Source organism: Eleutherodactylus coqui, chromosome 5, assembly GCF_035609145.1.
Source record: "Eleutherodactylus coqui strain aEleCoq1 chromosome 5, aEleCoq1.hap1, whole genome shotgun sequence".
In the NCBI taxonomy this organism is placed as follows: Eukaryota; Metazoa; Chordata; class Amphibia; order Anura; family Eleutherodactylidae; genus Eleutherodactylus; species Eleutherodactylus coqui.
Window position 1 is genome coordinate 5893421 of NC_089841.1, and position 144179 is coordinate 6037599.

General features: G+C 46.8%; 1 protein-coding gene and 1 long non-coding RNA gene across 2 annotated transcripts; both read right to left on the minus strand.

The window, feature by feature from the left end:
- Positions 1 to 223: 223 nt before the first annotated feature.
- Positions 224 to 45051, minus strand: LOC136626864 (uncharacterized). Its single transcript, XR_010792693.1, has 3 exons — positions 44927 to 45051; positions 6039 to 6218; positions 224 to 379 (listed from the first exon to the last, which is right to left on the minus strand). It is a non-coding gene; the product is annotated as an uncharacterized lncRNA (long non-coding RNA).
- An 8220-nt stretch (positions 45052 to 53271) lies between these two features.
- Positions 53272 to 111334, minus strand: LOC136627226 (complement factor H-like). Its single transcript, XM_066602157.1, has 8 exons — positions 111202 to 111334; positions 107941 to 108108; positions 87526 to 87699; positions 68870 to 69043; positions 61659 to 61832; positions 57633 to 57824; positions 53635 to 53808; positions 53272 to 53417 (listed from the first exon to the last, which is right to left on the minus strand). Exons 1-8 carry the CDS (start codon positions 111332 to 111334, stop codon positions 53272 to 53274), a joined length of 1335 nt encoding a protein of 444 aa, XP_066458254.1.
- Between the last annotated feature and the right edge of the window lie 32845 nt (positions 111335 to 144179).

The following is a 144179-nucleotide window of genomic DNA, read 5'->3' on the forward strand; positions in this document are numbered from 1 at the left end:
AAACCGCTATAATCCTATTAGAGAAGTGCTGCCGATCTCCGGCTGCAGCAGAGCTGGTTACTCCAGGCATGCTGGGTAATGGTCATTATCCATATACTGTAGAGTGGAGTCTCACCTGATTCATCAGTGCTGACATATAATGTATGCAGATTGACCCACGACGGACCAGAGTGACCGTCGATGTAGATTGTATATTGTGTAAACGGCTCCAGACCGGGGAAGGTCACAGATTTTCCATTCCGGCAGGCTATATTGACATGTCCCTTGTAAATACAGGAGGATATATATGATGCCCCGGGGGTCTCGCACTGATCGGGGGTGCAGACAATATTCAGGCTGAGGCTGGAATCCGTCACCTTCTTCTCCATCACTTTCACTTCTAACATGAAAGAGGGAAATATTATTAATGATGAATAAAACTTTCCACATTCCATGAACACAAAGCAGAACCCCAAAGGTGAATAGTAACCCCCGTCACGTGTCTGACGTGCGCTCAGAACCCCCCAATACATCAGGGATCTACTGCCTGCAGGGACGGCTCACGATTCTTCAAAAAGTACAAAAACATTATCTTGGGCATAGAAATCATGTAGCAGTCAGCTGGTGATGTGACGTGAAGGCTTCTATGTGGGTTATGTAACTTTTTTTTGCATTTTTCTTTTTTTTTGTGACGGGGAAAAAACTGTTTTCTTTCATTTTTACTGAAAATGTGCCAAAAATGCAATAGCAACAAAATAAAAACACTTGAAACCTGTACGTGTGACTGTAGAAGTAAATGCAAAACCTCTGTTACTCCCGGCCACATCACCAGGAAAGGTGTATGGGTAACAACACTTCATCCCTGAGCAATGAGAAAGAATATGGCATCCATGGAGCGTCTCCACCTTCATCAGAACTGAGTTCTTTGTAGAAATAGGAAAGCGCCTCGGAGCGTTGATGGTCGAGACTCACCTGAGGACACCTAGACCCTGTACAGGTCTTCAGGTGCCTCACCTGTGGTCCTGGAAGGAAATCCTGAGTGGCTGTTTCCTACGTTGGTGGCATCCACTGTTAAGAAGGAGAGCTGCACGGATTACGGGGAACCTCTTAGAAGAGAGTGACTCCCCGAAAAATGAAACAAAGGAAAAAACATAAGTAGTAAAAATCCTGCGCTCATAGGAAATCCAAGTGACAAAACCCTAGAACCAAAGTGGCATTTCAAGGCAAGAAACGGAGACGTACTTTGAAAGAGCGGGCTATGGTATGCACAGAAACCCCCTCCTAATAATGGTAATCCAGATCGTCACTCCGATGGTGTAGATAAAGTGCTCCAGCAGATCTACAAATTTGGTGGATTCTTAATTTTTAGAAATGCAGTTAAGAACAATAACGGCAACGCGTTTCAGTGCAAGCTGGCAGCTTATCAAGCCAATGGTGGAGTTGGACCTACATTCACCAGCCTGGGACATTCTCTTCTTGGCTTCTGCCCCTGCACACTTCGATCTTTCTGTTGGATGGAGATGTTTATCAGAACCTCCAGCTCTGATCTTGTACTACACCCTTCTTCCATTCCCACTGAGCTGTATGTGATTGTCCTCTGTACGGTACACATCCTCCTTGTTTGTGTCTTTGTAGACTGATCTGCTCACCAGATTCTGACTCCCACCTGCCGTCATCTGGTTCCATGTCCTGTGTGCCCCATGATGTGTATGGCGTCTGGATGCCTCTTGATCCTATGAGTCAGGAAGCTCTTGACCGGTGGTGACAGAATTAAAAACTTCTGTTTTTTCAGATTCTTTTTTTTCTCAGCTTGTGATTTTGATGGACCTATAAGTGTGTCGGAGGCAGGTGTGCCTGCCGCTTCTTCTGACACCGGTGGTCATCCAGTTGCATTCCATAGTGATGGTCCCTGTGCTCAGACTATTGTTGTTGGTCTACATATTGATTCTAAGGGTCCTGGAGGATCTCCACTGATGCCATGGTACACACCCCTTCCCAGCAGAATGCAGACAATTGTGCTGTTTGCTCCTGTCTTGTATGTCCTTGTATTAGTATAAAGGTAAATATGGGCGCTAGCAGAGATGTCCGAGTTGATATGCCCTTAGCATCGATAAATTTGTAAATGGGTAGAAATCCACACGATAACGAGGAGGTTTTGAGCTCACAGATTTTGGCCAAAATATAAACTAATACCTTATATTTATTGCTATTTATCATAATTTTTGCAGTAAGTAAAATCACATCAGGGTCAGGGGTTGTATGCCTCAATTCTGACAGCGGACACACCGGGGTCAGGGGTCGTACACCTCTATACATACAGCAGACACACCGGGGTAGGGGGCGTACACCTCTATACATACAGGGGGTGACACTGGGGTAAGGGTCGTACTCCTCTATACTGACAGCGGACACGCCGGGGTCAGAGGTCATACGTTTCTATACATAAAGCGGACATACCGGCGTCAGAGGTCGTACTCATCTATACATACAGCGGTCACACCGGGGTCAGTAGTCGTACTCCTCTATACATACAGCGGACACACCGGGGTAGGGGGTGCACTCCTCTATACATACAGCGGACACACCAAGGTCAGGGGTCATACTCATCTATACATACATCGGACACGCAGGTTTCAGAGGTCGTACTTCTCTATACATACAGCAGACACACCCGGGTCAGAAGTCGCACTCCTCTATACATACAGAGGTCACACCAGGGTCAGGGGTCGTACTCCTCTATACATACAGCGGTTAAACAGTTGTCAGGGGACGTACTCCTCTATACATACAGCGGATACACCGTGGTTAGGGGTCGTACTCCTCTATACATACAGCGGACACACTGGGGTCAGGGTTCGTACTCTTCTATACATACAGTGGACACACCGGGGTCAGGGGCCGTACTCCTCTATACATACAGGGGGTCACACCAGGGCAAGGGCGTACTCATCTATACATACAGCGGTCACACCGGGGTCAGTAGTCGTACTCCTCTATACATACAGCGGACACACCGGGGTAGGGGGGCGCACTCCTCTATACATACAGCGGACACACCAAGGTCAGGAGTCATACTCATCTATACATACATCGGACACGCCCGGGTCAGAAGTCTCACTCCTCTATACATACAGAGGTCACACCAGGGTCAGGGGTCGTACTCCTGTATACATACAACGGTTAAACCGTTGTCAGGGAACGTACTCCTGTATACATACAGCGGACACACCGGGGTCAGGGGTCGTACTGCTCTATACATACAGGGGGTCAAAACGGGATAGGGGGCGTACTCATCTATACATACAGGGATCACACCGGGGTCAGGGGTTGTACTCCTCTATACATACAGCGGTCACACCGGGGTCAGTAGTCATACTCCTCTATACATACAGCGGTCACACCGGGGTCAGTAGTCATACTCTTCTATACATACAGGGGGTCACACCGGGGCAGGGGGCGTACTCATCTATACATACAGCGGTCACACCAGGGTCAGGGATCGTACTCTTCTATACATACAGGGGGTCACACCGGGGTCAGGGATCGTACTCTTCTATACATACAGGGGGTCACACCGGGGCAGGGGGCGTACTCATCTATACATACAGCGGTCACACCAGGGTCAGGGATCGTACTCTTCTATACATACAGGGGGTCACACCGGGGTCAGGGATCGTACTCTTCTATACATACAGGGGGGTCACACCGGGGTAGGGGGCATACTCCTCTATGCATACAGCAGACAAATCGGGGTCAGAGGTCATACTTCTCTATACATACAGCGGACACACCAAGGTCAGGGGTCATACTCCTCTATACATACAGCGGTCACACCGGGGTCAGGGGTCGTATTCAGCTATACATACATCGGACACACCGAGGTAAGGGGTCATACTTATCTATACATACAGTGGGCACACCGGGGTCAGAGGTCATACTCATCTATACATACAGCGGTCACACCGGGGTCAGAGGTCGTACTCCTCTATGCACACAGCGGACACACGCGGGTGAGAAGTCGCACTCCTCTATACATTCAGAGGTCACACTAGTGTGAGTGGTCGTACTCCTCTATACATACAGCGCTCACATCGGGGTCAGGCGCCGTACTCCTCTATACATACAAAGGTCACACCAGGGTCAGGGGTCGTACTCCTCTATATATACAGGGGGTCACACCGGGGTCAGGGGGCGTACTCATCTATACATACAACGGACACACCGGGGTCAGAGGTCATACTTCTCTATACATACAGCGGACACACCCGGGTCAGAAGTCGCCTTCCTCTTTATATACAGTGGTCACACCGGGGTCAGAGGTCGTACTCCTCTATATATACAGTGGACACACCGGGGTCAGAGGTCATACTCCTCTATACATACAGCGGTCACACAAGGGTCAGGGGTCGTACTCCTCTATACATACAGCGGTCACACAAGGGTCAGTGGTCGTACTCCTCTATACATTCAGCGGTCACAGCGGGGTCAGGGAATGTACTGCTCTATAAATGCAGCGGTCACACTGGGGTCAGGGGTCATACTCACCTATGCATACAGGGGTTACACCGGGGTCAGGGGTCGTACTTCTCTAAACATACAGCGGTCGCAACGGGGTCAGGGGGTCGTACTCACCTATACATACAGCAGTCACACCGGGGTCAGGGGTCATACTCACCTATGCATACGGGGGTCACACCAGTGTCAGGGGTTGTACTCACCTTTACATACAGGGGATCACACTAGTGTCAGGGGTTGTAATCCTCTATACATACAGAGGTTACACCGGGGTCAGGGGTCGTAGTTATCTATACATACAGTGGGTCACACTGGGGTCAGGGGTCGTACTCATCTATACATACAGGGGGTCACACTGGGGTCTGGGGTCGTACTTCTCTATACATACAGCGGTCACATTGGGGTCAGGGGTCGTATTCACCTATACATACGGGGGTCACACCGGTGTCAGGGGTTGTACTCACCTATACATACAGGGGATCACACTAGTGCCAGGGGTTGTAATCCTCTATACATACAGAGGTTACACCGGGGTCAGGGGTCATACGCCTCTATTTATACAATGGTCACACCAGCATCAGTGTTCGTACTCACCTATACTTACAGGGGGTCACACGGGGGTCAGGGGTCGTACGCCTCTATACATACAGCAGTCACACCGGGGTCAGGTGTCGTACACCTCTATACATACAGCAGACACACCGGGGTCAGGGGTCGTACACCTCCATACATACAGCAGACACACCGGGGTCAGGGGTCATACACCTCTATACATACAGGGGGGTCATACCGGGGTAGGGGGCGTACTCCTTTATACTGACAGCAGACACGCCGGGGTCAGAGGTCATACTTTTCTATACATAAAGCTGACGTACTGGCGACAGAGGTCGTACTCATCTATACATACATCGGACACGCCGGGGTCAGAGGTCGTACTTCTCTATACATACAGCAGACACACCCGGGTCAGAAGTCGCACTCCTCTATACTCACAGCACTCACACCAGGGTCAGGGGTCGTACTCCTCTATACTCACAGCAGTTAAGCCAGGGTCAGGGTTCGTACTCCTCTATACATACAGCGGTTAAACCGTTGTCAGGGGATGTACTCCTCTATACATACAGCGGACACACCGGGGTCAGGGGTCGTACTGCTCTATACATACAGCGGTCACACCGGGGTCAGGGGTCGTACTCCTCTATACATACAGCGGTCACACCGTGGGTCAGGGGTCATACTCCTCTATTTATACAATGGTCACACCAGCATCAGTGGTCGTACTGACCTATACATACAGGGGGTCACACCAGGGTCAGGGGTCGTACTTCTCTATACATACAGCAGTCACATCGGGGTCAGGGGTCGTACTCATCTTTACATACAGGGGGTCACACCGGGGTCAGGGGTCGTACTCACCTATACATATAGCAGTCACACCGGGGTCAGGGGTCGTACTCCTCTATACATACAGCCGTCACACCGGGGTCAGGGGTCGACTCGCCTATACGTACAGCGGTCACACCGGGGTCAGGGGTCATACTCACCTATACATACAGCTGATGATGTCCAGTAATCTCGGTTCCCATTATTTCTACACTGTATTCTATCAGATGATGGATAATATCCCGGTTTACACTGTAAGGTCACCGTATCGCCCGCGCTGTAATATTCCGTATTTGGCGTGATGTTTTCCAGGTTACTTATTGACGGTCTCTTACATCGTTCTGGAAGATAAAAGTTCAGGGTAGATTATATAATATCCGTCTGCAGAATGATCAGAGCAGCCGCTGTACTGGGTCATATATGGGAGCAGAGAAGTGATGGAGGTCTGTGCTAGGACCCCCGGAGAGGGACCCCCGGCAGCAGTGTTACTCCGCAGTACTGATTACGAGGAAGGAGGGTGCAGATCGCTCTCCTCTGCTTGCTGGACGCCGCTGGAACTGCAGGAGTCCAAAACAATTACAAGTGGTGAAGACGTTGGTTTGTAGATGTACGGTATTACGCGTCTCATCCTCGTGGGGACGTCTACATTACGTACAATCATAGCAGACCACACATATATAATAGAGTAAGCATGAGACGGGCGACACTGGCAGCTGCCATCAGACAAATCTCATACATAGAAATAAGTAAAAACTTTGGTATTAAAATCATTTTTGACAATAAAATCTAAAGCTTTTTAAAATCAGCCGGATAAAAATCATACCGATCCGTTGTAGCTGGGATTTCGATATGGAAGTTGTTGCAAGTCAGATGGTGGGGGTTGCTATTTTAGGGCAGGAGATGAGGCAGCAGTTGTAGGGTTAAAGAGCTACTGCGCCGGGGTGATATGTAACCAATCAGATTGTATTTAGATGAGGAAGGAATGCCTCTGTGTGGATTGTATAAGAGGATGTATTCGGTATTAGTATATCTTGATGCCACCGGAAGCTAGGGGTTTGACAGCAGGAACACCCCTCTCACACCCCCAGCTCCTGATAGGGTGAAGATACGAAAATCCTAGCTGCCTAGTGTGCACAGATTCCTCAGTGCCATGGGGCCTTAGGCTGACGCTTACTTTGCTTCTTACACGTACATTAAGAGCTGTCAATGCTGCCATGTTACAGAGTTCCTGGTGGCATCAAGATACACTAATACCGATGTATCCTTTAATCCAGAGTTCAGTCTTGGGAAATGATTCCACTGGACACACATGTACCGGTATAATACAGTATCTGCATTCTGAAGAAACAGCCGGGGTGTCATTGGACTCTACAACACTGTGACACATTTGTAAGAGGGGAGCAATGCTCTGCTCACCCCCCTTACTAGAGCATCCCCTACAGCCACCACAACGTACAGCAGCATCAGCGGTGATAAGCCTGCCCCCTCTCCAAGACATAGGAAAGTGAAGAAAAGGAGAAGATAGCCGTTCTCCACATTTAGGCGCATGGCAGGGAAATGGGGCACATAATGCGGCAGAAAAAACTGTGCCGAGAGAGTTAACCCCCTCAATACTACTACGGGTAGATGATCAAGAGCAGAGACTCCCTCCCCCAGGAGTCCCCAGAGTTCTTAGCATCCCTAGCACCATATAAAACTGTGCTGCACCACAGGGACGCATACTGGGGGTTGAGCAGGTAAGGAACTGTGCTGAGGAGAACACAGAGGGGATGAGAGTGTAACAACTACAGCAGGAAGCAGAGACCGCCAGAGTATGGAAGAGGAGAAGCTGCCAAAAGTCCATTGATTGAAAAGTGCTTGACCGACACTGCGGAGGGGCTCTCTCAGAGGTTGTTACCATCATTTGTATGCCCAGCTACAAACAACTGTAACAGTGAGAGAACGCTGAACTCTACACTGCTGAACCATGTATCAAGTCCTACAGGCAGGCTATGAGGATTGCCTTGGAGTCAGATCGTATGTGAGGTCGGCCTTGATAAAAGCTGAACATGTGTACATGTATAACGGCTGTTAGGGACTACACCGACCTACTACTCCCATGATGCTGTTCGGTGAGACACTGGCAAATACTTGGCTTGAACACCTAGCAAAGGGCCTGAGACTTTACTGCACAAGAGCCTGGGACTCTCGGGAACTTTGCTTTAAGCATTTACAAATCAGCTATTGGTCGGCAGTTCTTCTTGGATGATTACAGACTGTGTGGTAATCTGCAATTACTGAGCTACTAGAGGTAGCGCAGATCAGATTCAGAGCGCTCTCGCGCTATCAATTTGTCACAGCTGAGCCTTGATTACTCTAGCAGTATTACAAGCATGGAATCTTCAGAATACAGGTGGATCTGTACCCAGCTTTCCCAGGGTTCTGCAAGCATGCCGACTGGAAGCTCAGGCAACCCTCTGCTCCATTCTAAGGACTCAGCGCTTTGCAATACCCAAACAAATACACACTGCCACTAGCAGCTTGTTACAATATCACCGTCAAGCTGGAACCCAGACTTAGGCTGACGAATCAGAACTCCGAAGATTAACTAATAAATTGTAGATTTATCCTAGAAAAGGACTAGCAGTGCAATATATATATATATATATATATATATATATATATATATATATATATATATATGTGTGTGTGTGTGTGTGTGTGTGTATACAGAAAAAGATGTTACATGGAAGTATAAGTATATACAGGAATACACACAACAGGACAGAATTTTTAAAATAAACAGGATAAAATAAAAGAAAGATCCTGGATTTGGGATACACGGCCCAAAGGGTCTGATTGGCAAAGTTCCTAGAAGCAAAAATGGGACAGTCCATATGCAGCACCATATATCCATGGTCTGACAACCCGTCCTCTGTGAGCTCCTAGTTTTAAAAGTTTCCCCAGAACACACCTCCCCCTGCCCCCTCTGAAGTCATACATAGAAGGGAGGGTTGGATTCATATGAGCTATGAAAATCATAATTCCCCATTTTGGTCATATCTCTGCATGAGGTCCTCCAATCGGGAAGATATGCCTGCCATATTTCTAGTCATGATTGTTGCATCTTGACCGGACATGCAACATTAACAAATGTAAGAATAAGCACACTGTGCCCAACACAATCAAACAGGACTGTGCAATGAAAACACAAACTAAGGAAAACCTTTCCCTGCCAACCCTTAGCCTGGGAGGAAGCCCTGACTACTCAGCGGGCCAATCGCTTCCGACAAGTGCGGACCAACACTCGTACCTAGGCCACTAATACATCCCTACCAGAGAGCCCTGATAATAAAAGGGAACAGTACATAGTAACCAGCAGTAGTACTTAGCTGTAGCAGCAGTTTGCAGCAAGGATTTGAGCTCCAGTGGCAGGCTGTGCTACTCAGCAGGAACCTAGGAGGAAACTGAAATTGACCAGCACTGAGGTCAATTCTAGCATAGCTTATATAGGGCAGGGCCACTCAGAGACAGGTGAGGACTGACATCACTTACCCAAACACCCCAGAAAAGGCAGCACCACTGCTAAAACCTGGTCTGGCCTGAAAACAAGGCGAAGACCCCAGAACAGCTGCAACAGTACCCAGGACCCTTAAGACCAGGACGACTTGGATTCAATCTGTGAATTTTTTTTACCAGACGATCTGCATGAACATCGATGGCAGGAACCCAAGACCTCTCTTCTGGGCCATAACCGTGCCAGTGCACCAGGTACTGCAGGGAATTCCTGACTCGACGGGAGTCCAGAATGCGACTTATTACAAACTGCTCCTCCCCATCCACTAGCACAGGGCCGGGGGTGGTGAGTCATTCCCAGAATCGATGAATCTTTTGAGCAGAGATTTATGGAACACATTGTTAATCTTCATCATGCTGGGGATTTCTAACCGGAAGGCCACTGCGTTAATCTTAATTATTTTAAACGGACCGATAAATCGCGGGCCCAGTTTAGCGGACGGTTGTTTGAGTTTTATATTTCTGGTAGACAACCACACCAAGTCTCCAACACAGAATCCCGCCCCCTCGGAGCGGTGACTGTCTGCAACTCGCTTGCTGCGCCGAACGGATCACTGTAAATTTCTCTGGACCTCCGCCCACCTGTCCTCAATATCAGAACAAAACTCATTAGCTGCCGGTACCTCCGAAACCCTCTTGGAAAGGGGGCCAAAACATGGGTGAAATTCGTAGTTACAGAAGAACGGTGAAGTCCCCGTAGCCTCCAGTGGTCTATTGTTTAGAGCAAACTCTGCTAGTGGTAAGAACCTCGACCAGTCCTCCTGATTTTCCGAGGCATAACAACATAAATACTGCTCCAGGTTCTGATTACACCTCTCAGTTTGCCCATTGGTCTCAGGATGGTATGCCGAGGAAAACGAAAGCTGGACACCCAAACGAGAGCAGACTATTCGCCAAAAGCTGGAAACAAATTGTACGCAACGATCGGAGACTATATTCTCTGGCAAACCATGTAGTCTAACGATGTGGCAAATGAACAAATTCGCCAATGTCTTGGCATTAGGTAAACCGGGGAGTGCCACAAAATGGCACATTTTACTAAACCGGTCCACTACCACCCACACAACAGTGTTGCCATCGGAAGGTGGTAAATCCGTAATGAAGTCCATGGTCTCATAGGAAACAGGTCAATAGTAATAACTTACCAGCCGACCGATTGCAAGGTGACTTGGTTCTGGCACACACCTTGCAAAACAAAACTAAACGTATCCCGTCGTAATGACGGTCACCAAAACATTCTAGAGAGTAGCCTACGGGTATTATTAACTCCCGGATGCCCGGCCAATACTGAACTATGAATCTCAGCCAGCACCTGTAACCTTAGATGAACTGGAACAAAAAGCTTCCCAGCCGGAAGCTTAGACGAGGACAAATCCTGGACTTGCTGCTCTAACTCCAACAACACTGCTGACACCACCACCCCTTCAGCGTAAGCTATGTTCTCGCTGGTATAATATGTTTTTTCTAGGTTTTATTTTTTTCATAGGTGCTGTTGGAGTCCATGTTCCTGGTCGCTCTATTTTCTTTAAGTCGCCTGTTCCTGTCTGTGATGAGAAATACTTTTCTCCTACCAAATCCCATGTATAATGTTTTGGACAATATAAATTATTTTGTGGTGATATGACAATGAAATTAATAAGGATAATTTTTAAATATTCTTCTTTTGTACACTATAAAAATCCATATATACACACACACACACACCACATATATATATATATATATATACACATATACTAGCTGATATACCCGGCTTCGCCCGAGTTAATTTGGTACTGGTGTTTATCTGGTGTTCACACGGAAAATCTTATGAAGTCGTGGTTACTTTAGAGATACTGAGGAAAAACATATGTTCACCATTTTGCGTAGTTCTCTGCGTTACCCTGGAAACACCACGGGGAGGCAACCATGCGACGTTTCCTTTATATAAAATGACATCAGGAAGTGAGAGAATTGGATTACGTACGTAAAATTTGGACACTAATTCTTTTGTGCTTAGAATTGAATAATCGAGTTGGGACCTATTAACTTTTCATATTTATTTTTTTTTTTTGTTTATTCTTTGTTTATTGAAGGAAGTCAAATATGAACAACAATTCGTAACATTACAGGTAATAATATTTGCATATAATCTTAGCTGAACAAAATCCAGAAACGAGATCGATTTTCCTTTATTATTTTTTTTTTAACGAGAAAAGTAGAAAGAAAGTAATAATAGAGTTAGAGTTGTGGGGTGCAGGAGAGGTGGGGAGGGCAAGAGAGGATAGAGGGCGGTGAAAAGGAAGGGGGGGGGGAGGGGGGGGGGATAGGGGGTAGGCACCTCTTGCATCTCCGGCGGTGTAACATTTATGAGAAAGAGGTATGAAACGTGTCAGTAATCAGCTTACGTCTTAATCGGCTGTGTCAACCTAAGATAATAGGCTATTCCAAACCCTACAGCTAAGTCTAAGAATTAGTCCAAGAACTCCAAGTTTCCCTAAATTGTGTATGCGTTCTGTTTGCCCAGCTCGACAATTCCTCAAATCTACGGATTTCGTTGACTTTTGACAGCCACTGCGAGAAGGTGGGAGCTTGGGGTTGAAGCCAGTTTAAGGGAATAAGAGTTTTTGCTGCTGCTAAAAGGTGCGTGATCAAGTTTATTTTGGAGGGCTTGAAGTTTGCAGACGGTTTAGCAAGAAAGACATGCTCCGGGAGGAGGCTAAAGTCGCTGCTAGTTATGTCTTGTATCTTTGTCTCAACTTGATCCCAGAAGGGTTTTATTCGCGGGCAGGACCACCAGATGTGCACCAGAGAGCCGATGTGTTCACTGCATCGCCAGCATGTATTGGAGTTCGCGAGTTTGTAGGCAAAAAGCCATTCTGGAGATTTGTACCAGCGTGTTAGTAACTTATAATGATTTTCTTGCAATCTGATGCACCTGGAGTGTCCATGAGCGTTTTCTAAGATAGTTTTAACCTCTTTATCTGACAAATTAATCTTAAGTTCTGCTTCCCAGGATCTAATAAATGTGGGTCTGGAAATATCCTGCCGATCGATGAATTTCTTTTTGAGAGTTGAGAGTTTCCTGTTGTGTGTCTGTCTGGCTGTGGCCACTCTTTCAAAATCCGTTAGCGGGCGGGAGGATGAAAATGTTCTATTGAACCTATCAAGGGTTTTTGATAAATGCAAGGTCTGTAGATGGTCGAGAGGAGGATGCGGGACCAGAGCTAGTAGATTTTCAGTGAGTTGTGTATCTCTGGATGCCCGATGAAACCACAAGTCGTTTATTGTAAGTTTGTTTAGAAGGGTCCAAAGTTTTTCTGTATGTTTATCCAGCTTTATGTTTAAAATCCCTGGAACAAGGGTTAAGGGTGTTATAGGAGAGGGGAAAGGAGCTAATTCTTCTTGTAGAAGGTCCCAAATCTCGCAGGCACCGCTTATAAGTGGGTCATTTGTAGCTTTTTTGTAAATTTTGCCTGAGGGGCACCATAAGTCCTTTGAGAAGGTTGTTCCATATGAGGCATGTGCCAGAGAGCTTACGACTTGGTTTTTAGATGGATTCACTAATTCAAGCCATCTGTTGAGCTGAATAGCTTTATAATATTTTTCGATATCTGGTAGGTTTATTCCTCCTCTCTCCCTTTTCTGTGTTAGCAATTTATGTGAAAGGCGAGGACGCTTATTATTCCAGAGGAATTTAGAGAAGTTTGACTTAATGCATTTGAAGAATGAGTTTGGTAGGCGAATTGGAATCATTTGGAGTTTATATAGAATTTTTGGTACAATATATGTTTGGATCAGGTTTTTCCTGCCAAACCAGGTTAAGAATGGTAAGTTGTATGTTTTAAGTAACATCATCACTTCTTCTAGAAGAGGAGCGAAATTTTTATTATACAGATTCTCTAAGTTTTTTGTAATCCGTATCCCTAAATAGTCGATGTAAGTTTTGGCCCAGCTGAAGGGTGAGGATGCCTGTAGTGTTTTTACGGCTGTTACAGGGAGTGTGATGTTTAATACAGTAGATTTGGCGGCATTTATTTTGAAGTTTGAGACTGTACCATACAATTGCAATAATTCATTGATTTTGTTCAGGCTCTTTTCGGGATTTGTTAGAATGAATAATATGTCGTCTGCGAAAGCTAGAGTTTTTATTTGATGTTGGTCTAATTTTAGGCCTTGTATATCTTTGCTTTGTCTAACCATCTGCAGCAGAATTTCTATTGAGAGGATGAAAAGAGTAGGGGATAGGGGGCAGCCTTGCCTTGTTCCATTTGAGATTGAAAAGGGTAGGGAGAATATGTCATTGACTTTTATTTTTGCGTGCGGGTTCGAATATAGTGAGAAAATAGCTCGTGTGAGGGAGGGAGGGAAATTAAATTTATCTAATACAGCTCGCATAAAGGTCCAATTTACTCTATCAAATGCTTTTTCAGCATCAATACCTAGCAGGGCTAGGGGTAGTTTTTTATTCTTGGCGTATCTCATAATGTGAAGAAGGCGCGCAGAGTTGTCTTTCCCCTCTCGACCAGCTACAAACCCAGATTGTTCTTCGTTAATTAGCCTCGGTATTATTTTATTAATTCTTCTAGAAATTAGTTTGGCCCATATTTTGACGTCTAAATTTAGAAGCGAAATGGGTCGGTAGCTACTGCACAAATGGGGGTCCTTCCCCTCCTTATGTATAAGGGTAACGTAAGCTTCTTGGGCTTGTTTTGGTAGTTGTGCTCCCTCTAGCAGGGCGTTGAAGGAGGAAACCAATTGAGGTAAGATAATTCCCTGATATTTTTTATAATAGGCCAGTGGGAGGCCGTCTGGCCCAGGGCTTTTATGTTGTGCGAAGCTGTTTAAGACAGATGTGAGTTCCTCTAAAGTTACTGGTTTTGTTAAGTCGCAGGCCTCTTCCTCGTTCAGTTTTGGGAGAGCTAATGGGGCAAGTAGGTCCTCAATTTTTTTCTTTTTATCTTCTAGTTCAGTGTTGTCTAGTTTGTTCAAATTATATAGGTCTGTGTAGAACTCTCGAAAAGCTTGAGCTATTTTTATGGAACTGTGATGTAATTTTCCCGCTCTGTCAGCAATTGTGGGGATGTATGTTTTACTCCTCGCTTTTTTGATGTATGAGGTCATGAGTCTACCTCCCTTATTGCCGTGTGCATACAACTGGTGTTTAAAGTATAGTAGGGATTTAGCGAATTTATTATTTAAAATATCTTTGAGTTTTTCTCTAAGCGCTGTTAATTTAGGTTGGGCTTCTTGTGCTTTTTTTTTGTTTTGCTATCCGTTCTAGTATAGAAATCTGTGAAAGTATGTCGTCAATCTCCTTTTGATTACGTTTTTTCTGAGTTGCTCCTAGGGCTATGAATATACCTCTGATCACCGCTTTGTGAGTCTCCCAGACCAGCGGTTGTTTGTCTTGAGTTTGAACGTTCTCTTTAAAGAAAAGGTCCAAATTTTTAGCTATTTTTTCCGCTATTTCCTGGTTTTCCAGCAGAGATTCGTTTAGTCTCCATGACCAGTTTTTGCTCACTGAGCTCGGTTTGGTAAGAGAGACTGTTACAGGTGCGTGATCAGAGATTGTTATGTTTCCTATATTCGGGTTTTTTATTTGGTGCATTGAGGCTGAGGAGATAAAGATATAATCAATTCTTTGATGCGATTTATGTACTTGGGAATAGAATGAGTAGTCTTTAACTGTCGGGTTAAGGGTTCTCCAAACATCAATGACTTGAAGGTTTTGGAGTGAGCTAATTAATTTTTTCCGCGCTTTCTGAGATATCTGGGATTTCCCTGAGGATGAATCTAGAAGGGGGTTTATGGTGAGGTTAAGGTCAGCTCCTATTATTATCTTGCCCTCTGCAAATAATTTGAGTTTGTTTAAAGCTTCCAGCAGCCATGCAATCTGATTTTGATTAGGAGTATAGAGATTCACCAGAGTATATGTTTCGGAGTGAATTTTACCCTTTAGGAAGAGCATTCTCCCTTCTGTGTCTGATAATTTTTTCTCAAGGATGAACGGAACCGAGGAGTGAAGTGCTATAGCAACTCCTTTAGACGCGCTTGAGGGGTGATTGTTAAAGTGCCATTTATCAAATTCTTTTTTAGAAAGTTTTGGGGTGTTTTCACCTTTGATGTGAGTCTCCTGTAAGAAGACTATTGAGGATTTTAATTTTTTAAGGAGCCACCTTATTCTACTTCTCTTTTGAGGTGAGTTCATACCTTTTACGTTTAGGGTTGTGATTTTGTATTCTTCCGCCATTATGGGTTGAGGTGCGGGTGAATACGTTTATGCTGCAAGTACCAAAACAGCCAAACGTATTATTTTGGCTGGGTTAGGTGTGGTCTTCGAGTTGGGTAATAGAAGGGGAGGGGGGAAAGAAGGAGTCTGAGGGAGGAAAGAGAGGGGAAAGAGAGACAGGGGAAGGGAGAGAGAGAGAAAAAGAAAATTGATTGAATTGAAAAAAAAACAAAAAAAAACAAGGAATTCTATGAGAGTGTTCCCAGTGGAGTCCGGGAGTAAGGTAGAAAAACAATCCTTCTCAAAATGAGGAAAAGGATCGTAAAACTAAGTGTATTAAGTGTTGTAGGTGGAACGTGCCCTACTTAATGCATAAAAGTGCTAATAAACAACATGAAATTTTCTTAGCATGCTAAATTCTTGCATAGTTATGTCTGTGCATAAAAACATCATGTCAAGTATCAAATATCTCCAAATACAAACTAACATTGCAGGTGTGCGCGTGACCACCACCCGGCCCCCCCGATACACGCCGCGGGGGAGGAGGGGCGGGAAGGAGGCCAGGCGCAACCACCAATGCGTACATTGAACCAATAAGGTAAATCTTCCGAAGGCTCGCCGAAGGGGCCTCGACTCACAGTATCGCCAGGAGGCGAAAAGGAGCAAAAAAAAGAAGAAGAAAGGCTCCAGCGCCAACTGGGCCGGGCCCATCTCAAATATAACAGGCGAGCGTGATTATGTCTGTGCATAAAACATCATGTCAAGTATCAAGTATCCCCAGAATACAAACTAACATTGCAGGTGTGCGCGTGACCACCACCCGGCCCCCCCAAATACATGCCGCGTGGGAGGAGGGGCGGGAAGGAGGCCAGGCGCAGCCCACCAATGCATACATTGAACCAATAATGTAGATCTTCCGAAGGGTCGCCGAAGGGGCCTCGACTGGCAGAGTCGCCAGGAGGCGAAAAGGAGCAAAAAAAAGAAGAAGAAAGGCTCCAGCGCCATCTGGGCCGGGCCCATCTCAAATATAACAAGCGAGCGTAATTATGTCTGTGCGTAAAACATTGTGTCAAGTATCAATTAACTCCAAAATACCAACTGACACTGTAGGTATGCGCGTGACCGCCACCCGGCCCCCCCAGACACACGACGTGTGGAGGGAGGAGCGGGGAGGAGGCCAGACACAACCCAACAATGCATATATGAAAACAGTAAGTCAACTCTTCGGAAGGGTCACCGGATGGGCCTCGGCTCGCATCATCGCCAGGAGGCGAAAAGAAGTAAAAAGGCAGAAGACAGGTTCTAACGTCCGCTGGGTCGAGCCCGTCTCAGAAATAAGAAACGGGCCAATCGGAGAGTGTCACATTTCCGAGACCAGACAACACCTTCACCTTTATGTCATATCATAGCCTTGTGGTGACTAGTCTCCGAAAGGGCGCCACAAAGATTAAGTGTAATTAAACAGGTGGTGGTGCATGGCGGTACTTATCAGAGGTAGATCAAGTCTCTTGTTCTAGCTTTGTCTTTCCCTCCAAGGCGAATTCGGGTTCGCTGCAAGCGTGTCTCGAACGGGTCCTCTACTGCGTATGAGAGGGTTGAAAAGAAGGAAGGGAAAAGAAAAAACACAGGGGACCGGGGAGCCAGATAAGTTGAAGTTAGTTTAAGTCATACACATTCTGGATATGATAGTTCCAAAGGACGACAGGTCTATGTCAGTCAGGTGAGCTGCATCGTCTGCTTCAGCTCTGACACCATTCGGTTTCTCAACCATCTTGCAGTATGGGGGTCTCAGTACTCTGTGCCTGCTGGAAGTCGAGCCTGGCTCTGGATCTCCTATTTTTGGGGGATTTGGAGCGTGAGACGGTCTTCCAAGGGGTCTGCTTCTCTAGTCTCCGGTCCCCATCCCTCCCCCCCAGAGGCATCCATGAAGTGATCTGGATTGGCGAGATCCCCAACACATTCCAAGCTTTCTCCAGATCAGCCGGAGTGTGTATGGTGATCCGTTTACCGTCTTTCTGAATCGCCAGGCCGAAAGGAAAGAGCCATGCGTACTGTAAGTTCTTTGCTCTAAGTGCCTCAAGGAGGGGTTTAAGTTGCCTTCTCTTTGCGAGGGTAGAAGGAGCCAGATCTTGGTATATTTGGAAGACAACGTCCTGATACTTTAATTGGCTTCTGTCTCTAGATGCTGTTAATATTGCATGGGTATCATTGAAAGAGAGTAGGCCGCAAATTATGTCTCTCGGAGGATCTCCGGTTTTTGGTTTGGGTCTTAGGGCTCTGTGAATTCTCTCAATGATGATCTGGCTGGCTCGTTCTTCGCCTAAGAGGTCAGTGAATATGGTTGCGGCAGCACTTCTTAAGGCATCAGTTGAAATAGACTCCGGAATACCCTTAAGTCTAATGTTTCGTCTACGGCTTCTATTTTCTTGATCCTCAATTAAGACTAAGGCTCTGTCAATCTGGTCTCTTTGTGTATCTACATGGTCGGTCAAATCGTTTGTTTGCGCGATGAGATCAGTGTACGTATTCTCCAGATCTTCAACTCTGTTACCTATTTGGTGGATTTCTGTTTTTATTTCTGTTAGTTCTTTCAGTATAGGATGTAGCGCCTGCGCTAGCGCTTTTTTGAGAAAGTTCTTGGTTATACTCGATCTATGTGCACTGCTACATTCTGTATCATTGTCGCTGTCAATATCAGAAGCCGACATATTATCGTCTTCTGTAACCGGCGGTGGGTTTTTCTTGGAAGGGCCTGCTGGAGATTGAGCGCTACGTTTCTTTAAAAAGCGCTGTAAGTCGGGTTGATTCTTGGAATTTATCTGCTGTCCGGGCGTAGAGACTGCTTTATCTTTTGTCTTTACCATTTTGGAGATAGCTAAGGCTAAGACTCTTGCGTAGGGCACGGTTTAATATGAATTTTTTTTTTAGAACATGGTCATTCTACTGCTTTCCCCTTTTTTTTTTTTTTTTTTTTTTTTTTTTTTTTTTTTTTTTTTTTTATAGGGGGAAGAGTATTTGGGGCACTCTCCTGTTTCTTTAATAGAGATGGGGAGATAAGGAGGTAGGTGGTTTTGGGAGGTGGGGGACGTGGGCCACCTCTGCAGGAAGAGAGTCTGTGCAGGTCAGTACTGTCTATGAGAAGCACTCTATGTGTGGTACAGAGTGCCCTCTAGTTGTGACTGTCGGCTGGATGTCTGCCTCAGTTCTGGGCTGGAATCCTGCTGTGCTTATGGGTGAGCACTGTCTCCTCCTGTGGAAGGCACTGGCCTCCTTTGCTGGGAACGGAGAGGTAAGCGGGGGCTCCTGTCTCTTTAAGGCTTATGTGTGACAGCCTTATGTGTGGTTTGCAGGTGCCGGCTTACCGTTATGGTTCCCGCGCCCGCCGCCGTCACGGAGCTCCTTATGCCTATGCTGTGTCAGCTCCGGCTCCACCGGTGTATGTGGCAGGGCAAGGGAGCTTCCTTTGCCTTTACAGAATGCTCCGGTTGCTTTCGCTCGCCGGCGTGCAGGCCGCGGTCTCTTGCGGCCGGAAATCTAGCCCCCGGCTCCGGCCTGTCAGCTAGGCCTCAGCTGCCGTAGCTCAAAGCGGCTTCTGCGGAGTCCCCGCTCCGGTCTCGACGCTCCCGATGTCTCCGGGAGGACTTCTTAAAGCTTGAGGAGCCTTAGATGAGTGGAGAGGATGTCCCCAAACTTAGTTTTTAGGGTGTTCTCCAGCGGGCTCTCTCTCAGTGCGGCTTCTCAGTATGGTGGTTAGGCCACGCCCCCAACTTTTCATATTTATGACACAATCAATGCTTGTGCCAAATTTCATGTTTCTATGACATTGGGAAGTGAGAGATTTGGATTATGTACGTAAAATTTGGACGCCAATTCTTTTGCGGATAGAATTGAATAATGGAGTTGGAACCCATTAGCTTTTCTTATTTATGACATAATCAATGCTCGTGCCAAATTTCCCATTTCTATGACACCGGAAAGTGAGAAAATTAGATTCCGTACGTAAAATTTGGACGCTAATTATTTTGCGCATAGAATTGAATAATGGAGTTGGGACCCATTAGCTTTTACTATTTATGACATAATCAATGCTTGTGCGAAATTTCCTGTTTCTATGACACTGGAAAGTGAAGAAATTACATTCCGCACGTAAAATTTCGACGCCAATTCTTTTGCGCTAGAATTGAATAATGGAGTTGGGACCCATTAACTTTTCCTATTTATGACACAATCAATGCTCGTGCCAAATTTCCCGTTTCTATGACACCGGAAAGTGAGAAAATTACATTCCACACGTAAAATTTGGACGCTAATTCTTTTGCGCTAGAATTGAATAATCGAGTTGGGACCCATTATCTTTTCCTATTTATGACATAATCAATGCTCGTGCCAAATTTCACGTTTCTATGACACTGGAAAGTGAGAAAATTGCATTCCGCACGTAAAATTTGGACGCTATTTCTTTTGCGCATAGAATTGAATAATCGAGTTGGGACCCATTAACTTTTCCTATTTATGACATAATCAATGCTCGTGCCAAATTTCCCGTTTCTATGACATTAGGAAGTGAGTGATTTAGATTATGCACGTAAAATTTTGACGCCAATTCTTTTGCGCTAGAATTGAATAATCGAGTTGGGACCCATTAACTTTTCCTATTTATGACATAATCAATGCTCGTGCCAAATTTCACGTTTCTATGACACTGGAAAGTGAGAAAATTGCATTCCGCACGTAAAATTTGGACGCTATTTCTTTTGCGCATAGAATTGAATAATCGAGTTGGGACCCATTAACTTTTCCTATTTATGACATAATCAATGCTCGTGCCAAATTTCCCGTTTCTATGACATTAGGAAGTGAGTGATTTAGATTATGCACGTAAAATTTTGACGCCAATTCTTTTGCGCTAGAATTGAATAATCGAGTTGGGACCCATTAACTTTTCCTATTTATGACATAATCAATGCTCGTGCCAAATTTCACGTTTCTATGACACTGGAAAGTGAGAAAATTGCATTCCGCACGTAAAATTTGGACGCTATTTCTTTTGCGCATAGAATTGAATAATCGAGTTGGGACCCATTAACTTTTCCTATTTATGACATAATCAATGCTCGTGCCAAATTTCCCGTTTCTATGACATTAGGAAGTGAGTGATTTAGATTATGCACGTAAAATTTTGACGCCAATTCTTTTGCGCTAGAATTGAATAATCGAGTTGGGACCCAATTTCTTTTCCTATTTTGGAGATAATCTATGCTTGCGCCAAATTTCATGTTTCTACGACATCGGGAAGTTGGAGAACCGTTGGCGAGTCAGTCAGTGAGTCAGTGAGTGAGTGAGGGCTTTCAGCTTTATATATATACACACACATATACATACATACATATATATTAAAGATGAGCGAACACCAAAATGTTCGGGTTCGCGTTATTCGAAACGAACTTCCCGCGATGTTCGGGTGTTCATTTCGAATAACGAACCCCATTGAAGTCAATGGGCGACTGGAACATTTTTGTATTTCGCCGATGCTCGCTAAGGTTTTCATGTGTGAAAATCTTGGCAATTCAAGAAAATGATGGGAACGACACAGCAACGGATAGGGCAGGCGAGGGGCTACATGTTGGGCTGCATCTCAAGTTCCCAGGTCCCACTATTAAGCCACAATAGCGGCAAGAGTGAGACCCCCCCCCCCCGCACTGTCAGCATAACGATCGTTCTCCTCTGCCACAGCTGTAACAGCTGTGGCAGAGAAGAACGATGTTAGCCCATTGAATTCAATGGAGCCGTCAATACAGCCGACTCCACTGAATGCAATGGGCTGCCGGCGATCGCGGGATGAATTGTCGGGAAGGGGTTAAATATATAAGCCCTTCCCTGCAATTCATCCAGAAATGTGTAAAAATAAAATATATATATATACACTCACCTGGTGCCGGCAGACGGAGTTCAGCGCGGCAGGCTGCAGTTCTCCTGAACTGCTCTGAACAGCTGTGAGTAGTATTCAGCAGCCGGGGATTTAAAATCCCCGCCTGCTGAATAAGATGCCTCTGATTGGTCACAGCCTGACCAATCAGAGGCCAGCCCTCACTCACACCCATTCATGAATTCATGAATGGGTGAGTGAGGGCTGCCTCTGATTGGCTCAGGGGCAGGAGAGCTGCTGAATACTACTCACAGCTGTTCAGAGCAGTTCAGGAGAACTGCAGCCTGCCGCGCTGAACTCCGTCTGCCGGCACCAGGTGAGTATATATATATTTTTTATTTTTACACATTTCTGGATGAATTGCAGGGAAGGGCTTATATATTTAAGCCCTTCCCGACAATTCATCCCGCGATCGCCGGCAGCCCATTGCATTCAGTGGAGTCGGCTGTATTGCCGGCTCCATTGAATTCAATGGGCTAACATCGTTCTTCTCTGTTACAGCTGTGGCAGAGAAGAAGGATTTGTCTTCTATATGTTCTCAATGGGGTTGGCGCTGCCGCCGGCCCCATTGAGCGCATATAGAAAAGATTTCTCAGGGAAGAAAGTTAAAGTAACCCGAACATCCGAACATCGTGTGGTGTTCGTTACAAATAACGAACATCCCGAACACCCTAATATTCGCCTGAGCATCAAGCTCGGACGAGTACGTTCGCTCATCTCTAATATATATATATATTTGTATTTAATTATCTGCATTTGCTCTTTTTTAATAATATATATGCACTTTATTATGTGCACAGATAACCTATGTAATTTACACTATTATATATATATGTATATTTGAGTATTAATGTCAAATACAGATAGTCATTGAATAGACTGAACTATACTGATGTTTGGGGCATTTTGGTGCATTTCAATATTGCAGATTGTGTTTGCACATGAATACTAAGCCCTGGTACGTCTTATGACGTCTCTACGTAGCCCGTATGGCAGGCGCATGCGCACTGATGCGCTATTCGACACAATGCATTGAATGATGCTGTGATGTGGCAGGAGATGATGGGCATATGCGCTACACGTCACAACTTGTTGGACGACGTGGTGATGTGGTCTGCACGTTGGGGATGACGCATTGCCTCAGAAGTGGGTTTGGCGTGTGATTTAGGGCTGGAATGCCATCAAACTCACATATGTGCAGGCTGGTGAGAGCACCCGGAGCATGGACCAGCTGTTCTGATATCCGGTCTGGCATGTAACCACACAATGAAGGCACCTTAAGCTCTTTTTACCCTGTGATACTTGTGTTATGTGATTTTCTCTGGTGGGGGTTATGATGTGCTAATGTATGTCTGGCATTCTTCTAGGCTTGAGAAAGACCCGTATGGTCGAAACGTTGTCTATTTCAGGATTATGGAATGATAAAATCTAATATTATATATTTTTCACCATTTATGCTGCCACTGTTACTCTTTTTTGACCACCACCCCTTCAGACAGGTAGTATATGAAATACCACTAGCGGCACTCACCAAGATTCCAGTAAGGCAGGACGGGACAATATGCTCGCCACAGACAGGGATCTGGATCAAGTTCCCAACGGTAGGTAATTCAAGCAAATAAAGTCTGTGGCAGCATGGGCAGATGCAGTTAAAACATAATTTTTATTCCCCCAATGTACTTAGAGTCCGTCGTATCACTAATGACAGCATGATTGACATCCAATTAGACGAGATGTGCAGAAAATTCTTACAGAGAGGATATCCTAATTAACTGTTGCAAGATGCAAGTGCAAGGGTCAGAGAACGAACTAGGGATGAGCTCTTGGTGGTTAAAACCAAGATTCCCAAAAACTCCAGGATACTTTTGGTTTCAACTTATGGCCCTATGACTGGCAGAATTTAAAATATAGTATATAAAGACTGGCCAGTAATTAGCAGATGTTGTGACACCCCGGAATTTGCTTGACCTCCAATGCTAGCATAGAAGAGGAGTTAAAATATACGTGACAAACTGGTACATCCTCTGGTTGCCCTGGTTGGTGGAGTGAGTCAGCGGACATTTGTGCCAAGTAAGAAAGGTAATTTCCTGTGCTTGGCATGCTCTCGCTGCAGCAACATGCTAAAAGGTGATCACTTTAGTCACCCAGTGACTGGTAGAAAATATTTTCTGAAAGAAAAATTCACTTGCACTACCTCCTTCGTTATATATTTGATCACTTCCCCAAGTGGATTGTGCTATGTGGATGAAACCAGCATGGAGGCTCGAACCCGTATAACTAACCATAAAAGCACAATCCGCACGGGCAAGACTGATCTACCTATCCCTAAACACGTCAGTGAATACAAGCACACTGTAAGCCAACTCACGTTTAGGATAATTGATAGGGTAGCTCCACTACCGAGAGGGGGAGACCGGATGGCTGTACTTAAACGCAAGGAATTGAGATGGATACACGAACTAGATACACTTGTTCCATCCTGCTTGAACTTGGAATATCCCCATGTACCACATTTATGAAATCCATAGATGAAATTCTGTATAGTTGTTATGCAGATTTTGTAATTTTAAGCCTTGTCTATTTTGGACTTTCAACCATGTTTCTTTTCTGTTTATTTTTATAGATTTGTCATGCCTACACATGTTCTCCATCCCCGTCTGATTTGCCTGTCCTTCCCATGCAACTTGAACACAATAATAATACGATACAAGTGTAACAATAAGCTAGATTTTATTTGCATTTACTGGAGTGATGCCTTTTGATTTAACAACTAATATCTAATAAAACATATATGAGTACACGACTGTTACCTCACATGGGTTGAATTCATGAATTTACAACATTATTAGCCCCCCATAATTTGGATAATACCGTATATTCTGGCGTATAAGACGACCTTTTAACCCCGAAAAATCTGCTTGGCCGTCGGGGGTCGGCTTATATGCTGGGTATACAGTTGTCCGGAAAAAAAAAAGCAGTACTCTCCTCCCGCGGGGTTCTGCTGCGCTACTGCAGGCTGTCGCTCCCTCCTCCTTGCCGACAGAGCATTGCTTTCAGGATGTGGGGCTTGAAATCCCCGCCTCTAGAAAGCTAATGCTGTGATTGGCTAACTCAGGCGGTGTCAGACAATCACAGCCATTCAATAATATCATTGAATGGCTGTGATTGGCTAACGCAGTGCCAGCTTTCATTGGCTGACGCCACCTGAGTTAGCTAATCACAGCATTAGCTTTTTGGAGGCGGGGATTTCAAGCCGCACATCGAGAAAGCAATGCTCTGTCAGCAAGGAGGAGGGAGCGACAGTCTGCAGCAGCGCCGCAGAACACCGCGGGAGGAGAGTACTATTGTTTTTTTTTCCACACCGTATTACCAGTGTATAAGTCGACAGTTGGGGGGTTGTCTTATATGCCCTGTCGCCTTATCGCCAAAATATACGGTATATGAGAATATGACTGCCACCATTAATTGGCTTGAGGTATGAGCCTTGAGTATAAAGAGTGGCTTGATGTAACTATTTATCTATTACTGTATAGTTCTAAAGGGACTATGGGAACAAATTGTTACCTCTGCCATGTGGGGTATTGTACTCTTTCCACATTAGTGCGGTATTAGCATATTCTGCCTCTAAGTTGGAGATTCATGTGCGCTTTCACCTGTACTGTGCTACACTTGAAGTATGATGACTATGCTGGTTGCTATAGTGCTGCAGTACGCTTATTGCTGCACGCATGTGCACTGAACGCAACTTACATCATCGCAGTATCGCGGGACTTTGTATCCCCGCACTTGCGCAGTATTCTCTGGTGGACGCCATGGCATCAGACACGGACATGAAACTGTAGGACACTTATGGCCGCACGCATGCGCAGTGAACACGAGTGACATCGTAGTATCGCGGGACGTTGTATCCCCGCGCTTGCACAGTAGTCTATGACGGACGCCATGACATCGGACGCTGGACATGGATTATACACGTATGGACATAACAAGGGCAGGACAATTAGTGTTCTGTCCAGCGGTTTGTAATTTATTTGAATGTTGCTGCTAATTAAGAGTGCTGTATTGCATTGTTCCAATATGCTGGACAAAGATCTTCTCTAAGATCAAAACGTTGCAGCTTTGTACAATGGGGGAATAAAGGTTATGTTTTATCTGCATCTACCCATGCTGCTACGGACTTTATTTGCTTGAACCACTTCAGACAGGATTGGGACAGAAGATTCATCAGAAAACAAAGATCCAATCCATAAGCCTGAAGAAGAGCCCTGCGTTGGTTCGGAAGCTCGCTATTACATCATGTATGGTTGTAGCCATTAAAAGGTCTCATATCTACAAGATGACGTGGTTTCTCTTGCTGGGAACAATCACATTCATCAGAAACCACTGGAAGAAAACTTCTGGAAAGAGCATCGGCCTTCACATTCTTCCAGCCTGGACGAAATGTAACTAAAAAATTGAAACGGGAAAAGAAAAGCGACCAGCGTGCCTGTCTGGAATTAAGTCTCTTGGCCGATTCCAGATATATGAGGTTTTTGTGATCCGTGAAAACCGTTACTTTGTGTCGCACCCCCTGTAGAAAATGGCACCACTCCTCGAATGCCCATTTAATCGCCAGCAATTCCCTGTCTCCAATGTCATAATTTCTCTCCGAAGACGAAAATTTACGCGAGAAGAATGCACACGGGCGGAGATCTTGCAATGTCTCCGTTCCCTGAGATAGAACTGCTCCAACCCCCATCTCTGAAGCATCAACCTCAACAATAAAGGGCCTGGAAGAATCTGGCTGCACCAGAACCGGAGCCGTAGCAAAACAACTCTTCAATCTCTGAAATGACTGCATAGCTTCCGTCGACCCTTTAGTAGGAAGCACCCCTTCTTAGTCATATCAGTAAGAGGTTTAACTATCACCAAAAAATTCCTAATGAATCTACGGTAATAGTTGGCGAACCCCAAGAACCTTTGTAAGGCTTTCACATTTTCTAGTAGGACCCAATCCTGTACAGCTCGGACCTTCTCAGGATCCATCATGAACCCTTCATGGGTAATTATATGCCCCAAAAATGTGATCTCTTGTACAGCAAACACACACTTTTCTCTTTTGGCGAACAAACAATTCTCACGCAAAGCTTGGAGGACCTGGCGAACATGAGAAACATGGGACTCAAAATCCGGAGAGAAGATCAAAATATCATCCAAGTATACTCATACAAATCTGCCCACAAACTGAGAGAGAACCTCATTGATCAAGGACTGGAATACCGCAGGGGCATTAGTGAGACCAAAAGGCATCACCAGACTCTCAAAATGCCCCTCTGGGGTATTAAACGCAGTCTTCCACTCGTCCCCCTCCCTAATCCGGATTAAATTATATGCCCCGCGCAAGTCTAGTTTGGAAAACCAGTTGGAGCCATTCAACTGCGAAAACAGATCCGGAATAAGGGGGAGAGGGTATGGATTGCGTTTCGTGATTTTGTTCAATTCTCTAAAGTCAACACAGGGATGTAACCCGCCATCTTTTATCTTTACAAAAAAGAAACCAGCTGCTAGTGGGGAATTAGATGGCCGTATATGATTCCTTCTCAAGCTGTCCTGGATATAATCTTTGAGCGCCTGTCTCTCAGGGGCCGATATGTTGAACATGCGACTTTTGGGGTACTTACAGTCAGGGAGAAGTTCAATGGCACAATCCCCCTTTCTGTGTGGTGGTAATTTGTCTGCCCCCTCTTGGGAAAACACATCCGAGAAGTCAGCGATAAATTCAGGCAACTCCTCTGCCTGAATGGAGGCTATATCAGTAGAAATGCAATCGGACAGACAACCAGGGCTCCATTTAACAATGCCCCCCTTTTCCCAGTCCACTACTGGGTTGTGTAGGCGCAGCCAGGGCAAACCCAAGACTACTTGCGTAGGGAGGGATTCCATGACATATAGTGTTATACATTCCGTGTGGAACAGCCCAATCCTTAAATGGACATTAGGTACACAAAAACTCAGATTTCTCTGAGATAGTGGAGCAGCATCAATGGCGGACACAGGGATAGGAGAATCCAAAGCACTCATCTCTAAGACTAAATGTTTGACAGTCTCCTGATGTATTAAATTAATACTAGCTCCACAATCCAAAAAGACTCTTATGGGACTGTCAACACTGCCACAAACGATCTCAGCGGGAAGTACCAGTCTGGAGGGTGATACCCAAGCAATTTGATGGCCTAGAGGGGCCCCCTCAGTAATCTTCCGGTCATCAAGTCCTGGCTGGCAATTATGATGGAGACAACACTGAGCCATATGACCTGTGCGGTTACAGGAAAAGCATCGACCTTTACACTGTACTTTGTTCTCACTCCTAACCCTGCCAGCCAGTGACCCCAACTGCATGGGCTCCTCCACATCCGCTGATAAGAAGCCAGAATCTATGGAGAGTTCCTGATGTCTCTCCCTGATCCGTCTCCCAGCTTTGATAGCCAAAGACATGGCCTCATCCAGACTGTGGGGTACTGGATATTCTACCAGTACGTTCTTGATCTTATTGGACAGACCACAGTGGAACTGGCTCTTTAAAGCAGGGTCATTCCACTGAGTCTCCGCTGCTCATTGTAGAAACTCAGCACAATAATCCTTGACCAGGGAGTCTGCCTGTCGTAAACGTCTGATATTTCCCTCAGCCACAGATATCTTATCTGGGTCATCATAGATAAGACCCAATGCAGCAGAAAAGTTATCCACTGAGGCAAAGACCTCAGACATTGGGGGCAAGGAGAAAGCCCATGCCTGTGGCGTCCCCTGAAGTCTGGAAATTACAATGCCCACCCTCTGGACGTCATCCCCCCGAAGACCCTGGATGCAGCCTAAAATAGAGCTTACAGGCATCCCGAAAAGATCCGAATTTCTGTCTATCACCAGAAAAACGATCGGGTAGCTCAATCTTTGGTTCCTTGCAGGGAACCTGCAGCACAAGTTGTTGCTGTTTTACCTCTCTGCGACCCCCGCAGCCAGCGCTCCAAGCAGGTGCGGCAAAACCTCAAGGGGATACATAATAACCACACAGAATCTCCCCAAGTAGCTAAGGGCTGGTCAATCTGTTGCATCCTGACTGGACATGCGGCATTAACAAACGTAAGAATAAGCACACTGTGCATAACGCTACCAATAAGTACGACCGTGCAACGTAAATACAAAACAAACAAAGGGAAATCCTTCCCTGCACACCCCTAGCCCAGGAGGAGACCCTGTCTACTCGGTGGGCCAATCGCTTCCGACAGGTGCGGACCCACACTCGTACCTAGGCCACTAATAAATCCCTACCAGGAAATGCAAAAAGGGAACCATAAGCTGTAACCAGCAGGGGTACTTAGATATAGCAGCGGTCTGCAGCAAGGACCTGAGCTGCAGTGACAGGCTGTGCTACTCAGCAGGAACCCAGGAGGAAACAGAACTTTATTAGCGCTGAGGTCAATTGTAGCACAGCTTATATAGGGCAGGGCCACTCAGAGACAGCTGACTGACATCACTCACCCAAACACCCCAGGAAAGGCAGCGCCACTGCTAAAACCTGGTCTGGCCTGAAAACAAGGTGAAGACCCCAGAACAGCTGCAACAATGATTTTATGTATTCACTGATATCTATCGTGACACATAAATTATAACCCGGTCAGGGCATACATAGTTTGAAGGGGTTCTAGGGCCCTACTGACCTGTGTGCGGGTGCGTTTTATTTAGCTGGCCCACCCAATTCTGTAAATATGTTTCATATATGGCCAGGACCCTCACACAACTGATAATTCTTAGTAAAAGATTTCCCCTAATCTGAATTTTCGGCTCCGGCGGGTCTGCAGCGCCCTCTGCTGGGTGAATGGTTTTTCTAAGACTTCATTACCGAGTGCAGGTCATACAACTTATGTATCCTCATGCTTATACTATCCAACACATACAGGGGGGAGAAGAAAGAAAGTGGGTTATTTACATCACAGCCCGGCTCAGGAGGGGGAGACAATGGCCGTTTTTAAATGTGAATATCAACAGGTGGTGGTGGTGGTGGTGGTGGGGGGGGGGGGCGGGACTAAGAAGCCTCTATAACTGCATCCCAACTGTTCAGGGCCGGCAGGGGATTATACAGGGGATAAAAAACTGGATGCCAAATATAGGTCTAAGGCCGGACATACAAACCAACATGGCTGACGGCCTAACAGTCTCTATGTCACAAGAGGCTGTTAACTCTTTCTATATATTTTTTTTTTTCAATTTGTTCTTTATTGGATTTCTTTTAAGACGATTACAAATAGAACATAAATTGGTTATCTATGCGAGCATGCACAAGATCACGGCTTTTAGATTCGTTAACAAACATATAGATTCATGAAACTTCCCTTTATCCAGAGTCTCTGTAAAGTCCATAACTGCAGCTTATGGGAAAAAGATATCAACTATACAGCGATGTGTGAGTTACCTCTGCTGGGAACAGAAATGCAATGATCATTATATATTTCTTCCAATCATTTAAACCAGTAACACATAGTAAAATAACAGTGGGATAGAGGGGAGGAAGGGGGGGAGGGGATGGGAGGGAAGGGAAATAATCAGACATTTATCAAATATCAGATAATTAGGTCAAGCAACTCTGTAACCATGGGTTCCACTTCTTACAATATTTTGCGTACTCCCCATTTTTTAGGGCATAAAGTTTTTCATATGTATTATGGTCAGAAATTGTCTGCCTCAATTCCAAAATGGTAGGGATCTTGGCAGCCCTCCACCTCCTTGAAACCAGTAGTTTGGCAGTGAGAAGAATATGGCCTACCAGATTTATCGGTTGTGGAGTGTGGTTGTTATCAATTAGTAGAATGGCTAGTTCAGGAGATTTGGGGATGCACACTTTTGTAATTTTTCTCAGGAATGAGAAGACCTCGTCCCAGAAATGTGAGAGCTTCGGACAGCTCCAAAATATATGGTAAATGCTACCCCTGTGGCCGCAGTGCCTCCAGCATCTATCATCTGAATGGGGGAATGCTCTTGCCACTGCAACTGGGGTGAAGCACCATCTTGTCAGTACCTTTATATGAACTTCCAGAATGTTTGCATTAATAGTTGCCCTATTGGCCCATGTAAAGGCCGCGTGCCACCCATCTGGTGAAAACCCCCTCCCCAAGTCCCTCTCCCAGTTGAGAACATGTGCACGTTTCGTTCCTCTCATGTCACCTGAGAGTATGTCATAGCAGACCCTTACCAGGGAGCGGGACAACGGACCAGGGCTATTAAAAACCCTCAAGAGGTCAACCGACAGCTTCACCTTGTCTATTTTAGTAGATTGAAGTAGAGACCTTATTTGGAGGTATCTAAGAAATTCTCCCGCGGGCAGGTCAAACCTTCTCCTCAGGGATTGGAATGAAGCTTGGGGATTGTAACTATAGTGGTATTTAACATTTCTTTCGGGAGAGAACCCGTAGAGATCGCTTTATTAAATGTATCCACCATACAAGGCACCAGGTCTGGAGCGAAGTCCTTATAGTATTCATTGGAAAAGCCGTCCGGACCTGGGGCCTTGTGTGCTTTTAAAGATTTTATTGTATCCAGAATCTCCAGGAGGGAGACCGGAGAGTTTGATGATTTCAGATGGTCCTCTCCAATTGTGGGAAGACTAATCCCCTCTAGAAATTTGTTGATTTGTTGAATATCTGGCTGGTGGGTGGAGCTATCTTTATTTAAGTTATATAATTTGGAATAAAAGAGACTAAATTCATCTGCTATGGCTTGGGGATGAGATATTTTGGTGTTTGATCCATCTTGTTTGACCAGGAATGGGATTTTGGTTGGAGCCTGCCGCTGCTTTATTATCCTGGCCATCAGTCTGGAAGGTTTGTTGTAGGCCGTGTAGTAGTTCATTTTGGAGAAATTTACAGTTTTAACATAGTCCCCGATCAGTTCCAGATGTAGACTATGGCGAAGGGACATGAGTTCCCTGTGTAACTCGATGGAAGGGGAGGTCTGAATGTTGTGCTCTACCCTTGCAATTTGTTCGAGAAAATTGTTTATTAGGAGTTGTTTCTTTTTCTTGTGGTGGGAGCTAATCTTAATTAGTATCCCCCTCATGTACGCCTTGTGAGTGCACCACGTGGAGAACACATCTACATCTGGGTTCACATTAAGTAAAAAATATTCATTTAACGCTTCTTTGATAAGCTTTTTATATTCAGGGAGTCTCATAAGAGAGATGTTAATTCTCCAACTTCTCAAAGTCGGGGGGGGGGGGGACCTTGCCAACTCTAGCGTAAGAAAAACAGGAGCGTGGTCTGACCACGTAGTCTTGCCTATGTCTGCACTTCTGGCGCTCGGGAGGGTCCATTTATCTACCAAAAATAAGTCAATCCTTGAGAAGGATCTGTGGCGAGGGGAGTAATAGGTGTATTCTTTAGCCGTAGAATTAAGACACCTGTAGGAATCAAAGAGCGCTTGTTTTTGGAGCAAGATTGAGAGCGTAGGGGATGTTCTGTTAGATGTGCTGGTGGAGTCGAGTTTCTTGTCAGAGACAATGTTAAAGTCTCCGCATATTATGATTTTGCCTTTTTGGACGTATTTTTTTAACAATCTTGTTTAAGAAAGAGATTTGTGAGGAGTTTGGAGCGTAGAGGTTAACTAAGGTTAATGGGGTGCCATTAAATAGGCCTACCAAGATTATGAACCTGCCTCTAGGGTCAACTATCTGTTCAGTGAGTGTGGCATCAACCGAGTCTTTAATTGCAATTATGGTCCCCGCTCTCTTCTCCTGGGCACAAGAAAAAAAAATTGGGGGGAATTTTTTATGCATAAGGAGATGACGCGTCGCAGAAGTCAAATGCGATTCTTGTAGACACAGAATGTCAACCTTCTCACGAAGAGCGTCTCTCCAGGCTGCTGACCTCTTGAAAGGGGAATTTAGCTCTTTTGCATTTAAAGAGCAAATTTTTATCGCCATGTTACAGGGGGATAGTACGCAGTGGTTTTGTGGAAACTCAAATTGTTGCCGACCAGTGACCTATCAAGGAAAGGAATGAAAACACAAACATTCATAACAGAATTGTCTGGCCCATAACACTGAACAATATGGCCAGGAAGCATTTTTTTAGCAGTAAGGCTAAGCATATGTTAGTGAGAACTTGAAAACAGCGAGCTGGTATCGGCTGTTTTGTGCAGGGGTGTAATCCTGCGAGAGATTGGGGGGTATAAAAGTTCACCCGACAAGAAAGGAAGTTCAACCTCCAAATTTAAGGAGAAAAAAAAGCTGAGTTCAGCGGGGTGATTGGGGTTGCCGACTTTCTTCAAACGGCTCTCGGGAGCGTTGATTAGGTGGTTTGGTGTGGGATTCTTCAATAATTTGGAGACCCCAAGAGACTAGGGATTTTTCCCCTTCTTCTGGCTTATTGAAGATGTGCGTGACGCCTTCCCTATGCAAAGTGAGCTTTGTGGGGAAACCCCACTTATAGGGGATTTTTTCCCTCCTAAGGGTAGTAGTGACGCGGGAGAAAGCTTTTCTTGATTGTATAGTGGCTGCGGACAAGTCCACAAACAGCTTAACATTTGAGAACTGTGGAGGTAGGTCAGGCATTTTTCGGGATGTAAACATCAGCGCCTCTTTGACATGGAAAAAATGAATCCGCGCTATCACATCACGAGGTACGTTTTCATGTAGGAATTTTCGTTTCTGTAAATGATGTGCCCTGTCAATGATCAGCTCTTGGGCAGGAATGGAGGGAAGGAGTTTTTTCATTAACTGCATAAGAAAGTCCTTCAAATCTGCTGGGATGATTTTTTCGGGGATACCCCTAAATTTGACGTTGTTACGTTGATTGCGGTCTTCCAAATCCGCCATTTTAACTTTAATCTGATCTACTTCTTCCTCCAGGGTGTAGTGGGCGTCGATTAATGTATTATGGGACTTGGTCAGTTCTCCCATTTTATTTTCTATATGGGATGTTCTCTCTTCTATTTCCATTATGGTAGTATTAAAGGAGGCTGAGAACGTGTGCAGGTCCTCCCTCATGGTGCTTCTCAGGGCTAACATCATTTCTTTTATAAAAGCCTGTGTTGCAGGCTGATCTGAAGTAGGGACCATGTCTAGGAACTCTGCATTGTTGGATGGAGGCAGAGAGGTGTTAATTGCCTCCTCCATTCTTGGTCTCCTTTTTTCCGGGCTTGGAGATGGGGAGAGACTGTCCCCTGGGGCTAACATGTGGCCGAGCGCCATTTTGACTGGGGGAGAGGTGCTACATGTAATGTCCGCTGATGTGTCACTCACCTCTCCCAGGCTTGAAAACCGGAGTGTGTCGCTTCGGCTGGAGCTGGGGCTCCCTGTCGGTGTCTCCCGAGTCTGTACTGGATCGTCCACGGAGCTTTGCGAAGCGCTCTTGGAGGAGAAGCGTGCTGCAGCTGGGGTCTTCCTGCCGCTCCGAGTGGAGAAGAAGTCTGCCACCGGGACCGGGGACGCTTTCGCCGTCCTGTGCCGGGTCATGGCTAGTTGCTAAGCAGGAGCGTCTCCGGGGAAGAGAAGGGACCCGCTGATGCTTAGATAGTCGCTTTGGAGGTAACGGACGGAGCAGAGCTCAGAAGCCTGCGACTGCCACCGTCCTCGGTCAGGCCACACCCCCCTCCAACTCTTTCTATATTTGATGTGTATCGGTTGGATTGTAGTTGATAACTGTTACATATCATACATACAAGACATTATTATCTCTAGCTAGCAGTAGTCAGGGATGTGGAAAGCCTCTGTTGCAATTGCACATTTATCTTAACCGCGTTCTCAAGAATTGCATAACCAATCCCAATTTGCAGTTTATTTGTTAAATAAGAGTTTACATTTTTGTAACTCCGCTGTTCACTTCGTATCCTGACATCTGCATCGCTTACCATCCAACCCGACACTTTTACAGCAGAGCTTACTGCAAAGTGACCATGAACTGTGAGCCAAGGTCAAGCTGGAAATGTTATGTATGGAAATCATTTTTTCTTTGAAAGCTACATTGTTGGGATATTCCGCAAGGTAGAAGAGCTATGCATCACTAAGTGGGCTACATTACAATTCTTGTCTACATGGGTAGCCATCTGCACTCCTGCTAAATGCATATCATATGTTATCAATTTCGTAGCGTGACTACAAAACTCAAATTGGAACAATCTTCAATGGGGTAGATGGATGAACCAGGGGATAGAGCTATGATTATAGGATTATTCCACCATACTATACAGGTGGGAGAGACCTACAAGATATAGCGCTACTGAGACAGCTGGAAGACTCTGCACTTCTGACCAGAAGGAAGGCAAGACTGAGGGGTCTTGTGCCTCTCTGGATAATTGGAGCTGCCATGGAGTAAAGTAATCTGAGACTTGTTTGCTGCGTCAGCAAGGACTGGGTCACCAGTGAACATCTGCATAAACTGGAGGTTCCAATTGTCATACAACAAATGTGAGAGTCTTCTGCAGCAGAATATGGAGATATTGGAAGAAGCCAGAGATTCTCTTGAATGTCTCATGTTGAAGCGCCATCCTCAGCTGCACACCTACGTCATCTGCAAGGAGAAGCCGGAGACTACTGAGCATCAGCAGGTCTGTGCTGGGTTGAGCTGAACTAAATTGTTTATTAACCCCTTTCGCAATGTTAAGGGCTGTTTTAGTTGCACCTGTTCCGTCCTTCCTTGTTGAAGAGTGAGGACACAGTAATTTAGTAACATAGTATGAATTAGGCCAGCTTCCCAGATTTGTCTTCCCTCTGCTCTTTCTGGCAGACACGTGTCATCCTGTTTTCTCTTTTATATGAACTGCTGCACACTTCTTGCCAGCACATCAGGGGTTACCTCCTCCAGTGCTCTCTGCCCAGCTGTAGGGTATGGGCAATTACCTCACCATTTATCTGAGCTAGGGAATCCTCCCTCAGCCTTGGTGTGTTTGTCTCAGACACCCAGCATATGTCCAGTCTCCCACTACTTTGTTTGCGCTTACTCTGTATTTATATCTGTATTTGTTTGGATCCTGTCTCTGACCATTTCTGTCTCTCTGTCTTTTGCCTTGGTCTGTGTGCGCTTGTTCATTGCCTTCCCGCCCCTGTGGTGTGTATTGTCCTGTCCGTATCCTATCAAGGATAGTCAGGCCGGAGAGGAAGATTGTGGGGCCGTCCTTGTTAGGACCCCTACTCCACTTTTAGGCAGGGGTACCCGCATCTTCCTGACTAGCAAAGGGCGAGATTTCCCCTCTGACCACCGAGTAGGTTGGCACAATGGGTTCACACTTGCAGTCCTTAATACTACTCTGAGGCCATGGACCCAGCTGATTCCTCCTGCAAGGATCTCTCAGAGTTGTTGCAGGGAATGGCACAACAGCGTGATTGCCAGGAGCAAATTCTGGCATACATGCATAACAAGAGTACTCGTCTAAACAACATGTCATCTATCGCAACTGTACAGTTTTCAGCAGCAGTTTAAACTGCGGCACTGTACCCTCAGGCAGACTCTGCATCTTGTTACGGCCCTCGTCTGTCTGTCCCACCATGCTACGAGAGTGACTCCAAGCAGTACCGTGGGTTCATCAACCAATGTTCCCTTCACTATGAGTTGCTCTCCCATCTGTTTTGCACAGATCACGCTAAAGTGGCATTCATGATGTCTCATCTCTCCGGACAGGCACTGGCCTGGATTAACGGACTCTGGGAGAGACACGATCCAGTGGTTAATAACTTTAGTATGTTTGTAGTGACCTTTCGTGAGAGATTGACAAGCCACGCTGTACCACTTCTGCCGCCTTTCCTACTGCGCCTTCGTCAGAACATTCTTCCTTTGGGCCAATATACCATTTAGTTTACAACCTTTGGTTTGGATTTGGGTTGGAACAATGAGGTTCCAACTTCTCTGGACACCTTGATCTCCCTGGCCACGAGAATCGTTCTTTGGTTCCTGGAAAGGACCAACGAGGCTGCCCAGGAGAGGAGGCCAATCCATCTGGCACCCAAGTTCCAGAGACCGCCCTTTGTCCCGCCTACTACCTCCTTGTCCAGTGACCCTGAGCCCATGCAGGTTGATTGGCTCAAATTAACTGAGGAGGAATGCATGCTCAGGCGCTCAAAAAATCTGTGCTTACTGTAACACTTGGGGTCATCTTGTCCGTACCTGTCCTCTCAAGCCAGGAAACTCTTCAGCCTAGGGTCAGTAGGTGGTATCAGAAAAAAACTATTTTAGAGGTCCTTGTCCTAAGCTTTCATTTTAGTTCCCTGAAATAATTTTTAAGGACCTTCCATCTACCTGTAACTTTTGTCATTGGTGCCAATGTGCACCATGACCGCTGGATCCTCACCAGCTTCTCCCAGTAATCTGTCAACTCGATCTGCGATGTGTCCCACTCAAGCGCTAAGAAGACAACACACCGTTTGACGATCCTGATCTTTGTGGTAGAGTGCCCTGTCTGTCCCCCTAATAAATGAGTGCCCCACTATCAGGACCTGTCTACCAGCCCTGCGCTCCTATTCCCTATCTTATTGGAGCAGACATTCTCCTGGATGGCATGCTGCAGCTGTGCTAGTCCTGTAATGCAAACTTGTTGGGGTGTGCCAGTTCAGGACTAGCCTCTTTCCTTTACCCCACCCCCTGTCATCCAGCAAGCTGCCTGCTCATCCTGCTCTTCCGTACTACCATCCGCCCCCGCCTCTACCCCAGGGAGTGCCTGCTTAGTGATCAGCAAACTCCTTTCCATGGTGCCAATGGATCTCAGTGTTACAAGCTGCTCATGGACGGCATACATGGCACAAGATGTACACTGGACGGCATTGGCATTCATGGAGCACATTCTAAATGGGGATCGTACAGATAGATGAGATAGAAGTAATACAGGACTGGGAATACTATAATGGGTCATGTATACAGAGAACATAACGGACTCGGTTCTGCAAAAATGCCTTCTACTATACACTACTACTCTTAAAATGGACAACCTGTTTTGCAATGTCTGCTTTATGTTGTGGACTACTTTTTTTATCGTAAGGACTTTCAGTGTTTAATGAGATCACTTCCCTAATTCTCTAGGGTGGTCACAGTCTCCTCCAGCGATTGGAAGTACAGGTTGCAGAGAGAAAACCAGCAGCTTTCTAGACACAACAGGTCCCTCCTCTGGTAAGTAAGCTGGCTGGTAATAGTGTTGCTCGTCTTGATCGGCCTGGCAATTAAAATTGTTCCAATCAGATTGGCTAAGTCCAAGCTGATTTTTGGTAAAAATCAAGTTTCCCATAATGCCTGGTACAAAGGGAAGCATGCAGCCAATCAGTGTCCAAGAGTGTCCTCCATCTTACATATGGGCAACAGTTTAATTGAACGCCTGCATCACATGACCTAGCCATATATAACATAGGCCCAGTATGACCAGCTGAGCACAGGACAGAGAAGCTGCATCATGTTTATATGCCTATATAACATGGGGTCTGTCCTTAGTTGGGACAGATATTATATAGGGGATATATTGCTGCTGGTGTGAAAGATTGTATACTGGCAGAGACCTTAAATGGGTTCCATTGGAGGGAGCAGAGGAAGAATCGGCATCATGGTTATATATCTATTCGAAGTGGTCTGTACATCGGGAGAGCTGTTATTTCTGCTGCCGTCACCGTATATAGCAGCAAAGCAGACGGGCAAACTACACTTTGGCCTCAGACATCGTTCATCGTCACCCGTCCAGCCACTAGGAATTATTGGCAAACTTATTGGGGAATTCAATACGCTGCTACAAACAGGAGCAGCTCACAAAGATACAAGGAAAATGGAACAATACCTGCAGCGCCACCTATTGGATGGCAGCATTCCTGCAAATCAATGTCGGACTCTTTGTACAGGTCTTTATAACAAGGATTGCGAATTGCAGGAATGTTGTTGCGTGAAACATCAGACTGGCAATTACAGAGGTTCTGTAGTAGTGAAGGTGTGATGTCACCAGAAGACGTATATAACTGTCATCAGTGTAGAGATGGCAACAAAGGCCAAATCTGCTGATTGGTTTGTCTAGCAGCAATCACGTAGATGAAAAAGAGAAGAGGACCAAAGACCGAACCCTGAGGAATCCCAACAGCAAGGGGAAGAGGAAAAGAAACAGAGCTGATGAATGAGACACTGAACAAGTGATCAGAGAGGGCCGACTGCCAACTGCGGACACTCAGCCATGAATGACAATTCAACAGATATTGTATAGGGGCTATGTGCTTAAATCTAGTGCTCATTATACCGATTAAGCACTAAACATTCAAAATAAAAACACTAAGCAAGGGGAAAAAAATAGAGACTTTTAGGCCTGTATGTACCATAAAATCTAATGAGGATCAAAGAGTTATACAGAAGTTTGCAGATAACATCAAGTCAAATGGAAAAGGACAAGTAAAAAAACTTTGCAGCAATAAGAATGACGATTCAGTAAAGATAGGGCGAAAACAGTTGAAAAACAAATCTGAGGCATACCTGAATAAGAGGGAGAAAGATGGGTAGATGTTAATATAAAGGCCTGTCTAACAGTCCAGACACTTGGTGATAAATGTCTCTTCACCAGAAATCACTTTAATAAGTTGACCTTTAATAATAAGGGAAGAGGTAGATGAGGAAAAAGAAAAAAAAAAACTATTTTATAGGTTTGCAATCTCCAGTGTATTCATTCCGAAAAATGAAATGCAGAGCGATCGAGTAAACTCTCCAGTATACCAGGCTCTGTTTTCTCCCAGATACATCAACTCTTTAGGAAATTTGTCTGGAACAAACACAAGCCTCGTTTAGCCTTTACTTATATAACTCAAAGACCACAAGGAGGCCAAGACCGTCCAAACCTACTTATAAAGCGATCTAGATGGATATCTTTGGTTGACACTAAATCAGACTCACCTGTTGTCACAATCAGAGCACAGGTCAGCATGGATTCTCCTTTTTTGTTTTTGACTCTTGCTTTATATGTACTTCGTTCTGCCTTACGTTTGTCATTTTACATACCAATTTTTAATAATTTCAGTAATTAGGATTAGCAAGATATTCAAAAAATAAATATCCCCAATGAAACAGGAACACAAATATGTATTTGAAAGTAAACATTCTCTCTAATTTAGTTCATTTTGCATCATTTTTTACAGCAGATGACATTTCATCAGACGGCAGCACGTTCCAGTGTTGTAATGGCGGATATTGGGTAGAGGCAACATCAAGCAGTGCTGAGCCTGATATCGTAATGCATGTCTAGACAAGTGTTTCCGTGGACCATTTCATCTTTATATTTGTTGTGCTGTAACCATGCAAAGAAGGACGTGTTTGACTGATCCAAATAGTTTTTGTTATATTTGTGGATGTTTTATGATGGCAGCACAGAGACAGAGCCCAACCTCATGTGTTCAAAGGGTTTATTTACTTATGTTGGAATGAATCTGGGGCATCAAGATAAACCGTGGGCCCCTTAAAGTGTACCGTGCTTGTGTTGCAGAGCAGAGAAACTGGTCAAAGGGAAAGATAATGGCACCTAGTTTTGGGGTTCCAATGGTATGGCGTGAGCCAAAGGACCATCTGGACAATTGCTATTTTTGTTTCTGTATAGAAAAAAGGAGTGATTTATCCTAATTTTGGTAGAAAGCCTGCACCACATGGCGCTGATGTTCCTGTACCTTAACATCCTATGAACCCTGAGATTCTGAAACAAGTTCTATGCCAGTCGAGTCATCTGAAGATTCTGATTGGCCGGGCACTGAAGTTACACACCAACCCTTCACACAAAATGAAGCTAATGATTTGGTCAGAGATTTACATTTCCCAAAGAATGCTTCAGAACTTTTTGCTTCAAGGCTGAAAGAAAAGAACCTGCTAGCTCCAGGAACGTATGTAAGTATTTACAGACATCGAGAGAAAGGCCTAGAACAGTATCTTAATCAGGAAGACTCTTTAGTATATTGTCTGGACATTCCAAACCACATAAATAAGTTAGAAGCAGAGTAGAAAACTGATGAATGGAGGCTCTTCATTGATTCAAGCAAGAGAAGTTTAAAAGGTGTCCTGCTACATAGCGGTAACATTCTAGTATCAGTCCCAGTCGCTCCTTCTATCCATCTTAAGGAGACATATGACAAGCTTGAACTGCTGCTCGAAAACGTAAACTACAGGGAACATTAATGGATGATCTACGGTGATTTAAAGGTTTTATGCATGTTTTTAGGGCAACAACATTTGTGAATGGGACAGCTGAGATAGAAGGAATCCTTGGAGAACACGAGAATAGCCTGAAAGAGAGGCCCTGATGGCAGGTCCCAAGAACATTATGAGTAGCAGCTTAGTAGACCCAGACAAAAGCAATTTACTAAGGCATTGGATAAAAATGGTAGTGGTTTTACGTATCTAACCAACAAGTTTCCCACACTCTCAGAGGGAAAAGTCAAAGAAGGTATCTTTGTAGGGCCGAGAACAGGGAACTAGATAAAGATGAACATTTTGAAGCATGTATGACTCCTCCAGAAAGGGAAGCTTGGATTGGCTTCAAAGAAGTTATTCATAAGTTCTTGGGAAATAATAAAGATCCAAACTACGTGCAACATGTAAACAATATGCTAGAAAAATATGAGGCCTCAGGCTGGAACAGGAATCTGAAGGTACATTTCCTTCAATCACATGTAGACCACTTTCCAGAAAACATCAGAGCAGTGAGTGAAGAACAGGGTGAGAGGTTTCACCAGGACATTAAGGACCTTGTACCGGGGCGATGGAATACATCCATGATGGCCGACTACTGTTGGTTGCTGAAATATGATCCTACTAGAGTGCACAAGAGAACGAGTGCTAGAAGAAGCTTTTCATCCAAGCGGCACCGGTTCTATTGACCGGTCATATCCGTGAACACAAATAGTGGTTGTAAAGGCTTTTTCCTTTGAAATGTCTATGTTACAATGTGTCTGAAGTTAACGTGTTTATTATCGTCACGTTCTAAACCCAGTCTGTTATAAGGCAAGAATATAATGCAATGTGTATTTCATTCCTGTTTTTGTATAATGTTGGTCACATGGTTCACCCATATTACACATTTTCAAGTTAAAGCATGTTGTAAAGATTTCTTGCATGCGCAATTTTTTTTAAAGCTTGATGTGATGAAGGAAAATGGAAGTAATTTCTGTAATCTAAACACTCTGAATATACAAAATCAGTTATTGGATCTAAAAAACATCTCAAAAATTTTTTTTTGTAGACCAGAGAATGATTTTCTTTTCTGATCCAATAACGCCTCCCCGAGTAAAGACCAATTTACACGGGACAAACCACCGGACAAACAATGTCCGACACTTATAACAGTGAAGCTCAGTGCTGCGCTGCTACACAGGAGTGACTATCACTGGTATCACTCAGAGATCGACCAGCATGGATGTGGGGTAGCCAGGAAGCGTGCCCCCCCCCCCTCCGCCTCCATACACTGTAAGCAGGCAGTTCAGTGTAAACAGCAGTCTTTCATTTCTGAATGGCTAATCGTTTAGGGTTCAGCATGTATTTACACAGGGCGACTATCATTCAAATACCCGTGAGAGCGCAGGAGCCGGAACAACTCTGATCGATAATCGTCCCATATAAAAGGCCAATTACAAAATGCACAATTAGGGTCTTAAGATCACCAAGTCTGGAGGCATCAGATCACCATACACTCCCGCCAATGACCCCTGCCTCAATGACTCCTTCCATCCCAGCTAATAGACCACTAAGTAAAGGTGGACGTTGGTCAAAACATAACGCCTTAACAATTAGGGATATCAATAACCCCTAACACTGCAGGGCATACATTTACATCCTGCAGCGTCGGGGTATGTATGAAGGGAGATCGCAGGGTGATCTCTCTTTATATATTGCCAGCTGTTTCTTATAGCAGACAGCTGCAAGCAGCAGCTCCGATTAGCTGCGCGGCTCATAGGGGTGGTTAACCTTTTACATGCCATTGTCAGTTCTGACAGCGGCATTTAAATTCCCTGAACGATGTTCGGGGGTCCCATATGCCCCTCTACCCCCACAATAAGAGCTGGGGGGTCTTCTGAAAGGCCCTAGGGCTGTCTTGGTAGAATGCTTACCAAGCCATCCCCATTGGATGCAGTATTTAATGCTATATCATTACATCATACTGCAGGAGCAATCAAAGCATCACAAGTCCCTCTGGGGACTAAAAAAAAAAAAAGGAATATTAAGAACACTAAAGTTTTACTTTTTTAAGTAATAAAAGCTAAAAAAAAAGGGCGGCAGAAAATTCTTTAAAAAAAAATTAAATAGCTTTGAAAAAAAATCCAAGTACTGCAGCAAAAAAAAACTATACAAGTTTGGTATCACAGTAGTCGTACTGACCCATAGAATAAAGTTATCAGGTCATTTTTGTTCAGGTTTGTGCGCCGTAGAAAGAAGGTACAACAAAATATGATGGAATGTCGTTTTTTCTTCATTCTACTCCACTTAGGATCTTTTAAAAAAATTTCAGTACATTATATGGTGCAATAAATAGTACCAATAAAAAATATAACTTGTCCCGCAAAAAACAACCCGCAGACAGCGACGGCGATGGATGAATAAAAGAGTTACGATTTTTTAAAGGGGGTGGGGGCAAAAAACGAAAATAGAAAAAACAAAGGGGGTTAAAGGCCCCAAGTAACTAATTTGAATCAGATTAACACACTCTTACCAAATGGCCCACTGGATTTTGTAAGCGCAGCAGACAATTACAACTGAGGAGATCTCAGAGGACTTGTCACGGCAAATTAAGAGACCCGTTCTGGTTTGAGACTTCTCTTCTTTCTGCACGACCCAAGAAATTAGTAACACACCTATATAAAGTCTGCCTCTTACATCCTCCTCTGATGAACCTCGGGGAATGGGAGTGAGACCTGGAGTCACATTCAGGAAAGAGGAGCTAGCAAATGAATTCACCTTCAGGAGAACTCATAAAGTTCTCACTGGATGGTACAAACGCCTGCCACCTTATTGAGAGCCAATCTAGCGCAAGCCCATGCCTGTTGGGAATGCGAAGCACAGAGGGGATCAAGCCTGCATATATGGTGGCAATGCGCTGGCATTCTCAGTCAGCACAGTAACAGAATATGTGGGATATCTCGGCCTTCACACCTGAAGACGTTCTGCTTTGGAGACCCTCTACTTCCTTAAAATCCTTGCCTACCATCCTGACCTTCACAGCAAAGGACGAGGTGTCACAAATATTCTGCTTTGAGGAGATCGCCGCCTGGGAGTCAGGGAAAAGAGCTAATTTTTAAAATCATGGCCGCCCTGATAAGTTACCAGAGAAACAAAGTTAAACTTATTTGCTGGCATCACATTTGCCCCGGTGTTCTGCCCAGTCTATCTCATTAATAATTGCATTCTCATAAGTCGTTTCGCTGACTGTTTCCTCTTTCCCTTTATTGTTTCCTTCTCAAATAAAAAAAAAAAAAAAAAAGTAGACTCTCCATTAAATGTCCCAGTCTGATGGGCCATGTACACAAAACGGCAAACAAATCTGAGTGATAATCATACAGTGGAAATGCAAAAATAAACCCACTCCCTATTCATTCACGAGTCGTTATAGGGGACTTTCAGTCAGCATAAAAACTATCGCCGCATTGCTGACGTCTTGTTAGGTGTAAACACTGTCCACTGCACAAAGAAGATGAAGCGTTCAGTGAGAAGCGATCCAGCAGCAAAGTCTGCCTGTCTCAGCGCTCTGCACGTGTGCGAATGACCTCAGCGATGATGTCAGCACTCATTCAGTCATTTAGTAGGCTGTCGTGCACATAGGCACATAACCCAGAAAGATGTGCAGAGCCGTCCTCAAAAGATTAAAATAGACACATCGCTGTGTCCCGATCGCATACACCCCCGGGTTATAAGGGAATTAAGTGATAGACAGACCCTTGTTTCTTATATTTAAGGGCTCTTTAGTGACTGGGTCTGTGCCACTGGATTGGTGCATAGTCAATGTGGTCCCCACAGGATTGCTATCGCTATCACAGCCACCCCGACCAGACCCAGCTGTAGTCTCAGCACTTCGCACCCCTCCCTGTTCCCTCCAGAGTGACATTAACTCCACATGCTCAGCAGACTCCCTGATTACTGGGATAGTCAGACCTTTGGAGATTAGTTTGCAGCCTTGTTATTGTGTATCACATGATGTGAAGTTTCTTTGGTCCTCATTTCTGAACTTTCCTTCAGTTTCGCCGTCTGACCAAAGCTGGTTGATCTTCATCCAGAGAAGCCGACAATATACCGATTCAGGTGCCATTTGTAATGCAGACAAGTGCGGTGACTCTTTAGGGGTGGGTACTTTTACAAGGCTCTGTGTATATACTGGAGGGGGATATATACTCCTGTACATTAGTTATATCTACTCACCGATGCAGCGCTGGACAGAACTCCACTCACTAGCTGTCCGGGGGTTATCACATCTAATGCTCATAGAAGATGATGATGATGGTGATGACAGACGGTATCCAGTCTCACAGCTCAGGAGTAGCCATTCACCTCTATCATAAAATTCCTTCCCTGCAGGGACGATCCCCTCACCAGCCGGGGGCGCACACTGAGCTGGAAGAGAAGAGAATCACTGGACTGAAGACGGTGAGGTGGGTGGGGGAAGGGTGGGGGAGGGGTGGATAACTATTAAATATGTGCAGAATTCTGCTGCCAATGGTGCTGAGAACGCTCTTCTGCTCCATGTGCCACACTTCTCATGGGTTGTAGACACTTTTCATGAATTGTCCAAAAATGAATGTGTCTTCGGGGGAGGGGCGGGGTCTAAATGTAATACAGTACAGGGGCTTATTTACTAATACTATTTAAAAGTTAAACAGTGCAAATATAGATTAGACAATCTTGCAATGTGCCACATTTATCACAGTAGATCTGATGAATGATAAATCTGTCCAATTGTAAGACTACCTAGTAGTTGGCTTAGTGTACGTGAAAAATTGTGACAGAATTCTGTCCCAATTTATGGCAATTTGGCACACTTTAGGTCATGCCTTATTTCTAGACAAGTCAGAAAAACTGTCCGAAAGTGTCTAAAACAAATAGTAAATGTGGCAGAAGAATATCTGGCGTAATTTGAACCAGAAAACTGTTGTATTTTGAATAGTAAATGGACCCCTGTGTGTCAAAAACTGCACAAAATTTTGGGCCCAAAAAACTGGTCTGAATTACGTTAATGAAAAGGAGGTACAAAGTTGAGCCTCATTTACACACAACAATTATCTTTTGAATGATCAAACAACTGAACAAATTAGCAAATTATTTGCCTAAAACCCTGTGCATTTTCCTCATTAACTGAAGTAAACTCTGTACATGTTGATTGCTCAGGTGGGTGTGTGTTTATGGGAGGAAAACTGTGGCCAGCAGGGCTTTAATTAGGGTGAAGAAAAACCATTGTCTTCTGCCAGTATGAGTAAACAATTAGTCATTGTGCATTCAGCAGGGCAAACAACCACCCCTCCCCCTCAAGTCCTTCAGTCTTTTAACACTGAACAAATGCCATTTCAACCTCACAATAAGTGACCTATCTAATGAATATTTTGATGCCAGCTGAAACTTAGCGATAAGCGACAAGTGAACAAATAGTGCATAGTAGCTGTGCGTATACACATAACCATTCCAGACTGTGAGGGACCTCAGACCGGGCAGAAAGTTCACCTTCCAATAAGAAAATGACCCTAAGACCCCAGACAAGACAACACAGGAGTGGGGACAACTCTGTGAATGTCCTTGAGTGGCTCGGCCAGAGCTCTGAACCCAATGGGACATCTCTGACAACAGCTGTCCATAGACGGCCCCCAACCAACCTGACAGAGGGCATGAAATCCAAAAAATCAAAGGGTACAATCCTTGTGGAATCATCCCCAACAACACTGGAGGCTGGAATCGCTCCCAAAGGGGCTTCAACCAAGTACAGAGTACAGGGGTGTGAATACTTATGTCAGTACAAAATAGGAGTTTTTCATTTTTTACAATCTTACAAAGATTTCCCCCGTTCTGTTATCACTTTGTCATTGTGGGGTACTGAGTGCAGAATGATGGGGAACACGGGGGATGCAACATAGCATATAAGAAGGTGAGAGGGTGTGAAGACATCTTGGACCACCTGTAGATATGAGGTTGGGTTGACATTCCTGCAGTTAGATGTAGCAGTCACTCACCGATACACTGCGGGGTCTGATCCCACTCATCCTTAGTCCATCCTCCATTACAAGTTATCTTCTGATATGACGGGCGATATCCAGGCTCACATTGCACGTTCAGAGACTCGCCTGCTTTATAAAACTCTCTACCGGTAGAGACCATCCCCGCTCCGGCCGGACGCCTGCACTGAGCTGTAAGATAAGAATGGAATCACTTTACAAAGGATGTCCTCTGTGAATCCAGTCACAGGTCTTGTGTCCCGGCGGAGACGTCTTCACATTGATGTTTCCATGAACCGGTTACTTCAGGATGATGTTCAGAAAATGGACAAAACTCGATGACTGGGAGCCGACTGAGACTTACCTTCAGCCTATGTCTATATGGTGGCATCTACTAAGGAGTACAGAGAGACGAGCTGTCACTGGGAGGAAGTGGAGAAAACACTGCTATGAGCATCAGGAGTGAGAATGTAATAACCATTGCAATAAGGGAGAAGAGGAAGGATACTGCTATACATTGGGAATGAGAGGGTTTTGGACATCAAAATATGTTAAGCTGACAATATAATGAGGCTCAGGCTCCATCCATTCTTCTTGTGCATGGCAATCATCTATGAACTCTCCCACTCCACCAGCAGGGTTGCTCATTGTGATTGGCTGGTCGAAAAAAATCAGGCTGATTGATTTTCGTACAATTGGATTGGGTTAACCAAAAGATGGGAGAAGAAAGAGAATAAGATCCAGAAAAGGAAGAAGCAGGAGGAGGGAAAAGGAAGAAGCTTGATGGTTCAGTGGCTAGGACTTTTTATGGTGATTGTTCTCTATTTCAAAGAGGAAGTGAAAGTCCTTTGAATTCGAAAAAAAAATCACTGAAGACAACTAAAGATTTTTTTTCAATACTCAAAAGGGACATAGAGAAAAGCACATGAATAAACACGACTTCAGTCCCTATGTTGTACCTTCCCATAAGAGACTCTCGGTCTTATAAACTGTGGTTGTGAATAGGAAGAAAATCCAACCCGGAGAGGAATTTCTTTTTGACTTACATCTTTAGGGGACTTAGTCCCCTGTGGCTGGCTCACCGATTGGTCTCTGTAATGACCACCGGCTATAGGCTGTCTACTCATTGCCTTGCAGCTACGTGAAAATATAGAAATGCTAGTGTAGTGGCCCAGTACTTGCTTTCCTGGCCCCCTCCATAAATGTCATATATGTATGTCTTGTGTAGATGCTCTGTGCAAAACTATCTTGTCATTTTGTTATGTGTATTGCACAGCTGCAGCATGTGAGGGGTTAATGTCTGCAAAGAGAGCTGACTGTCTGTAATGTAACAATTCTGTCCTGTCCCGTGGGATGAGTGAGTCTATAAATGTGAGTGCTTGAGATTGGGAAAGGAGTTCCATGCCTTCTGGGGTCGTAGTCAGGAGCTATGTGGGGACACCTTCAGCCCTCATGCAGTGAGCGAGTGTGTATCAAGGCCCAGTGCAGAGGTACTATCTATGACTTATACATTCCTATGCAGCCGTCTGGATAACCATGCACAGGTACACCCATTCTGTCTGTCACGCACGGGTTGATCTAAAGTCTGGATCACCGTGTGGAGGCACTACTGTCCAGTTTATTTATTTGCCTGTACTGTCATTACTTCAAAGTGTGCCTTGTATCCTGCTAAAGCTACGTTGAGTAAAAGTTGTTCCGGGCCCTGACCGTTCCTGGGGACCTGAGGTACTGTAGAACTGTCTGTGGCTCATTTATTTCCCTGCCGATGTTCATACTGGGGGGTACCGAAATGGTGGCGTCACCTATGATAAACTCTGCACCTGTTCTAATGTTTATTGAGTATCCCCATGCCGGGGGTGTCTGGTAGAGGCCCAGCGCTGCACTGGCCTTGGCTGCGTAAGCTCCTTGGAGGAAACATTGTAAGCCAGCATCCCAGCTCCTCAGCGTATGCCATGTGTCCGGGGTTACCCTACTGGACGCTGCACTATCATCATGGAACTTTGCATTTATGTACACAAGCTGAGATGTAAATGGAGGATGACTTCTACCTTCTGTGCTTTCTAAGAACCAAACAAAGGGAATTCTTACATTTATGTCATCTGGTGTATTGCTATATACCCATAGGCACTTACCTTTTGTAAGCCCAGGTGTACAGTGAGATATTACAGAGCAACTACAGTGTATTTGTAGATACATCTATCCATCCAGCTACCATGGTTCCCCGAAAATAGGTCCTACCCCGATAGTAAGACCTATTGCGTTTAAAATATAAGGCCTCCCCCGAAAATAGGACCTGCCTCTGGTGCCCCACAAAAAAAATAAAAATCAATACTCACATGGTCCGCGGCGTCCTGATGGTGTCTGCGGCGTCCCAGCGGTGTCCTCCTCCATCTCACAGCTGCATTCTGCTGGCAACAGGGCTTTGAATACCCGGCCTCCAGCAAAGCAAGTTCTTTGATTGGCTAATTGAGTGCCGGCTGTGATTGGCTGCCAGCGCTCGGTCAGCGAATCACAGCGCTCGCTTTGCTGGAGGCGGGGTATTCAAAGCCCTGTCGCCAGCAGAAGGCATCTGTAAGACAAGTAGGCCACTGCATCCTCGCCGACGATCAGGACACATCGGGGTGCACCGGACCAGGTAAGTAAAACCCCCTCTCCTTCCCCCCCAAAATAAGACACTCTGCCCTTTTTGGAGCAAAAAAAAAAAAAGACAGTGTCTTAATTTCGGGGAACACGGTAATATATAGTAGGGAAAGTGGCTATCAGACTGTGTGTATTAGTCTTGGGTGAATGTCTATAAGCTCAGACTATTTACACGGGTGATTATATTTGTTTATGTATTGTATATAGTGCGTTCGCCAAAAGATTTTAACAAGTAGTAATAAAAGTTTGTTTTTAGTTCTGTTCCGTGATTGTCTGGCAGTTGTCCTGGCTTACTTCTCTCTGAACAGATTCCCGCACTCTGAGTATTTATGTACACGAACGGCTATTTACTATATTTGCTACCTTGTTATATAGATAATACATACAGATGAGCGAGCATTGCCCTTAGCGAGTACCTGCCCGCTCGGAAGAAAAGATTCAGCTGCCGGCGTGGGGGAGCGGTGAGTTGCAGCAGTGAGCAGGAGGGGGGGGGGGGGGGGGGGGGAATTATAGAGGGTGATGAGGAAAAAACTATTCCATAGAATACTTTTTCTCCAGTGTTTTCACTCAGGAACATTAACCCCTTCCCTCCCCAGGACGTACCAGTACGTCCTGGGAGCCTGGTACTTCCCACAACAGGACGTACCGGTACGTCCTGGGGATAGCGCAAGATCACATATGATCCCGCGCTATCCCGCAGCGGGAGCCGGCTGTCAGTCACTGCCGGCGTCCCACTGCAACAGCGCGCTCCCTCTGTGTCTCCGGCCGGCTATCGCGATGTCATCGTGAGAGCCCGGCCTGTCACCATGGCAACAGGACGCCAGACACTGGCGTCCTGTATTGCCTGTGCCTATGATCGCTGTATAAGTGATAAGGCATGGCAGTGCAGTAGCTCTGCCATGCCTTATCACAGCGATCATCAGTACAGTGTTGTAAGTCTCTCAGAGAGACTCAAATTATGTAAAAAAAAAGAAAAGAAAAATGTAAAAAAAATAAAAATGTAAAAAAAAATGTAAAAAGCCCCCCCTTTGTTATGCTTTTTCTAATAGCATAAAAAAAAGGTTAAAAAAAATTAAAACCCCACATATTGGGTATTGACGCGTCCGTAACGACATGTACAAAAAGTTGAACATGCTTTTTATTTTGTACGGCAAAAAGCGTAAAAAAAACGCTAAAAAAGAGAGGCAAAATGCTAATTTTTAGCATTTTGCCTCACAAAAAAATGCAATAAAAGTAATCAAAAAAGCCATACATTCCCCAAAATGGTACCAATAAAAACTACAGCTTGTCTCGCAAAAAACAAGCCCTCATAGAGCTCCGTACATAGAAAAATAAAAAAGTTACAGGACTTTGAATGCAGCTATAGAGAAAAAAAAGATTTTTAAAAAAAGGCTTTTTATTGTAAAAAAGTGTAAAAACCTTAAAAAAATGTAAGAATTTTGGTATCGTTGTTACCGTACCGACCCGCAGAAAAAATTTAGTCTGTCATTTATGCTGCATGATTAACGCTGTAAAAAAAAAAAAAAATCTGTCAGAATTTATGCGTTTTCTCTACCTGTTATCATAAAAAAAATAATAAAAGTTTTACAATATAGTCTATGTACCCAAATGTGGCATCGATAAAAACTACAGCTCGCCACGCAAAAAACAAGCCCTTATACGGCCGCGTTGACGGAAAAATAAAAAAGTTATGGCTTTTGAAAAACGGAGATGGAAAAATACCAAAAATCGCTTGGTCCTCAACACCAAAATAGGCCGTGTGCTTAAGGGGTTAAATGTCAGGTGAAATGCAGAGTGATAAAGTAAACTCTCCACTAAATGTCACCAGTGTAACCCAGGAAGAAGGGCAGAGCCACCTTGAAAAGATGAAAATTGACATGAAAACAGATACTGATGAGGTACACTCCCGGGTTCGAAAGGAATTAAGTAATACAATAGACAGACCTACTTGCTAAGGCACTACTCGTCCGAGTAATGTGCTTTAGACGAGTATCTCCCTGCTCGTCCCTGAAGATTCGGGGGCCACCGCGGAGCGGGGAGCGGCGGGGGAGAGCGGGGAGGAACAGAGGGGAGTCTCTCCCTCTCTCCCGCCCGCACTCCCCTGCTCCCCGCCGCAACTCACCTGTCAGCTGCAGCGGTCCCCGAATCTTCAGGGACGAGCAGGGAGATACTCGGCTAAGGCACATTACTCGGACGAGTAGTGCCTTAGCGAGTATACACGCTCATCCCTATTAACGAACAGGAGATACAAAGTTAGAGGGCAGTGTGCCGGAGATATCATCTGTTGTCAGCCATTGGGATAAATCTGCCACATTTTAACACTCTCTGCCCTGAAGGTCCTTTTAGATGTAGCAATTGTAGATGAGCCTCCATCACCGACATCAGCACTCATCTACCGGCCTTTGCATGGGCCGATTCAGACTACTGGGGGATGGACGACCCTTCATAGTCATTGGTCCCCATATAGCTGACGTTGGTCGGCTGATCGTCTCCCCATTTACAGAGATATGCCGCTGACCAGCGAACATTTTATCTATATATATATAAAGACGAAAGCCCTCACTGACTCACTGACTCACTGACTCACTGACTGACTCACTGACTAACTCATTCATTCACTCAAGACAAAAGCCCTCATTGACTGACTGACTCCCTGACTGACTCATTCACTCATTCACTCACTCACTCATTCACTCACTCACTCACTCACTGACTAACTCACCAAAAGTTCTCCAACTTCCCGATGTCGTAGAAACATAAATTTTGGCACAAGCATGGATTATCTCCAAAATAGGAAAAGCTAATAGGTCCCAACTCGATTATTCAATTCTATGTGCAAAAGAATTAGCATCAAATTTTACGTATGGAATGTAATTTTCTCACTTTCGGTGTCATAGAAACGTGAAATTTGGAACGGCTATTGATTATGTCATAAATAGGAAAAGCTAATGGGTTCCAACTCGATTATTCAATTCTAGCGCAAAAGAATTAGCGTCCAAATTTTACGTACGGAATCTAATTCTCTCACTTTCCGATGTCGTAGAAACATGAAATTTGGCACGAGCATTGATTATGTCATAAATAGGAAAAGCTAATGGGTCCCAACTCGATTATTCAATTCTATGCGCATAAGAATTAGCGTCCAAATTTTACGTATGGAATCTAATTCTCTCACTTCCTGATGTCATTTTATATACAGTAAACGTTGCATGGTTACCTCCCGTGGTGTTTCCCGGGTAACGCAGAGAACTGTGCAAAATGGTGAACATATGTTTTTCCGGTATCTCTAAAGTAACCACGACTTCATAAGATTTTCCGTGTGAACACCAAATAAACACCAGTACCAAATTAACTCGGGCGAAGCCGGGTATATCAGCTAGTGTTTCCATAAAAGATACAATTAGCTGACAAACGAGCAAAGATTCATTAATCAGCGTCGAGGGTTTGCGATTTTAAAGCCTGTACCTCTTCCCGCACCATTTCACGAATACCCTGTAATAGGTTATGCTGCTCGTCATTAACTATTTTTGAAGTACAGTCCGAGCATATGGGTCTCTTGGCTTTATCGTCCACTTTTTTTGCGCATAACGCACACCTCTTGATCCTCTTTTTCTCCTGCTTAGTTTTTAATGCTTCCTCCTATAAGGAGAAGCCATTACCAATACCAGGTGTGAAAAACTGCATTACTCACAAAACATGTCCCCCATGTTTGTCCAAGTGGACTACTTACAGTTGGCACAATCTTATCCCCTTCAGCGCTATCCATGCTTGCTCAGCCAGGAAGGAAAAAACCAGCTTAGGACATGAAGAGGATTTTTGCATTTGAATTTGGCGCCTTTAAGTGCCCGCGCTGCGTCTGACGTCACTGCGCCGACATCTGACGTCATCGCGCATGAGTAGCGCTCGCAGCCCCCCCTGCCTCCATCCTCAGCACAGAGAAACTCCTCCTGTGTCCGTTTGGGACAGGAAGACACTGGAGTCAAGCGGTGGGAGGTAGCTTTTAAAGAACTCCTTCTTCCTGTCCCAAGGATCACAGGCGGAGCAACCTCCATGTGTGCGGTCATGAATGGACGCTATGGAAATAGGAGTTTTTCATTTTTTACAATCTTAGAAAGATTTTCCCCGTTCTGTTGTCACTTTGTCATTGTGGGGTACTGACTGCAGAATGATGGGGAACATGGGGATGCAACATAGCATATAAGAAGGTGAGAAGGTGTGAGGACATCTTGGACCCCCTGTAGATATGAGATTGGGTTGACATTCCTCCAGTTAGATGTAGCAGTCACTCACCGATACACTGCGGGGTCTGATCCCACTCATCCTCAGTCGGTCCTCCTCTACAAGTTATCTTCTGATATGACGGCCGATATCCAGGCTCACATCGCACGGTCAGAGAATCGCCTACTGTATAAAACTGGCCGCCGGTAGAGACCATCCCCGCTCCAGCCGGACGCCTGCACTGAGCTGTAAGATAAGAATGGAATCACTTTACAAAGGATATCCTCTGTGAATCCAATCATAGGTCTTGTGTCCTGGTGGAGACGTCTTCACATAACTGATTCCATGAACCGGTTACTTCAGGATGATGTTCAGCAATGGACAAAACCCGATGACTGGGAGCGGACTAGAGACTTACCTTCAGCCTATGTATATATGGTAACATCTACTAAGGAATACAGAGAGATGAACTGTCACGGGGAGGAAGAGGAGAAACGCTGCTAGAAGCATCAGGAGTGAGAATGTAATAACCATTGCAATAAGGGAGAAGAGGAAGAATACTGCTATACATTGGGAATGAGAGGGTTGTGGACATAAAAACATGTTAAGCTGACAATATAATGAGGCACAGGCTCCATTCATTCTTCTTGTGCATGGCAATTATCTATGTACTGCCCCCCCCCCCCCCCCCCCCACACACACACACAGCAATCCCCCTACAACTGCTGACACCTAGGCAAACACAAAACGCATGACAGCAACTTGTCACATTTATGAGAAATCTTTTTGAGCAACTATATAGTATATTCCCGTTCTAACTGGGATAATAATTGGAGTATAAACATATATAATTGCTCAGGATTTCCATGCACAACATTAACCATCGCTGCCTCTTTTGCAATGGATATAAATTACATATTTAACATACCCAGCTATATTCCTTTCGTGGATATCAACACAAGATAAATAAATTGATCCTGATGAATCGGCTAAAAGTGAACAAGAGCCGAGGAAACGCGTCGATTATTTGAGACATACAAGGTGCATTGGTTATAATAAACCCGTACAACTGCACCTAAGGATTTGCTCCCAAGGTGGAACAAAGATCAAATCTACATACATCTGAGTTCAACGAGTCTTGGAAGTTATAGTATAGCTGAGGCCCTACATTGGCCAGCATATTTTTGAAGACCTCAGTGTCTTACAGTAACAGATCTATTTCTATACCTCCATCAAGGAAACAACCTAGGAATTATGTCCATCACTAGGACTGAGGCCCTATGTCCTTAATATATCATACAAGTGGAGGCATGTTTATAATATAGCTGAGGCCTCACTTTGGCCAGCATATTTCTGAAGATCTGAGTGTCTTACAGTAACAGACTTATTTCTATACCTCCATTAGGGGAACAACCTAGGATTGATGTCCATTACTAGGACTAATGCCCTATGTCCTTAATATAATATACAAACGGAGGTATTATTAAATTTCGTGTTGTCACATTCTGTTTGTCAATTTTTAATAGGATAAATAAAAGTTATTTTTTAATTATTAAAAAAAGTGATACTTATTGTGGGTCCTTTTCAGTGAATAGTCTATATAAAACAAGAACCCTACTGTGAAGAACTGTGCCCTTTTTGGAGCAAAAAAAAATAAGTTAGTGTCTTAATTTCGGGGAACACGGTAATATATAGTAGGGAAAGTGGCTATCAGACTGTGTGTATTAGTCTTGGGTGAACGTCTATAAACTCAGACTATTTACACGGGTGATTATATTTGTTTATGTATTGTATATAGTGCGTCGCCAAAAGATTTTAACAAGTATTAATAAAAGTTTGTTTTTAGTTCTGTTCCGTGATTTTCTGGCAGTTGTCCTGATCTACTCCTCTCTGAACAGATTCCCGCACTCTGAGTATTTATGTACATGAACGGCTATTTACTGTATTTGTTATTTTGTTACATAGATAATACATAGAGATGAGCGAGCATTGCCCTTAGCGAGTACCTGCCCGCTCGGAAAAAAAGATTCAGCTGCCGGCGCGGGGGAGCGGTGAGTTGCAGCAGTGAGCAGGAGGGGGGGGGGGGGGGGAATTATAGAGGGTGATGAGGAAAAACTATTCCATAAAATACTTTTTTTTTCAGTGTTTTCACTCAGGAACATTAACCCCTTCCCTCCCCAGGACGTACCGGTACGCCCTGGGAGCCTGGTACTTCCCACAGCAGGACGTACCGGTACGCCCTGGGGATAGCGCGAGATCACATATGAGTGAGTCACAGTCATATCAGTCACAGCCAGCCTCCCGCTGAAACAGCGGGGGGGCATCGGAGATGCGCCCCCCCCCCCGCTGTTAACCCCCTCCCTGCCGCGGTCTAAGTAGATCGCGGCAGGGAAAGAGTTCACAGAGGGAGCGCGCTCCCTCTGTGTCTCTGGCCAGCTGTCGCGATGTCATCGCGAGAGCTCCGCCTGTCACCATGGCAACAGGATGCCAGACACTGGCGTCCTGTATTGCCAATACCTATGATCGCTGTATAAGCGATAGGGCATGGCAGAGCAGTAGCTCTGCCATGCCTTATCACAGCGATCATCAGTACAGTGTTGTAAGTCCCTCAGAGAGACTCGAATAGTGAAAAAAAAAGAAAAGAAAAATGTAAAAAAAAGAAAAATGTAAATAAAAATTAAAAAAAAAAACCCTTTTTTAATGCTTTTTCTAATATTAGTATAAAAAAAGGTAAAAAAAAAGTTCAAACCCCACATATTGGGTATTGATGCGTCCGTAACGACGTGTAAAAAAAGTTGAACATGCTTTTTATTTTGTACAACAAAAAGCGTAAAAAGAAACCGCTAAAAAACTGAGGCAAAATGCTAATTTTTAGCATTTAGCCTCACAAAAAATGCAATAAAAGTTATCAAAAAAGCCGTAAATTCCCCAAAATGGTACCAATAAAAACTACAGCTGGTCTTGCAAAAAAACAAGCCGTTATAGAGCTCCGTACATAGAAAAATAAAAAAGTTACAGAACTTTGAATGCAGCTATAGAGAAAAAAAAAGATTTCCAAAAAAAAAGGCTTTTTATTGCAAAAAAGTGTAACGTTGTTACCGTACCGACCCGCAGAAAAAAAAATTTAGTGTGTCATTTATGCTGCATGATTAACGCTGTAAAAAAAAAAAATCTGTCAGAATTGATGCGTTTTCTCTCCCTGTTATCATTAAAAAAAAAATAATAAAAGTTTTACTATATAGTCTATGTACCCAAAAGTGGCACCGATAAAAACTACAGCTCGCCACGCAAAAAACAAGCCCTTATACGGCCGCGTCCACGGAAAAATAAAAAAGTTATGGCTTTTGAAAAATGGAGATGGAAAAATACCAAAGACATCGCTTGGTCCTCAACGCCAAAATAGGCCATGTCATTAAGGGGTTAAATGTCAGGTGAAATGCAGAGTGATAAAGTAAACTCTCCACTAAATGTCAGCAGTGTAACCCAGGAAGAAGGGCAGAGCCACCTTGAAAAGATGAAAATTGACATGAAAACAGATACTGATGAGATACACCCCCGGGTTCGAAAGGAATTAAGTAATACAATAGACAGACCCTTGTTTCTTATATTTGGTAGCTCTATTGGGGTGCAATGTGTTCACTGGATTGGCGCAGAGCAAATGTGGTCCCCACAGGACTGTCTTCTATCACAGCCGCCCCGACCAGACCCAGCTCTAGTCTCCGCACTTCGCACCCCTCCCTGCTCCCTCCAGAGTGACATTAACCCCACATGCTCAGCAGATCCCCTGATTACTGGGATAGTCAGACCTTTGAAGATTAGTTTGCAGCCTTGTTATTCTGTATCACATGATGTGAAGTTTCTTTGGTCCTCATTTCTGAACTTTCCTTCAGTTTCGCCGTCTGACCAAAGCTGCTTGATCTTCATCCAGAGAAGCCGACAATATACCGATTCAGGGGCCATTTGTAATGCAGACAGGTGCGGTGACTCTTTAGGGGTGGGTACTTTTACAAGGCTCTGTGTATATACTGGAGGGGGATATATACTCCTGCACATTAGTTATATCTACTCACCGATGCAGCGCGGGGCTGAACTCCACTCACTAGCTGTCCGGGGGTTGTTGCATGTAATCTTCATAGATAATGATGATGATGGTGATGACAGACGGTATCCAGTCTCACAGATCACCAGTAGCCCTTCACCTATATCATAAAACTCCTTCCCTGCAGGGACGATCCCCTCACCAGTCAGACGCCTACACTGAGCTGGAAGAGAAGAGAATCACTGGATATGGGGAGAGGGGGGGGGGGGGGGGGGTTACAATTGAACATGTTAGACAGAGCAAACATAGATGAGAGTCTTACAATGCGCCAGGTTTATCACAGAAGATCTGATGAATGACAAATATTAAGTCTAGGTTTAGTCCACCTGTCTGGCTTATTTCAAATCACAACAAAATATTGGCAATTTGGCAAAATTTAGGCCACACCCCTTTCTCAGACAAGTCAGAAAAACTGTCTAACAGTGTCTAAACACATGTCAGATGGGGTGCAAGCCTATATAAGGTATCATTTACACCAGAACAATGTTGTATTTTGAATAGTAAAAAAGGGAACAACATTTTTGGCTCAAAAAACTTGTCTGAATTGTTAGCGAACAGGAAGTACAAAGTTAGAGGGCAGTGTGCCGGAGAGATCATCTGTTGTCAGCCATTGGGATACATATGCCACGTTTTAACACTCTCTGCCCTGAAGGTCCATTTAGTTGTAGTAATTGTCTCCGGTAGATGAGCCTCCATCACCGACATCAGCACTCATCTACCGGCCTTTACATGGGCCGATTCAGACTACTGGGGGATGGGCGCCCCTTCATAGTCATTGGTCCCCATATAGCTGACGTTGGCCGGCTGATCATCTCCCCATTTACAGAGATGTGCCGCTGACCAGCGAACATTTTATGTTTCCATAAGAGATACAATTAGCCAACAAACGAGCAAACACTCATTAATCAGCCAATCATTTGTCCCCTTACAGACACAGCAACTGCTAACATGACTGGCACATCATGAGACGTACTACAGCACTGGGGTGTATTGTAACACATCGTATATCACGCTAACATTTACTACGTTTGTACATGGCCCAATACACGGTTTAGTAGATTTGCCCCAGTATGTCTGATTGTCCACATCCCGCATGTCTACGTCTGATCTCCTCTACAACATAGAGGCCACACACTAGATGTGAAAAACAAAGAAGCTTCTTATGGATATGAATTATTTGCTAAAGGTCCCTTTACACTGGACGACTGTGGGGCAAACAATGCCGGCACTCGTCCCTGCATCCTTGCGCTGCTGTGCTCCTGCACGGGAGCTACTAGTGCTGGCTGGTTCATAGAGCTGCCAGCAGGGGGCAGTGCAGAAGATTTCTCTCCTCTCCTGAACGGCCGCTGTTTAAACTGAGTGATGAAGCTCATCATTTATGCTGCATTAAGCTCATCACTCAGTTTAAACAGCCGCAGTTCAGTAGTGATCAGCTGCTGTGTTATGTGAATGGAGGGGGCGGGGGAGCGAGAGGACAGAAATCTCCTGCTGGCCGCTCCATGAACCAGCCTGCTTTGCTAGCTCCCGTGCAGGAGCGCAGAGACACAGGAAGGAGTGTTGGGCATCGTAAATGGGCCCTATGGAATGTAGCAGATAAGAAAGTTCTCCTCTGACTGCAGGTTGTGGAGCCGCCGCGGGCCCAGTGATAAAGAGAGATAGTGACAGACAGATAGTCCAGAGAGTCCCAAGACCCTTTCACTTTTCTTACATGTTATTATGTTGTGGCCTTGTGTTTCCCATCATTCTGCACCCAATAAGGACAAAATGACAACAGATTGCTAGAAATCTTTGTACATTTTTAAAAAATGAAAAAACTAAATTTTGCTCTGACATAAGTATTCACACCCTTTGGCTTCATTCCCACGAGCGTTTATCAACCACCGTTTTCACAGCCGGCCAATATATGCTACCATCTGGGGCATAAAAGCTTGTGAACGGGCGAACAAATCTAATGTTTGTGCGGCCGCTCAGACGGCATGGGCCCCGGCGCATATATGCTGAGGCTGCCATGCCATTACCCCTTCCCGTTCCCTCCCTCTCCGGCTCACCTCCATTGCAATCAGCCGGAGGAGAGGAGAGAAATGGGAGAGAGTTTAGCAGTTACGCTGCTAAACTCCCTCCCATATCCCTTCTCCAGACACTGTCATTGGCTCCCAAGGGAGCCCACGCAGCGACCAATATATTCTGACCCAAAAAATAGTTCCAGGACTATCTTTTGAGCCCGACGTAAGAATGCCTGCCTCTATATTGGCCGGCGGAATGCATTTATGTCATGCGAATATGGCCATGTGATCTGATGCATTGAAATCCAATGCATCAGATTACAGCGTATATCGGCCGACCGTGAAAACGGCAGGCTGATATACGCTTGTGGGAAAGAGGCCTTTGGTATGACACTTGTAGCTCTGGGGCCTCCCATTCCTCTTGATCATCTCAGATGTTTCTATGGCTTGATTGGAGTCTGTGGTAAATTCCCCTGATTTTACATAAGACCTCCCTGCTCCCGTCTGTATAAGGTCTTGCAGCTCACAATGCATATCAGAATCAAAACCAAGCCATGAGGAGGAAAGAACTGCCTGCAGAGCTCAAATACAGGATTGTGTGGAGGCTCAGATCTGGTGAAAACTACAAAGACATTTCTGCTGGATTGCAAGTTCCCAAGAGCCCAGTGGTCTCCATAATTCTTACATGGAAGAAGAATTATCAGGACTTTTCCTAGAGCCTTCTGACGCACTAAACAGAGGAAGAAGGGCATTGGTAGGAGAGTTGACCAAGTAGTCATCCAATAGTCACTCTGGCTGAGCTCCAAAGATCCTGTGTGCAGATGGGAGAAACTTCCAGAAAGGTCGACCATCACTGCAGCCTCCACCAATCTGGGCTTTATGATGGAGGGTCCAGAAAGAATCCCAGATTGGTTGGGTGAAAGCCACCTGGAGTTTATGAAAAATAACCTAATGGACCATCAGACTTTGAGAAACCAGAGTTTTTGGTCTGATGGAACCAAGAAGGAACTTTATGGCCTCTAAGTATTGTGTCTGGAGGAACACAGACACTGCTCATCACCGGCCCAATACCATCCCTACAGTGAAGCCTGGTGGTGGAGCATCATGCTGAGGGGGCAGGGATAAAGGCCAGGTTTGATGGACAGCTGAATGAAGAAAAGTACAGAAATAATGAAAACCTAATCTAAACTGTGCAGAATGTTTACCTTCCAGCAAGACAGTGAATGTCAGGACTCAAACCTGAGACCTTCTGTGCTCAGGACGGTGTCTCTCCCTAGTACACTATAATCTCGTGTATCTGGTTCCTGCCTCCCTGTCCTGGCCCCACCCTGCTTCTATTCAGGCTCAATATAAAAGCCTGACTACGACACTCCTCCAGTGAGAGATTATTGTGCATCATAGTCTTAGTCAACCTCCTCCCTCCTCTCCTCCCTGCTCCTCTACAAACTAAATGAGACCACCTAATACCAACCTCTGGCTCTCTCCTGACTACTCTCTGGACCTGCACAGTTGCTACACCCGCGGCTCCAAACCTAGCACCAGAATCACTACTGCTAGGACAACACAGGAGTAGGAACAACTCTGTGAAAGTCCTTGAGTGACCCGGCCAGAGCCCTGAACCCAATGGGATATCTCTGGAGAGACCTGACAATGTCTGTCCACAAACGGACGCTGTCCCAACTGACAAAGGGCAGAAAATCCCAAAATCTAGGTGTGTAAAGCTTGTGGCATCATCCCCAAGAAGATTGGAGGCTGGAATCACTGCCAAAGGAGCTTCAACTAAGTACTGAGTACGGGGTGTGAATACTTATGTCAATGCATAAAATAGGAGTTTTTCATTAAAAAAAAAAATTACAAAAGATTTCTACCATTCTGTTGTCACTTTGTCATTATGGCTACTGAGTGCAGAAAGATGGGGAACACAAGGACATCTTGGCCCCCTGAGATATGAGTTTGGGTTGACATTCCTGCAGTTAGATGTAGGAGTCACTTACCGATACACTGCGGGGTCTGATCCCACTCATCCTTAGTCGGTCCTTCTCTACAAGTTATCTGCTGATATGACGGGCGATATCCAAGCTTACATTGCACGGTCAGAGGTTCGCCTGCTTTATAAAACTTTCTACCAGTAGAGTTCATCCCCGTTCCGGCCGGGCGGCTGCATTGAGCTGTAAGATAAGAATGGAATCACTTTACAAACGATATTCTCTTGGAATCCAATCACAGGTCTTGTGTCCCGGCGGAGACGTCTTCACATAACTGATTCCATGAACTGGTTACTTCAGGATGATGTTCAGCAATGGACAAAACCTGAATGTCAGGTCTGGTAGCTCTCGGGGTCTCTGTGCCCGCACTACCGGTCCTAGTACTGAGGGTGCGACGCAAGGGAGCCCAGTTTTAGTGAACTTCCCTGGCCACCGTGATCTGGTGCTCGCTCCCGTGCGCAGGGAGCATGCGCCTAGCTAGCAGGGTTCTGGGGCCGCGCTGCATTCCCATTACTATGACACCCTGGTGCGCTTGCTCTGCACTCGCTGTGCTAGGTCTAGATCCTTGCTCTGGACTCTCTGGGTATGTCTGGGCCTCTGCCTGTCATTTGCAGGCACTGGAGGCTGTTCTCCTGGCATCCTCTGATTGGCTCCTGCTGCTGTCAGGCTCCCTGCCCCAATCAGCTGCTGGGGCGGGAGTTCTGACAGCATTTAAACGTTCAGTGTTCCTTCCCCAGTGCCAGTGTATGTAAGGTCTTCTGCTGCACTCGTGCTCCTTGGATTTGGCTGACTCCCTGTTTGACTTACTTGCTTGGACCCCGACTTTGCCTTCACCTGATCCCTTGTACTGCGGACCCTCCTGCTGCTAGGGGGGCAAGCAGGTAGGGACAGGGGTTGCGGGCAGTTTCAGGGACTTCCAGTACGTGGACCCCAGTTCCCTGACACTGAATATTTGGAGCCAACTAGAAACTTACATTCAGCCTATATGTATGTAAATGGTGGCATCTAATAGGAATAGAGAGATGATCTGCCATGGGGTAGAAGAGGATAAAACCCTTCTACGAGCATCGGGAGTGACAGGATGGTGGAAAATGTTATAACCAATGTAATAAGGAAAAAGAGGAAGGATACTGCTACATTAGAGGTGATAGAGGAGGACACTGCTATGTCTATTGCTGATGATAGGGATAGTACTAAGACCATTGGTGGTGAGAAGTGGTTGGGCATTGCTGTATACATTGGGAATAAGAGGACTAGGGACATTAAAATATGTTAAGTTGACAATATAATGAGGCTCAGACTCTTTCATCCATTCTCCCTGTGAGTGGCAATCATTTATCAATTTCTGCCCCTGGGGCTCTCCCCACCTGTAGGGTTTCTCATCATGATCAGCTGGTCAATAAAATTGGGCTGATTTTTACACAATTGAATTGGGTCAACCCAAAGATGGGACAGGCAAAGATCATGGTAAAAATCAGCTTTCCTGGAAAGCTGAGGTGATGGTGGCCTCTTCAACTTATGTGGGTTCAGTGGTTAGCATGGCTGCCTTACACTATTAGGGTCCCAAGTTCAAATCTCATCCAGGACAACATCCGAATTGACTCCATAGAGGTGTAGCCCTTCGTCAGATTTGAACTTAGGATCCCAGCACTGCAAGGCAAAAGTGATAATCACTGAGACACCATGCTGGACATTCATTCCTCACTTTCCTCCTCCATAGGAGGACGAAATAGGTGGACATAGAAGGACACAAGAGCTTACAGTCTATGGAGGAGGAAATAGGGGGGTTCAAGAGCTTACAGTCTATGAGAAGGAAATGGGGGGATACAAGAGCTTACAGTCTATTGGGGGAACTAGGGGAACACAAGAGCTGACAGTCTATGAGCAAATAGAGGGGGACACAAGCTTACAGTCTATGAGGAGGAACTAGGGAGGAAACAAGAGCTTACAGTCTATGAGGAGGAACTAGGGGGACAGCAGAACTTACAGTCTATGAGGAAATAGGAGGACACAAGAGCTTACAGTCTATGAGGAGGAACTAGGGGGATACAAGAGCCGACGGTCTATGAGCAAATAGAGCGGGACACGAGCTTACAGTCTATGAGGAGGAACTAGGGGGACACAGAGTGACACAAGCTTACAATCATTGAGGAAGTAGAGGGGACATATATACATAAAGCTGTATGAGTCGGTCACCAGCCGTGTTTGTAAATAAACAGATAAGAGGTGCAGTGGCGGGTGTGGGAGCTACAGTGGGAAGAACGGGGGCAGGTATTCAAGTAGGAGTGGAAGAAATAAAGAAGAGTTTAGCTTAGGGAATATGATAGACCACCCTATAAAAATATATTTTTAAGGACGGCTTTAGACTGCGATCATTCAGAATTAACCCGATTGTCTGGAGTAGCACATTCTAGGGAACTGGTGCAGCTCAGGAGAAATCTTGAAGGTGGGAGTGGAAGGTCCGGGTTGAAGGGAAATTTAATCTGAGGTTATTAGCAGAGAGGAGAGCACGGGTGGAGTGGTAGACGGAGATGAGGGAGGAGAAATAGGCAGTGGAGTAGCACTACAGGTCACAGAGGTCACTTTTGCAATCAGGTCTCTAAGCTGGGGGGCTCCGATGCCCCCTTCACCACTCACACTGCTAGTCTTGTGTGTGTGCCCTCCATCCGGACCAGTGAAATGAACACTGAGACTTACTGTTTCATCACACGGCAGCATGGCGCTCACCCTGCTATGTGATATGTGCCTGGAGCGTAGAACAGCTCTTTTCCTCTTCCTATTCACTAGGTGCTCCTAAACACCTGACATATGGAGGAGGGGAGGAGCCATTCTACGCTCCGGCCACATGTCACATAGCAGTATGACGCAATGGTGCTTGTTGTGTGAAAAAACAGCGTTGTCAATGTTCATGGCATCTCTATACTACACAGGGGCACAGGGAGCTCCAATACTATTCAAGGACACAGGGAGCTCTATACTACATGGGGCATAAAGGGGCTCTAATACTTTAAAACGCGTTTCCTGTGTATGAAAATAATAACCGTGTTCTCGCCTCTCCCGGCTCCGTCGCAGTCCAGTGCCGCATTGTCAGATTTCCACTATGATGCTGTATTGACAGCCGTCAGCAGCCTGTGTGTGGAATGCCAAAGATTGCTGCAGCCAATCACAGATCCCAGCATTCAAGCACTGACATCTGTGAGTGGCTGCGACAGCCTGTGACGTCCCATAAATAGGCTGACTGCAGACAGTGATTATGCAGCCTTGGCACTGGAGCTACAGGGAGAGGTGAGTATACAATTAGTTTTATACATGGGGAGCAGGAATTTAAACAAAAAGTTATCCCAGGCAAACACTTTGAGGGGCACAGAATGTCCTCTATTACTTTGTGAGCATTGGGGGTTATTGTTACTTTTCTGGGGCACAAAGTGGGCATTATTACTTTGTGGGCGTCACAGAGGGGAACTATTACTATGTGAGGCACAAATGCAGGCACTATTTTTTTGTGGAGGTGTCTACGGCTGCCTGTCCACGGGTGATGCGGTATCCTGCCACAGGAGCCACCGCCAGGGAGCAGGAGCCAGCTGACGGATCTCTGCGGTGAGCCTATCTGACAGATAGGCTCACCGCGGAGAATCGCGGCAATTCGCATCATGCCGCAATTTGCCGCCCGCAAGCGGAGAATCACTATGATTCTCCGCTCATGGACAGGGGTCTGCGCTTTCCATAGCAATGCTATGGAAAGCTTTCACTGCGTTCCCCGCGGCCAGATTATCACCACTAGGGAACGCAATGCAAAAACGCCCGAAGACAGGCGGCCTACGAGAGAATTATTACTGTGTGCGAGCAATATTACCTTGTGGGGCACATTTACTGTTGGGGACACTGAGAGGGGCACTGGGGGTACCGAAAGGATGGGTAGAATGTGCAGAGACAAGTGGTAGAATCAAGAAAACTTTATGGCCAGATGGAGAAGAAAAGAGTGCATGACACCAATCAGAAGATGTCACTTGTGATGGCTGGAGGTAACTGCACTGTAATCACTGTGTTATACTGGTGTCTGACTATTATATGATGGCCGCATTATATAGAACTAACTAGGTCTGAGCCGTTGTATCTAATACGTTGTGTTATAAATATGCTGCCTGGTTATATATAATGTGTGTATTTTTTGAGGCAATCCACAGCCAGTAGGGTTACAAAGTAGCTGGGTGGAATGTTTGGGGGTGTAGTAGAATGGCATAAGCTCATCTTTTGCACCAGGGTCCATAAGCCTGTAGCTACACCCCTGGATATAGGGTAGTGCAGCACTGTGGAGAGCTTTATGGATGAGAGCTAGGAGGTTACATTTTATTCTAAATTTATTGGGGTAACCAGTGCAGGGACAGGCACAGGGAGGAGGCATTGGTGCAGTGACTGGCACAGGGAGGAGGCATTGGTGCAGTGACTGGCACAGAATAGAAGTAGCAGTGTAGTCACTGGTACAGGGTAGAGGCATCGCTGCAGGGACTGGCACAGGGAGGAGGCACAGGACAAACAGACAATGCAAGGCCTGAGGAAGTAAAGCTGTAATTGACCTTCGCTCACACAAATGTGTATCCAGACGGATGATTAAAGTTGGACTTTGTTTTAGAAATGTATTCTGCTCAGCAAATAGAACTGTATATAATCAGTTTCGCTTTATTTGCTCCTCTGTAAATAAATGTAACTACATAAACCTTAACTAAGCTTAGGAATACTTACACATTACAAATTATTGACCTCAGAGAGTTAGTAAATAGCACATGACTACAGAGCAGGTTTGCCCAGAGACCGACGTTATGCATATGTGTAAGTCAGTATCTGTCTAAAGGACTATAAATACTTTGGCTTCTTAACAAATAAATGAAATCATTCGTGTTTACACAAGTGCTGTGTGACCCGTGATTGTCCGAGCAGCTCGTACTAACTCTGACTTGGGACACAAGAATATACCGGTAGTGCTCCATTGCACTGACACCGAGAATGGATCAGGGAAACAATAAGAGTTTTTTATGTCTCCACAGTGAGAAAAGGGCGGATTGTGGAGAAGATTTTAAGCAGTAAGTTACTGAGAGGAAAGGTCCGAATCAAATATAACTTGAAGACAACAGAAATGTTGCCAAGGAGTTCTGGTGGTGCCACTGAGATAAAAACATCAGGATTAGGTTGGTTAGTAGATGATGGGGAAACAAGAAGTTCAGTCTCTGAGAGATTCATTTTTAGCTATAGAGATGAGATAGTGTGAGAGACAGTGGACAGATAGTCACTGGGGTTTTGTAATGGTGAAGGTGTGATGTCATAGGATGAAGTATATGATTGTGTCATCAGAGTAAAGCTGGTAACAAAGGCCACATCTGCTGATAGTTTGTCCAGTAGCGGTCATGTAGATGGAAGAGGAGCAAGCCCTGAAGAATCCCAACAGCAAGGGAAGAGCAGAGAACTGAACCATGAGGGACCCCAAAAGCAAGGGGAAGAGCAGAGAACTGAACCATGAGGGACCCCAAAAGCAAGGGGAAGAGCAGAGAACTGAACCATAAGGGACCCCAACAGCAAGGGGAAGAAGAAATAGAGCCACTAACTGTCCAGACATTTAGCCATAAATTACTCTTCAACAGAAATTTTAGAGGGGCTATGTACTTTGATCAAGAGTATCGCTCTTCTCGAGTAACTGCTTACTGGTCCGAGCAGGCTCAGGGGGACGGCGGGGGTGAGCGGGGGGCAGCGGGTGTTAGCGGGGGGGGGGGGGTAAAGAGAGAAAGAGATCTCTCTCACTCCCTCCCCCTGCCCCCCGCTACCACCCCAAACCTGCTCGGACCAGTAAGCAGTTAACTGCTTTATCCGAGCGTGCTCGCTCATCTCTACTAATAACACTAATTAAGCAATTAACACTTAAAGTAAAAACACTAAGCACAGGAAAAAAAATGACTTTCAGGCCTGTTTGTATCATAAATTCTAATGAGGATCGAATAGTTAAATAAACGTTTGCAGATACTAGGTAAACTTTGTAACAATAAGGCCCCCTGTCCACGGACGTGTATTCGCCAATGGTAAAGAGCTGGCATTGCTATGGAAAGCGCCGGCACCTGAAGAATGAAGATTAAGCAGCAATAGGGTTAAAAACAGTTGAAAGGCAAAGCTGAGAGATACCTGTATAAAGGGGAGAAAGATGCATAGATGTTATTGTGCTAATGTAATGCCACATCTAACTTCCCAGAGACTTATTAATTACAGCACCATCAGTGAGCCATGAAAGCCTACATAAGTAGTAAAAGATTAAAATGGAAAGTGTTAGCCCTTAATAACGAGGGAAGAATTATAGAGGGTGATGAGGAAAAAGCAAATCTATTAAATACGTTTTTCTCCAGTCTATTCACTCAGGAAAATGACATGTCAGATGAGAAGCAGAGTGATAAAGTAAACTCTCCACTAAATGTCACCAGTCTAACCCAGGAAAAAGGGCAGAGCTGTCTTTAAAAGATTAAAATTGTTAAATTGGCAGGTCCCGATGGCATATACCTCTGGGTTCTAAAAGAATTAAGTAATGTGTTCTTTATATTTAAAGGCCTATAGTGACAGGGTCTGTGCCACTGGATTGGTACATAGAAAATGTGACCCCCACAGGACCAGTTTACAACCTCCCCGACCAGACCCAGCTCTAGTCTCAGCACTTCGCACCCCTCCCTGTTCCCTCCAGGTGACATTAACCCCACATGCTCAGCAGACTCCCTGATTACTGGGATAGTCAGACCTTTGGAGATTAGTTTGCAGCCTTGTTATTATGTATCACATGATGTGAAGTTTCTTTGGTCCTCATTTCTGAGGTTTCCCTCAGTTTCGCCGTCTGACCAAAGCTGCTTGATCTTCATCCAGAGAAGCCGACAATATACCGCTTCAGGTGCCATTTGTAATGCAGACAAGTGCGGCGCCTGAGGTTTCTGGTCCCTTTGATCACCTTTGGGGGATTCAGGCAGTTAGGGAGGCATTAAATATGTTGTGTATGTCAAACAAATAAGAGTAATCTGTAATCTGTCTTCTGAGGACTGTTTTATGTGACAATTATTTACTATTTCAGGACAAATTTGGGGTGACACAAGGGCACAATATAACATATAAGAAGGTGAGAGGGTGTGAAGACATCTCGGACCCCCTGTAGATATGAGATTGGGTTGACATTCCTGCAGTTAGATGTAGCAGTCACTCACCGATACACTGCGGGGTCTGATCCCACTCATCCTTAGTCGGTCCTCCTCTACAAGTTATCTTCTGATGTGACGGGCGATATCCAGGCTCACATCGCACGGTCAGAGAATTGCCTACATTATAAAACTCTCTACTGGTAGAGTTCATCCCCACTCCGTCCAGACGCCTGCACCGAGCTGTAAGATAAGAATGGAATCACTTTACAAAGGATATCCTCTGTGAATCCAATCACAAGTCTTGTGTCCCGGTGGAGACGTCTTCACATTGATGTTTCCATGAACCGGTTACTTCAGGATCATGTTCAGCAATGGACAAAACCCGATGACTGGGAGCCGACTAGAGACTTACCATCAGCCTATGTATATATGGTAACATCTACTAAGGAATACGGAGAGACAAGCTGTCACAGGGAAGAGGAGGAAACACTGCAGGAAGACTTTTCTCTTCACCGGAATACCTGTAGTCATCATAAGATTACATACTTTTTGACACTGTAGTGGCCCGGTGGGTCCTCCAGGGTAGCCACACAATCTTAAGTCCTGTTACACTTAGCTAATTCCTCCTATGGAGTAATAAAAGGTGTCGTACGTCATAAAGATGCTGTCTTTCCCTTTCTTTACGGGCTTAAGCTACATTGCAGGGCAACAGCTTGTTGCTGATTGGCTGTTTGCCACAAGAACCCTGATTGATAGAGGAGATGGGAGAAGAGTCAAGCCCGGGAAAATGAGCAGGGCGAGGCAGGATGTGAGGTGGGTCTTGAAGAAAAGTGCCAGAGTTAGAGATAGGAAGTGAAGGAGGAGTTAGAAGAAGTGAGGAGATGTCATCGACGTATGGACATGAGAGGAGGTGTGGTGCGGCAAGCTAACGTTGTCAAGAGTGAAGAGTAGGAGGCTCTAAGCTTATAAACCAAGAGCAGTGTGGAGGGGAAAGAACTGGGATCCATCTACACAGCAGTGGGCTGTGCGAGCCCCTATTGAATGCAAAGCCTGGTAAAGTGCCCTGTTCTTAGTGACTTCCATATCTGCATACATAATCCTTTGGAAACCATCCCTAAGATAACTGGGACTGTGGGAATTCTTTTTGGGGTAACCATAAAATACAGGGAGAGCGTTGAAGTAAAAACACTGACTTGTGTTATCCACTGTATACAGAGGTGGTCTATGTGGTGGACTGTATACGGAGGTGCTATATGCAGTGCACTGTATATGGAGGTGGTACATGTGGTGCACTGTATACAGAGGTGCCATATGCAATGCACTGTATACAGAGGTTGTATATGCGGTGCACTGTATACAGAGGTGGTATATGCAGTGCACTGTATACAGAGGTGGTATATGTGGTTCACTGTATAAAGTTGTGGCCAAAGGTTTTGAGACACAAATTTGGACTTTCCCAGTTTTCTCCTTCGGTGTTCGCAGAGATGTTCTGCAGTAACTCTGGGATGTTATGAAGAGATCAGATGATTGTGATAAATTGTAAAGTTCCTCGACAGGAAAATATACAATGACAGATACCCCATTTCCACTGGATGGCTGCCCTGCACACAATAACCCCAACATCATGTCAGTGATCTTCTCATTAGCTCAGAAGTGTTAGTCTGCCTGTCCACGGGCGATGATCTGCGGGCGATTTACACTCTGTGAAGCTTTACATAGCATTGCTATGGAAAGCGCAGCTCCGGAGTCCACGAGCGGAGAGTCATAGCGATTCTCCGCTCGCGGGATTTAAATTGCGGCATCAGATAGGCTCACCTTAGAGACCTGTCAGGGCTCCCTCCTCCTCCCCCGTGGCGGAATATCACTAACGATATTCCGCCTCGGCCGTGGACAGGGGGCCTTAGTGAGAACGAGACAGCCGATATCATCACTGTCTTGCTGAGTGGATTATATGTGCAGACTGGGTGCTTTACAAGGGATGGAGCTTGACATCCTTGTCTCCTTCTGATGACCAGGGTTACCTCCCAGGAAGCACATCATTACATTACATCAATAGGGCTTTACAGAAGAGGACGTTGCTGCTTGTAAGATTGCTTCTAAATCAACCATGACTGTGTGCACCCACTAGCCAACGACCATAGACCTCGCTATCTTAAAAACAAAAACTCTTACTTCTTTTGTTGCTGAAATTTGTGGGGTAGGCCACAGCTTTATTAATTCTAATAAAATTTTATAACTTCCAAACTTTTACTTTAATGTCACCAACTCTTCCAAGCTAGACCAACTTTTCATTTAGTAATAACAAAGCCATCCTGAGGTGTTTGGAAGCCCCGTGCTCTTACGTGCTTGCTAACTAACCTCGAAAAAACACCTCAGGCATGGAAGCTTTACGCTTTAGGAATGTGGCATAACTCTATGCCACAGGCCGCCCCACCCTATACGCCCTAGCTAGCGCTGCCTCCACTCCGTCCTGTATTTCTGATAAAAAAGTATCTAAACCTACATCATTCAAATGAATCCCATCGTGCCTAAGAGCTCCCCTCTCCCTATCCTCTAACTCCCAGTGCCTGATAGCAATTCCGCCCAACGACTGTACGAACTGTGACATCTTTAGGTTGATCACTTTTCTGACGCGCTCCATTGCCTCCGGGTTCCTGGCATCTCTCCAGTAGCATCTCGCCACGATGTTGGACCACACCAGAATCGATTCGCTGAAACATTCTCTAAATCGAACATGTCCTGTTTCATAAGGACTAGAGATGAGCGAACACCAAAATGTTCGGGTGTTCGTTATTCGGAACGAACTTCCCGCGATGCTCGAGGGTTCGTTTCGAACAACGAACCCCATTGAAGTCAATGGGCGACCAGAACATTTTTGTATTTCGCCGATGCTCGCTAAGGTTTTCATGTGTGAAAATCTGGGCAATTCAGGAAAGTGATGGGAATGACACAGTGACGGATAGGGCAGGCGAGGGGCTACGTGTTGGGCTGCATCTCAAGTTCCCAGGTCCCACTATTAAGCCACAATACCGGCAAGAGTGGGCCCCCCCCCCCCTCCCAACAACTTTTACTTCTGAAAAGCCCTCATTAGCATGGCATACCTTTGCTAAGCACCACACTACCTCCAACAAAGCACAATCACTGCCTGCATGACACTCCACTGACACTTCTCCTGGGTTACATGCTGCCCAACCGCCCCCCCCTCCCCCCCCACAGCGCACACCAAAGTGTCCCTGGGCAGCCTTCAGCTGCCCTCATGCCACACCACGCTCATGTCTATTTAGAATTGCGTATGCCATGACGAGGGACCGCAGGCACACACTGCAGAGGTTGGCACGGCTAGGCAGCGACCCTCTTTAAAAGTGGCGGAGCGATAGCCCACAATGCTGTACAGAAGCAATGAGAAATAGAATCCTGTGCCACCGCCATCAGGAGCTGCACACGTGGGCATAGCAATGGGGAACCTATGTGCCACACACTATTCATTCTGTCAAGGTGTCTGCATGCCCCAGTCAGACCGGGCTTTTTAATTCATAGACACAGGCAGGTACAACTCCCTATTGTGAAGTCCCTGTCGACCCACAGCATGGGTGGCTCCCTGGAACCCACCGGCGGTACACAGAAATATCCCATTGCATTGCCCAACACAGCTGAGGTAGTAATGTCGTGCTTAATGCAGGTGGGCTTCGGCCCACACTGCATGCCCCAGTCTGACTGGGGTTCTTTATAAGTGTACAGATGTAGTAAAAACTCCGTGTGCACCTACAGCATGGGTGGGTGCCAGGAAGCCACCGGCGGTACATAGAAATATCCCATTGCATTGCCCAACACAGCTGAGGTAGTAATGTTGTGCTTAACCCTTTCCAATCCAATTTGTATATGGTTTTCCTAGGGGGCTTACTCTTTTTCTGCTGTTATACAACGGCGCTATATGCTGGCTAAAGCCAGTACTGCATGAGCTGACACGTAGGATAGGCTCCGACAGCAGAGAGGCTGGCAATATACAGTAAGAGAACCCCGACGGACGTCTACCAACAACGGAGCTGTACAGCCTTAAACCCTAATGTCTTCACAGGTCACACAGTGGACTGGAAAGGGTTTATGCAGGTGGGTTTCGGCCCACACTGCATGCCCCAGTCAGACTGGGGTTCTTTACAAGTGGACACATGTAGGTTAAACTCCCTGTGGACCCATTGCCTGGGTGGGTGCCAGGAAGCCACCGGCGGTACATAGAAATATCCCATTGCATTGCCCTACACAGCTGAGGTAGTAATGTCGTGCGTAATACAGGTGGGCTTCGGCCCACACTGCATGCCCCAGTCAGACGGGTTCTTTAGAAGTGTACAGATGTATTAAAAACTCCGTGTGCACCTACAGCATGGGTGGCTCCCTGGAACCCACCGGCGGTACATAAAAATATCCCATTGCATTGCCCAACACAGCTGAGGTAACGTCAGCTGTAATGCAGGTGGCCTAAAAATTAATTTGATTACACTGTAGGCGAGGGCCCCCAAAAATTGCTGTATCAACAGTACTAATGTACATCCCAAAAATTGGCCATGGCCAGCCAAGAGGGCAGGTGAAACCCATTAATCGCTTTGGTTAATGTGGCTTAAGTGGTAACTAGGCCTGGAGGCAGCCCAGTGTAACGAAAAATTGGTTCAAGTTAAAGTTCCAATGCTTTTAAGCGCATTGAAACTTATAAAAATTGTTCTGAAAAATTATTTGAGTGAGCCTTGTGGGCCTAAGAAAAATTGCCCGTTCAGCGTGATTACGTGAGGTTTCAGGAGGAGGAGCAGGAGGAGGAGGAGGAATATTATACACAGATTGATGAAGCAGAAATGTCCCCGTTTTGGATGGTGAGAGAGAACGTAGCTTCCATCCGCGGGTGCAGCCTACGTATTGCTTACGTATCGCTGCTGTCCGCTGGTGGAGAACAGAAGTCTGGGGAAATCCAGCCTTTGTTCATCTTGATGAGTGTTAGCCTGTCGGCACTGTCGGTTGACAAGCGGCTACGCTTATCTGTGATGATTCCCCCAGCCGCACTAAACACCCTCTCCGACAACACGCTAGCCGCAGGACAAGCAAGCACCTCCAGGGCATACAGCGCTAGTTCAGGCCACATGTCCAGCTTCGACACCCAGTAGTTGTAGGGGGCAGAGGCGTCACCAAGGATGGTCGTGCGATCCGCTACGTACTCCCTCACCATCCTTTTACAGTGCTCCCGCCGACTCAGCCGTGACTGGGGAGCGGTGACACAGTCTTGGTGGGGAGCCATAAAGCTGGCCAGGCCCTTAAAGACTGTTGCACTGCCTGGGATGTACATGCTGCTCGATCTACGCACATCCCCTGCTACCTTGCCCTCGGTACTGCGCCTTCTGCCACTAGCGCTGTCGGCTGGGAATTTTACCATCAGCTTGTCCGCAAGGGTCCTGTGGTATAGCAACACTCTCGAACCCCTTTCCTCTTCGGGAATCAGAGTGGGCAGGTTCTCATTATACCGTGGATCGAGCAGTGTGTACACCCAGTAATCCGTAGTGGCCAGAATGCGTGCAACGCGAGGGTCACGAGAAAGGCATCCTAACATGAAGTCAGCCATGTGTGCCAGGGTACCTGTACGCAACACATGGCTGTCTTCACTAGGAAGATCACTTTCAGGATCCTCCTCCTCCTCCTCCTCCTCCTCCTCAGGCCATACACGCTGAAAGGATGACAGGCAATCAGCCGGTGTACCGTCAGCAGCGGCCCAAGCTGTCTCTTCCCCCTCCTCCTCATCCTCCTCATGCTCCTCCTCCTCCTCCTGTACGCGCTGAGAAATAGACAGGAGGGTGCCCTGACTATCCAGCGGCATACTGTCTTCCCCCGCCCCCGTTTCCGAGCGCAAAGCAGCTGCCTTTATGGTTTGCAGGGAATTTCTCAAGATGCATAGCAGAGGAATGGTGACGCTAATGATTGTAGCATCGCCGCTCACCACCTGGGTAGACTCCTCAAAATTACCAAGGACATGGCAGATGTCTGCCAACCAGGCCCACTCTTCTGAAAGGAATTGAGGAGGCTGACTCCCACTGCGCCGCCCATGTTGGAGTTGGTATTCGACTATAGCTCTACGTTGTTCATAGAGCCTGGCCAACATGTGGAGCGTAGAGTTCCACCGTGTGGGCACGTCGCACAGCAGTCGGTGCACTGGCAGCTTAAAGTGATGTTGCAGGGTGCGCAGGGTGGCAGCGTCCGTGTGGGACTTGCGGAAATGTGCGCAGAGCCGGCGCGCCTTTACGAGCAGGTCTGACAAGCGTGGGTAGCTTTTCAGAAACCGCTGAACCACCAAATTAAAGACGTGGGCCAGGCATGGCACGTGCGTGAGGCTGCCAAGCTGCAGAGCCGCCACCAGGTTACGCCCGTTGTCACACACGACCATGCCCGGTTGGAGGCTCAGCGGCGCAAGCCAGCGGTCGGTCTGCTCTGTCAGACCCTGCAGCAGTTCGTGGGCCGTGTGCCTCTTATCGCCTAAGCTGAGTAGTTTCAGCACGGCCTGCTGACGCTTGCCCACCGCTGTGCTGCCACACCGCGCGACACCGACTGCTGGCGACATGCTGCTGCTAACACATCTTGATTGCGAGACAGAGGAGGAGGAGGAGGAGGGTGCTTTAGTGGAGGAAGCATACACCTCCGCAGATACCAGCACCGAGCTGGGGCCCGCAATTCTGGGGGTGGGTAGGACGTAAGCGGTCCCAGGCTCTGACTCTGTCCCAGCCTCCACTAAATTCACCCAATGTGCCGTCAGGGAGATGTAGTGGCCCTGCCCGCCTGTGCTTGTCCACGTGTCCGTAGTTAAGTGGACCGTGGCAGTAACCGCGTTGGTGAGGGCGCGTACAATGTTGCGGGAGACGTGGTCGTGCAGGGCTGGGACGGCACATCGGGAAAAGTAGTGGCGACTGGGAACTGAGTAGCGCGGGGCCGCCGCCTCCATGATACTTTTGAAGGACTCAGTTTCCACAACCCTATACGGCAGCATCTCAAGGCTGATGAATTTTGCTATGCGGACGGTTAACGTTTGAGCGTGCGGGTGCGTGGCGGCGTACTTGCGCTTGCGCTCGAACACTTGCGCAAGCGACGGCTGAACGGTGCGCTGAACTACACTGCTGGATGGGGCCGAGGACAGCGGAGATGAGGGTGTGGGTGCAGGCCATGAGGCGGTAGTGCCTGTGTCCTGAGAGGGGGGTTGCATCTCAGTGGCAGGTTGGGGCACAGGGGGAGAGGCAGGGGTGCAAACCGGAGGCGGTGAACGGCCTTCGTCCCACCTTGTGGGGTGCTTGGCCATCATATGTCTGCGCATGGTGGTGGTGGTGAGGCTGTTGGTGTTGGCTCCCCGGCTGAGCTTTGCGCAACAAAGGTTGCACACCACTGTTCGTCGGTCGTCAGGCGTCTCTGTGAAAAACTGCCAGACCTTAGAGCACCTCGGCCTCTGCAGGGTGGCATGGCGCGAGGGGGCGCTTTGGGAAACACTTGGTGGATTATTCGGTCTGGCCCTGCCTCTACCCCTGGCCCTGGCCACCGCACTGCCTCTTGCAACCTGCCCTGCTGATGCCCTTGACTCCCCCTCTGAAGACCTGTCCTCCTGAGTAAGCGTTGCACACCAGGTGGGGTCAGTCACCTCATCGTCCTGCTGCTCTTCCTCCGAATCCTCTGTGCGCTGCTCCCTTGGACTTACTGCCCTTACTACTACCTCACTGCAAGACAACTGTGTCTGATCGTCATCATCCTCCTCACCCACAGAAAGTTGTTGAGACAGTTGGCGGAAGTCCCCAGCCTCTTCCCCCGGACCCCGGGAACTTTCGAATGGTTGGGCATCAGTGACGATAAACTCCTCTGGTGGGAGAGGAACCGCTGCTGCCCAATCTAAGCAGGGGCCCGAGAACAGTTCCTGGGAGTGTTCCCGCTCCTGAGCAGGTGTCATTGTAGTGGAGTGAGGAGGCTGGGAGGAAGGAGGAGCAGCAGACAGAGGATTCGGATTTGCAGCAGTGGACGGCGCAGAACTGCGTGTTGACGATAGGTTGCTCGAAGCACTTTCTGCCATCCAGGACAGGACCTGCTCACACTGCTCATTTTCTAATAACCGTCTCCCGCGTGGACCCATTAATTGGGCGATGAATGTGGGGACGCCAGAAACGTGCCTCTCTCCTAATCGCGCAGCAGTCGGCTGCGACACACCTGGATCAGGAGCTCGGCCTGTGCCCACACCCTGACTTGGCCCTCCGCGTCCTCGGCCGCGTCCACGTCCTCTAGGCCTACCCCTACCCCTCAGCATGCTGTATTACCAGTGATTTGATTTCACAGGCAGGAAATAAATTGGCGCAAGACTGCAGGCCAAATATAATTTTTGCCCTTTTTGGAAAAGGAAAGGCCCCACTGCCTCTAGTGAATGAATAATCTAAGTTTAATAACTGTGCTGTGTCCCTGCTAATGTGTCACAGAACGTGAGGGTAGCAGAGTTATTATAACTCTTGGAGAGCAGGTATTTTTTTCCCAATTAAGGAAAGCAAATGGCGAAGCCAGCAGTAAAGCGTAGCTGGGTGCGTCTGATTTAGCAATGTTGTTCACGCAGCTCACACGTGTCCACAGCCCTTAGGACGGACAGAGGCTGGACAAATAGATTTGTTTTCAGTTTTTTTCCACCAAAAGGCAGCACTGCGTATATTCTATGAATAATAACTGTGTTGTGGCCCTGCCTATACAATTCTTTCCCTGCAGTATCAATGGAGGGTGCAATGGTCTGCAGAGGCGATTTTGAGAAGCAAAAAAAAATGCAGCACAGCTAACAGCAGCCTGGACAGTACTGCACACGGATAAATATGGCCCTAGAAAGGACCGTTGAGGTTCTTGAAGGCTACACTCACTCCTAACACTCTCCCTGCCTATGCAGCACTTCTGTCCCTAATGCCAGGTGCAACGCTCTGCAGAGGCGATTTTGAGAAAAAAAAATTTGCCACTGCTAACAGCAGCCAACACACAGCTATCAGTGGCCCTAATAAGGACCTTTGGGGGTCTTGAAGCCTACACTAACTACCAATTCTTTCCCTACAGCAGCTCCGGTACAAACAGCACTGTCCCTCATCTAACTCACACCGCATCTGTGGCGAGCCGCGGGAGGGGCCGACTTTTATGTTCGGGTGACACCTGATCTCCCCAGCCACTCACAGCAGGGGGGTGGTATAGGGCTTGAACGTCACAGGGGGAAGTTGTAATGCCTTCCCTGTCTTTCAATTGGCCAGAAAAGCGCGCTAACGTCTCAGGGAAGGAAGTGAAAGTAACCAGAACACCGCATGGTGTTCGTTACGAATAACGAACATCCCGAACACCCTAATATTCGCACGAATATCAAGCTCGGACGAACACGTTCGCTCATCTCTAATAAGGACCAATAGCTCTCCCATCTTTGTTTTTCCCAGGTCGTTCCCCCCGGCATGTATCATCAGTATCACCCTTCGGGGGATCCACCTGCTGATCTACATCACCTCCTTCAGGAGCCTGGGCCATAAGAGTCCTCGTATCCCACGCCAATGCACCTTCATGCCTCGTAATCCAAGATTCTTTCCCATTGGACGAATCATGGCCCGCTTCTCTGCCCAGTGCACGTAAGAGTGCCCGATTATCCATACCGTTCATTGTTCGCTCACTGGAGCAAAAAGACTAAACTGCTATACTTAATTCCGAAACATAACTTACGCCTACCTTGTCCTAAACTCTAAACTATATATATATATATATATATATATATATATATATATATATATATATCTGTATGAACGTTCCTGTAAAAAACTACCTTATCTAATAATCAAATCTGGTCTAACGTACGACTTATATGCGTTCGACCTCCATCTACCCAGCCTCTTTACTCCTTCCTCTAGCATACCCAAGAATCTGCTGTCGTGGCCGCCCCCTATGCGAAAGGAGTGAGTACCGAACTCTGACGCATTTAAGCCTATTTTCTTTAAAGATGACCGTAGTAACGCGGAAAACTGAAAACGGGTTAGAGGCAGGCCCGAGGAGTGAGCTAAAAACTGTTGAACCGGTGGCCTGGCTGACAAGTATTGATACACTAATTTAATTGGGCACAAAGGTGAACCTAATTTACTTATGGAAATCCACTCTCCTCTTCCGTATTTATCTGTTTTGGATTTCCTAACGCATACTTTTAGGGCTCATGTCCACGGGCAAAATAGGATTTAGGATCCGCAGCGGATTTCCTGCATGCGGATCCGCATCCCATAGGGATGCATTGACCACCCGCGGGTAGATAAATACCCGCGGATCGTCAATAAAAGGGATTTAAAAAAAAATGGAGCATGGAAAAATCTGGACCATGCTCCATTTTCGTGCGGGTCTCCCGCGGGGACGGCTCCCGCGGGCTTCTATTGAAGCCTATGGAAGCCGTCCGGATCCGCGGGAGACCTAAAATAGGAATTTAAAGTATTTACCATCCGGCGCGGGCGGGGAAGGTCAGCTGTTCCTCACGGCCGCATCTTCCTTGCTTCGGCTCGGCGGATGTGCCCGGCGCATGCGCGCGGCACGTCGGCGACGTGCCGGCGACGTGCCGCCGGCGTCAGGAATTCATCCGCCGGCCGAAAATGAAGATCCGGCCGTGAGGAACAGCTGATCTTCTCCGCCCGCGCCGGATGGTAAATACTTTTAAATTCTTATTTTCGGCGCTCATGTCCGCGGGGCAGGAGGGACCCGCTGCAGATTCTACATGTAGAATCTGCAGCGGATCTGATTTTCCCCGTGGACATGAGGCCTAAATGTCTAATCAGACACTAACACGTCCACGCGCGTAAGGCCCCCGGGTTTGTGTTTACTAACTGGCACTAGCTGGCTTACTCTGAGGGCCCCAAAGAACGCCAAAGCGAACGCCACCCTAAATAACACCTCCTGTTCATCTCGGCAAATCAATCCCAAACTTTCCAACAATTCCACCAATATGGAAAAGGTGATGGGGCGACGGGAGTCCCCCCTCCTTCTTCCAACCTTGTATGATTTTCTTTAAAACAAAATCTTTAGTCACGTCCACTCTTGCATTTAATTGTAAGAAAAAAGGCCACTCCTGCCAGGTGCTTTTTAGCCACGCCCACTGTAACTCTTCTAACCCGTAGAGACGCTACCATATCAATTGTTGCCGTCCTCGCCCGCTGCTTATCGACCGTTCCGCCGTCAACGAAACTTAACCATGTGGCCCATACAGACTCATAAGTCCTCCAGGTTGTTTCGGCTACTGACGCCCGAATCAATGCCATTAGCTCTCGTCTGCCACCTTCCACAAGTGTGGAGGGCAACGTACCCCCTCCCTGTCTGCCGTCGGGTGGCGTTCCCTGAACATCTTCATCTGTAAACGAGAGAGAGCGCGTCAGCTCGCCTGTTCTCACAACCCGGTACGAGTCTTGCTCTAAAACAAATATTCAGCTGCAGGCAGCGTAATACAAAGTATCTCAGAAATGCCAGCACAGTCGCTGATGAAGCGGACTGTTTGTTGATGATCTGGACCACTGCTGCGTTATCCGACCAGAAGCATATCTTTTGATCTGTTAGCAGCGGGCCCCACAACTCAACCGCTACTACCAACGGGAAAAACTCCAACAAAGTTATGTCTTTTGTCCAGTTCCTTTCGAACCAACCTTCTGGCCAGGACTCCCTGCACCAGTGATTCTGAAAGATAACTCCAAAACCGATCAACCCAGACACATCTGAAAAAAGGCTGAGCTCATTGCTCGACCTTTCTTCCTCTTGGCAAATAACTTATCCGTTAAACTCAAGTAAAAATATTCTCCAGATATAGAGGTCCGCTCTGATACCTTGCGTTATACGCACGAAATGATGAGGTTCTTTTGCCCCCACCGTGGCTAACAACAACCTTCTTGCGAAAGCGCGTCCCATAGGGATGACTCTGCAAGCAAAGTTTAACAATCCTATCAGGACCTACAGGTGGTGCAGCGTCACCTTCTTTGAGCCCGATATAGTTGCAACCAACTGGCGCAATCGAGCTACCTTTTCTGCCGGTAGGCGGAAAACCATTTCCACTGTGTCTATCTCAATGCCCAGGAAAACTATATTTGTTACTGGGCCCATGGTCTTTCCCTCTCGCAGCGGGACCCCCGCTTTTCGCATGAGTTTACGAAAGGAGGACAACAGAAATTTGCACTCTCCGGACGTTTCCGTGGCAACGAAAAGGAAGTCGTCGAGGTAATGTATTACCGATGGGATGCCCGTCTCGAATCTTACCATCCATTCAAGAAAAGAGCTGAATACCTGAAAGTAATAACAAGAGATGGAGCAACCCATGGGCAAACACATGTCGAAAAAATATTGGTTGTCCACCATGCATCCCAGAAGGTGGAAGCGCTCTCGGTAAACCGGCAACAAGCGGAAAGCGGATTCAATATCCGCTTTTGCCAGTAGAGCCCGCTTTCCAGCGGACCGAACTAGACGGACCGCACTGTCAAACGAGGTATATTTTACCACGGTTTGCTCTTTTGTTATTCCGTCATTCACTCATTCACCGATTCGCCGCTTTGGAAGGACAGATGATGTATTAAGCGGAATTTACCGGATTCCTTCTTGGGGACTGTTTCCCAAGGGGGAAACACGCAAATTGTGAAACAGGGGATACAAAAAGGGGCCGGCCTTCCGGCCTAATTCAACTTCCTTTGTCAGCTTTTCTTTTACTAATTCTGTGTTATGTAATGCCGATTTTAAATTAGTACAAAACATAGCCGCAGGCTGCTCCACAAAGGGGATCCTAAATCCCTTAGTTAAGCCCCCCCTGAGCAGGCTTGCTTCCTGCTTCCTGGGGTAACGGTCGAGCCAACTGTGCAGATAGCTGCTTATCACTGGAAACCCCTTGTGTAGCCGCTCCTCTCTGCTTTCGGAAACAGCAAAATGCTGAGTGTTGGCCACCTAATACCGAACATTCGTGTTGAAATGTACACATCGCGTAGAATCTACAGTGACCTTCATTGTATAACCAACACGCTCCGTTTGGTCGAGACGGGGCTGCAGACTGCTTTTGAGGGCGTTGGGCCAGTATCAGTTGTATCCAAACGTCCGTCGCTTGGGACGCCCAGCTGATTTGTCCCATGCCCGATACCCGACGCCTAAAGTCCTCATCATATCTCCACCACGCCGACCCGCTGTGCAGTTTATACGTGCTGTATATAGTATTCACATACACCATCAGCTCCGGACCCTTACCAGGGTTGTGCTGACATGTAACGTGCGCTAAAACCCAGAACGCCTAGAGCCATTTCCCAAAGGTCTTGGCTATTTTCGGCTTCTTTTCTGCCCCGCGTTCGTACGTGCGTTCCATATCCACTGTCATATGGTCGGCTGATAGTAGTGACCAGATATCGATATACAAGCCTTTCTTAATCTTCTCTACCGTTTCTTCTAACAAACCGACCCCCAACAGGGCAACACCGCAAAACAACGAGTCAGCAAACTTTAGACCATCGTTGTGCTCTGCCGACATTTCTTTACCGTCAGGCGAGCCCACGCCCCCTGGTACGGAGGAGACTAAAAGCCCTTGTTTTTGTTCCATCTTTCCCAGTAGAGACTTTAAAACCTCAACAAAATCAGCTTTACTAGCCTCCCTTACTGGATCCATAACATTTTTCCACGCTGCAAAGCATGAAGACTCACCACCCTTTTCACGCTCTGGTGCCGATGTTAGGCTTCGGGTACGCACAAAAGAACGTTCACTTCGCACCGTGTTCGGGTACCTTCCTTGGTCTTCTGTTGCCGCTTCGCAGCCGGCATCGGACCGCGGCGCTGCCTCCTGGCCCCGGACGGACTGCTCCCGTGAGTGCCTATGCCTCCTGCGGCGCTGTTGCTCCTCACTGATGGAAGACGCTGGTGAAAAAGATGCCCGACGACAATAGGTGGGGAGCCGCGGCCTAATGTCGCGCCTGCTCTCCGAGCCACTACCTCTCTGCGCTGGTGACCTCTCCGACCTCCGGAAACCACATGCCGTCTGCGATGCGCAGCACCCTGGCTGACCTAGCCTGCACGATGCACCCGCTGCTCCCCGTTCATCACCTCTCTGTGAACGCCTGTCTGCCGTGCGCGCACATGACCGGCCGCTTGGGCTACACCGGTCATGGCCCTCCTCTTGTATGGCCCTAGCCGATCGTGCATAATCCCCGCGACGCCTATAGATGCGACGCCTCGACGATTGTCTGCTACCTTCTGAAGGTGGGGACCGGGGGGTTATAACTCCCCTCCCCCCGCTACCCGGGCTGTCGTATGACAAGTGCTGTTCCTCCCTTCTATACCTATAAGCTGGAGAGGGGGAGGGGTGAAGGTTGGCTGACCCCTCACTATCCCCTGAGCTAAAAAGGGGGGTACTACTACCCCTATCTACATTGCTGTCCTCCCCCCTTACCCCTGTATACCTGCTGTCGTGCCCAACCTCATCTCCCCCCCCCCCTGATCACCCCTGCCTCTTGCATCCAGCCTCCGCTCGGTTCCCGCGTCGGGCCAGGCCGCATAGTAGCTACCGGCGCTGCCCTCCTTCTGCGCTTCCTGTACCATGCCTGAGCTGCTCTGATTTGTGGCCGCGCTGCGCCTTCCGGCACCGCCATCTTGTTGCTTCTCGCGACGCGTACCGGCGCCGCCCACTTGCGAAGCCGCGTGACGCCTGCCGGCGCCGCCGTGTATGGCCGCGTGATGCCTCCTATTGCCGTCATCTTGAGTCGCCGCATGGCGCTGGCATCTTGCGGGATTGCGTGCCACGTGCCGGCGCCGCCATCTTGGCCCTCTCCCCGCTGCCAGGGTTCACCTGTTCCTGCTGAGCGCCCGCCCGCGCCGACCCGCCGAAGGATCACTCCTCGCTGCCGCTCCTGCCTCGTCTTGCCGTGCTGGTGAGTAGCTCTCTCGTGCTTCTGCGCTTCTTCTCCCTTCTCCCTGCGCCCGCCGACGCTCTTCTTCGGCCCCGCTCCTTGCGTCGCAGCTGCTCCCTTGCCGCTCTTCCGCTCCGGAGCTGCTTCTTCTGGGCCCCACTTCACCACCGGGCTGGGGCTGAGACGCCGAGGGATTCTTCTTCCTCTTGGGTCTTCTTCTTGTGCAGTCCTCTTCGGGTGCCGTCTGGGGTTGTGGTGTGGTCGGCTGCTGGTCCTCGATCGCTCTTCCTGGCAGACCTGGCGCTGCTGCCGGGGGGGCTCTGCACGCTTCCAGAAGCTGCTCCAGCCGTCCAGTCCTGTCCTGGACGACCGCTTCTCGGATCTTCCTCTGAAGCTCCTTCATCCTGCTTTCTTCTGATCCTTCAATGTACTTTTCTTTTGACTTTTTATCCTCAGTTTTACTCGCCTTTCTTCTGTCTTTGCTGCTTCTTTCTCCCCTGCTTCTCCCGACGTCTTCCTTCTTCTTCTCGCTCTTCTGGACTCCTCCTCTTCCTGCTACAGCTCCTCCTCTCTTCTGCTCGTTCTTCCCTTAACCCCTTGTTAGCCCCCAGTCCCTATGCCGCTTCATTATGCACTATGCTGCATTCCCTTATCGGATCATCAAGAAGAGAGGTTTAATTACTGTGAAGTCTTCAGGGCACCCAAGAAAGTCCAGCAAGTCCCAGGATGTCTACTATAGAGGATTCAGCTATGGGATTAGTGCAGTAGGTCAGTAGCGGCAGCAGCAGGCTGTGTCAGTGAATCCGCATGCAGTGAGGCGAAAGCTTTAATAGACGGACTGGTGTCAAGAAGTGCAGCAAAGGAGCTACCCTCTCCAAGAAAGACATCCAGTACAGAGGGACATTCTACAGGAAGTGCTAGGACTACAGAGGACTGGGGAAAGTTATTTCTCTGATGAAGCCCCTTCAGACTGTTTGGGACATTTGGAAGAATGATTGTCCGGAGAAGAAGAGTTGAGCGCTACCGACAGCCCTGTGTCATGCCAGCAGTAACTCAAAGCTGATCACTAAGTGGCTTGGTGAATAAAACTGACATTTTGGGTCCGTGGCCAGGAAAATACCCAGATTTCATCCCATTGAGAACTTATGGTCAAACCTGAAAAGTGGCTGGGGGGCGTGGCCTAGCAGGCGAGGCGGTAGGGCGGTTGGTAGGAAAGCTAAACTAATGCCATCAGGCTTCAACGTGCCTCAGAAGTTCTCCCTGTTGACACCAGAGTCCTCCCTGGACTGTCAGGAACTATTAGAGAGGTCTCGCAGCCAGCTCGACACATTTTGAAAGAAGCTGGGGACTACATTAGTGGGCTGTCCCACGCTGCTGAATCCCATACAACAGCAGACTCCCAGCGGCAGAAAACACCTGCGTAGAATGGCAACAAGGTTCCTAGGAGCAAGGAAGGAGGAGAGCACACCTCACAAAAGGGCCCAAGCCCCGACATTTTCAGCCTGAACCTACTTCAGAGATCCAAGCAGAGGCCAGTGAGAGGGTGGGAGGCCCTTGTCACAGCACCTCCTGATATAACAGCAGAGAGGGATCTCCACAGGAAGCCCCCATACCCTATCAAAGCCCAGGAGACACACATAGAAAACTGGTCTGTAGGCCTGGAAGCACTCCATCATCCTAGGCCTGGATAGGCCCCAGAAGCTCCAATTAGCCCACAAACACCAAGCTGCCTGCTGGGGAGACCTGATACACGTCTTCAGGAAAGAAGCAAAGACCTCATTGATACGCCCAAACCCTCCGAGAGCTAAGGGGATCTAGACAAATATCTAAAGTAAAAGTACGCTTCGCCTTCTGGGCTAAAGAATAAATCTTTACACAACAACCTGCAGGAGCAGGATCTGGGTGAATTAGATGTGCGTATCAATCAGCTTGGAAAAGGCTGAAGAACAAGGCCATAACCCAATATCCCGTTCCTTTATAAAAAGAATCCTTGAACAGTCTCTCTCTCCAGTAATGAAAGAGCTGGTGGGTCCTTCTGGCTCCCTCCCGAGAAGTTGGCACCTTGCATATAGGTGGTTGCTCATAGCCAGCTGTGGGGGAAGGCCCTGTGTGGATTCCTGGCCCACATTTTCACCCCCCACCTCATGCTTTATGACTATTGCTGCAATGTATTACATGCACAGTTAAGGGTTTTCCCGACTCTTGGAGATGCGCACAATTCTGCTGTCAATGGGGCTGAGAACGCTCTTCTGCTCCTTGTGCCACATTTCTCATGAGTTGTAGACACTTTTCATGTATTGTTGGAAAATGAATGTGGCTTCGGGGGAGGGGCGGGACTAAATGTAACAGTACAGGGGCTTATTTATCAATACTGACAATACTAAAGTGCAAATTTAGATTAGACAGTCTTGAAATGTGCCAGATTTATCACAGTAGATCTGATGAAAGATAAATCTGGCAGATTCTAAGACGCTCCAGTCTACGTTTAGATGAACTATTAGTTGGGTTACTTTACATCAAACATTCATGACAATTCAACATAATTTCGGTTATGCTCCTTTTATGGACAACTCTGAAAGGCTGCCTCACAGTGCCTAAAAACACATCGTAACTGCGGCGCAAACATCAGAAAATAGTAAATAACCCCCTGTGTGTCATACAATGCGCAACATTTTTGGCTCAAAAAACTTGTCTGAATTGTTGGCGAACAGGAGATACAAAGTTAGAGGGCAGTGTGTCGGGGATATTATCTGTCAGCCATTGTGATACATCTGCCACATTTTAACACTCTCTGCCCTGTAGGTCCATTTAGATGTAGCAATTGTAGATGAGCCTCCATCACCGACATCAGCACTCATCTACCGGCTTTTACATGGGCCGATTCAGACTACTGGGGGATGGACGACCCTTCATAGTCATTGGTCCCCATATAGCTGACGTTGGCCGGCTGATCATCTCCCCATTTACACAGAGATGTGCCGCTGACCAGAGAACATTTTATGTTTCCATAAAAGCTACAATTAGCCGACCCCTCAGTTTGCACTGGATGGCAGTCTACTGACTGCGGATGAGGACCAGTAGATCGCTGTGTCAGGAGGTGTCTCAATGCATCTGATGATCATCCACACTCCCTATATCCACAAGACATTAGACATTGGTCTACCGGGTGATTCCTGGTGATGTCCGGCAGATCGGGATGTTTGTATGTGTTGTGCAGACAGTGACAGGACAGATGCTAACAGAACATACTAGAAACCAGTGTGTCCTGCCGAATGCCGCCTGAAGGGTTAGTAGTTTTATCCTTACATATTTGGTGTGGCTGTATGCATGTTGAGCGTCTGAATGTCCTGCACACATCTGATATCAGTGGGATTTGGCCTGTGATATGGTGGGTATGTACGACTACTTACTGGGGTTTCTGCAGTTAATTAATGATCTGACTGACTTGAAATGAACCCAAAACTCACGTAGGAAACCGAATCCTGAGCAAGAAGTGCAAGATTACAGCAGGGGAAGGGATTTCCATTAGGGTTACTAGAAATGTGTGCTGAGCGGCGCCTGAGGTTTCTTGTTCCGGTTTGATCACCTTTGGGGATTCAGGCAATTAGGGAGGCATTAAATATGTTGTGCATGTCAAACAAATAAGAGTAATCTGTAATCTGTCTTCTGAGGATTGTTTTATGTGACCATTATTTTCTATTTCAGGACAAATTTGGGGTGACACAAGGGCACAACATAACATGTAAGAAGGTGACAGGGTGTGAAGACATCTTGACCCCCTGTAGATATGAGTTTGGGCTGACATTCCTGCAGCTCTATGTAGGAGTCACTCACCGATACACTGCGGGGTCTGATCCCACTCAGCCTTAGTCGGTCCTCCTTTACAAGTTATATTCTGATATGACGGGCGATATCCAGGCTCACATTTCACGGTCAGAGAATCGCCTGCTGTATAAAACTCTCTACCGGTAGAGACCATCCCCGCTCCAGCCGGACGCCTGCACTGAGCTGTAAGATAAGAATGGAATCACTTTACAAAGGATATCCTCTGTGAATCCAGTCACAGGTCTTGTGTCCCGGCGGAGACGTCTTCACATTGATGTTTCCATGAACCGGTTACTTCAGAATGATGTTCAGAAATGGACAAAACCCGATGACTGGGAGCCGACTGAGACTTACCTTCAGCCTATGTACATATGGTGGCATCTACTAAGGAATACAGAGAGATGAGCATCACAGGGAAGAGGAGGAGAAACACTGCTAGAAGACTTTTCTATTCACCAGGATACCTGTAGTCCGCATAAGATTAAATACGTTTTGACACTGTAATGGCCCGGTGGGTCCTCCAGGGTAGCCACACAATCTTAAGTCCTGTTACACCTAGCTATTTCCTCCTACGGAGTAATAGAAGGTGTCGTATGTCAGAAAGATGCTGTCTTTCCCCTTCTTTACAGGCTTAAGGTACATTGCAGGGTAACAGCTTGCTGCTGATTGGCGGTTTGCCACAAGAACCCTGATTGGTAGAGGGTGTGGAAGAAGAGTCAAGTCCAGGAAAATGAGCAGGGTGAGGCAGGATGTGAGGTGGGTCTCGAAGAAAAGTGCCAGAGTTAGAGACAGGAAGTGAAGGAGGAGTTAGAAGAAGTGAGGAGATGTCATCGACGTATGGACATGAGAGGAGGTGTGGTGCGGCAAGCTAACGTTGTCAGGAGTGAGGAGTAGGAGGTTCTAAGCTTCTAAACCAAGCGCAGAGTGGAGGGAAAGAACTGGGATCCATCTACACAGCAGTGGGTTATACGAGCCCCTATTGAATGCAAAGCCTGGTAAAGTGCCCTGTTCTTAGTGACTTTCATATCTGCATACATAATCCTTTGGAAACCATCCCTCAGATAACTGGGACTGTGGAAATTCTTTTTGGGGTAATCATAAAATACAGAGAGAGCATTGAAGTAAAAAAACTTGTGTTATCCACTGTATACAGAGGTGGTCTATGTGGTGGACTGTATACTGGGGTGGTATATGGGGTGCTGTATACAGTGGTACTATATGGGGTGCTGTATACAGTGGTACTTTATGCAGTGCACTGTATACAGAGGTGGTACATGTGGTGCACTATATACAGAGGTGATACATGTGCACCACAACTGCTGGTCAGATGCAGCAGGCTGTGTCAGTGCATCTGCACACACAGTGAAGGGAAAGCTTTAATAGACGGACTGGTGTCAAGAAGTTCAGCAAAGGAGCTACTCTCTCCAAGAAAGACATCCAGTACAGAGGGACATTCTACAGGAAGTGCTGGGACTACAGAGGACTGCGGAAAGTTATTTTTCTGATGAAGCCTCTTCAGACTGTTTGAGACATTTGGAAGAATGATTGTCCGGAGAAGAAGAGTTGAGCGCTCCCGACAGGCCTGTGTCATGCCAGCAGTAACTCAAAGCTGATCACTAAGTGGCTTGGTGAATAAAACTGACATTTTGGGTCTGTGGCCAGGAAAGTACCCAGATTTCATCCCATTGAGAACTTATGATCAAACCTGAAAAGTGGCTGGGGGCGTGGCCTAGCAGGCGAGGCGGTAGGGCGGTTGGTAGGAAAGCTAACCTAATGCCATCTGGCTTCCCCGTACCTCTGAAGCTCTCCCTGTTGACACCAGAGTCCTCCCTGGACCGTCAGGAACAATTAGAGAGGTCTTGCGGCCAGCTCAGCACATTTTGAAAGGAGCTGAGGACTACGTTAGTGGGCCGTCCCACGCTGCTGAATCCCATACAACAGCGGACCTCCCAGCAGCAGAAAACACCTGTGTAGAATGGCAGCAAGGATCCTAGGAGCAAGGAAGGAGGAGAACACACCTCACAAAAGTGGTCAAGCCCAGACATTTTCAACCTGAACGTGCTTCAGAGGTCTATTGTCACAGCACCTCCTGATATAACAGCAGAGCGGGATCTCCACAGGAAGCCCCCATACCCTATCAAAGCCCAGGAGACACACATAGAAAACAGGTCTGTAGGCCTGGAAGCACTCCATCATCCTAGGCCTGGATAGGCCCCAGAAGCTCCAATTAGCCCACAAACACCAAGCTGCCTGCTGGGGAGACCTGATACACCTCTTCCCCTGAATGGGTCTGGGTCAACCCAGTCCAGGAAAGTGGCAGAACCTCAGCCCCTCTTGCATAAAGATACTCGCACTGACAAAACCTTGTATACCCTCTTCACCATCTTAGCGAACATCACCCAGATGCTGCTGAAAAACGAGATGCATATTATGTACAAATAAAACTCCTCACATCACCACGGGCAACCGCATAAAGCTACAGAACATCCTAAAATGGTGAAATCCAACAGAGAAAGAAGCAAAGCCCTTATTGGTACGGCAAAACCCTCCGAGACCAAGCGGATCTAGAGTGGATCTAAAGTAAAAGTATGCTTTGCCCTCTGGTCAAAAGATTAAAGATCTTTACACAATAACCTGCAGGAGCAGATCTGGGTGAATTAGATATGGAGCACGCATCAATCAGCTCGGAACAGGCTGAAGATCAAGGCCATAACACAATCTACCGCTCCTTTATAAAAAAGAATCCTTGAACAGTCTCTCTCTCCAGTAATGAAAAAGCTGGCGGCTCCCTCCCATGAAGTTGGCACCTTGCATATAAGTGGTTGCTCATGGTGGATTCCCGGCCCACATCTTCATCCCCCCACCTCATGCTTTATGACTATTGCTGCAATGTATTACATGCACAGTTGAGGGTTTTCCCGACTCTTGCCCGTGCTTCTGGCCCCTTGTGTGTGAGCGGACAGCTCGTGGCTGACTGTGGGAGCAGGTCCCATGTGGGCTCCAGGTTTGCACCTCACCCCGCACCTTTTATCCCATAATTACTACTGAACCCCTATATAGCTTTCAGCACCCCATAGACCTCACAATCAGAAACATGTTGCAGAAGTGGACCTTATAAATACAAACACACTCTCCCTTGGAGAATTTTGCAAACCTTCTACACTATAGTTATCTGATAAGTTGATAAAGAAGTTCACAGTTTTGGTCTCCTGGAACCCCCAGGCTGTAATAGTAATACATGTACCTACTAGTAAGATACAACCAACGCCGCATTAGGGGCCCCGGGACATCTTCTGGGTCTTCTCTTGTGGGTCGACTATGGAAGGAGCCTACATGGAGGCTGTAGGAGGTCATGAACATTCGCCTGTAGCCTTTTATTTACTTAGCATATATTGACTTCTCCTTTAGATCCCTGTGGCTTATGCGAGTTTGAAGCGCGATGCGGTGCACACACCATCCGCACTAAGCCCGGTTAGGTGCTAGATATCCACATCTAAAATGGGTTTCAACTTACAAGGAAGCCTACAAGATACAACTGGTTACTTCAAAAGAACCAGCACCTTCTCGGGTACCTTAACTACCAAAACTATATGATGGCACTTGCCTATTTTGTATATAAGTTCTTACCCCTCTCACCCCACTAATCGTCACTCCTCTAGGCCTATCTGGAGACAAACCATTTCATTATCCACATATTCCTGATTACTATGGCCAATATTAAATGCGTGTCCCCTAATGAAAGAGATGAACATTCTCCAAAAAAGGCACCAAATATGTAATATCATGAATAAATTAGATATAATATTTCTCCAAGAAATGCCCTTTAGACACAACCACGTCCCCAAGCTACCATTATACAACTATAACAGATGGTTTGCTAGCACACATACCTCGACCTTAAGAGGCACTTCAATTGCCATAGTAGAAAATATACCCTTCCTACCCTACGTTTCAATCTCGGGTGCTAAATGCGGCTACCTATTTGTGAAAGGAACTCTCTCTAAAGGCTGGTTTACACCGGTTGATGATCGCTCAAAGATCGCTCAAACGACTGTGACAGCTTTAAGCCATCATTTTACATAAACTATTAAGCAGCTACTCAGCTACTTAATAGCAATGAAGTGTGCAAATGAAGCCTTCACTGAAAGCAATTAATACCCTGAGTGCTCTTATCTGCGCTCAGATCCTTTGTTCTCCATGGGGAAACAATGCTATCAACACTAACCGTGGAGAACTCCTGATAAGGCCGAACAACGGTTTTTAGGTTGGCCTGAATGTAATGATCAGCTAGCAGTGCCCGAAAAGCGCACGATGGGCACGCGTTTAGACGTGCCAATAACCGCTAAAACAATCATCGGCTGGTGTAAATGGGTCTTAACACTAAGATCTCATTTGCAAATCTCTATGTCCCGAACAAGCAACAAATCCCCTGGCTAATCAATATGCTTCATAAATCCAATGACTTTGTGGAAGGCCTAATGGTAATTATTGGTGACTTTAACACCATTCTTGACCCACTCCTTGACACTACTTCAAAGGCTCCCTCAATTTCACTAAAGTGCCTAAAGGCTTATTTACATTAGGCGATTGTCGGGCAAACGATGCCCATCACTCGTCCCTGTATCCCCGCGCTTCCGTGCTCCTAGCACAGCTGGCTCACACACGGAGTGGCCAGTAGGGCAGGCGGGGCAGTGCTGGAGATTTCTCTCCTCTCGCTCCCCCACCGCTCTCCATTCACATAACACAGGCGCCGTTCGCTATGGAATGTCAGCTGTTTAAACTGCACGATCATCTTTTAGCAGCCCAAAAGATGAGCGATAACGATCATCACTCATCATGCAGTTTAAACAGCTGCCGTTCCATATCTCAATAGAGCAATGGAGAGGGGCGGGGAAGCGAGAGGAGAGGAATCATTGGCCCGCCCCCTAATGGCTGCTCCGTGTGCGAGCCAGCTGTAGTAGCTGCCATGCAGGAGCACGGGAGTGAGCAGATACAGGGACGAGCCATTAGCAAGCTCAGAAACGTACTTATGAATTCCCTGTGAATTACTACAAAAAATTCCCGCAAAGCCTTCTAGCACATTTTGTTAAACTTTGCAATTCATTAATAGAAGGAGGCCAACTGTCCAAGCAAGCTCTAGAAGCCTATATAACACTGATCCCGAAAAGGGAAAGATCACGGACAATGTAGTAATTGTTGTCCCATATCTCTATTAAATACAGATCTCAAGCTTTGGGCAAAACTCATTTCCCGCTGTATCTCCCCTCTCCTGCCCGAACTGATACATCCTGACCAAGTAGGATTTGTACCTGGCAGAGAAGGGAAACCTAACACCTCCCGTCTGATCCATGCAACCCACTACACAAAGACTAATAAACAATCTCTCATCCTCCTGGGCGATGACGCCAAAAAGGCATTTGATAAGGTTAGTTGGAATTTTATGGAGGTAGTGTTACGCAGATTTGACTTTCCTCTACAAATCATCGCAGCCATCCTCATGCCTTACTCCACTCCCACAGAAAGAATCCTAACAAACGGCACGCTCTTGAAGCATTTCACAATCCGCAACGGCACCAGACAGGGGTGCCCCCTCTCCCCAACTCTATTGGTCTTGGTGATGGAGATGCTCCTCCAAAAAATTAGACAGTCGCCTGACATAAAAGGCTTGAAACTAGGAGACATCACACCCATGCCTGCGGCATTTACAGATGATCTGTTAATAATAATAATCAATCCCCGGAGAGCCTTCCCTGCACTGTTAGATATCTTTAACACATACGGTAAACTTTCTCATTTTAAAATCAATTATAACAAATTCGAAAAACTAAATGTGAGCGTCTCTACACGACCACTAAATACATATCTCACCCTTGAACTGGCCCAACTCTGGGATCAAGGACCTGGTATTACATTGTGTGCAGACCCATCCTGCTTATATAAACTCAATTATACACCATTACTCAAAAAGATCCAAGACCAACCAAAACATCTAAACATGCCCTTTATCTTCTGGATGGGCAGGAATGTATAAAAATCACTCTCAAGATTCAAGGGTCTATACCATAACAAGTCCATACGATATATATGTAAACTGTGGATGGGTCATCCTTGTCTTCAGGCCCCATCACATAGGAGACAATTGAACTGGAGCTCCACATGAACCCTGACCACCATGGGACAATCAGCTTCTGGCTCATCTCATCCCCCAAGTTCCCAGTGATTCTCGGGATCCCCTGGTTTTCTACCCATAATCCCTCAATCAACAGGAAAACCAGGACCATTGCCTTCCCTTCAGAATTCTGTAAGGAAAACTGCCAGATGGCACCATCTGCCCCTAAACCAGTACAGGATCTCAAGAATAAGCAACAGGACTTAGAGAAATTACCAGTACACTACTGGATATTCAAGGATGTTTGCAGTAAGTTGAAGGCTGACCAGCTGCCACCTCACAGGCCGTATGACTGTTCCATTGAGCTGCTCCCGGGATCTTCTATTCCATTTGGGCGTATCTTCAACATAGCCGAGCCTAAGCAAAGGGCTCTTTGGGAACATCTGGATGAAAAGATAAGGAAATGCTTCATCCGGCCTTCTCCCTCTCTAGCAGGAGCACCCATTTTCTTAGCTTGATAAAGACCGGATGCACGGTTGAAACGTTGTTATGCAGTGGAGCTTACGCTTTGAATAAACAATTTCATTTGATGATCTTTGTGTGATTAAGCCTAGTACCTTAGCTGCTGCTCTCCACTCTCTTTATTACTATCTAGAACCGCTATCCTCTCCCGTTAATCCCAGAACTGCTGAAGAGGCTTCGGGCAGCCAAGGTCTTTACGAAACTGGACCTCAGAGAAGCATATAATCTGGTGCGGATCCGTCCAGGAGATGAGTGGAAGACGGCCTTCAGGATAAGATATGGACACTTTAAATCCCTAGGGATGCTGTTTGGCCTTTGCAAGGCTCCCACTACCTTCCAGCACTTTATCAGCGATGTATTTTGAGACTTGTTGGATCAATTTGTAGTCACATATCTCAACGACATCCTCATTTTCTCTGACAATTTGGAAGAACATTGCAGACACTTTCGGGTGGTCTTGGAACGACTCCAAAGGAATAACCTCTACATTAAGTTAAAGAAATGTGAGTTCAAACAGACCCAAATACAATTCATGAGATTCATTATCTCCCCAGGGCTTAAGTATGGATAGCAGCAAGATTAAAGCTTGATAAAGGCTTGATAAAGATCTCTGGTCAAAACGTTGCCTTTTTAACATGAAGCAATAAAGAGCTTTTTATTTTTCTATACACCTTTGATGCTGCCACTTTTTCTTCTGCACTTGGATTGATTCTGGAGATTTGGAGGTCCATGATCCCTGTTTGTGGTGGTGCATGTATTGATGCCTCTCCCTACAGTGGAATTTAACAAGAGTCCTGCTGGAGAGTTCGTGATATTACTAGCAAGTTTAAAGCCATCCTGGACTGGCCCATTTTTCAAGAAATTTGAAGGAAGTATAGCACCTGATTGGTTCATCTCTCCCACCACCTTCCTCACAAAGAAAGCACACACGTTTTCCTGGTCCCCAGAGGCACAAACCACATTTGAGAAACTAAAGACTATATTTACGTCAGCACCAATACTGATCCACCCAAACCCAGAGTTGCCTTTTGTCACAGCGAATGGGAAATAAGATGCAACTACACCCTTGTGCATTTCTATCCTACACATTATCACCCACTGAAAAAAACTACGATATTGGAAACAAGGATCTTCTGGCTATCAAAGTGGATTTAACCGAGTGGAGACACGTCTTGGAAGGAGACCATCATCCAGTAATGGTTTTTACTGACCATAAAAATTTAGAGTTGCTCCGCACTGCCAAGAGGTTATTTGCGAGAAAAGAACGATGGATTCTGTTCTTCTCCAGGCTTAGTTTTATTGTGTCCTACTGCCGCGGTGCCCGAAATGGCAAGGCAGATACATTGTCCAGGATATGAGTCTGAAGAGAGGGCAAATACAGATGACACAATCCTGTCCCCCCCCCCCCCCCAATTTTTTGGGCATCTTACACTCTGAAGACCCCCTAAGAAAGCTTAAAGGAGGATATGAATGAAATGGGCCCATTCATGAGTCGTCCTTCTAAGGATGTAAAGCTTTCCTGTTACGTGTGCTGCTAGGATCTGTAGTTCTAAGCTTCCTAGCAGCACAGCTACAGGTGGTTGAGGGTTAATTGAGCTGGCTGGGTGTGGTAATCTCCAGCAGCCAATTCCCTTTAGCCTTCAGCACATATAAACCCAGCTCTTGTCAGTCTGAAGCTCCTCTGGTACTGTTTGGATGTATCTGTCCTGCTCCTGTTGCAAGCTTGCTGTGTGATCTGTGTCTTGCTGGTTCATGTTTGTTTGTTTGTTTAAATTCTGTTAGTTTTGTGTTGGCTTGCTGTGTGACCTGCGATCTGTGTCCTGTCCTGTTGCAGCGTGCTGTGTGAACCTTGTTCGGTTCTGCTGGACTCCTGGTTTAAAAAACAACCAAACGGCCATACTATACTATCTAGATTCACCCAATCTCCTTCACCATCTAACACAGTCCCTCCAAACACTTGAGGCCTCTCAAAGAGTCTTTAGTAGAGATGAGCGAGTACCAAAATGCTCGGGTGCTCATTACTCGAGTCAAGCTTTTTGTAATGTTCGAGAGCTCGTTTTGAGTAACGAACCCCATTGAAGTCAATGGGAGACTCGAGCATTTTTCAAGCTGACCGATGCTGTGAATGGGGGAGGTTGTGTGAAACACGTGAAAACATCAGAAAGTAAACACCACAGAAATGGATAGGGAACAGCAGAGGCAGCATGCATGGCTGCATCTGAGGCTCCCAGGTCCCACTATTAAGCCAAATTGTGGGCAAGAACCTGGCGGTCACCCCCCTAGCAATTTACTTGGGACAGACCATAATCAGCAAGGCACACGTGCTGGCAGATCTTAGCTAAGCACCACACTAGGTGCAACGAAGGCCAATCACCGCCTGTGGGTGACACCGCTGCCTCTTCTCCTGGCTTTCATGCTGGCGTTGCTGTCCAACCCCCCCGCATGACCCTGCGTCCACAGCGCACACAAAATTTTCCCTGCGCAGCTTTCAGCTGCCCTCATGCCACACACTAGCTCGATAGCGACACCACCCTCATGTCTATTTATAAGTGCATCTGCGATGAGGAGAAACCAGGGACACAGACTGCAGAGGGTTGGCAGGGCCAGGCAGCAACCCTCTTTGAAAGTGTGGGTGATAGCCCACAATGCTGATGAGAAATGATGATAAATTGACGTACGATCATCATTTTAATACTGTGCCACCTTCGTCACAAAATTGTCAGGAGCCGCAAACGTGGGCATAAAGGGGACTGAGATGCCAGTACTTCTACACATCTCCACAATACAGCAGCGCATACTAACACCAAAGATTGGTTTGAAGCAGGAGGTGTCGCAGGGAAAACCTGGTGCAGTTGCCCCCCAGGACCACGGCCTCTGCCCACACCCTAAGCAATCGTGGGCATAAAGCGGTCTTGGATGCTAGTACTGTTGTGAATGTTTCATTAATTCAGTTACGCTTCTTTTGATTGGTCCAAACCAGTGTCTCAGATAACTGTGGTAACACAAGAGCAAATACATGTTGCCCAGCGCTGATCCACAGTTCCAAGCAGGAGGGGGAGCTGGCATAATAAGCCCGAGAAACCATGACCCAGGTAGGACCCGCAATCCTCTTTGTGGGAAGCAAGTGAGCTGGCCCAGGGTCAGGCTCAGTCCCAGCCTCCACCTTGTGCGACCCAAGGGGCCGTAAGTGACACAGCTATGGGAAACCCATGTGTACCTACACAATTCATTCTGTGTGTGTGCCAGATAGCAACACAATGGGAAAGCACCCACAGTATAGACGAACCCCTGAAACATTTCTGTAGCAATAGTATAGGCGAACCCCTGAAACATTTCTGTAGCAATAGTATAGGCGAACCACTGAAACATTTCTGTAGCAATAGTATAGGCGAACCCTTTAAACATTTCTGTGGCAAGTGTACAGGTGGACCCCTGAAACATTTCTATGGCAAGAGTATAGGCGGACTCCTGAAACATTGGTGTACCAAGAGTATAGGCGAACCCCTGTAACATTAGTGCACCAAGAGTATAGGCGGACCCCTGAAACATTGGTGTACCAAGAGTATAGGCGAACCCCTGTAACATTAGTGCACCAAGAGTATAGGCGGACCCCTGAAACATTTCTGTGGAAAGACTATAGGCGAACCTCTCAAACCTTTCTGTAGCACGTGTATAGGTGGACCCCTGAAACATTTCTGTAGCAAGAATAAAGGTGGACCCCTGTAACATTTCTGTAGCTAGTGTATAGGTGAACGCCTGAAACATTTCTGTAGCAAGAATATAGGCGGACCCCTGAAACATTTCTGTACCAAGAGTATAGGTGAACCTCTGAAACATTTCTGTAGCAATAGTATAGGTGAACCACTCAAACCTTTCTATAGCACGTGTATAGGCGGACACCTCAAACCTTTCTGTAGCAAGAGTATAGGTGAACATATGAAACATTTATGTGGCAAGAGTATAGGTGAACATATGAAACATTTATGTGGCAAGAGTATAGGTGAACCCCTGAAATATTTCTGTGGCAAGAGTATGGGCGGCCCCCTGAAATTTTTTTTTAGCAAGAGTATAGGCAACCCCCTGAAACGTTTCAGTACCAAGAGTACAGGCGGACCCCTGAAATATTTCTGTGGCAAGAGTATAGGTGGACCCCTGAAACATTTCTGTGGCAAGAGTATAGGCGGACCCCTGAAACATTTCTGTGGCAAGACTATAGGCGGACCCCTGAAACATTTCTGTGGCAAGACTATAGGCGGACCCCTGAAACATTTCTGTGGCAAGAGTGTAGGTGGACCCCTGAAACATTTCTGTGGCAAGAGTATAGGCGGACCCCTGAAACATTTCTGTGGCAAGACTATAGGCGGACCCCTGAAACATTTCTGTGGCAAGACTATAGGCGGACCCCTGAAACATTTCTGTGGCAAGAGTGTAGGTGGACCCCTGAAACATTTCTGTGGCAAGAGTATAGGCGGACCCCTGAAACATTTCTGTGGCAAGTGTATAGGTGGACCCCTGAAACATTTCTATGGCAAGACTATAGGCGAATCCCTCAAACATTTCTGTACCAAGAGTATAATAATAATTAGAGATGAGTGAGCACCAAAATGCTCGGGTGCTCGTTGCTCGAGTCAAGCTTTCCGCGATGCTCGAGAGTTCGTTTCGAGTAACGGACCCCATTGAAGTCAATGGGCGACTCGAGGATTTTTGTATATGACCGATGCTCGTTAAGGTTTTCATTTGTGAAAATCAGCAAAACCTAAGAAAGTGATGGAAACGACACAGAAACGGATAGGGCAGGCGAGGGGCAACATGCAGGACTGCATCTCAGGTTTCCAGGTATCACTATTAAGCCACAATAGCGGCAAGAGTGCCCCCCCCCCCTAACAATTTTTACTTCGGACAAACCCTCATTAGCAAGGCATACCTTTGCTAAGCACCACACTACCTCCAACCAAGCAGAAGCACTGCCTGTGGGACACACCGCTGCCTCTTCTCCTGTGTTACATGCTGTCCAACCCCCCCGCACGACCTCACGTCCACAGCGCACAGCCTTCAGCTGCCCTCATGCCACACGCTGGCCTCAAAGCCACACCACCCTCATGTCTATTTATAAGTGCGTCTGCCATGAAGAGGAACTGGAGGCACACAATCCAGAGGGTTGGCAGGGCCAGGCAGTGACCTACTTCGAAGGGGGGGGGGGGGGGCGATAGCCCACAATGCAGTTGAGAATTGATAATAGATTGACGTTCCATCTTCATTCCAATCCTTTGCCACCTCCGTCAGGAGCTGCAAACGTGGGCATAAAGGGGACTCCGCTGCCAGCCCAGCACATCTACACATCTCCACAATGCAGCAATACTCGGTGTGGGAAGTATGTGAGAGGGCCCTGGGTGATGCTCGGTCCCACCAAACACCTTGTGTGGCCCAAGGTACTGCGAGTGACATAGCAATGGGGACTCCATGTGTCCACACACTACTCATTGTGTTTGGGTGTCAGATACCTCATCGACAACGCAAGGGGTAAACCATCTGCACTCTGCACCCTACCCAAGTCTGTCAGTGTTTTGGGGACAGACAGGTACAACTCCGCTATGGCAAGTCTGTGTGCACCCACAGCATGGGTGGCTAGCAGGAACACACAGATGGTACATAAAGAAATCCCATTGCAGTGCCCCGGATAGCTGAGGTTACGTGAGAGGAAATACATGTTGGCTGTGGCCCACACGCCATGCCCTAGACATTCTGGCATTCAGACCCCTGTAACATTTATGTAGCATCAGTATTGGCAAACCCCTGTAACATTTCAGTAGCAGCAGTATATGCAGACCCATGTCACATTTCAGTAGCAGCAGTACAGGCAGAGCCCAGTATTTGTAACATTTCTGTAGTAACAGTATAGACAGACCACAGTAACATTCCTGTAGTAACAGTATAGACAGACCACAGTAACATTTCTGTTGTAACAGTATAGACAGAGCCGAGTAACATTTCTGTAGTAACAGTATAGACAGACCACAGTAACGTGTCTGTAGCAGCAGTATGGGCAGACCCCTGTAACATTTCTGTAGCAGCAGTATAGGCAGACCCCAGTACCATTTCTGTAGAAGTAAAGGCAGACCCCAGTAAGATGTCTGTCGCAGCATTATAAGCAGACCCCTGTAACATTTCTGTAGCAGAAGCATAGACAGACCTCAGTACCTTTTTTGTAGCAAAAGTATACGCAGACCCCCTGTAACATTTACGTGGCAGAAGTATAGGCAGACCCAGTAACATTCTTGTAGCAGAAGTATAGGCAGGCTCCTGTGACATTTAAGTGGCAGCAGTATAAGCAGACCCCGGTAACATTTATGTGGCAGAAGTATAGGCAGACCCCAGTAACAGCTATGTAGCTGCAGTATAGGCAGACCCCTGTAACATTTCTGTAGCAGCAGTATAAGCAGACCCCTGTAACATTTATGTAGCAGAAGCATAGGCAGACCCCTGTAACATGTCTGTAGTAGAAGTATAAACAGATCCCAGTACCATTTTTGTAGCAGAAGTATACGCAGACCCCCTGTAACATTTACGTGGCAGAAGTATAGGCAGACCCCAGTAACATTTTTGTAGTAGAAGTATAGGCAGATCCCAGTAACATTTCTGTAGCAGAATTATAGGCAGACCCCTGTAACATTTCTGTAGCACAAGTATAGGCAGACCCCTGTAACATTTCTGTAGTAACGGTATAGGCAGACCCCAGTAACATTTCTGTAGCAGAAGTATAGGCAGACCCCAGTAACATTTCTGTAGCAGAAGTATGGGCAGACTCCTGTAACATTTCTGCAGCAGTATAGGCAGACCACTGTAACATTTATATGGCAGAAGTATAGGCAGACCCCAGTAACAGTTATGTAGCAGCAGTATCGGCAGACCCCTGTATCATTTCTGTAGCAGCAGTTTAGGCAGACCCCACCACAATTTCTGTTGTTGAAGTATGGGCCCTAAGAAAGAGTTTTTTTTCAATTTTTTTTTAAAAAGCACACAGCCTAGATAGCGTGTATATGTCTTTCCCTCTATCAGGGGCTGTCGCCGCACGCTGTGCGTGAAGTTGACGGGACGCACAGAGCGGTGTAAAAAATTATGCAATTATTGGCCTGCAGTTGAAGGCTGACAGAGGTTATGTAACGCACACTGCAGTCCGCGGAAAATTATACGCTAGGCTGCAAAAAGGCCTTGCTGGGTAATTAGTGAGCCACTACAACTCCCAGCAGCCACGCAGTAAAATGTAGACGGTCACAGGTAGCCCAAAGAAGGACCATTGGGGTTCTCGTAGACAGGATTCTACACTACCACTGTCCCTGCCTCACCAGTACTGCCCCTATAATTAACTGCAAACTGAGAACGCTATAGGTGTAATAGCCTGCACAGCCCAAGATGAAAAAAAAAAATGTGCAAAACTGCTCCCAGCAGCCACAGCAGTACTGCACACAGTCACAGGTAGCCCTAAGAAGGACCGTTGGGGTTCTTGAAGACGCTAACCGTAGCCTAACACTCTCCCTATAGCAGCAGCAGCACCACTCTCCCTAATCTCTGCCAGTGTGTGTCTGTGGCGAGCAGCGGGCGGGACCGCTTTAAATACTCAGCGGTCACTTGGTCTCACCAGCCACTCGCTGCAGGGGGGTGGGATAGGGCTGGCACGTCACAGGAGGAAGTGGTAATGCCTTCCCTGCATGTCTATTGGCTAGAAAATGGCGGAAAACATGCAGGGAAGGAAATGGAATTGACTCGAGTGACACGTGGTGCTCGCCTCGAATATAGTATGCCACAAAATGTTTAATGAAGTGGCAGGTGACTGGAGACAAGGGGGGGGGGAGTTGGGTACAGTAAGAGTTAACAGTGAGCTTAGGGGGTGGAGCTTAGACAGGATGTGAGCAGGTAGTAGAAGGAGGAAGAGAGATAGAAGGAGGCAGCGTGCAGTGGAAGACGGACGGAGCGGCAGAAGATACCCGCCCCCCCCCCCCTCCCTGGAGGGAAGAGGGGATAAGTGAGAGGAGTGAGGTTTTTTAGGTTAGGAAGTTGTCACAGCTAAGGATAGGCCGGAAGTTTCCCATGCCGGAGACGGAAAAAGGAAGGTTTGAAGGCCTATGGAGATTTGGGCCTCCAAACTTCCTTGGGGCAGTTAAAGTGTTAGTACAGCTAGGCATGGGAAGGGTTCGTAATTTTATATAAAGTGATTTAAAAGTTAAATATAAATAAAGCTGTGGCCTACCCCACGTTTTATAGCAAGAAGTTGTAGAGGGTTTTATTTGTTAAGGTAAGCGAACAATCAAGTTGTTTTGTCTCCAGTCACGAGCATCTCGAGCACCCTAATACTCGAGCAAGCATCAAGCTCGGACGAGTATGTTCACTCATCTCTAATAATAATCTTTATTTGTACAGCGCCAACATATCCCGCAGCGCTTACATAGACAGGGGGATACAGAAAGACAAAATACAAACATTACAGAACCACGGTTACATAATATTTAGTTGATGGATACAGTAGGGGTGAGGGTCCTGCTCCAACGAGCTTACATACTACAGGTAATGGGGTGATAGAGAAGGTAAAGGGGCTGGAGATGTGCCTGGTATGGCAGGGTGGAGATGTGCATGGTATGGCGGGGTGGAGATGTGCATGGTATGGCGGGGTGGAGATGTGCACGGTATGGCGGGGTGGAGATGTGCATGGTATGGCGGGGTGGAGATGTGCATGGTATGGCGGGGTGGAGATGTGCACGGTATAGCGGGGTGGAGAGTGAGGGGTGATATACACATAGACAATGGTCAGACATTTAGCCATGTGATGGCAGAATCAGTATGACTGCAGGAGCGCTTTATGATGGCTAGCAGGGATTGCAGTCAGTCGGTCAGGGAGCATGTTATCAGCCAGCATACAGAGGGGTCTGTTTAGGAAATGCGGTATGCCTCCCTGAAGAGGTGCGTTTTTAGAGCACGCCTGAAGTTCTGCGAGTCCTGGATTGCTCGGGTAGCCTTTGGTAGTGCGTTCCAGAGGACCGGTGCTGCTCTGGGGAAGTCTTGGAGGTGGGAATGAGAAGTTCGAGTTAGAGGGGCGCTCAGTCTGGTTTTGTTAGCAGAGCGGAGAGCCGGGGCTGGTTGATGGATTGAGATGAGAGAGGCAATATAGGGGGGCGCTGCACTGTGGATGAGGGATACAATATAGGGGGCACTGCGCTGTGGATGAGGGATACAATATAGGGGGCACTGCGCTGTGGATGAGGGATACAATATAGGGGGGCGCTGCGCTGTGGATGAGAGATACAATATAGGGGGGCGCTGCACTGTGGATGAGGGATACAATATAGGGGGGCGCTGCGCTGTGGATGAGGGATACAATATAGGGGGCGCTGCGCTGTGGATGAGGGATACAATATAGGGGGGGCGCTGCACTGTGGAGGGCTTTGTGGATGAAAGTAGCAACTTTAAATAGAATTCTGTATTTAACGGGCAGCCAGTGCAGTGACCGGCACAGGGCAGAGGGGTCCGAGTAGCGGCTGGACAGGAAGATGAGCCTGGCTGCCACATTCAGGATGGATTGGAGAGGGTAGAGTCTGGTGCGGGGAGGCCGATCAGCAACGAGTTGCAATAATCGAGCCGGGAGTGGATGAGGGCAACAGTAAGCATTTTTAGCGTGTCCATGGTGAGAAAAGAGCGGATTCTTGCGATGTTCTTGAGGTGCAGCTGACATGTTAGGGCCACAGATTGAATGTAGGGGGTAAACGAGAGATCAGAGTCAAATATGACTCCAAGGCAGCGGGCATGCTGGGAGTTATGGTGGCGCCACACACTGAGATGGAGATGTCAGGATGAGGTCAGTTAGTGGAGGGTGGAAATACCAGCAGGTCAGTTTTAGAGAGGTTTAGTTTTAGGTAGAGAGAAGGACATGGTGTTAGAGACAGCGGACAGACAGTTAGTGATGTTTTGGAGAAAAGGTGCAGAGATGTCACGGGAAGAGGTGTATAGCTGGGTGTCATCAGCATACAGGTGGTATTGGAGGCCAAATCTACTGATGTTTTGTCCAATAGGGGATGTGGAGATGGAGAAGAGGAGGGGCCGAGGACCGAGTCCTGGGGGACCCCAACAGTAAGGGGAAGAGGAGGGGAGGTAGAGCCAGCAAAGGAGAAGTTGAAGTTCATCATGTCGGATAAAGAATAGAGCAGGGCCCAAATAAATTGCCCCACTGTACAGCGCTGACAACTGGGCCTTAATTCACCGCACACAGAGACTTGTAGATAGTGGAGGCTCTATGCTGTGACTTGGAAAAAGTAACCCGCTGTCTTGCGCTGATACCTAGGGGTCATTTACTGCTCACTGAGACTTGTAGATAATAGAGGCTGTGTGGAGTGGGAGAAAAAAGTAACCCAGTGGATAGTGCTGGTAACTGCGGCTACTTTTCCCCACACTGAGAATGGTAGATGTGAGATGCTGTGCACAGGGGCATAAAAAATTAACCCACTGTTTAGCGATGAGAATTTAGGCTAGTTCACCACACATATCGCATGGGAGTTATGTGATGGTCTGCACTGCCCCAGGAAAAATTAGCCCACTGTTTAGTGATTCAAATTACAGCTAATTCACCGCACACAGAGAATGAGAGATGTGAGACGGTCTGCAGAGCCCCAGGAAAAATTAATGGACTTTTTAGCAATGAAAACTATGGCTAATTCACCGCACACAGAGAATGGTAGTTGTGAGATAGCCTGCACAGGCCTAGATGCTGGGGGAAAAAAATGGTGCACTACTGCTCCCAGCGAGCCACAACAGTACTGCACACGGTCAGATGTGGCCCTAAGTAGGACTGTTGGGGTTCTTGAAGACGGGATCCTACTCTAACACTTTCCCTACATCAGCAGCAGCACTTTCCTAACCTCTGCCAGCATGCGTCTGAGGCGAGCCGCGGGTGGGACCGCTTTAAATACTCGGTGGTCACCTGAACTCACCAGCCACTCACTACTGTGGGGTGGGATAGGGCTGACACAGCAGGAAGTGGTAATGCCTTCCCTGCATGTCTATTGGCTAGAAAATGGCGCTAAACATGCAGGGAAGGAAATGGAATTGACTCGAGTACCGCGTGGTGCTTGTCTCGAGTAACGAGCATCTCGAGTACCCTAATACTCGGACCACTGTGCTCGCTCATCTCTAGTCTTTAGAAACACGCCCATAACCAATAAATAAGTTTCCGGACTAGAAGCTCTTCAAAACCAGCCTAGATGACGAACCCTTCCCCCACCCTCTTTACTGGTTCATGGATTCATGTTTTATAGTTGATATTATCAATAGTTCTTGCAAATGCTGCAAAGCATAATCCGATCAGAGTCAAATCTCATAAGTCTTCTCAAAGCTGTTATGTTGCCTCTGCTGCAATAAAACCTTAAAGTGTGCGGACAAACAAAAACCCAGAAACTGTGATAATAATCCCTGCTTAGGAAGAATGAGATGTCATCAGCCAGGATCGGGGCCGGTAGCTGATATCTAGCAGGTCAGAGCGGATGGCAGAAGTCTTGGAAAAGAAGGGTCAACGCTGTAAATATGGTATGTTTAGCCTAAGGCTGGGTTCACACAGGGTGGATTTGCCGCGGAAATTCCGTGCAGAATTTCGCTGCGGCAAATCCGCCCGTGGCCGCTAATCCCGGGATGAGCCAGCCATGTGGACGAGATTTCTCAGAAATTTCGTCCACATGGGACAGCCAATACGCTGCAGTTAATCCGGCAGAAACTGCGGCTGCGGCGCAACTTTGCAGACCACAGCATGTCCATTCTTTTAATCTTTCCGCTGCGGCTGCGCTCTCCTCTATGGGAGCGTCGGCCGCAGCGGAAGAGCGAGCGACCGGGCCAGTTCTCCCGGCGGAAATCTTGCGGTTTTTGTTGCGGCCAAACCGCAGGATTTCCGGCGGGAATCCGCCCTGTGGGAACCCAGCCTAAACTTTATGTTTTTGTCAATAAAATTGTAAAAACGTGTGAAATGCTTCTAATTGTACTTTAGTAACCGTAGAAACATCTGACTAGGGGCTAAAACAGACTGGCCTTTTGTTCCAGTTTGCCTGCAAAATAGGATGAGATTAAACCATTGATTTCAATGGCTCCCACTTCACAGTCATGTTTTTTAAGTGCAGTTTTGCGCACAAGAAAAGATAGAACTTGTCCTTTCGTTCTCGCTTGTAGTTTTTCTCGTGCGAGAAAAGATGGGACAGGACGGATCTACCTGCGTTCAATAGCGTGGAGTTTGAATAGTAAAAAAAATAAATGATCTGGTTCATGTGCTGACACGCTCTGAAGCGGCGGGCATATTAGCGCATGTGCCTAAGGCTTCTTTCACACGAGCGCATATCAGTCCGCCTTTTTCACGGCCAGCCAATATGCACTGTGATCTGATGCATTGGATTCCAATGCATCAGATCACATGGCCGTATTCTTGAGACGTGAAAGCGCCCAACAAGGCCAATATAGCGCCGGGTGTTTTTACGTCGGGCCCAAAAGATAGTCCTAGAACTATCTTTTTGGCCGGAATACGTCTGCCTCTGCATGGGCTTCTTTGCGTGACTTCTAAACCTCCTCCCTCTGCTCTCCTACCCCTGTGCAGGCTCACCCTTCATCTCCTCCCCGCTTGTTCTGTATAATGGAAGGGGGCAGGGTGGGGGCGAAGCTAAGCGCTGACCTGTCCTGCCTCCTCCCATTGATGGCTATGGACAACGGGTGAGACGTGGGCGGGGCTAAACTCCCACCCTCTCCCCACCCCTTGGCCATAGCCATTAATGGCAGAAGGCAGGGCGGGCCAATTCTTAGCTCCGCCCCATCCCTCCCATTGCAAAGAACAAGCTGGGAGGAGACGAGAGGTGAGCTTACGATGGGGAGGGAGGGGAAATGAGCGACAGCATGGTGAGCTCGGTGCATATGCATCGGACCCCATGCCGTATGAATGGGTGCACAAACATTAGATTTGTGCACGCGTTCACGAGCTTCTATGCCCCAGATGGAAGCATATATTGGCCGGCCGTGAAAATGCCAGCCAATGTGCGCTCTTGTGAAAGAAGCCTAAGTCCTAAAAAAAACTCTGGAGAGCAAACTTTGCGAAGCGCAGAACTTGTGTCTGTCCCAAAGCATTTGGCCTGACTGTACGGTACTATATAAGAGCCGGATACTCAGTATTGGACTGGGCTGTGCGCTGTATGGCCACTATATCACACTACGTGTTTCACACATTGTTTGTCTTTGGTCATGGTCAGCGCTGTTTTATTTAGGGGTGCTTTGCAGTAAAGTGACTAAACCATGTGGTGCCGTGTATGTGTGCGCTGCGTCAGTTATGTATACCACTGCTATTTGTTGTATTTGAGCTCTGAGTGCGGAATTATAAACTATAAAGCAGGATTCTTCCACCAGCCTATGGCGGCACTACCTAAGATGTGTACTGCATCTTAGCACTGTTTTGTACTATTATTGGAGTTCAGTAAAGTGCCAATACGCTTGCTACACGGTGTATTAGCGCATGAACCAGGAGAATTCTTTTTTATTTTGACTATTCAAACTCTGCGCTATTTTGCACAAGTTTGACATTTAAAAAAAGCTGGCAGAGAGATAGGGTAAGTGCTATCTTTTCTCGCACATAGTATTAATGAAATCAATGGCTTCATTTGTCCCATTTTGCAGCAGTCAGTATAATGTCAGTTCTGTACGGAAGTATTTCTTAGCCTCATGTTGTAGTATTACTGGAGTTCTGTATGCCTGTATTATTTAAGCTCTGTAGTATCATTGGAGAAACCTACCGATACATCTTGGAGGAGGATCCCACTCACTAATACTTCCATTCTTGCAAGTAATATTCTCTGGTGAAGGTCGATATCCAGATTCACAACGAACTGTTACGGAGTCACCAACATTATAAGCCTTCACGTCTTTATTCATCCCCACACCAGCCGGAAGCCGACACTGATCTGCAAAATAAAAGCCAACAATGACTGAACCAGACGTTATTGCGAGCCGCTGTGATGTCATATCGAAGATCTATTCCCACTAGTGTGGCCGGACGTACATCTGTAGTCTTCTAACAAATCTCACATTACATCTCAATGAAGGACAGATTCAAGTCGAAAATCTTTATTAATAGAAATTGTTAATTCGTTGAGAAGAAAATAATGTTTTGGCGATCAACGGAAACCAAAAATCATAACCAGTTGAGGACAGAAGTCCAAAACCCAGAAAATCATCAGAGCGACTCATAATGTGACTAAGTAGTTTGTATGTGCTCCATGTTCCTGATGAGATGGTGGATGGCATCCTGAGGACATCTCCTCCCAGTCCTGAATCAGGGCATCCATGAGTTCCTGGACAGTTTGAGGTGCTACTTGGTGTCCTCTGATGTTCACCAATACAGAATGTCTCAGAGCTTCTCAACTTGATTTGGGTCTTGGGGACTTGAGGAAGAGTAGTGGCATCAATGCCTTTCTCACCCAGGAACTGCCTACACACTTGGGCCACATGACAATGCCCCCTGGCATGTTCTACACAAGGAGGAACCCAGGACCCTTTGTACCAGTGTAAAATTTGACAATGGCTCTGAGGATCTCATTGCAGTACTAGCAGTAGTTACAGTATTGCTAGTTATCATGAGATGGTGGACCTGCCAATTCCAGTGTTCTCTGGCATATGCCAATCAAGTTGTAGAGTAGTGGAATGTGAGTGCAGGTCCTAAAACAGGATGTTAGGCCCTCAGGCCATCCTCATGGAGTCTGTGTATAACAGGCAGTAGCTGCTGGTGGTCATTCTATGATTCCATAGGATTCTGGCTGTGCTCCTCATGTTCCTCCGGTCTTGATGCCAGGTTGATGACCTTTTGTCCAGCTCTGGCAGTGCTCTTCCTGTTACTACGGTCCTGCTACCTGCCCCATGTATTTGTGCTGGGAGACACAGGAAACCTTCTTGCTCCGGCATGTACGGATGAGATCCCCTGAGGAGCAGGACTACCTGTATAACCTGCTTGGCTGCAGGTAGCGCCTCATGTACCAGTAGTGACAAGGACACCAGTAATTATTATAAATGGATTCGATAATATCAAAAATAGAGGAGACGGGGTTACCATGCCAGTTCTGGGCAATATTTGATCTGCATGCAATCGAGATGTGCATAATAGGAGTTTAAAGAGTATCTGAAGTCGATCAGCATCTAAGTTTAAAAGAGCTAAAGCAGGGTTGGGAAGAATCTAAACATTGCTGAGGTTTGTAATAAGCTGAATGGCCTGGCTCCAGAGGGTGGAGACAAACAGGCAATCCCACCACAGATGCAGCAGCAAGCCATTCACTGACCCACACCTCCAGCAACACCTGGAGAAACGGGAAGCTATTTTGTAAAAGAGAGAAAAATGCAGAGTCAAATGCCATCTATATAGAATTTTATAAGAGTTTTCAAAGTGGTTAGCGAAATTGTAAACCGAGCTAATCAAAGAATAAGCCTTGTACTGCTGGATGTGAGAAATCCGGATCTTTAGATCTTCCTCCCGCATCTTATTGAAATTTTCCATTGGATCAATCAAAGGCTGATTTAGTATAGCATAGCAAGTGGATAAGCCTTTGTTAGAGCCCTGGAGAGCCAGGCATTGAATCTTGATGGCACATTGATTCTTGTAGGGGAGGGGAAGGCTTTAAAGGGTTACTAATCTGTAAATGTTTGAAAAAGTCTAATTTAGGGATGCTAAATATGTTGGATAATTCTGAAAATGTTAGTAAGCGCCCATCTTCCCAGCTGGTTCATATGAGTTAGACCTAATTGCTTCCAATTGGAAAGAGATAAATTCTCAATGGTAATTTCAAGTATGGTTATTTCAGCTTTGTGGAGTGGAAAGGATATTCATTTTATTTTTTTGAGTACCACGTTCCAAACACTGGTAGCCACAAAAAGAGTGGCTGAAGTAGCAGGTGGTGCTTTAAAGAATGGTTGTTAATCTATAGTTCTCTTTTATAGGATCGTTCAGTCATGAAAATCTAATTTGATTGAAAGAGGTAGTACTGGATAATGGAGGGGGATCCCAGGACACCATTTTTCCGATGGATGTAAAGGATATCTCTATTGACCCTGGGTTTCTTTTTACCCAAGATAAAAGCCCAAAGTGTGGATTGAATATCTTTAAGATAAGTAATTGGAAGGAAAATAGGAACATTGTGAAATAGGTATAATATATTAGAGAGAATTATTCTAATAGCTGATATTCTGCCCAACCAGGAGTTCCTATATGCTTTTAATTTGTTTAATTCTGTTTTAATGGATAATAGAAGAGGCCTAAAATTCTGAAGGGGAGGTTAGATGTATACCTATTTATAGAAGAGCTTCTTCGGTCGGAAAAACTTGTATTTCTTTGCAAGGGAGGAGGCTACAGATTTTTTAATACTTATGTTGAGATTTTGTAGTAAGATGTCTCAGAGAACTTGTTAAGGCTCATTTGGACACAACGAGAATCACTCAAAATTTGCTCAAAATAATTTTGTTCTGTCTAAATGCACTGACATTGTGCAGTTTTCGTGCACGAGTCATTGAGGAGGGAATTGTTGAGGCTCCTGGGTGATGACAGGGTTGGGTTAAATACTTCACTAATAGCCCAGCTCTACATACAAAGACTGCTCAGCCGGTGAGACGCTGGGCTCTACATACAAGAACTGCTCAGTCGGTGAGATGCTGGACTCTACATACGAGGACTGCTCAGCCGTGAGACACCGGGCTCTACATACGAGGACTGCTCAGCCGGTGAGATGCTGGACTCTACATACTAGAACTGCTCAGCCATGAGACGTCTGGCTCTACATACAAAGGCTGCTCAGCCATGAGACGTCTGGCTCTACATACAAAGGCTGCTCAGCCGGTGAGATGCTGGGCTCTACATATGAGGACTGCTCAGCTGGTGAGATGCTGGACTCTACATACGAGGACTGCTCAGCCATGAGACGTCTGGCTCTACATACAAAGACTGCTCAGCCGGTGAGATGCTGGGCTCTACATACAAGAACTGCTCAGCCGGTGAGATGTTGGACTCTACATACGAGGACTGCTCAGCCGTGAGATGCCGGGCTCTACATACGAGGACTGCTCAGCTGGTGAGATGCTGGGCTCAACATACGAGAACTGCTCAGCCGGTGAGATGCTGGGCTCTACATATGAGAACTGCTCAGCCATGAGACGGCTGGCTCTACATACAAAGGCTGCTCAGCCGGTGAGATGCTGGGCTCTACATATGAGGACTGCTCAGCTGGTGAGACGCTGGACTCTACATACGAGAACTGCTCAGCCGTGAGACGTCTGGCTCTACATACAAAGACTGCTCAGCCGGTGAGATGCTGGGCTCTACATACGAGGATTGCTCAGCCGGTGAGATGCTGGGCTCTACATACGAGGGCTGCTCAGCCGGTGAGATGCTGGGCTCTACATACGAGGACTGCTCAGCCGGTGAGACGTCTGGCTCTACATACAAAGACTGCTCAACTGTGAGACGCCGGGCTCTACATACAAGGACTCCTCAGCCGGTGAGATGCCTGGCTCTACATACAAAGACTGCTCAGCTGTGAGACGCCGGGCTCTGCATACAAGGACTGCTCAGCCGGTGAGACGTCTGGCTCTACATACAAAGACTGCTCAGCTGTGAGACGCCCAGCTCTACATACAAAAACTGCTCAGCTGTGAGATGTCTGGCTCTACATACAAAGACTGCTCAGCCAGTGAGATGCTGGGCTCTACATACGAGGACTGCTCAGTCGTCAGACGCCCAGCTCTACATGCAAGGACTGCTCATCCATGAGATGCCTGGCTGTACATACGAGGGCTGCTCTGTCTTATATAGGAAACCACTGTGGACCTCTGTTGTCTTCTTCCTGCAGTGGTAACTGTGGTAACTCTTCATGGAGGAAGATGGAGGATCTGCACTCTCACCACAGAGAAGTCACAAAACTCTTGAAGTAATCAGATCACCACAGAGAGATGAAGAAGCTCTGCAGAGCTCCTTTCTGAGGTCCACTTAGATGACTACTACCCCAGAAGACAGAGGCTGAGACTCTTATAACCCCTTCCGGGAGCTTCTGGTAGCTTCTAGCTCAGCCACTCCTCTGCCAAACGAGGCTGATTTACCACAAGCTAACTAGTGGGTCTCCCAGGGTCTGCAGACTGCAGAAAGTTTCCAGACTGATTAAGAACTAATTAAATTGACTCCTTCCTGCCTAACAAACAAAGAAAGCAAATAACCTCAATAACCAAACGTCCCTATATCACCCCGGACCTATCTCCTAAACAGTGTACCAGTTTGTAGTGCCCAGTAGGGGATACTACACTGAGGTGTCCATGTGTGGTGGACGCTGCCTGATCCCTTACAGAAAGGAGCTGTCATCTACAGACCCACACTCTCTGTATTCCATAATAGTACTTTTCAGTGACCCCCCTTAATGGCCCCAGCATTAATAGTGACCCCCATAGCTGCCTCAATAGTAATAGTAACATAGTATGTTAGGCTGAAGGGAAACCATGTCCATCCAGTGGCATATCGGTGGCATCTCGTGTGACATATGAGTTTCCACCCCCCTTGTTAATCCAGAGGAAGGCAAAAAAACCTCTGAGGTAGAAGCCAATTTAGCCCGTTTTGGGGGAAAAATTCTTTCCTGACTCCATAATGGCTATCAGAATAATCCCTGGATCAACTTCTGATAGTTCCTCCCTGACTGTAAGACCCGGATAATCAATACCGCTGGTCACCTAATGTCTATATCCTGTAATATCCTTCCGCTCTAGAAAGACTTCTAGTCCCCCCTAAACTCATCTATGGATCCTGCCATCACCACGTCCTTAGGCAGAGAGTTCTGCAGTCTCACTGCTCTTACAGTAAAGAATCCCCTTTTGTGTTGGTGATGAAACCTGTTGTCTTCTAGACGTAGCCTATGCCCTCTAGTTACCGCCGCAGTCCTGGGTATAAACAGATCATGGGAGAGATCCTTGTATCGTCCCCTCATGTATTTATACAGAGTTATTTGGTTTCCAGGGTAAATAATCCCAGTTTTGGTGCCTCTCCGGGTATTCCAGTCCTCTCATTCCATGTATTAGCTTAGTTGCCCGTCTTTGTACCCCTCCATTACTGTAATATCTTTCCTGAGCCCCGGTGACCAGAACTGTACGCAGTATTCCATGTGAGGCCTGACTAGTGCCTTATATAGTGGGAGGATAATGCTCTCGTCCCTCGCCCCTATACCTATTTTAATGCAGCCCAAGACTTTTTTTTAGCTTTTGCAGCAGCTGACTGGCATTGGTTGCTCCAGTTTAGTCTACAGTCCACTAGTACCCCCAGGTCTTTTCCCTAGCAGTACCCCATTTAGTGTATATTGGTGACGTCCGTTTCTCCTGCCCACGTGCAGAACCTTACATTTATCGATATTGAACTTCATTTGCCATTTTTCTCCCCAAGCCCCCTGTTTATCTCGGTCCGTTTGTAGCCACACATTGTCCTCCGTTGCATTGATTATCTTGTATAATTTTGTGTCATCTACAAATATTGATATTTTGCTGTGCAGCCCTCTATCAGGTCGTTAATAAATATATTGAACAAAATGGGGCCTAGTACTGAGCCCTGTGGCCCCCCACTAGCAACAGTGGCCCAATCAGAGTGCGAACCATTTATTACCACCCTCTGCTTCTATCTCTGAGCCAATTCTTTACCCATATACACACGTTTTCACCCAATCCGAGCTTCTCATTTTATATATTAGCCTATTGTGCGGCACTGTGTCAAATGCTTTAGAGAAGTCCAGATATACAAGATCAATAGACTTTCCCAGGTCCAGCCTAGAGCTTACTTCATCATAGAAGCTGATCAGATTGGTCTGACATGATCGACCCTTCATAAACCCATGCTGGTGAGGAGTTATTCCGTTCTCCTTGAGGTATTTTTCAATGGCATCTCTCAGAAACACCTTGAATATTTTTCAAATTATTGAAGTGAGACTTACCGGCCTGTAGTTACCAGGCTCTCTTTTGGACCCCTTTTTGTAAATTGGAACTAGATTAGCGATACGCCAATCCAGTGGTACAACCCCATCTCAACAGTGTTCCTAAATATAAGAAATAGCAGTCTGTCTACCACATCACTTAGTTCCCTTAGAACCCCCTGGATGTATTCCATCCGGGCCCGTTGATTTGTCGATTAGAAGTTTTTAAAACTGGTTTGCACTTCCTCCTGAGTTAGGCAGGTGATATTTAGTGGGGATGGGGGGCGGGGGGGGGGGGGGGGGGGGTCATTTTATTCCCCTGCATTTCTTTTTCCTTCATGAATACACTTGAGAGAAATACTACTTATTAGATTTGCCTTCCCCCAATCATCTTCTCTAATTTCCTTTGCATTATTTGTTAAAGGTACCAGTGCTACCTTAAGCTGGTCATATCTGTTTTCGGTACTAGAACATTGGAAGTTTCCCGTTGAGTTCCTAACTTGGTTACGCATCCTATATAACTCCCCAAAGGCCTTCGTTCGTTACAAGGGCTTCTGTTCTGACAACTTTACAATCCAGCAAGGCACAAGGCCGGGCTGCCGACTTTCCCCGCTCCTCTTTATTTTGGCCTTAGAACCTTTAGCTATAAAAATCTGTAATAATCCTGACATTAATGGAGTTGAAAAAGCTGGGGTCCATCACAAAATTAGCTTGTTCGCAGACGATATACTCGCTATAATATCATCCCCCCAGATTACAATTCCAAATCTCATGGCGGAACTGTCCAGGTTCAGGTCAATATCTGGTCTAAAAATCAACTAAACCAAATCAAAGGCTTTCAATTTTACCCTACCCCCACACACACTGTCCTTGCTGCAATCTAACTTCCCGTTTCAATGGTTGACGGGGTCACTAGGCTACCTAGGGGTGAGCTTGACAAATTCCTACGATAAACTATACGCACAAAATTACATACCACTCCTCCGTAAATTTCATCTAATGTTGGAAAGCTGGGACCGATACCACATATTGTGGATTGGGAGAGTGAACTCCTTGAAGATGTCGTTTCTTCCCAAACTTCTCTATTTTTTCAGAGCTCTCCCGGTTCAGGTTCCTGGGCATTTCCTGGAATCGCTCTATCCCCAGAGTAGCACATTCCACCATGTACAGACATAGACGAAAAGGAGGCTTGGGACTCCCACAACTTACAAAATACTACCAGGCGGCCCAGGTGGCCTCCCTACACTCCACCACAAATACACCTCTCTGGTTCTCGATAGAGGCCATGGAATCCCCCCCTCTTATGGTAGACTCACTATTATGGATCCCCCCGTCTCATAGGCCCACAATATCTAACCCAATCATAAAACATTCTCTAAGAGTCTGGGACACCATAAAGTACTCCGGGAATCTGCTCTCCCCTCATCTACCCCTACTGCCACTCTTACGTAATCCGCGCTTTTCGCCGGGTTTTGACTCCCCTTCGGCCTTTCAAAATTGGACACAAAGAGGCATTACTAAGGTTCACCATCTACTCTCTCGGAAAGGTGTAACCACATTCCCTATCCTACAGAAAAATAAGGACATACCACCCTCTGAATTATTCTGTTATTTACAGTTAAAAAACTGGTTGTCCTCCTTATTGAAAAATACAGAATTTCCTCACACCCTCACCCCCTTTGAATCCTTCAGCCTTAAACACCCGCAGGCAAAAGGTATCATCTCTCAAATATATTCGAATCTTGTTCACACCACTTACCGCACACAATTACCATATGTAGCCTAGTGGGAGCGGGACTTGGGGGACGTTCTGAGTGAGGAGGAGTGGTCTCAGATTTGGAGTTCTACCAATCAAGGGGCCCGTAACATATTAATGTTGGAAACCTCATACAAAATCCTTCTTCGCTGGTACTTAGTCCCAACATGAATTGCTCATGCGGTCCGTGGTTACTCTAAAGATTGCTTCAGAGGTTGTTCTTCCCCTGGAGACATGCTCCATATATGGTGGTCCTGCCCAAGGGTCAAAAGACTTTGGATTAGAACATACTCCCTAATTTATTCTGTAACGTATGATAACCTGCGCAAAAATCCTCGGGAGGCCCTGTTGAACAAAAAGATCAAGGATATATCCCCAAACTCCAGAAAATTTATTTCTTTCCTCTTCTTAGCCACAAAACAAACCATAGCCCATTCCTGGCGTAAAGCTTCACTAGATTTTTCTGAAGTCAAACGCCGCATGAATTGGTACCTGATAAACTAAAAGCTAACGTCGATAGCAGAAGATAAAAATGACAAATTTCTTAATATTTGGACCCCAAGGATAAATTGTGCCCTCCCTACTGCGGGGATAAACCTACTAACTTAAACATGATTTCTTGGTGCCTTCGCCCCTACGGGTGGCAGTCCTGAGAGAGACTATTTCCCATGTGTCCCTCTACCTGTACCCCTGTGATTCTGTCTGGTTTGTCAGTTAATAAGTCCAGAATGGCCTTCCCTCTAGTTGGCTCTCGTACTAGTTGGGTAAGGTAGTTATCTTTAATTGTTCTCAAGAACTTATCACCCTTGTGAGATCCATAGCAACACCCAGCAGTAATAGTGACCACCATGGTGACTGATAGTGACAAGCAGTAATACTGTCCCCCATAGTACTCCCAGTAGTAATAGTGACCACCATAGTGGCCCCAGTTGTAAGAGTCACCCCAAAAGTAGCCCCAGTGACCTCCTAACTTTTGAACAATTATGCCTTTATTGATAAATGAGACCCATTGTGCAGACATTTACAGGAAACCTGTAGGGCCCTGCCAGCTGCTCAGGTCATGGATGGCAGACTATAGTGATAGATGCAGTCATTGAAGGGGAGTGTTTACTGAGCAGCCACCTTATTAACCCTCCATCTAGTAGTACGTTGGACTCCTTTGGCCTTCTGAACCATTGCAGATTCCACTAAGTGATTAAATCATTCTACAGGAATATCGGCCCCTGCGGACAGGAAGCTTCTTGTAGTTGCAGCAGATTAGATGGAAATGCTGACATGTTCTGGCCAGCTAAAACACAAGGCAGCAGCACTCATATAGATTTGGTATAAGAACATTACATAACTCTAATGTATAAACTAACCTCATTAGAAAGTGCAACGTTCTCAGTATATAGTGTGATCAAAGTTGCCCCATACCCCAACATCCAAATTATCAACGCCCGGGTGACCCTGCTGCCAGATGGGTCCTAACACTGATACCAGGGGGTTTACTTATAACCTGGGAAGATGGGTACATATATTTTAGCAAGCACCTCTCTGGACCTGAGCCTTCAAACAAAACCAAGAAAAGTAGGATACTAATTTATGTGGTCCAATTCATTACTCTCCTTGGTTTTATTTGTAGGCTCAGGCCCAAGAGATGTTGCTAACAAGTAGGAACCCATCTTCCCAGGTTATAAGTAAACCGCCTGGTATTAGTGTTAGGACCCATCCAGCCGTTGGTCACGCAGGCGTTGAGGAATGGGCCAGTACACTTAGATCACATTATATACTGAGAACGTTGTATTTTATAATGAGGTTAGTATATACATTAGAGTTACGTATTGTCCTGATACCAAATCTATATGAGAGCTGCTGCCGTGAGTTTGCTGTTTGGTCGCGGCCGCAGTTTAATGAGCACCTGTAGCTTTATAGATGGGAAGCGCTGACTTTTTTTTTTTTTAGTATGCTCTGACCAGCTGACAGGAAGGGGTCATCACTTCATGCTGCTTGATCTAAATTCTGACCTCCCATCAGCGCGGTGCAACAGAAATCTGGTTGGCGGTGAGACCCCGGCTAGTCTAGCACCGATAACCAGCCTCGTTGGAAATCGCTCTGATTGCTGGATCTTCCCACCTAATGTGGATTCACACTGAAACCGATCCGCGGAAAACTTATCATGTGATTTTATGCTCTGGGGTCACGGGGAGAATTGCCATAGAGGGAAGCGCCAATCCTGAGAAGGTTGGGGGTTGTAATAAAGGCCCAGGGTTCTAATAAAGCGGCGGTTCAGGGTATATGAATTTTAATGAGCTGCATCAGACTAATCTCCGGCCGATGCTGCAAACTTTGAAAAGTAAGTTTAACAAGCTTCCTGCACCGATGGGTCTAAGGTCTGATGTCCACATGTGGATGGGATTTTGCATTCGGGAGCCCACAGTGGAATCCAGTGCTGCCCATGGCCGGTGACCCTGCGTTACCTATTCGGGTCTTCTGAGTTCCTGCCCGGGTCTTTTTATTTCTACACTGCGGTTGCATGCGGAAGTTCATTTGTGAACGGGCCGCGGGTCAGACAGCTTCCTTTGACTTCAATGGAAGCCATCGGTGTGGAAACTGCAGTGAAATAGAGCAAGCTGCGATTTGTTTTCCGGACAAAAAATCCACATGCATTCATTGTAGAGCGGACCCCCATGCTTCCCTATGGGCGGCTTGATTTGCAGATCACAATTCTAATCCAAGAGACGACAAAGGGGCTCAATGACCTTTGGGGCAAAGATGGAAACAAGCCACATGGAAGGATAGGAAGGCTCCCTTCTCATAGAGGACTTGGTTCCTGCAGATGCTGATGACATCTTGGACCCAGAACGACGACAGCAGCAGATGACAGCAGAAGACAATATTGTGCACAATCTATAGAGACTATGATAGATGAGTTAAGACTGAGGGAGCATCTCCCCAGAAGGGACCATGGTAGGCAGGGACTATGATGGACTGCAGTTAATTGGGGATGAGGGATATTGGATGATGAGAGTTTGATGTTTATTGCTTATATGGGATGTGTAAAGCAAGATGTACCAAGGAAACAAGGCACCTTATAAAGGCACTATGTAGCAAGATAAGGTCGTCGTCTGCAGCACACTGTTAACCACAAACTCTTCCTCAGTATGCTTCACTCCATCGGCCTAAAGGACACTGCCCTCTCCTGGTTCTCCTCCTACCTATCTGACCGCTCATTCAGCGTCTCCTTTGCTGGCTCTACCTCCCCTCCTCTTCCCCTTGTGGTTGGGGTCTCCCAGGGCTCGGTCCTCAGCCCCCCCCCCCCTCTTTTTTTCCATCCACACAGTCCCCATTGGACAGACCATCAGGAGATTTGGTTTCCAGTACCATCTCTATGCTGACGACACCCAGCGATACACCTCTTCCCGTGCCATCACAGCAGAGGTCCTCCAGAACGCCACTGACTGTCTGTCCACTGTCTCTAACACCATGTCCTCTCTCTACCTAAAACTGACCTACTGGTATTTTCACCCTCCACTAACCACCACATCCTGACATCTCCATCTCAGTGTGTGGCGCTACCATAACTCCCATGTCCGCTGCCTTGAGGTCATATCCGAACCAGATCTCTCCTTTACCCCCCATATCCAATCTCTTGCCCGAACATGTCAGCTGCACCTCAAGAATATCGCAAGAATCCGCCCTTTTCTCATTGTGGACACCCTAAAAATGCTTATTGTTGCCCTCATCCACTCTCTGCTCGACTATTACAACTCGCTGCTGATCGGCCTCCCCTGCACCAGACTCTACCCTCTCCAATCCATCCTGAATGCGGCAGCCAGGCTCATCTTCCTGTCCAGCCGCTACTCGGACGCCTCTGCCCTGTGCCAGTCACTGCACTGGCTGCCCGTCAAATACAGAATTCAATTTAAACTCACTACCTTCATCCACAAAGCCCTCCACAGCGCAGTGCCCCCCTATATCGCCTCCCTCCTCTCAATCCATCACCCAGCCCAGGCTCTCCCCTCTGCTAACGATACTAGACTGCGCACCCCTCTAATTCGAACTTCTCATTCCCACCTCCAAGACTTCTCGACAGCAGCACCGGTCCTCTGGAACGCACTACCAAAGGCTACCCGAGCAATCCAGGACTCGCAGAACTTCAGGCATGCTCTAAAAACGCACCTCTTCAGGGAGGCATACCGCATTCCCTAAACAAACCCCTCTGTACTCCGCCTGATAACATGCTCCCTGACCTACTGACTGCAATCCCTGCTAGCCATCATAAACTGCCCCTGCAGTCATACTGATTCTGCCATCCCACGGCTAAATGTCTGACCATTGTCTATGTGTATAGCATCCCTCACTCTCCACCCCGCCATACCGCGCACATCTCCACCCCGCCATACCGCGCACATCTCCACCCTGCCATACTGTGCACATCTCCAGCCCCTTTACCTTCTGTATCCCCCCATTACTTGTAGTATGTAAGCTGGTTGGAGCAGGACCCTCACCCCTATTGTCTCCATCAGCTGATTACTATGTAACCGTGGTTCTGTAATTTTTGTACTTTTGTCTTTCTGTATCCCCTGTCTATTTAAGCGCTGCGGAATATGTTGGTGCTATACAAATAAAGTTTATTATTATTATTAGATGGACGTGTACTGAGATGTGGTTTGTACCTAAGCTGCAATGAGTGTAGTGGTGCAGACTCTGAATGTTATAATGCACTCCGGCACCTACGGATCATAAGACCGCGATGCTGGCATGCCTTCTAGAATGTGATACAGGGTATAACATAGAGTATACAAGGATAGTGGTTAGTTAGGAGAGAGTTGAAGTGCCTTACCTCACTGAGGTGTCCCCTTGACATAGATATGAAGACACATATGTTACTATGAAGTGGAAGCATTTAGTCACCACATTCGTTACTAAGGTTATTTTTGTAATTTAAAAAAGTAGTGCTCCGCCTCCGTCTGTCACCCCTACCCCACACACAATACCATGCTCTGCTTCAGAACAAGAGGGAAGAAGACAAGACCCTACCTGCTCCTCCCGTCTGGCCATCCTCTCCTAATCCAGCTAGCACCAGGCAGATGAGGCTCAGCAGACACGTCCACAAGGGCCACATGATGCTCCGCTCTCCGTCCCGTTACCAGTCTGAGAGTCGCACTATTGTGTTCCTATTATTCTGGTTGTCACTGATAAAGGAAGCGGCTGCTGAGGAGATGACTGAAACCCTTGTGTGAGAGACGATGTCTTCCTCTTCTGTGGTTTCTCTTCAGCTGTGCTTCATCTTCTGAGAGACAGAAACTCTACGACTGTATTGCACTCACTCCACCACACCCGTCCTCCATTGTCTCCTCTATTGGGGCACTATATGGTTTAATGTAAGAGGAGGATCTATACTGGACGGGGAGACTGCAGGTAGAATAGAAGGTCCGATATACAGAGAGGTGCAGAATTCACCGGACTGGACACAATACGGCGTCTACAGAACGGCTGAATGTCTCATAAATTTTGGAAATCTTATGGACACAAAGTTGGGTGAAGAGGAAACAAAGCCGAGGTCCAACATGTAGGTCTCCTCTCCCGGAGCGGTGTGTAACAGGTGGGGAGTAGGACGCCGGTTGTGGAGGGGCTTTACACAGGATCAGTTAAACAAGCAAGACTTTACTAAGTGTCTGATATAGAAAGCTATGGCAGTAACATACAGTAGTACTATGTGGCCACCATGGAGCAGGTCACTAATGACCAATTATCACTAGAACTCATACCTGGTGAATGAGATACACTTAGAGCGGCTTTGTCATTGCAACAGAACCCCATCTGCCCACTGGGCCCAGCCTAAAATAAAGACAGAGGTCATACTTGCCTCTCCTGGAGCCACCGCTGGAATCAGAGGTAATTTCCATTTAGATGGCCTGGCAGAAGTCAGTTGTCCGCTGTGCCCAATCAGAGGCTGCAGTATGGAGTATACCTGTAGTATGTACAGTGATGCTGCAGCCTCTGATTGGCCACAGTGGACTGTCCCGCTGTCTACCTGGATACTGGTGGCAGCTTTCAACTGCATCTTGGGGCTCCAGGAGAGGTGAGAGTGTCCTCCTAAATAACTTATTCTTTCAGAATCGTTGGCTGATGAGTATATACATCCACTGACCTCTGAACAGCTGATTAGCACAGGACCTTTGGGGAGGCTGTACACTGATGAGTCCAACATGACAAGTACTCATAATTTCACATTCTCCTGAAATTTAGCGGTTCTGATAGTCGCTGCAGCTTTCTTCATACTGTTGTCGTCAGAGGCGTAACTTGAAGCACCTGGGCCCCAATGCAAAACCTGTAACAGGCCCCCAACTATAATGCTTCATTCATAGTACTGGGCTCCCTACATGGAGCAGAGAGGTCTTATGGGCCCCCTAAGGCTCCTGGGCCCGGGTTCAACCGCATCCCCTGCATCCTCTATAGTTACGCCAGTGGTTGTCGTCCTTTACCCTGTTGTCTCTGCTGTCGGTGTCCACAATTAGGCAACTCCTCCAGCAGCCGCTGAAGCAATCGCTGGAGCCCAGGACTCTATTGGAAAGGGAACACTGGTGTTACATTTGCGCAGGGTGCAACTATGATACTCTGCACAGACGTCTCCAACACGTCTAAAAATATACAATAATGTCCATAATGGACCAACACAAATAGAACACCGAAACGTATTCATCCCATACACCATTGCAATCATCGGCACCATGTGACCGGATCACAATAGAGCCCTCTCCATCCCCCGCTCTAAACACTGCTGTTTGCATTGACAGGGGCATCTAAATGGTTAAAACCCCCAGGATTAGAGCTAAAGTCCATAGCGGTGGTTACAGCCGTGATCCCACTCCGATGGCTGGGGACTCAGCTTCTTAGCCCCTAAGTAATCAGCGTCACACATGAGTGGTGCGTGGCAGGAAGGGGTTAAGATAACTTGTTGCAGAATATTATCACAGTCAAATTGACAATTGCTACATCTGTGGCGCACGCTGCTTCATGGCTTTATTATCCCCTAATTCAACGCTCATTTCAGAGAGTAACATCTCTAAAAACCCGTTACCATCCCATATAACAGAATCCTAGAATGGTAGAGTTGGAAGGGACCTCCTGGAGTCATCAGGACCTCATCGGGTCCAACCCCCTGCTGAGTGCAGGATTCATGATGGTGGCAGTCTCGGGGATTGCTATTTGATATCAGTTCCCTTTAAAGACAGCTAGAACTATGACTGCAGCCCTGAAGCCTCATTGGTTGTGCATTTGATCTCGGAAGTAAAATCCACATGAACTCGAAGAGGCTGTAAAATAGCCGTATAAGTACTTATAGCGGCCATGATGTCCGGAGAGGGAAGGAAACGTCCCGCTAACCATTCCCAGGAATACAGATGGTGATGGTGGTAGAATATCTACCACAAGAAGAGGAAACAATGTAACACCACAGGATGTGGGCAGGTGTGCACTGCGGAATAACACAATGCTGGTTGGTGGAGCGGGGGAGGGGCACACAGGCTTCTTCAGATTCAGTTCCTCAGAGCGGTTTTGTTATATAGACAATGTTCTGTTTCTGCGCTCTGCCAATAGTTTCTTCTTCTTTGAGTATTTATCTTCAGCTTCTTCCTCCTGCCTTTTCTTCTATCTACACGATGTGTTGGATTCTACTCAGGTAATGGAGTCGTAATCATGTAGGGAAAATGCTGCAAGTCAATTGTAGTGGCCCAGTACATCATCCTAGTCCCCTCCATGAATGTCTCCATCAATTGTCCTTTGTAGATGCACTGTGCAAAACCTGTCTTGTCATTTCCAGTGTGTGTGTTGCACAGCTGCAGCACTTGAGAGGTTAACTTCAATAAAATCAGAGTCTGCATGTAAATGTATCAAGTCTGTCATGTCATGCGATATGAAAGAAGGTATAAATAGGAGAGCTTGAGAGCATCTTGCCTGCCACCTAACAGAGATTCACATGGAAGCACCTTTAGCCTCCTTCTGGTGAAGAGGGAAGAAGAGGAGAGATTTTCCGTAATGACCGCATTCTGGATATGAGTGTAGTGAGCCCCCAAGAGTGAGAGAGCAATTGTAAGTAATTCTTCAAGACGAGGCCAGTACAGAGGTACTAATCAATCTTCAAGTTTTTCTACGCTGCCGTCCAGAACCAGGATCACGGCATAGAGGTACACCCTTTATTGTCACACCCATGCATCTCCAAGGCTGGGTGTAAGTACTTCAAGTTAATAATTGCTGTCTGTGGAGTGACTCTACCCCCTTTCCTCCTCTGGAGTGTTCGCCTTACAGGAGCGGTTCCTGGCAGATAACGTGGACTGCAGGACCGGTGTCATCTTAAGTTTCCTCCCTGACCTCAAATCTCTTGTCTTGCCTGTAAAGACTGTAATTGCCTTGTAATAATTGCTTTCAAGTTTGCTTAAATAAAGTTTATATCGGGCCCTAACCATTCCTATTGATCCGATGTACTCAAAAACTGTCTCTGTCTGTAATTATTCTCCGCCGAGGATCATTCTGGTGTGTAGGGACGATGGAGTCACCCGTGACAACTACAACCCCAATTCTCCTGTGCATCCTATGGGTGTCTTCAGTGGCCTGCAGTGATACTCTCGCCTTGGCTGCGTGTCGTCATTCTGGGAAGGAGCCTGATAAGTGCCGCTGTAGCAAGCCATCACCTAACCCTCCCAGCCCCCCCGCGTATTTTAGGTGTCTGGGGTCTCCCTGTGGGATGCTGCAGGACACCATTTTCTGGCGTCACTTGGAACAGGATCAGAGCTGTTGCTCCACTCATATGTAATGGACTGTTACTTGCTTTTAGTTGGGCTACCCAAGATGGCGCCCAATGCGATAGGCTTCTCTCTCACTTGACAACTCCTGCCAAAAAGTTCCCACCAAAGGCTTTGGCGCCAAAAGGACTACGCCCTGGCATAGTGCAAAGTAGAGGGGAGGACCACCCCTACTAAATGGACTTGTTGGAGCCCAAAGGAGGAGGAGTTACCTGCCTCTGCAGGCTCCCGTGCTTAGAACAATGTTTGCTGGCTGAGACGGCTGAGACTATGCCCAGTCCCAGTGGGTACAGTGCAGCCTGTTCCGTGGAGACAGCCTTCAAATTTAGGAGGAAGACCCACCAACTCAGCGCCCGTGGACACTGAAGATATAGAGAAGCCGATGCAGCCGCTTTACTTATTCAGAAAGGACAGTGTATCTGCCTGGGTGAGACATCCAGTATGGATCCTTATTCATCAGTGTAATAGAGTCGTGAGGGACTTTATCCCATAACTGCTTAGACCTTTGTGCTGGAATATGGGGACGCTAATTTCTCCTTTTATTTCATGGGGTAACGGCAAGCTACTTCTGGATTATTATTGCGGCTACCTCTGAGGATATCTGCTATGCCTCCTCCTACTTCACTGATGTCTGAGGACAGTGCTCTAACTGCATCCCCCTCTATCAGCTCCTTCAGGTTTGAGGATGATGAGAGTCTATTGGTGAGTAACCCAACTGTATCTGGGGCACAAGGTGGAAGCAACCAGTGGTATGAGCTGGGAAGAATGGTGTTTCCACATAATGACTTTCGTTGGCCACAATAGACTCTCTTTGTAAGAGACATTGCTTTTCCCCCATTATGCCCATTATAAAGAAAGGACTTTAAAGTAATGCCCCGTTATTAATTGTTTTTTCATATTGAAAAGTTCATTATGGTTTGCAACTAGAGATGAGCGAACGTACTCGTCCGAGCTTGATGCTCGCTTGAGTATTAGGGTACTCGAGATGCTCGTTACTTGAGGCGAGCACCCCACGTTACTCGAGTCAATTCCATTTCCTTCCCTGAAAGTTTTGTGCCATTTTCTGGCCAATAGACATGCAGGGAAGGCATTACAACTTCCTCCTGTGACGTTCCAGCCCTATCCCACCCCCCTGCAGAGAGTGGCTGGGGAGATCAGGTGTCACCCGAGTATATAAGGCGCCTCAGACACATGCTGGCAGAGATTAGGGAGGGTGCTGCTGGTGCTATAGGGAGAGTGTTGGCGTCTTCAAGAACCCCAACAGTCCTTCTTAGGGCCACATCTGACCGTGTGCAGTACTGTTGTGGCTGCTGGGAGCAGTTTTGCACATTTTTTTTTTCAACTTGGGCTCTGCAGACTACTGCGTTGTCAGTCTGCAGCCAATTATACAGAGTATAAGGGCAGTACTGGTCAGGCAGGGACAGTGGTAGTGTGGAATCCTGTCAGCAAGTACCCCAACGGTCCTTCTTAGGGCTACCTGTGACCATGTGCATTACTGTTGTGGTCGCTGGGAGCAGTTTTGCACTTTTTTTTCTTTTCATCTTGGGCTGTGCAGACTATTGCGTTCTCAGTCTGCAGCTAATTATACAGGGTATAGAGGCAGTACTGGTCAGGCAGGGACAGTGGTAGTGTAGAATACTGTCAACAAGTCCCCCAACGGTCCTTCTTAGGGCTACCTGTGACCGTGTGCATTACTGTTGTGGCAGCTGGGAGCAGTTTTGCACTTTTTTTTTTCATCTTGGGCTGTGCAGACTCTTGCGTTGTCAGTCAGCAGCCAATTATACAGAGTATAGGGGAAGTATTGGTGCAGCAGGGACAATGCTAGTGTAGAATCCTGTCAACAAGTACCCCCAAAAAGCTCCTCCTTAGGGCTACCTGTGACCGTGTGCATTACTGTTGTAGTGGCTCACTATTAGCCAGCTAGGTCTTTCTGCAGCCAAGCGTATATATTTTTGGGGCCTACAGTGTGTGCTACATAACCGCTGTAACCCTCCAAGAGCAGGCCAATAATTGCCTAATTTTTTACAATACTCTGTGCGTCCCCTCAACTTCACACACAGTGTACGGCCACAGCCGCTGATAGAGGGAAAGACATATACACGCTCTATTCGTAATACACCATGCTGAGGGGTAGGGGTAGGCCTAGAGGACGTGGTCGTGGACGTGGGCGAGTTCCTGGTCCAGGAGAATCGCAGCCGGCTAATGCGGATTAGAAGAAAGGCAAGTTTCTGGGGTCCCCAGCTTCATATCACAATTTTTGGGTCCACGTGGTAGAGCTTTACTACAAAATGAGCTCTATTCGTAATACACCATGCTGAGGGGTAGGGGTAGGCCTAGAGGACGTGGTCGTGGACGTGGGCGAGTTCCTGGTCCAGGTGAATCGCAGCCGGCTAATGCGGATTAGGAGAGAGGCAAGTTTCTGGGGTCCCCAGCTTCATATCACAATTTTTGGGTCCACGTGGTAGAGCTTTACTACAAAATGAGCAGTGTGAGCAGGTCCTGTCGTGGATGGCAGAAAATGCATCCAGCAATGTATCGGCCACCCAGTCTTCTACGCCGTCCACTGCTGCAACTTTGAATCCTCTCGCTGCTGCTCCTCCTTCCTCCTAGCCTCCTCACTCCATGAAAATGACACATTCTGATGAGCAGGCAGACTCCCAGGAACTGTTCTCGGTGCCCCTGCCTTGATTGAGAAAAAATGGTTCCTCCCCCACCTGAGGAGTTTGTCGTGACCAATGCCCAACCTTTGGAAAGTTCCCGGGGTCCGGGTGATGAAGCTAGGGACTTCTGGCAACTGTCTCAAGAGCTTTCATTGGGTGAGAAGGTCAATGATGATGAGACACAGTTATCTATCTGCAAGGTAGTAGTAAGGGCAGTCAGTCCGAGAGAGGAGCGCACAGAGAAAGAGCCGCTGGACGATGAGGTGACTGCCCCACCTGGTTCACTTAGCCAATTGAGGAGAGGTCTTCAGAGGGAGAGACAAGTGCAGCAGCAGGACAGGTTGGAAGAGGCAGTGGGGTGGCCAGGGGTAGAGGCAGGGCCAGAGCAAAGACTCCCCCAACTGTTTCCCAAAGCACCCCCTCGCGCCAAGCCACCGTGCAGAGACCCAGGTCTTCAAAGGTGTGGATGTTTTTCAGTGAGAGCGTGGATGACCGATGAACAGCCTCACCACCACTACCAGCCTCACCACCACCAGCATGCGCAGGCATATGATGGCCAAGCACCCCACAAGGTGGGACGAAGGCTGTTAACCACCTCCGGGTCGCACCACTGCCTCTCCCCCTGTGCCCCGACCTGCCACTCAGATCCAACCCCCCTTTCAGGACACAGGCATGAGCGCCTCACGGCCTGCACCCACACCCTCACCTCCGCTGTCCTCGGCCCCATCTAGCAATGTCTCTCAGCGCAGCGTCCAGCTGTCGCTAGCGCAGGCGCAAATACACCGCCACGCACCCGCACGATTAAGCATTAAACATGCACATTGTCAAATTGATCAGCCTGGAGATGCTGCCGTACAGGCTTGTGGAAACGGAGGCTTTCAAAAACATGATGGTGGCGGCGGTCCCGCGCTACTCGGTCCCCAGTCGCCACTATTTTTTCCGGTGTGCCGTCCCAGCCCTACACCAGCACGTCTCCCACAACATCTAACGTGCCCTCACCAACTGGGAAGGTCCACTTAACCATGGACACGTGGACAAGTACTGGCGGGCAGGGCCACTATATCTCCCTGACGGCACATTGGGTGAATTTGGTGGAAGCTGGGACCGAGGCAGAGCCTGGAACAGCACACGTCTTACCCACACCCAGAATAGCGGGTCCTTCCTCGGGTCTGGTATCTGCGGCGGTCTATGCCACCTCCTCTAAACCCTCCCCCTTCTACTCCTCGAACAATGAAAACATTCTTGGCAAATGCTTTTGCTTTGGTCCATCTTGCGCCAGTCCAAGAATTTCACCTCTAGCGGCACAATACGAATGCCCCCGGCCGTCCCTCTTAATCATGGCCCCAGTTTCGAAAACCAACAAAATAGAACCGGGGTCCTATTCCATTATTCCTAGCAGAAGCATTCAGCCGACCCCCGGTGTAAGGAGAACCTTTCCATTCTCATTCCCGAAGAGGAAAGGGGTTCGAGAGTGATACAATACCACAAGGCCCTGGAGGACAAACTGATAGTAAACTTGCCATCTGACAGCGCTAGCGGCAGAAGGCGCAGTTACGAGGGCCAAGTAGCAGGGGAGGCGCGGAGATCAGGCAGCATGTTCAGCGCAGGCAGGGGAACACTGTCCAAGGCCTTTGCCAGCTTTATGGCTCCCCAGGAAGATTGTGTCACCGCTCCCCAGTCAAGGCTGAGTCGGAGGGAGCACTGTAAAAAGATGGTGAGGGAGTACGTAGCCGATCGTATTACCGTCCTCCGTGATGCCTCTGCTCCATACAACTATTGGGTGTCAAAGCTGGACACGTAGCACGAACTTGCGCTGTTTGCCCTGCCGCTAGCATCTTGTCAGAGAGAGTGTTTAGTGCCGCTGGGAGAATCATCACGGACAAGCGTACCCGCCTGTCAACTGACAGTGCCGACATGTTTACATTCATAAAGATGAACAAAGCCTGGATTTCCGCAGACTTCTCTTCTCCACCGGCGGAGAGCAGCGGAACCTAAAGATTATTTTCGCTGCAACCGCAGATAAAAGCACTCTTCTCTGTCACCGGTAAAACGGGGCATTTAGCTTTGTCAATCTGTCTCTGACATTAGTCCTCCTCCTGCTACTCCTCCTCCAGAAACAACATGTCATCGCACTGAACTGCCAATTTTTCTGCGGCCCAAAAGGCTCATCTACATCTACCAATTTTTTTAACAAAGTTTCAAAAGTATTGAGACTGTAACATGAACCAATTTTTTTCGACAGGGCTGCCTCCAGGCTCTGTTACAAATTAAGCTACAGCGAGCTGTATCTTTAAAAAAAATGTTTATGGGTTTCACCTGCCCTCTCGGTTGATAAATTTTCCAGTGGTACACTTGTACTCTTGGTACACTAATTTTTGGGGCCCACGCCTACACTCTTATCCAACTAATTTTTCCAGCCTACGCTCATGGTATCCCAATGTTTCTGGGGTTGGCCTATACTATTACTACAGAAATTTTACTGGGGTCTGCCTGCCTATACTTCTGCTACAAGAAAGTTACAGGGGTCTTCCTATACTGCTGCCACAAGGATGTTACTGGGGTCTGCCTATACTGCTGCCACGTTAATTTTACAGGGGTTTGCCTATACTGCTGCCACTAGGATGTTACCGGGGTCTGCCAATACTGCTGCCATGTTAATGTTACAGGGGTCTGCCTATACTTCTGCTACAGAAATGTTACTAGGATCTGCCTATACTGTTACTACAGAAATGTTACTCGGCTCTGTCTATACCGTTACCACAGAAATGTTAGTGGGGTCTGTCTATACTTCCACCACGTTAATGTTACTGGGGTCTGCGTATACTTCTGCTACAAAAGTGGTACTGGTGTCTGCATATGCTTCTGCTACATAAATGTTACAGGGGTCTGCTTTTACTGCGGCGATAGACATGTTACTGGGGTCTGCCTTTACTTCTACAGAAATGGTACTGGGGTCTGCCTATACTACTGCTACAAAAATGTTACAGGGGTCTGCATATACTGCTGCTACACAATTGTTACAGGGGTCAGCCAATGCTGCTGCTACATAAATGTTACAGGGGTCAGCCAATGCTGCTGCTACATAAATGTTACAGGGGTCTGCCTATACTTCTGCTAATGAAATGTTACTGGGGTTTGTTAATACTGTTACTAAAGAAAGGTTACTGGGGTCTCCCTAGACTTCTGCCACATAAATGTTACTGGGGTCATCTTATACCTTTGCTACAGGAATATTACAGGGGTCTGTGTATACTATGGGTGCACTAAGTCTTCCCATTGCGGTGTTCTAACTTTCTGGCCCCCCCAAAAAAAAATCGCGACTGACTAGGGCATGGATACTGGGCTGAGGCCAACATGTATTTCCTCTCACGTACCCTCAGCTATCCGGGGCACTGCAATGGGATTTCTTTATGTACCGTCTGTGTGTTCCTGCTAGCCACCAATGCTGTGGGTGCACACAGACTTGCCATAGCAGAGTTGTACCTGCCTGTCTCTTTTAAAAAACCACGAATGTCTAGGGCATGGCCTATGGGCCGCAGCCAACATGTATTTCCTCTCATGTTACCTCAGCTATTGAAATAGACATGAGGGTGGTGTGGCTATGAGGCCAGCGTGTGGCATGAGTGCAGCTGAAGGCTGCGCACGGACACTTTTGTGTGCGCTGCGGACGCAAGGTCGTGGGGGGGGGGGGGCAGCATGTAACCCAGGAGAAGAGGCAGCTGTGTATCCCGCAGGCAGTGATTGTGCTTGGTTGCAGGTAGTGTGGTGCTTAGCTAAGGTGTGCCTTGCTAATGAGGGTTTGTCCAAAGTAAAAATTGCTGGGGGGAGGGGGGTGGGCCTACTCTTGCCGCTATTGTGGCTTAATAGTGGGACCTGGGAACTTGAGATGCAGTCCAACATGTTGCCCCTCGCCTGCCCTATCCGTTTCTGTGTCGTTTCCATCACTTTCGTAGGTTTTGCAGATTTGCACAAATGAAAACCTTAGCGAGCATCGGCGATATACAAAAATGCTCGGCTCGCCCATTGACTTCAATGGGGTTCGTTACTCGAAACGAACCCTCGAGCATCGCGGAAAGCTCGACTCGAGCAACGAGCACCCGAGCATTTTGGTGCTCGCTCATCTCTATTTGCAACGTTTATAATGTTCAAGTAATGTGCAGGAGGAGAAGTAAAGGGGTGTTCATGTTTATATTTCCCCTGCTCATGCTCTCTGAAGTCATTTCTTTACAGTCATGTATTATTGCCATGAAGATATTTCTAGTTTAAATATAATTCATTAATGCTAATTTAGAAACGCTAGTTTAGCTAATGTCACCATATGCCTAAAACTGCAGGCATGGTATGATTGCTTTATATGTGTATGACTGGAGATTTCTTGTGTTCCCCTAGTCCCGTCTTGGTGTTTGCAGCCCGTTCTAGCCTGTCCCAGGGGGCGGGGCCTTCCATTCACCTCCTCACATTCATGGACAGCGGTATTGACGGAAGCTACTGACTGCTCCGCTGATAATTTTTGCTCTTTTTCCTGCCAGTCACCCTTTCATGTTTTTGTGTTTGGTAACAGTGTGTTTCCTTCTCTCAAAAGACAGTGATGTTCATTCCACTGCTCTTATTCTCTAGTCTTTGGAGCGAAGTGTCATATAGGAAGATCCATAGCAATAATAGTGCCTTTGAATTCTGTTCAGCCTAGCAGATTTTTCACAAATGTACTTGCAAGTCAGAGTCCTTACACGCTGCATTAAATAAAAAGCTGCACATAGAAATGACACTTCTTTTAGTCACAGTACACTGGAAGTGGGTTCATCCTAACACATAGGTAGCCAGGGGTAGGAGTTGTGCTTACAAGTTTGTCCTTGCACACTCCATGACTGCACAGCGCTGTTCTTAAAGAGGATGGAAGTAATACACTCAAGATGACCCGATGCCAGGAGCAGCGCGCCGAGACAGAGGCACGAGCAGGGGGCTGAAGGGGACATCGGAGCAGCTCAGCAGCCGATACCGGCGCCAAAGCAGGTGCGGGGGCAGTAAGGTGAGACTGGAGCGCAGTAGCCGGCGCCAAGAGGCCACCAGGAGTCCAGCGCCAGCAGCAGCGGAGGGGACCAGAACGGAGCAGTGGAGGAGCCGATAAGTATCTTCTGTGTGTGTTTGTGAGCTAAGTGTGTGTCTTCTGTGTATCTGGTGTGCCCTAGTTGTGTCTTCTGTGTGTGTGTGTGTCTGGGGGTCTAAGTGTTTGTGAGGGGAAAAGAAAAAATAATAATTTGTGACCGGTTGCGCATAAGTGTCAGCAGGTAAGCGGTTGCACGAGAGCGGCAGCGTGTGAGTGGTTGTACAGAGGCAGCAGGATGTGAGCGGTTGCAGCAGCGTGTGAGCGGTTGCAGCAGCGTGTGAGCGGTTGCAGCAGCGGGTGAGCGGTTGCAGCAGCGGGTGAGCGGTTGAGCGGTTGCAGCAGCAGGTGAGCGGTTGCAGCAGCGGGTGAGCGGTTGTAGCAGCGGGTGAGCGGTTGCAGCAGCGGGTGAGCGGTTGCAGCAGCGGGTGAGCGGTTGAGCGGTTGCAGCAGCGTGTGAGCGGTTGAGCGGAGGCGGCAGCGCATGAGCGGAGTGTGAACAAGTCTATCTTCACTACTTCTGTAATTTAATTGTAGATCCCCATTAGGATGAGCTCCATGTCTGGCAATGTCATCCAGTGTGCAACTTGTGCAATGCATGCGGTCCTTGATCAGCCGATCGAGGGTGCATACTGTTGCGCAAGATGCGTGCACGTTGGACATTTAGAAGCCCAAATCCTGGATCTAAAATGGGCAACTGGCAACACTGAGAGCCATTGACATCATGGAAAGGAGTTTGCTGCTCACTGAGCAGACACTCGCTGGGGTAGAGGCGGGGGCGGATGGTAGTACGGAAGAGCAGGGGGAGCAGGCAGTCAGCTGGGTGTCAGATAGAAGGAGGCATAGAGGGAATAGATTCAGGGAGGCTGGTCCTGAACTGGCACAACTCAACATGTCTGCAACGTTGGCAGATGAGGGCGATGCCATTACAGAGCCAGCACCGCTGCAGCACGACATGCCCTCTGAACGCCAGGGGGATGACTGCTCCGGTGAGGCGGGGACGGGGAGTGCAGGGCAGGCTAGACAGGTTCTAGTTGTGGGGGATTCAATTATTAGGGGGACAGAGAGGGCAATCTGCCATAAAGACCGGGATCGTCGAACGGTGTGTTGTCTTCCTGGCGCTCGAGTTCGACACATCGCGGATCGGATTGACAGATTACTGGGAGGGGCTGGTGAGGATCCAGTGGTCATGGTGCACGTTGGCACCAATGAACAAATTAGAGGTCAATGGAGGGCCCTCAAAAATGATTTCAGGGACCTAGGGTCGAAGCTTAGGGCGCGGACCTCCAGAGTAGTTTTCTCGGAAATACTACCTGCACCACAAGCCACACTAGAAAGGCAGCAGGATCTTAGGGAGGTAAATAAGTGGCTCCAGAGTTGGTGTAAGAAGGAGGGATTTGGGTTCCTGGAGAACTGGGCTGACTTTGCTGTCGGCTACAGGCTCTACCGTAGGGACGGGCTGCATCTTAATGGGGAGGGTGCAGCTGTGCTGGGGGATAAGATGGCTAGAAGGCTGGAGGAGTGTTTAAACTAGGGACTGGGGGGGAGGGTAAAATGAGAAATAGTGGGGTAGCCAGTGTAACTAGCGATCCGGGTCCAAGCAAAGGGAATGGGGGTCGAGCTGGGGGTGGGGTTAGTACAGTTAGAACTGATCAGCCATTAGTACGAATAGCAACAAAACAAATTTAAAAAACAAACAAACTAAACTTTAGTAAAGCAACATTTGATGAGCTTAGAACTACTATCGGTAACATTAATTGGAACAACATCCTCAAAAATAATGGTACAGACGACGAATGGGAAAAGTTCAAAAGGATCCTAATCACCTCATGTGAGCAGTTCATTCCCTTTAAAAATAAAAGAAACTCAACTAAAAGGAAACCAATGTGGCTCGACAAGACGGTAAGAGGGGCAATAAACGAAAAAAAGAAAGCGTTCAAACTACTAAAGCAAGAAGGCAGCGAAGAAGCGCTAAAATCATACAGGGAAAAAAAATAAAATATGCAAAGATAAGATCAAAACTGCCAAGGAGGAAGCAGAAAGACGGATCGCCAAAGAGAGCAAAAACAACCCGAAGCTATTTTTCAACTATATTAACAGCAAAAGGATTTGCAGGGAGAGCGCTGGCCCTTTAACAAATAATGCAGGAGAAATCATTGATGATGACGAAGGGAAAGCAAATCTACTAAACAGTTTCTTCTCAAGTGTATTCACAAACGAAAAGGAAATGCCACACGAGATGCAGGGGAATAAAATGAACCCATCACAAAATATCTCATACCTAACGCAGGAGGAGGTGCGGAAGCGACTAAAGAAGACTAAAATTGATAATTCGTCGGGCCCAGATGGATTACACCCAAGGATACTAAGGGAACTAAGTGACGAGATAGCTAGGCCGCTATACCTAATATTTCTAGACACTATGAAGACCAGTGTAGTACCATTGGATTGGCGCATTGCCAACGTGGTTCCAATTTACAAAAAAGGGAGCAAAAGTGAGCCTGGTAACTACAGGCCAGTAAGTCTCACTTCAGTAATGGGAAAAATTTTCGAGGGAATTCTGAGAGACGCCATCGATGAGTACCTCGAGGAGAACAAGGGAATAACTCCTCACCAGCATGGATTCATGAAGGGTCGCTCATGTCAGACAAATCTGATCAGTTTCTACGATGAAGTAAGCTCTAAGCTGGACCAGGGAGAATCTATTGATCTCGTATATCTGGACTTTTCTAAAGCCTTTGACACTGTGCCACATAATAGGCTAATATACAAAATGAGGCAGCTCGGACTGGGCGAAAACGTGTGTACGTGGGTAAAAAATTGGCTCAATGAAAGAAAGCAGAGGGTGGTAATAAATGGTTTGTACTCTGATTGGACCACAGTCGCTAGTGGGGTGACACAGGGTTCAGTATTGGGCCCCACTCTGTTCAACATATTTATCAATGACCTGATAGAGGGGCTGCACAGCAAAATATCAATATTTGCAGATGACACAAAATTATACAATATAATTAATGCAACGGAGGACAATGTGCGGCTACAAACGGACCTGGATAAGCTGGGGGCTTGGGGGGGGGGGGGGGAATGGCAAATGAAGTTCAATGTTGAAAAATGTAAGACTATGCACATGGGCAGGAGAAACGGATGTCACAAATACTCACTTAATGTGGTACCACTAGGGAAAAGTGATATGGAAAAGGATCTGGGGGTATTAGTAGATAATAGACTAAACCGCTGCCTTGGAGTCATATTTGATTCTGATCTCTCTTTTACCCCCTACATCCAATCTCTGGCCCGAACATGTCAGCTGCACCTCAAGAACATCACAAGAATCCGCTCTTTTCTCACTGTGGACACGCTAAAAACGCTTACTGTTGCCCTCATCCACTCCCGGCTCGATTATTGCAACTCGTTGCTGATCGGCCTCCCCTGCACCAGACTCTACCCTCTCCAATCCATCCTGAATGCGGCAGCCAGGCTCATCTTCCTGTCCAGCCGCTACTCGGACGCCTCTGCCCTGTGCCAGTCACTGCACTGGCTGCCCGTTAAATACAGAATTCAATTTAAACTCGCCACCTTCATCCACAAAGCCCTCCACAGTGCAGCGCCCCCTATATTGTATCCCTGATCCACAGTGCAGCGCCCCCCTATATCGCCTCCCTCATCTCAATCCATCAACCAGCCCGGGCTCTCCGCTCTGCTAACGAAACCAAATTGAGCGCCCCTTTAATTCGAACTTCTCATTTCCGCCTCCAAGACTTCTCCAGAGCAGCACCGGTCCTCTGGAGCGCACTACCAAAAGCTACCCGGGCAATCCAGGACTCGCAGAACTTCAGGCGTGCTCTAAAAACGCACCTCTTCAGGGAGGCATACCGAATTCCCTAAACAAACCCCTCTGTACTCCGCCTGATAACATGCTCCCTGACCTACTGACTGCAATCCCTGCTAGCCACCATAAACCGCTCCTGCAGTCATACTGTTTCTGCCGTCACACGGCTAAATGTCTGACCATTGTCTATGTGTATATCACCCCTCACTCTCCACCTCCCCATACCGTGCACATCTCCACCCCGCCATACAGTGCACATCTCCACCTCCCCATACCGTGCCCATCTCCACCCCGCCATACAGTGCACATCTCCAGCCCCTTTACCTTTTGTATCCCCCCATTACTTGTAGTATGTAAGCTCGTTGGAGCAGGACCCTCACCCCTATTGTTTCCATCAGCTGATTACTATGTAACCGCGGTTCTGTAATGCTTGTACTTTTGTCTTTCTGTATCCCCTGTCTATGTAAGCGCTGCGGAATATGTTGGCGCTATACAAATAAAGTTTATTATTATTTATTATTATTATTAAACTGGAGTAACCAATGCCAGTCAGCTGCTGCAAAGGCAAATAAAGTATTGGGGTGCATTAAAAGAGGTATAGGGGCGAAGGACGAGAACATTATCCCCCCACTATATAAGGCACTTGTCAGGCCTCACATGGAATACTGTGTACAGTTCTGGTCACCGGGGCTCAGGAAGGATGTCACAGTGCTGGAGGGGTTCAAAGAAGGGCGACTAAACTAATACATGGAATGAAGGGACTGGAATACCCAGAGAGGCACCAAAACTGAGATTATTCACCCCGGAAAAAAGACTGCTAAGAGGCGACCAAATAACTATGTATAAATCCATGAGGGGACAACACATGGATTTCTCCCAGGATCTGTTTATACCCAGGACTGCGACGGTAACAAGAGGACATCCGCTACGATTAGAGGAAAGCAGGTTTCATCACCAACATAGAAGGGGGTTCTTTACTGTAAGAGCAGTGAGACTGTGGAACTCTCTGCCTGAGGACGTGGTGATGGCAAAATCCATAGAGGAGTTTAAAAGGGGACTTGATGTCTTTCTGGAGAGGAAGGACATTATAGGATACAAGTCTTAGGTTAATTGTCAATCCGGGTATATAGGAAGGTAGGAACTATTAGGGGTTGATCCAGGGAACAGTCTGATTGCCATTAGGGAGTCGGGAAGGAATGTTTTCGCCAAAAGGGCTAATTGGCTTCTGGCCTTGGGGTTTTTTGCCTTCCTCTGGATCAACACAGGAGGATAGACAGGCTGGACTAGATGGACATTGTCTTTATTCAGCCTTACATACTATGTTACTATGACTCTGGATGTATACACTCTGTTTTGGAGTCACCAGGGGCAGCATTTTCTTAAGTAAGGGGGAATCTGTATAGGCCCAGAACACCATCCTTTTCCCATCCCTGAATGCCATACATGTTTGTCTTTGTAGATGCACTGGGCAAAACCTGTCTTGTCATTTCCAGTGTGTGTGTGTTGCACAGCTGCAGTGCTTGAAGGGCTAACTTCAATAAAATCAGAGTCTGCATGTAAATGTATCAGTCTGTCATGCCATGTGGTATGAGAGAAGGTATAAATAGGAGAGCTTGAGAGCGAGAAAGGGTCTTCCATATTGCTTGCCACCTGAGTTCCACCTAACACAAAGCCACATGGAAGCACCTTCAGCTTCCTTGTGGTGAAGAGGGAAGAAGAGGAGAGATTTCCTGTAATGAATGTATTCTGGATGTGAGTGGAGTGAGGCACCAATAGTGAGAGACCAAATATAGAACAAGAATGCAAACAGCACTACTCCATTGTACCAATAAGGTGGGACTGTAACTTGAGTGCCAGCCACAGACAGAGCCTGGAACCCTCGGCTCCACAAGCACACTGCAAGAAAGTAAATCTGCGGCAGTAAGCTGATGCAGTTTCAATCAGATGATTTTTATTCCTCCACAGCACCCATGCAACGTTTCGATCAGATTACTGATCTTTATTATGCATAGTCACACCCACAAATACACTCCTTATATAGTAGTACAATTAAAACAGATACGATTCAGCTGTATGTAAAATCCCATACCTGGGGTACATGTGCATCCATCCTCCATGGCGTCCGGTTCCTCCAGCGTCATGCCGCAGCTAGTGCGCTTGCGCGGGCGTTCACAGAGCCTGTGAGATCTCGGCCATATTACATGGTGCCCGGCCGCCTATAGCAACATATTGTTGTTACTGCTCTGTGCGGGAACTCACTCGTCCCGCGAGACTTCGGCCATATCCCACAAAGAATCCTCACATACTGGTGAGGCCTACGACACACTGCGCATGCGCAGACACATATGACGCCAACGGGACATAGAAAACCACAGTCCAGCACAAATGAATGGCAAAACGCCATAGAGGAGTGACGGGAGTACTGGGGACTTCCTGAGGAAACTCGGGGCTTGTGAAATAACAGAATCCACCATATTGGTCACTTTCGATGTGGTTAGCTTATACACCTCCATTACCCATTCACGTGGTTTAGCTGCCGTAAAGTATTATCTTGACACCTCTTCTTTACCAGTGGGTATCCAGCGGTTTGCCCTGTCGCTGCTGGAGTACATCCTCGTGAACAACTATTTTGTTTCCTCGGGGGTGTACTACCGGCAGCGACAGGGAACCGCCATGGGATCAAATGTGGCGCCCACTTACTCCAATATCTTTATGCGCTCTTGTGAAGAACAGTACATCTATGTATCTGACTATTGGCACCACGTGATATGTTGGTATCGATTTATTGATGACATTTTTTTGCTATGGAAGGGTAGTGAGGCGGAATTGACGGCATTCCAAAGTTCTATTAACAACATCTACCCAGAACTGAAATTTACCATGATATCTTCACGGGAGAGTTTACATTTCTTGGATGTAAATGTGATACATGAAGGAACTACACTGAGTACGGATCTTTACACCAAAGATACCGATAGAAATTCCCTTCTTCATTACAGTAGTAACCACCCACGACCTATGGTGGGTTCACTTCCGTGGTCACAATTGTTGCGTGTTCGTCGGATCACAAATGACAGAATGATTGACACTCGCATAGAGGATATGTGTGGCAAATTTCTACAGAGGGGATACCCGCCCCCCTTGTTACAATCCACAAGTGAGAGGATTAGGAATGTGGACAGGAGGGCATTGGCCTATTGTCAGCAATTGTTGTAAGGATATCCCTGAGTTTATGCAACCTCCAGTGCTGGCCTATAAAAAGGGTAAGAACATAAGGGATAGATTGGTGAGACCTTTAGTAAGCCCTGCAGGGGGACTTGTCCAATAGACGCTCGCACTGAGTAAGAAAGGTAACTTTCCGTGCCTCTTCTGTTCATGTTGTAATAATATGCTCAGGGGAGACCACTTTAGACATCTGGTCACCGGTAAAAAATATAGACTCAAGGAGAGATTTACGTGCTCTACATCTTTCGCCATATATCTAATCACCTGCCCTTGTGGGCTGGGATATATTGGCGAAACGATAATGGAAGTTCGTAGCCGTATTACAAATCATAAGAGTACTATTCGAACAAAGAAAAAGGACTTACCTGTCCCTAGACATTTCTGTGAATATCGACATTCTGTGAGCCAACTTAGGTTTTAGATAATTGATTGGGGGGGGGGGGGGGGGCGATCGGGTAGGCTTGCTCAAACGAAAAGAAATAAGATGGATTTACGAATTAGACACCTTTTCCCCGAAGGGCCTCCATATAGAATACCCAGTATTGTCATTTCTCTAATTGGGCTATACTCGGATGATATATGCATGGTGTATTACACATATCGATGAATAGGATACCATCATATTGGCTTCACACTCGGTATTGGTTTTAATCACATTCTTGTTTGTTTGTTTTTCAGATACGATGATTTGTACATGTGATCCGGACTCCTGACTTCCGGATTGCCTCCTTCTTAGTCATGTTTTGCATTGTTCGAATTTTTTCAGCAGAATAATAAAAAATCATATTCTGCACACGCTATCTGGAGTGATGAATCTTTATTAGGCCTATTACCTGTTTATGGGATTTCCTGTTTATAACATGTTTTGGTACATACTTTGCCCTTGACACATAGCAATTGATATATTGCGGGGTCTTACCCGATATGGCTATATATGCCAGTTGAGACATGTGTATATGTCACGCATGTATTAAATATACAATCTCTAGAAAAAAAATGTTTTCACTATCAATGCCCTATTAATAAACTATATGGGTAATGTAATATATAATATTTGTCACCGGATTGGCTGATTGATGGGTTTATGTGCATTGCTGGTCTTGGCTGTGAGCCGGTAAGCAATGTGTAGAACATGGCCACTGTGAGATATGTGCCTGCAGAGGGCTTGGGCTGTAGCTCTGTATCCATATTCGGGTCTACTATAGGACCCGTCACTCCTCTATGGCGTTTTGCCATTCATTTGTGCTGGACTGTGGTTTTCTATGTCCCGCTGGCTTCATATGTGTCTGCGCATGCGCAGTGTATCGTAGGCCTCACCAGTATGTGAGGATTCTTTGTGGGATATGGCCGAAGTCTCGCGGGACGAGTGAGTTCCCGCACATGCGCAGTAACAACAATATGTTGCTGTAGGCGGCCGGGCACCATGTAATATAATAATAAACTTTATTTCTATAGCGCCAACATATTCCGCAGCGCTTACATAGACAGGGGGGATACAGAAAGACAAAAGGACAAACATTACAGAACCACGGTTACATATAGTAATCAGTTGATGGAAACAATAGGGGTGAGGGTCCTGCTCCAACGAGCTTACATACTACAAGTAATGGGGTGATATGGCCGAGATCTCACAGGCTCTGTGAACGCCCGCGCAAGCGCACTAGCTGTGGCATGATGCTGGAGGAAACGGACGCCATGGAGGTTGGATGCACATGTACCCCAGGTATGGGATTTTACATACAGCTGAATCGTATCTGTTTTAAGGAGTGTATTTGTGGGTGTGACTATGCATAATAAAGATCAGTAATCTGATCGAAACGTTGCATGGGTGCTGTGGAAGATTAAAAATCGTCTGATTGAAACTGCATCAGCTTGCTGCCGCAGATTTACTTTCTAATAGTGAGAGACCAAGTGTAAGTAATTCTCCAGACAATGCCACTATAGAGGTACTAATCTTCAAGCTTTCCTACGCGGCTGTGCAGAGCCAGGATCACCATGTAGAGGTACACCCTTTACGGTCACACTCACACATCTTCAAGGCTAGGTGGAAGTACTTCAAGTTAAACATTGCTGTCAGAGTGTCTGTGGAGTGACCCTACCCCCTTTCCTCATCCGGAGTGTTCCCCTTCCAGGAGTGGTTCCTGGCAGATAACATAGAATGCAGGACCGATGTCATTCTGAGTTTCCTCCTTGACCTCAAAGATCTTGTCTTGCCTGCACTGTTAAGACTGTGATTGAACTGCCTTGTAATAATTGCTTTCAAGTTTGCTTAAGTAAAGTTTATATCGGGCCCTTACCGTTCCTAGGAAACCGAGGTAGTCAAAGACTGTCTCTGTCTGTAATTATTCTCCGACGAGGATCATTCTGGTGTGTAGGAATACACTACAACCCCCATTCTGCTGTGTATTGGCATTCCCTATCGTAGGGGGTCTTTGGTGGCCGGCAGTGATACTATGGTGTTGGCTGCTCTTCACAGAGACGGAAAAGTCTATAATCTTATAATAAAGCCCTTTCACAGTTACAGACTAAAAACTTGATGTTTCTTTATTAGGGATACTCTAAAAAACATATCTGGGCTGACATACATACACAACGTAGAAAACGAAGGATAAATGAATACTTTCTGGACAGTAGCCTCCGCTTTATTAATATATATGAAGGAGATCATAAATAAGTGCTAGTTGAAACAATGCTAGGACTTATAGGTTCATTCACCGTGCGTAAAGGATGTTTTAATGCACGGCTGAACTTTTTTTAGATTTCGTAGCAATCTCGACCCTGGTGGTGATATGATGATGGTAGTGATCAATTACCCTTTCAGAGTGCAAAAGGTGACACATTGCCAATCTATCAGGGTTACTGCTATCTGTTCGATAAGGCAAAATGATATCCCAGGCTGCTTAAGACGAAAACACACAAGGGGATTCCTCCCATAGATGAGGATGTCTCAAAGAGTTTTAAAGAGCTCACAATCGAGAAATCAGTATATAAGAGAAGCTCGACGCGTTTCCCCACAGTCCTAACTGTGGTTCATCAGGAGCCTGGATAGAGCGGTGAGTCTATGATCCAGGACTTGGTGATCATAATAGATCCGACATGTATAGAGGATCCGAATCCTGTCGTATGGGGGCTCAGATGTGATGGGAAACCTGATAATAAATTCAAATCTTGTATAAACAAGGCGCTATTTGTTCAGTAAGATGGTCACAATAATACGTGGCTATCTAGTGATATAGAGATAGAGTAGTCACCATAATACGTGGCTATCTAGTGATATAGAGATAGAGTAGTCACCATAATACGTGGCTATCTAGTGAAGTATATAGAGGTAGTCACTCTTTGTAATCAGCTACTTCAGCAGACTATCACCCTCTGAGGTCAGAGTATTACAGAGAGTATAAATCGTAGCGGAGCCAGATAAATATCAAGGATTGGCTCAATGGACATATGGCCAAAATACCGGCTTTTTGGCTAAATTTGCAACTGTCGTCCCTGGCTCAATATAAGCCAAGTCGCTTAGGAGTAGTCGAAGTGCTAGCTTCTATTTGTAGTATCTAAATATCTAAGCACTGATATACCGCTGAAGACAGAATATGAGAACAAACACTGATCTAATCTATCTGCTATATATAATAGCCGTTTAGGTCAGAGCACCAAGGAGACACCAAAATAAAGAAAAATAAATGAATGAACAGAAAGGTCCAAGACCTGTGGCTCTGATGGTGAACCATTCAGCTACCATAAATAGTGGCTAGCACTTCGACTACTCCTAAGCGACTTGGCTTATATTGAGCCAGGGACGAGAGCTGCAAATTTAGCCAAAGGACAATCTGGCTCCGCTACGATTTATACTCTCTGTAATACTCTGACCTCAGAGGGTGATAGTCTGCTGAAGTAGCTGATTACAAAGAGTGACTACCTCTATATACTTCCCTAGATAGCCACGTATTATTGTGACCATCTTACTGAACAAATAGCGCCTTGTTTATACAAGATTTGAATTTATTATCAGGTTTCCCATCCCATCTGAGCCCCCATACGACAGTATGTGAACCCTCTATACATGTCGGATGTATTATGATCATCAAGTCCTGGATCATAGACTCACTGTTCTATCCAGGCTCCTGATGAACCACAGTTAAGACTGTGGGGAAACGCGTCGAGCTTCTCTTATATACTGATTTCTCGATTGTGAGCTCTTTAAAGGGGTTGTCCCGCGGCAGCAAGTGGGTCTATACACTTCTGTATGGCCATATTAATGCACTTTGTAATGTACATTGTGCATTAATTATGAGCCATACAGAAGTTATTCACTTACCTGTTCCGTTGCTGGCGTCCCCGTCTCCATGGTGCCGTCTAATTTTCAGCGTCTAATCGCCGGATTAGACGCGCTTGCGCAGTCCGGTCTTCTTCTTTTCTGAATGGGGCCACTCGTGCCGGAGAGCTGGTCCTCGTAGCTCCGCCCCATCACGTGTGCCGATTCCAGCCAATCAGGAGGCTGGAATCGGCAATGGACCGCACAGAAGCCCTGCAGTCCACCGAGGGAGAAGATCCCGGCGGCCATCTTCACCAGGTAAGTAAGAAGTCACCGGAGCGCGGAGATTCAGGTAAGCGCTGTGCGGATTTTTTTTAGGTCCCTGCATCGGATTTGTCTCGTGCTGAACGAGGGGGCTGTTGAAAAAAAAAAAAAAACCTGTTTTGG

What these genes read in the sequence shown, in the direction of transcription:
- LOC136627226 (XM_066602157.1), bottom strand. Translation starts at nt 111,334, where the DNA reads ATGGCTGAGCAGTTCTCATATGTAGAGCCCAGCATCTCACCGGCTGAG. An exon ending in CTCACGGCTGAGCAGTCCTC is followed by an intron (nt 108,109 to 111,201) that starts GTATGTAGAGTC and finishes TTTATTTTGCAG; the next exon opens with ATCAGTGTCGGCTTCCGGCT. An exon ending in TCAGACCCCGCAGTGTATCG is followed by an intron (nt 57,825 to 61,658) that starts GTAAGTGACTCC and finishes CTTCTCTTCCAG; the next exon opens with CTCAGTGTAGGCGTCTGACT.